A 130,638-nucleotide genomic window follows, 5' to 3' on the forward strand; every position below is an offset into this window, starting at 1 on the left:
CCTTCCCCCGCTGTGACCCCCTCTGCTGTGCTGTATGGCTGCATAACATAGAGTGGGTGACAACACTAGGCAGAGCCTGCAATATTGTGCCACTTGCCCCGCCTACTGCTGTTTTATGTTCCACTGGTGACATCACTTCCTCCCTCCCCCCTTTCCATCACTCATTATAGAGAGCAGTCCCTCCCACTGCCAGACCAATTTTACCTTTCAGCTGGTGAGCCGTATAAAGACGGATTTCATGGGTGAAAGAGAAGAACATTTTCATAAGATTTGGAGGAATTTTTAGATTTCTAGAATGTTTGTTTATATTTCTCCTGTGAGAAAAAATGGCGCTTCCTCTAAACCACGTGACACAAGTGATATATGATGGTATATATAAATCACCAACATACCAAAAACAAGGCGGTTGGTGGCCACTAGAGGGCACTAAAGAGCCCCTCAGTATCAGTGAAACATCAATCAAAGAATTACATCAAAATGATGCATTAAGATCAAAAAATATTACCAAAGAAAATAAAAGAAATATTGTAGCAATAAAGTCCCCTGGAAGAAGTAATATTTTACGAAACGGACGTAGGGCGGCGCGCTGACGTCACCCAAGAGCTCCAAACGTTCCCCCAGTGGGCGGGTGTCTGGGAATTTGTGTCCCGGCCGGCACATCAGATTCCAGGCCATTTTTTTACTGCATGTTTGTAAGTGCAATACCCCTCCCCCGCTGTGCTATACCCTCCGGGGCGGACTGACGACTCATGGGGCCCCTGTGCGATACCAGGGGCGGACTGACGACTCATGGGGCCCCTGTGCGATACCAGGGGCGGACTGACGACTCATGGGGCCCCTGTGCGATACCAGGGGCGGACTGACGACTCATGGGGCCCCTGTGCGATACCAGGGGCGGACTGACGACTCATGGGACCCCTGTGCGATACCAGGGGCGGACTGACGACTCATGGGGCCCCTGTGCGATACCAGGGGCGGACTGACGACTCATGGGGCCCCTGTGCGATACCAGGGGCGGACTGACGACTCATGGGGCCCCTGTGCGATACCAGGGGCGGACTGACGACTCATGGGACCCCTGTGCGATACCAGGGGCGGACTGACGACTCATGGGGCCCCTGTGCGATACCAGGGGCGGACTGACGACTCATGGGGCCCCTGTGCGATACCAGGGGCGGACTGACGACTCATGGGGCCCCTGTGCGATACAAGGGGCGGACTGACGACTCATGGGACCCCTGTGCGATACCAGGGGCGGACTGACAACTCAAGGGGCCCCTGTGCGATGCCAGGGGCGGACTGACAACTCATGGGGCCCCTGTGCGATGCCAGGGGCGGACTGACAACTCATGGGGCCCCTGTGCGATGCCAGGGGCGGACTGACAACTCATGGGGCCCCTGTGCGATGCCAGGGGCGGACTGACAACTCATGGGGCCCCTGTGCGATGCCAGGGGCGGACTGACAACTCATGGGACCCCTGTGCGATACCAGGGGCGGACTGACGACTCATGGGACCCCTGTGCGATACCAGGGGCGGACTGACGACTCATGGGGCCCCTGTGCGATGCCAGGGGCGGACTGACGACTCATGGGGCCCCTGTGCGATACCAGGGGCGGACTGACGACTCATGGGGCCCCTGTGCGATACCAGGGGCGGACTGACGACTCATGGGACCCCTGTGCGATACAAGGGGCGGACTGACGACTCATGGGGCCCCTGTGCGATACCAGGGGCAGACTGACAACTCATGGGGCCCCTGTGCGATGCCAGGGGCGGACTGACAACTCATGGGGCCCCTGTGCGATACCAGGGGCGGACTGACGACTCATGGGGCCCCTGTGCGATGCCAGGGGCGGACTGACGACTCATGGGACCCCTGTGCGATACCAGGGGCGGACTGACGACTCATGGGACCCCTGTGCGATACCAGGGGCGGACTGACAACTCATGGGGCCCCTGTGCGATACCAGGGGCGGACTGACGACTCATGGGGCCCCTGTGCGATACCAGGGGCGGACTGACGACTCATGGGACCCCTGTGCGATACCAGGGGCGGACTGACAACTCATGGGGCCCCTGTGCGATGCCAGGGGCGGACTGACAACTCAAGGGGCCCCTGTGCGATGCCAGGGGCGGACTGACGACTCATGGGGCCCCTGTGCGATGCCAGGGGCGGACTGACGACTCATGGGGCCCCTGTGCGATACCAGGGGCGGACTGACGACTCATGGGGCCCCTGTGCGATACCAGGGGCGGACTGACGACTCATGGGGCCCCTGTGCGATACCAGGGGCGGACTGACGACTCATGGGGCCCCTGTGCGATACCAGGGGCAGGACTGACAACTCATGGGGCCCCTGTGCGATGCCAGGGGCGGACTGACAACTCATGGGGCCCCTGTGCGATACCAGGGGCAGACTGACAACTCATGGGGCCCCTGTGCGATGCCAGGGGCGGACTGACAACTCATGGGGCCCCTGTGCGATACCAGGGGCGGACTGACGACTCATGGGACCCCTGTGCGATACCAGGGGCGGACTGACGACTCATGGGGCCCCTGTGCGATACCAGGGGCGGACTGACGACTCATGGGGCCCCTGTGCGATACCAGGGGCGGACTGACGACTCATGGGGCCCCTGTGCGATACCAGGGGCGGACTGACGACTCATGGGGCCCCTGTGCGATACCAGGGGCGGACTGACGACTCATGGGGCCCCTGTGCGATACCAGGGGCAGACTGACAACTCATGGGGCCCCTGTGCGATGCCAGGGGCGGACTGACAACTCATGGGGCCCCTGTGCGATACCAGGGGCAGACTGACAACTCATGGGGCCCCTGTGCGATGCCAGGGGCGGACTGACAACTCATGGGGCCCCTGTGCGATACCAGGGGCGGACTGACGACTCATGGGACCCCTGTGCGATACCAGGGGCGGACTGACGACTCATGGGACCCCTGTGCGATACCAGGGGCGGACTGACAACTCATGGGGCCCCTGTGCGATACAACTTTTCATAAATCTTTCATTGTGGAGCCGTTATTCTTTCTTACATGGCGGCGGTGATGTTGGTGAATTTCAATCACTTGTGGATGAGACCCAATGTTAAGGATCGTATCTGCGAGACTGCGAGCGACTACCTATTACATGTGCGAGCGACTACCTATTACATGTGCGAGCGACTACCTATTACATGTGCGAGCGACTACCTATTACATGTGCGAGCGACTACCTATTACATGTGCGAGCGACTACCTATTATATGTGCGAGCGACTACCTATTATATGTGCGAGCGACTACCTATTACATGTGTGAGCGACTACCTATTATACGTGCGAGCGACTACCTATTATACGTGCGAGCGACTACCTATTATATGTGTGAGCGACTACCTATTACATGTGCGAGCGACTACCTATTACATGTGCGAGCGACTACCTATTACATGTGCGAGCGACTACCGATTACATGTGCGAGCGACTACCGATTACATGTGCGAGCGACTACCTATTATATGTGCGAGCGACTACCTATTACATGTGAGAGCGACTACCTATTATATGTGTGAGCGACTACCTATTATACGTGCAAGCGACTACCTATTACATGTGCGAGCGACTACCTATTACACGTGCGAGCGACTACCTATTACATGTGCGAGCGACTACCTATTACATGTGCGAGCGACTACCTATTACATGTGCGAGCGACTACCTATTACATGTGCGAGCGACTACCTATTATATGTGCGAGCGACTACCTATTACATGTGCGAGCGACTACCTATTACATGTGCGAGCGACTACCTATTATATGTGCGAGCGACTACCTATTACATGTGCGAGCGACTACCTATTATATGTGTGAGCGACTACCTATTATATGTGCGAGCGACTACCTATTATACGTGCGAGCGACTACCTATTATATGTGTGAGCGACTACCTATTACATGTGCGAGCGACTACCTATTACATGTGCGAGCGACTACCTATTACATGTGCGAGCGACTACCTATTATATGTGCGAGCGACTACCTATTACATGTGCGAGCGACTACCTATTACATGTGCGAGCGACTACCTATTACATGTGCGAGCGACTACCTATTACATGTGCGAGCGACTACCTATTACATGTGCGAGCGACTACCTATTATATGTGCGAGCGACTACCTATTATACGTGCGAGCGACTACCTATTATATGTGCGAGCGACTACCTATTACATGTGCGAGCGACTACCTATTACATGTGCGAGCGACTACCTATTACATGTGCGAGCGACTACCTATTACATGTGCGAGCGACTACCTATTACATGTGCGAGCGACTACCTATTACATGTGCGAGCGACTACCTATTATATGTGCGAGCGACTACCTATTACATGTGCGAGCGACTACCTATTACATGTGCGAGCGACTACCTATTATATGTGCGAGCGACTACCTATTACATGTGCGAGCGACTACCTATTATACGTGCGAGCGACTACCTATTACATGTGCGAGCGACTACCTATTATATGTGTGAGCGACTACCTATTATATGTGCGAGCGACTACCTATTATATGTGCGAGCGACTACCTATTATATGTGCGAGCGACTACCTATTATATGTGCGAGCGACTACCTATTACATGTGCGAGCGACTACCTATTACATGTGCGAGCGACTACCTATTACATGTGCGAGCGACTACCTATTATATGTGCGAGCGACTACCTATTACATGTGCGAGCGACTACCTATTACATGTGCGAGCGACTACCTATTACATGTGCGAGCGACTACCTATTACATGTGCGAGCGACTACCTATTACATGTGCGAGCGACTACCTATTACATGTGCGAGCGACTACCTATTATACGTGCGAGCGACTACCTATTATATGTGCGAGCGACTACCTATTACATGTGCGAGCGACTACCTATTACATGTGCGAGCGACTACCTATTATATGTGCGAGCGACTACCTATTACATGTGCGAGCGACTACCTATTACATGTGCGAGCGACTACCTATTACATGTGCGAGCGACTACCTATTACATGTGCGAGCGACTACCTATTATACGTGCGAGCGACTACCTATTATACGTGCGAGCGACTACCTATTACATGTGCGAGCGACTACCTATTACATGTGCGAGCGACTACCGATTACATGTGCGAGCGACTACCGATTACATGTGCGAGCGACTACCTATTATATGTGCGAGCGACTACCTATTACATGTGCGAGCGACTACCTATTACATGTGCGAGCGACTACCTATTACATGTGCGAGCGACTACCTATTACATGTGCGAGCGACTACCTATTATATGTGCGAGCGACTACCTATTACATGTGCGAGCGACTACCTATTATATGCTGTCATAAGGGATCATGGCGATCTGGTAAGGAGCCAGGGCCGATCCTCGCTATAGGCTCACTATGCAAGCCGCTTAGGGCCCCGCAAAGCTGCGGAGGGCCCCCCAAATTAAGAGGCCCCACCTGGTGAGAAGTCATTTTCGGCCCCTCAACTCGCTGGCTGCATGGGAGAAGATGTAAGAAGTCAGGACCCCCCGCTTCTCACTTTAACCGCTTGTTGACCAGCCGTCACAGTTTTACGGTGGCAGGTCGGCTCGGCTGCGCAAGATCACGTAATATTTTGTCATCTCGCGAATCGGCCAATAGGGGTGCGCCCCCCGCTCGCCCCGACCACCGCCGGGCACCCGCGATTGCTCGGTACAGAGCGAGAACCGGAAGCTGTGAGTGTCCCGGGCCTGTCAGGGGGAGAAATGACGGATCGTGTGTACAATGTATGATCGGTCAGTCCCCTCCCCCCCTTCAGTTAGAACACACCCAGGGAACATACTTAACCCCTTCCTCGCCCCCTAGTGTTAACCCCTTCCCTGCCAGTGGCATTTTTATATCACTGATCGCTAGAAAAATGGCAATGGTCCTAAAAATGTGTCCGAAGTGTCCGCCGTAATGTCGCAGTACCGAAAAAAAATCGCTGATCGACGCCATTACAAAATAATATTAATAAAAATGCCACAAAACGATCCCCTATTTTGTAGACGCTAGAACTTTTGCGCAAACCAATCAATAAACGCTCATTGTGATTTTTTTTTTACCAAAAATATGTAGAAGAATCCGTATCGCCCCAAACTGTATATATACTGATTATATATTTTTGGGGATATTTATTTAAAAAAAAAGTAAAAAATATTGAATTTTTTTCAAAATTGTCGCTCTATTTTTGTTTATAGCACAAAAAACAAACAAACGCCGAGGTGATCAAATACCACCAAAAGAAATCTCTATTTGTGGGGAAAAAGGACACCCCCCCCCCCCCCCCCCGGCTTCTTTAGTCCCCTTTCACACTTATACGACTTGTCTCACTGCAAAATCGTATGACAAGTCATTCTCCATTCATTTCAATGTCTACCATTCATACTGGCACCACTTTAAGTTGTGCCTACTTCAAAGTAGTCCTTGCACTACTTTGGTCCGATTTTGATGCCACTTACACAGGCATTCAAATCGCGGCCGCAAAATCGCGCGACTTTGAAGTCATACAAGTGTGAAAGGGGGCTTAATGTTACGCTTCTCAACTTTAATGTGACAAGTCATTTTGCTTAGGGCCCCGGGGAGGTCAGGATCGGCACTGTAAGGAGTCAATCCATAGTTTGGTGGAGGATACATCACTTTTCTTTGGACACGTTTTCAACTGATTTTGGAATTTGGCGCAGAGCGCGGGGTGTTTGGCATCTCATGTGTTAAACATTTAAGGACTTTATTGCTATAATATTTATTTTATTTAATTAATATTTTTTGATCTTAATGCATCATTTTGATGTAATTCTTTGATGTTTCACTGATACTGAGGGGCTCTTTAGTGCCCTCTAGTGGCCACCATCCTCCTTGTTTTTGGTATGTTGGTGATTTATATATACCATCATATATCACCCACAGATTGTTTGTATGTTTTGTGATTCTTGTGTCGCAATGGTTTAGAGGAGCGCCATTTATATTTTCCTCACATTTGGTTTTTGTATTTATTGTTTACAAGGAAATCGCAGCTCTCGGATTGAATGGCTGTGACTACCTTGCCGTTCTTTTTTTCTTTTTCTTTAGTATTTAGCGCAGTTTCTTTCCAATTTTCCTTACATTTCTCCTCATTCTGATGCCGCGTACACACAGTGTTTTTTTCAAAATGCTCTAGCAAAGCGCGGTTACGTTCAGCGCGTACGGCGGCACTCTGTTCCATTGAAGCTTGCTTCTGAGCATGCGCGGGTTTAAAAACGTCGTTTTCCCCACACACGGTCATTTTAAATGACGTTTTTAAAAATGTCGTTTTTTTTCATCACAAAAAGTGATGGTGTGTACGCGGCATGAGTCTGGAGTCATTTTATTGGGTCGCTCCACCAACATTTCCCGATGACTCCCCTTCGGGGCCCTCTGTGTTTGGCCCTACGAGGGGCCCCACCGCCCCCTGCTGGAATCTCCAGTTATTATACATTGCTAATTATGAATGGATTTTATTTTGCTACAGCACAAGGAGTGAGACTTCCCCATGAGAAGGGATTGTGGTGCAGACAGGGCGAGAGAAAGATGACCCCCCTCCCCCTCCCGACAAGCGGAGGAGCCCCCCATAGGACAATGAAAGCTCCTTATCGCCCCCTAGGGGAGCAGGACGTGTCTCGTCAGAAGCAGTAGAGAGTGCGCTGACCCTCCCCCACACGGAGAGCGATTGACACACCAGACCAATCGTGACCCCAGAAACCCGGAAATAAAACCCCCTTGTGACCTCTTTGGGTCCCAAAAATGATAATCCCCCAAAGATCGTCCTCGGAGGATCGGAGATCCCAGGAGAGTCTTCTCCGAGGTCCTCAGGAATTATCTGTCCTTCAAAACATCTCCTCCAATCAGATCTTCTGGATAATATCATTGAAACTCGCCTGGCAAATCCCCCGAACCTGAGGGGGTTCCTTCCTACAGATTTCACGAGACCCCCCATTTCACGAGACCCCCTGTTTCACGAGACCCCCCCCCATTCCACGAGACCCCCCCATTTCACGAGACCCCCACTTCACGAGACCCCCCACTTCACGAGACCCCCCCACTTCACGAGACCCCCCCACTTCACGAGACCCCCCACTTCACGAGACCCCCCCATTTCACGAGACCCCCATTTCACGAGACCCCCCCACTTCACGAGACCCCCCATTTCACGAGACCCTCCATTTCACGAGACCCCCCGTTTTACGAGACCCCCCCCATTTCACGAGACCCCCCCCATTTCACGAGACCCCCACTTCACGAGACCCCCCGCTTCACGAGACCCCCCATTTCACGAGACCCCCCCATTCACTTCACGAGACCCCCCCACTTCACGAGACCCCCCCACTTCACGAGACCCCCCATTTCACGAGACCCTCCATTTCACGAGACCCTCCGTTTTACGAGACCCCCCCATTTCACGAGACCCCCCATTTCACGAGACCCCCACTTCACGAGACCCCCCGCTTCACGAGACCCCCCCATTTCACGAGACCCCCCGTTTCACGAGACCCCCCGTTTCACGAGACCCCCCGTTTCGCGAGACCCCCCCATTTCACGAGACCCCCCATTTCACGAGACCCGCCATTTCACGAGACCCCCCCCCATTCCACGAGACCCCCCCATTTCACGAGACCCCCATTTTCTGTGTGTCTTGTTGGATCTCCTCCCTAGAAGGACGAGGTCGTTGTTATATATCCTCTGGAGAGCCAAATAAATGAGATTTCATTCGATGAATCGGATTGCAGCCTAAATGTCCATTTTCTGCCCCTCTATGATGTCATAGTGGGGGAGATAATGGGGGGAGGGGTTATCGGGGGCTTTGCTGTACCCATCTAGGTGGGCTTCTTCTCTTCCTCTCATTATCACATGTGAGGCTCAGATCAGGCCACTGTCCCCTCGTATGTATTTGTGATTGACCTCATTATCGCCCCCTAGGGGTGGGAGGCGTGTCCTGACTCGGGCAAGGCTCACATTTGTCTCATTGTAAATGGTCTTAAAAAATTCTGCCAATGTGATTGGCTGATTCTTCCCGCCATCATCTTTTAATTTTACATTTCTGATGAGTCCGGTTTCTGTTTTCAGGGTGCGGCCCGGCTCCTCCATCGCTCTGGTCATGGAGCTGCAGGCGGCCGGCGGGTTCAATCCCTACGGTCAGGAGATCCAGCACTTGTCCTCTTGTGGTTGGACCAAACTGGACCTATTCGATCCCCACAACCAAGTCCTGAGCGGCCGATGGAAGCTTCCCGTGAGAGGTCTGCCGCTTCGCCCGGGCCTGAACACCGGACAGCTCAACACCGTGCCACAGGTAGGTGACATCGGTAGGTGCCACAGGTAGGTGACACAGGTAGGCGCCACAGGTAGGTGACATGGGTAGGCGACATAGGTAGGTGACATAGGAAGGTGACATAGGAAGGTGACCTAGGTAGGTGCCATAGGTAGGCGACACAGGTAGGCGACACAGGTAGGCGACACAGGTAGGCGCCATAGGTAGGTGACATAGGTAGGTGCCACAGGTAGGCGACACAGGGAGGTGCCACAGGTAGGTGACATAGGTAGGTGACATGCATGACAGTACCAGTCTTGCCTGCCTATCACAGATCTGTCGCCCCTGACTCCGCTCAGCGCTATGGCACATGTTGGCACCATCTGTGGTCCTCTCCGGACATAAATGTGAAAAGAGTAAAATCTCAAAGATAACGATATGAAGATTCATCACAATTCCAGAGATTTCTGCCACTGGATGTCTTCAACCTACTTCCTCTGAGCCCAGGTCCTCGGGAGTCCATTACTAAAATACGACTAAAATGAAATCTCAATTCCAGAAATACAGTCCTGATCAAAAGTTTAAGACCCCTTGAAAAATATCAACAAATCCTACTTTCCATTGTTGGATCTTCACAAGTAGAGATTCTACTATAACATCACAGCCATGTACATTATACAGTACTGCCTGCGGGGGGCGCTACTATAACATCACAGCCATGTACATTATACAGTACTGCCTGCGGGGGCGCTACTACAACATCACAGCCATGTACATTATACAGTACTGCCTGCGGGGGGCGCTACTATAACATCACAGCCATGTACATTATACAGTACTGCCTGCGGGGGGCGCTACTATAATATCACAGCCATGTACATTATACAGTACTGCCTGCGGGGGGCGCTACTATAATATCACAGCCATGTACATTATACAGTACTGCCTGCAGGGGGCGCTACAACATCACAGCCATGTACATTATACAGTACTGCCTGCGGGGGCGCTACTATAATATCACAGCCATGTACATTATACAGTACTGCCTGCGGGGGGCGCTACTATAACATCACAGCCATGTACATTATACAGTACTGCCTGCGGGGGGCGCTACTATAATATCACAGCCATGTACATTATACAGTACTGCCTGCGGGGGCGCTACTACAACATCACAGCCATGTACATTATACAGTACTGCCTGCGGGGGCGCTACTACAACATCACAGCCATGTACATTATACAGTACTGCCTGCGGGGGCGCTACTACAACATCACAGCCATGTACATTATACAGTACTGCCTGCGGGGGGCGCTACTATAATATCACAGCCATGTACATTATACAGTACTGCCTGCGGGGGGCGCTACTATAACATCACAGCCATGTACATTATACAGTACTGCCTGCGGGGGGCGCTACTATAACATCACAGCCATGTACATTATACAGTACTGCCTGCGGGGGGCGCTACTATAACATCACAGCCATGTACATTATACAGTACTGCCTGCAGGGGGCGCTACTATAACATCACAGCCATGTACATTATACAGTACTGCCTGCAGGGGGCGCTACTATAATATCACAGCCATGTACATTATACAGTACTGCCTGCGGGGGGCGCTACTATAATATCACAGCCATGTACATTATACAGTACTGCCTGCGGGGGGCGCTACAACATCACAGCCATGTACATTATACAGTACTGCCTGCAGGGGGCGCTACTATAATATCACAGCCATGTACATTATACAGTACTGCCTGCAGGGGGCGCTACTATAATATCACAGCCATGTACATTATACAGTACTGCCTGCGGGGGGCGCTACAACATCACAGCCATGTACATTATACAGTACTGCCTGCGGGGGGCGCTACTATAATATCACAGCCATGTACATTATACAGTACTGCCTGCAGGGGGCGCTACTATAATATCACAGCCATGTACATTATACAGTACTGCCTGCGGGGGGCGCTACTATAATATCACAGCCATGTACATTATACAGTACTGCCTGCGGGGGGCGCTACTATAATATCACAAGTAGAGATTCTACAAGAAGGAATGAGAGAGACGAAACATTCAATGTAATGAAAATAACGAATAAACTGAAGGCTGTTATTCAGCTGATCAAAAGTTTAGGACCTCCAAAAAAAAACTAAACCCCCCAAAACAGAAATCCAACTTCCAAACATGAACTCAGTAATGAGTCGCTCCGCCCTGATTGTTTCGTCATGCTTGACGCCTCGCGTTTCCATGAGGTGGGCGGGAACATTTCTCCGAGTGGTGAAGACGGCGGCACGAAGGCCATCTACTGTCTGGAACTGTCGTCCATTTTTGTAAACTTCCCTCGCCATCCGTCTCCAAAGGTTCTCCATTGGATTCAGATCCGGGGAACGCGCAGGATGGGCCGGGATGAGGGATGGCAGACGTCCCTTGTCCTGCGGGCGTTGTGTACTGGAGCGTCGTCCTGCGGGCGTTGTGTACTGGAGCGTTGTCCTGCGGGCGTTGTGTACTGGAGCGTTGTCCTGCGGGCGTTGTGTACTGGAGCGTTGTCCTGAGGGCGTTGTGTACTGGAGCGTTGTGTACTGGAGCGTTGTCCTGCGGGCGTGGTGTACTGGAGCGTTGTCCTGCGGGCGTTGTGTACTGGAGCCTTGTCCTGCGGGCGTTGTGTACTGGAGCCTTGTCCTGCGGGCGTTGTGTACTGGAGCGTTGTCCTGCGGGCGTTGTGTACTGGAGCGTCGTCCTGCGGGCGTCGTGTACTGGAGCGTCGTCCTGCGGGCGTTGTGTACTGGAGCGTTGTCCTGCGGGCGTTGTGTACTGGAGCGTTTTCCTGCGGGCGTTGTGTACTGGAGCGTTGTCCTGAGGGCGTTGTGTACTGGAGCGTTGTCCTGCGGGCGTGGTGTACTGGAGCGTTGTCCTGCGGGCGTTGTGTACTGGAGCCTTGTCCTGCGGGCGTTGTGTACTGGAGCCTTGTCCTGCGGGCGTTGTGTACTGGAGCGTTGTCCTGCGGGCGTTGTGTACTGGAGCGTTGTCCTGCGGGCGTTGTGTACTGGAGCGTTGTCCTGCGGGCGTTGTGTACTGGAGCCTTGTCCTGCGGGCGTTGTGTACTGGAGCGTCGTCCTGCGGGCGTTGTGTACTGGAGCGTTGTGTACTGGAGCGTTGTCCTGCGGGCGTTGTGTACTGGAGCGTTGTCCTGCGGGCGTTGTGTACTGGAGCGTCGTCCTGCGGGCGTTGTGTACTGGAGCGTTGTCCTGCGGGCGTTGTGTACTGGAGCGTCGTCCTGCGGGCGTTGTGTACTGGAGCGTTGTCCTGCGGGCGTTGTGTACTGGAGCCTTGTCCTGCGGGCGTTGTGTACTGGAGCGTCGTCCTGCGGGCGTTGTGTACTGGAGCGTTGTGTACTGGAGCGTTGTCCTGCGGGCGTTGTGTACTGGAGCGTTGTCCTGCGGGCGTTGTGTACTGGAGCGTCGTCCTGCGGGCGTTGTGTACTGGAGCGTTGTCCTGCGGGCGTTGTGTACTGGAGCCTTGTCCTGCGGGCGTTGTGTACTGGAGCCTTGTCCTGCGGGCGTTGTGTACTGGAGCGTCGTCCTGCGGGCGTTGTGTACTGGAGCGTTGTGTACTGGAGCGTTGTCCTGCGGGCGTCGTGTACTGGAGCGTTGTCCTGCGGGCGTTGTGTACTGGAGCGTCGTCCTGCGGGCGTTGTGTACTGGAGCGTTGTCCTGCGGGCGTTGTGTACTGGAGCCTTGTCCTGCGGGCGTTGTGTACTGGAGCGTTGTGTACTGGAGCGTTGTCCTGCGGGCGTTGTGTACTGGAGCGTTGTCCTGCGGGCGTTGTGTACTGGAGCGTTGTCCTGCGGGCGTTGTGTACTGGAGCGTTGTCCTGCGGGCGTTGTGTACTGGAGCCTTGTCCTGAGGGCGTTGTGTACTGGAGCCTTGTCCTGCGGGCGTTGTGTACTGGAGCGTTGTGTACTGGAGCGTTGTCCTGCGGGCGTCGTGTACTGGAGCCTTGTCCTGCGGGCGTTGTGTACTGGAGCGTTGTCCTGCGGGCGTTGTGTACTGGAGCGTTGTCCTGCGGGCGTTGTGTACTGGAGCCTTGTCCTGCGGGCGTCGTGTACTGGAGCGTTGTCCTGCGGGCGTTGTGTACTGGAGCCTTGTCCTGCGGGCGTCGTGTACTGGAGCGTTGTCCTGCGGGCGTTGTGTACTGGAGCCTTGTCCTGCAGCCATGTACATTATACAGTACACAACGCCCGCAGGACAACGCTCCAGTACACAACGCCCGCAGGACAAGGCTCCAGTACACAACGCCCGCAGGACAACGCTCCAGTACACCACGCCCGCAGGACAACGCTCCAGTACACAACGCCCGCAGGACAACGCTCCAGTACACAACGCCCGCAGGACAAGGGACGTCTGCCATCCCTCATCCCGGCCCATCCTGCGCGTTCCCCGGATCTGAATCCAATGGAGAACCTTTGGGGACGGATGGCGAGGGAAGTTTACAAAAATGGACGACCGTCTTCACCACTCGGAGAAATGTTCCCGCCCACCTCATGGAAACGCGAGGCGTCAGGCATGACGAAACAATCAGGGCGGAGCGACTCATTACTGATTTCATGTTTGGAAGTTGGATTTCTGTTTTGGGGGGTTTAGGTTTCGTCTCTCTCATTGCTTCTTGTAGAATCTCTACTTGTGATGTTGTAGTAGCGCCCCCCGCAGGCAGTACTGTATAATGTACATGGCTGTGATATTATAGTAGCGCCCCCCGCAGGCAGTACTGTATAATGTACATGGCTGTGATATTATAGTAGCGCCCCCAACAGGCAGTACTGTATAATGTACATGGCTGTGATATTATAGTAGCGCCCCCTGCAGGCAGTACTGTATAATGTACATGGCTGTGATGTTATAGTAGCGCCCCCCGCAGGCAGGACTGTATAATGTACATGGCTGTGATGTTATAGTAGCGCCCCCTGCAGGCAGTACTGTATAATGTACATGGCTGTGATATTATAGTAGCGCCCCCTGCAGGCAGTACTGTATAATGTACATGGCTGTGATATTATAGTAGCGCCCCCGCAGGCAGTACTGTATAATGTACATGGCTGTGATGTTGTAGTAGCGCCCCCCGCAGGCAGTACTGTATAATGTACATGGCTGTGATATTATAGTAGAGCCCCCTGCAGGCAGTACTGTATAATGTACATGGCTGTGATGTTATAGTAGCGCCCCCCGCAGGCAGTACTGTATAATGTACATGGCTGTGATGTTATAGTAGCGCCCCCCGCAGGCAGTACTGTATAATGTACATGGCTGTGATGTTATAGTAGCGCCCCCCGCAGGCAGTACTGTATAATGTACATGGCTGTGATGTTATAGTAGAGCCCCCTGCAGGCAGTACTGTATAATGTACATGGCTGTGATATTATAGTAGCGCCCCCGCAGGCAGTACTGTATAATGTACATGGCTGTGATGTTGTAGCGCCCCCCGCAGGCAGTACTGTATAATGTACATGGCTGTGATATTATAGTAGCGCCCCCGCAGGCAGTACTGTATAATGTACATGGCTGTGATATTATAGTAGCGCCCCCCGCAGGCAGTACTGTATAATGTACATGGCTGTGATATTATAGTAGCGCCCCCCGCAGGCAGTACTGTATAATGTACATGGCTGTGATATTATAGTAGCGCCCCCCGCAGGCAGTACTGTATAATGTACATGGCTGTGATGTTATAGTAGCGCCCCCCGCAGGCAGTACTGTATAATGTACATGGCTGTGATATTATAGTAGCGCCCCCCGCAGGCAGTACTGTATAATGTACATGGCTGTGATGTTATAGTAGCGCCCCCGCAGGCAGTACTGTATAATGTACATGGCTGTGATGTTATAGTAGCGCCCCCCGCAGGCGGTACTGTATAATGTACATGGCTGTGATGTTATAGTAGCGCCCCCCGCAGGCAGTACTGTATAATGGTCGTAGTTGGGTTGTGATATTATAGTAGCGCTCCCCGCAGGCAGTACTGTATAATGGTCGTAGTTGGGTTGTGATGACATGTATGATGATATCTTCGCAGGTTGGAAAAGCTGAACTTTACCTGCGGATCCTCAATGCTCGGGACGCGGACCTGCAATCCATGGCGGAGATCGACCCCAGGAACTCCTCCCTCTACCAGTACCCCCCATTGGTTAGTAGAGATCATGTGATGTGTGTTTATGTCTCTACCTTTTCCCATATCTCTGTATATTGTCTTTGTTAGATGCAGTGGTGGGCCGTCCATAGAGGGCGCATGACCCCGCCTCCCCTCTCCATGCGTCCGGCCCCCTGATGGGGGAGAACCCAGAGGTTCTCCCCCATACCTGAGCCCCTCATCTACTAGGACCCCCAAGTCCTTCTCCATCCTAGATCCCCCCAGGAGGTTCTCCCCCCCCATACCTGAGCTCCTCCCTCCCCATACCTGAGCTCCTCCCTCCCCATACCTGAGCTCCTCCCTCCCCCATACCTGAGCTCCTCCCTCCCCCATACCTGAGCTCCTCCCTTCCCATACCTGAGCTCCTCCCTCCCCCATACCTGAGCTCCTCCCTCCCCCATACCTGAGCTCCTCCCTCCCCTATACCTGAGCTCCTCCCTCCCCCATACCTGAGCTCCTCCCTCCCCATACCTGAGCTCCTCCCTCCCCATACCTTAGCTCCTCCCTCCCCCATACCTGAGCTCCTCCCTCCCCCATACCTGAGCTCCTCCCTCCCCTATACCTGAGCTCCTCCCTCCCCCATACCTGAGCTCCTCCCTCCCTCATACCTGAGCTCCTCCCTCCCCCATACCTGAGCTCCTCAGTCCCCCTATACCTGAGCTCCTCCCTCCCCATACCTGAGCTCCTCCCTCCCCCCCATACCTGAGCTCCTCCCTCCCCCATACCTGAGCTCCTCCCTCCCCCATACCTGAGCTCCTCCCTCCCTCATACCTGATCTCCTCCCTCCCCATACCTGAGCTCCTCCCTCCCCCCCATACCTGAGCTCCTCCCTCCCCCCATACCTGAGCTCCTCCCTCCCCCCATACCTGAGCTCCTCCCTCCCCCATTGCTGAGCTCATCTACTTGGACCCCCAGGTCCTTCTCGATCCTAGATTCACCCAAAGACCCAACCCCCACCCAGAGAGTAACTTGCTTTTATATTTCTTAATTTCCAAAATGCATTTATATAAAAAATGTTCAAAATTAAACCTCATTTGTCATGTAGTCGCCCCTCCCCCCCCCCCCCACCATTATATTATTGAGTTCTTCTTGTAAAGTTTCTATATCTTGCTGTGAGGTTGTTCCCCGGCTCAGCTTTGTATGGTCAGCTAACACTGAGACTTATCCCGTCCTCTATATCATTTATCAATACATTTAAACAGGATTGGTCCCAGAACAGATCCTTGGGGGTCCCCACTTACCCCACCGGACCATTGCGAGTCCTCGCTATTTATCACCACTCTTTGGACCCGCCCCCCCGCCCTTGTAGCCAGTTTTCTAATCAGTCACTCACCGATTGGTCCTCAGTTTGCAGATTAGGTCTTTGAGGAACTGTATGGAATGCTTTGGCAAGTCCCAGAAATGTCACATCCTCAGGCGGTGGCTGGATGAAGAGGCGCTCTGAAAAAGCTGCTGATCCCCTGAGTGGCTCCCGCCCTACAAGTGCTGGCTCTGCGCAAATGCATGGGATTGGGAAGAAATCCTGGACTGCCGCACTCCGTTAAAACAGAGCTCCACCCTAAAGTGGAACTCCCGCTGATCGGAACCCTCCCCCCCTCCGGTGTCACATTTGACACCTTTCAGGTATTTGCACCCACTTCCGGCCACAGTCTGCGGGCAGGACGTCACCTCCCCCCCCCCCCCCGTTGTGTGCTGGGAACATTCGGCTCCCAGAGCACAGCGGGAGCCAATCAGCAGGCACAGCGCAGCTTGCGCATGCGCCGTAGGGAACCGGGCAGTAAAGCCGGAGCGCTTCACTTCCTGGTTCCCTCACCGAGGATGGCGGGGGGGGGGGGGGGGGCAGCAGAGTGACGAGCGATCGCTCCTCCTCTGCTGCGGACGGCGCTGGACTCCAGGACAGGTAAGTGTGTCAGCAGCTGCAGGATTTGTATCTCCTGACTTTTAATATTTTTTTTTTCAGCGGACATCCTCTTTAAATGACGTCTTTATTGGATAAAATCCAATCAATTTCTTGGATATAGTCCCTCCAATAGTTTACTTACTATTGATGTTAGGCTGACTGCTCTGTAGTTTCCAGGTATATATTTTGACCCTTTTTTTTAAAAAAAGGTACCAATATTTTCGCAATCAGCTGGTACCATTCCAGTCACTAAGCTAACAATCAGGAATGACGGTCTGGAAACCTGGCCATGTTACTCGAGGACGTCTTTTTGGCACATTCACCGGGTACAATCTGTGTTACTAACAATACAGACGTGATTATTATTGCTCCCCTTTGAAGAATAGTATGGCGTTCCGTCACCACCGTTATACACCCATTAAGAGGGAAAGGTTGCAACCCCCTTGTTATGGGCGTCCTTCTCCTGGGATGTAGTCAGCCCACCCCACCCCTCCCCCATTATGTGGACATGGTAGTATCTGAGCCCAGGACAGCTCTGGGGGGGCCTTGAAAAATTGTACCCCTCCAGGCATAACACCCCATCTACAGACCTCCTCTGAATCAGTGACATGACCAGCCCTCTCTGCCTGCCCTTCCCCCGTCTCCAGCAGGGCTCAAGTCCTGCGGGAACGTATGGGAACGGAGTTCCTGCACTTTTTTCACAGCAGGAACTCAGTTCCCTTTGCAGGACTAGAGCAGCCAAGCCGCCCGAGCCAATCCCTCACTAAGCGGCGATGCCCAGCTCGAGTCACTGTCAGGGGCAGGCAGGCGAACCTTAGTAATCCTTTGTTACTGGCCGCTTCCTGTATATGGATTCATCGCGTAGTGTGCGGGTATTCCGTCACTTCCTCAATCCCGCAATGTCTCCTGAGAGCTTTTGTCATTGTTCCCAGGAGACGTTGCGGAGGTCTGCCGCGAGTTATCGTGGGATTTAGAAAGAAGCAACATTGCGGGATCGAGGAAGTGACGGAATACCCGCACACTACCCGATGAATCCATATACAGGAAGTGACGGAATACCCGCACACTACCCGATGATTCCATATACAGGAAGTGACGGAATACCCGCACACTACCAGATGAATCCATACACAGGAAGTGACGGAATACCCGCACACTACCCGATGAATCCATATACAGGAAGTGACGGAATACCTGCACACTCCCCGATGAATCCATATACAGGAAGTGACGGAATACCCGCACACTACCCGATGATTCCATATACAGGAAGTGACGGAATACCCGCACACTACCTGATGAATCCATATACAGGAAGTGACGGAATACCCGCACACTACCCGATGAATCCATATACAGGAAGTGACGGAATACCCGCACACTACCCGATGAATCCATATACAGGAAGTGACGGAATACCCGCACACTACCTGATGAATCCATATACAGGAAGTGATAGAATACCCGCACACTACCCGATGAATCCATACACAGGAAGTGACGGAATACCCGCACACTACCCGATGAATCCATATACAGGAAGTGACGGAATACCCGCACACTACCCGATGAATCCATATACAGGAAGTGACGGAATACCCGCACACTACCCGATGAATCCATATACAGGAAGTGACGGAATACCCGCACACTACCCGATGAATCCATATACAGGAAGCAGCCAGTAACATAAAGGATTACTAAGGTACAGTGGATCGAAAAAAAAAAACATGCGGTTTAGTAATTATGCATATGAGCGTATCATTTTTATTTTTTTTGGTGGGGGAGTGGATCTTGGGTGGGAGTTCCCACACTTTTTTCCCCAGGACTTGACCCCTGGTCTCCAGGCTCTACAACCTTTTGAAAAACCACCTGCCATTGACAGAAGCTTCTGTTGCATCAGGATGCAGATATACAATTGGCGGATGTGAACTTCAGAGACAATCGCCGATCTCAATACAGTCCTGACCAATAGAGAGCCGATCTCAATGCAGTCCTGACCAATAGAGAGCCGATCTCAATGCAGTCCTGACCAATAGAGAGCCGATCTCAATACAGTCCTGACCAATAGAGAGCCGATCTCAATGCAGTCCTAACCAATAGAGAGCCGATCTCAATACAGTCCTAAACACAGGACTAATCTTCAGTGGTGATGACAGAAAAACGTTACATAGAACCTGTTGGTCAAGTAGTCTGATGTCCAGCAATCTATTTAGGCACTGCTAATTGGAGCAGGTGTGCACTCCAGTGATTCCAGACTGATCATTACAGGTTCTAATGGCTGCCAGCACCGACCAATCCAAATTCAGCATTTGCAGAGCATTCCGAAAGTTGCAGAGTGAAAGTTCTGTTGGACCAGATGTGAGCAGGAACTGTTTAGAAGGATGTTCTAGTTCAGTGATGGAGCTTATGGAGGACCAATAGACAGAAGGGCGCTATTGGTTCTGTGCCTTGGGTCAGGGGCCTGTAGGTCAGGGGCCCGTGGGTCAGGGGCCCGTGGGTCAGTGGCCCGTAGGTCAGGGGGCCGTGGGTCAGGGGCCCGTAGGTCAGGGGCCCGTGGGTCACGGGCCCGTAGGTCAGGGGCCCGTGGGTCAGGGGCCTGTCGGTCAGGGGCCCGTGGGTCAGGGGCCCGCTCCAGCATGTGATTTTGCACAGGCCTACCTCTGGCTCAGATAATAATGTCTGATTTCTGGAAGTTTTGTGGCCTCTCTGTTTATAATGGTTTTTCTGTCCCCACAGATGCCGAGTCCAGGGGCGACCATGACTGACAACCCAGCGCCAATGCCATCATTCCAGCAGCCCCCCCAACTCATTCCAGCTGTCTCTGTCCCCTTACACTGATTATGTAGACCCACCACCGCTTCAGGAGATGCCAAGCCAGCAGAGAGCCAATCAGAGGTGAGACCGCGCCCAGAACTGATCCAGACTCCTCCCAGAGATTCTTTCTACCTATCCGCTTCTGAGCTGGACAGTCACATGATGTGTAACCAATGACATTGGGAAGATATTGGTCTGAACTCTCACCTCCCCCGCGCGGTCCATGGAAGGACGGTCAGTCCGCAATACTGCGATGTGTTACTTTGTTACAATATTACATCTCAGTATCACCGAGAAATGTGAAGAAGGTGAATCCACCATACAGGAGATTCATCTTATGGGCTGAATACCGAGGAGCCGCGGAGAAACGATCCTTCCGGTGACGCAAAGTGACGGCAAATCTTACAATTGTCACCAGAACAAGAAGTGAGATTTCCTTCACTTTGGGGAATTTCCTCAAATTTTCTGTCTCCGGAGGAGAAGATGAAAAGGAAATCTCCCCGATGGGGCCCCATTATCCGCTCAGCAAATATAAACCTATAAATATAAAGATGAATTCTTCCCCCTGACATCCACAACTCAAATATTTGGCTTGGAATTCCCGGGAACGTGCATGTCGACCGCAATTGTAAAATTCAGCAATCCCCTTGGAATATTTTCATTCGATTTTTCCTATCCCTGAAAATGCAGATTGGACTTCTTCCACCATGTGATCGGGGAGGAGTACTACTCCCACCATGTGTTCGGGGAGGAGTACTACTCCCACCATGTGTTCGGGGAGGAGTACTACTTCCACCATGTGATCGGGGAGGAGCACTACTTCCACCATGTGACTGGGAGAGAATTCTACAAAACACTGGGATACCGGGGCGGAACTCCAGTTCCATTATCCCACCATGAGATTCTGGGTACTTCTCCTACCATGTGACTGGGGTGGAGCTTTATACCCGCTATGTGACTGGGGTGGAGCTTTATACCCGCTATGTGACTGGGGTGGAGCTTTATTCCCGCTATGTGACTGAGGTGGAGTACAACTCCCACCATGTGATTGGGGACGAGTACTACTTCCACCATGTGATCGGGGAGGAGTACTACTTCCACCATGTGATTGGGGAGGAGTACTACTTCCACCATGTGATTGGGGAGGAGTACTACTTCCACCATGTGATTGGGGAGGAGTACTACTTCCACCATGTGATTGGGGAGGACTACTACTTCCACCATGTGATCGGGGAGGAGTACTACTCCCACCATGTGATCGGGGAGGAGTACTACTTCCACCATGGGATCGGGGAGGAGCACTACTTCCACCATGTGATTGGGGAGGAGTACTACTTCCACCATGTGATTGGGGAGGAGTACTACTCCCACCATGTGATCGGGGAGGAGCACTACTTCCACCATGTGATTGGGGAGGAGCACTACTTCCACCATGTGATCGGGGAGGAGCACTACTTCCACCATGTGATTGGGGAGGAGCACTACTCCCACCATGTGATCGGGGAGGAGTACTACTTCCACCATGTGATTGGGGAGGAGTACTACTTCCACCATGTGATTGGGGAGGAGTACTTCTTCCACCATGTGATCGGGGAGGAGCACTACTTCCACCATGTGATCGGGGAGGAGCACTATTCCCACCATGTGATCAGGGAGGAGTACTACTCCCACCATGTGATCGGGGAGGAGCACTATTCCCGATGTTTGATTGGGGAGGGGCGTCGACCATCATCTTCTTTTCCCAGTAGTGATTGGTTGGGGGGAACGATAACGGAATATAATCCTCGGTACTCGAGAAATCATTGTAAAGATTTTCCTGTAATTCGAATTTTCCGTTTTATGACTCTGATGATTCTGTTGTCTGTTTATAATGTTTACATGAACATTGATCATAAATAAAGACGTTTGAAATCCTCCAGGCTGGGACTTGTGGTGTTTTTCTGGAGAAATAATCATTTTATAAGAATCCAGTACCTGTCACTACCTGTGTGAGAAGCCTCTGAGAGAAGCTACAAGTCTCGTCCCTCTGGACTGCATAGCAGTGAGTTTTAGGCGGCCTCCCAATGAATGTGTTGCAGCACTTAGAAGCCCCTCAGCACCTACAGTTCCCTTAGTCCCTCTGCAAAGTCCCATAAATATCTGTTGATCCTGCCAGTGAAATCCGCCTAGTGCAGCTCCCTGTGATGGGGTGACAACAATGCTGCACTGCTCCTGAATTCAGCAGAGTTGTCACTCTCATGTAGGCTGTCCCTTACACTACAGTGGGAGGAGAAGATGTCGCAGGGGGCGTGGCATTGTCGCTGCCCATTCATAAGTCATTAACTGGCCAACAGCTTGTCCTGCCCACTGCTTCCTGGATTGGCAGCGCTGCCTCTTGCTGAAGCCCCTCCCACTGTGAGCTGCAGTGTCTGGGGAGCGCGGGAGACACAAATGAAGGAGGATTTGGCTCCGTCAGGGGAGATATTGGAAGTTTTTCTGTAGCACACAATAACTTGTGTAGACCGTCATACTGGAGACTTTAAATGTACATGAAGTAAAACAAATTAGGTTCAATCCATATGAATAAAAGCTGGTCATTGTAAGCACCCCCACCAGTGTTACATGGTTTATCCCAACCCCTGAAATCTCCACTTTTGAAGGATAGCTTGGCCTGTTTGTAGCTGTAAGTGTCCGAAGTCGGGCACAGAGGTAAGTGTAAATCTCATCACTTATCCCTTGATTACAAGACCTTGCCATTTTGGAGCATCTCTTTAGTGAGAGGTCACCAGGCTTTGGGGTGAAATAAGGTGGGCAGATCTTACCACCATCAAATAATGGTAAGTAGGTGAGGAATGGGGGGGGGGGGGTTAGTCTGAAGTCTGTTGCAGGAACCTTGCAGTTTGTAAGGCCAGAGATCAGCTGTGCTCACAGAATGTTTGTTACCCGCAAGGAAGACGTGCAAGCCAATACATTTTGTTCTTTAGTCTTGGATGGTGTAGCGAGGGGTTAGACCCCTGTTGGGTTTTATTGCTGTCTGTGTTCCCACTAGAAAAACCTAAAGTGGAATCCTTCTCCCTTCTCCTCACCCCCTCCCCCCGACACCAACATCTTCACCTGTCTTCTCTGGGTTCAGGACCTGTAGACATCTTGATTGGCTAGGTCTGAAAGATGGAACTTGGGGTATGCCAAGAATGTACGCTGATCCTTTGTCTGTTCTGTGTTGTTTCTTACCTGCCTTTCCGCACCGTACAGTGAGATGAGACCAGTGGCGGCTGGTGCTCAAAATTTTTGGGGGGGCGCAAAGGAAAAAAAAAAATTGCAGTCTCACTGTGCCCAAACGCAGCCACTGTTACATGCCATCAAATGCAGCCACTGTGCCATCAATTCGCACCACTGTGCCATGCCATTAAACGCAGTCACTGTGCCATGCCATCAAATGCAGTCACTGTGCCATCAATTCGCACCACTGTGCCATCAATTCGCACCACTGTGCCATGCCATTAAACGCAGTCACTGTGCCATGCCATTGTCACCACTGTGCCATGCCATTAAACGCAGCCACTGTGCCATACATTGTCACCACTGTGCCATCCATTGTCACCACTGTGCCATGCCATTAAACGCAGCTACTGTGCCCTTTAATGGTCGCCGCTGTGCCAATTGTCCCCACTGTGCCCTGTAAATTGCGTTGTTCCCCCCCCCCGCCCGGCACTTACCTTTACTGGAGTCAGGCATCCACGTCCCACGATGTCTTCTCCCGCCCTCGATGACTGACAGGCGTCTCAGCCAATCAGGTTACAGGTAGCCAGAACCGGCCAACGTGATTGGCTGAGACGCCTGTCATCTTATTCAAGGGGCGTACAGTCTGTGCGCTCCGAGAATAAGCTTCCGGGACCCGAGGGCTGTATTGTGAAAGCCTATCAGAGCCGTTGGCTTTGATAGACATTTCCCTACAGCCAACCAGCTGGCGTTATTCAGATGGCCGGACATTGAGCGCCGACCATCTGAATAACAGCGGCGAAGATAACATAGATTCGTGCAAAGCATGAATCTATGTTATTTCACTCAGTGGCGGTGAGAGCCAGAGGGGGCGGCGCTCCAGCGCCCTCTATGGACGAACCGCCACTGGCTGAGACACAGATCAGTGTGCAAGTTCGGCATCTGACCAGATGAATTATCTCCCGCGCATGAGTGGCGTCATCTCAGCTCACCCAAATAAAACCATAAGAAGATCGAGAACCCAGAAGATCGACAACCTGCAAGAGGACCTGCTGAAGATTGGGAATCCAGAAGAGGACCAGACAAAAAATCGGGAACCCAGAAGAGAACTAGCTGAAGATCGAGAACCCAGAAAAAGACCAGACAAAGATGGGGAACCCAGAAGAGGACTGGCTGAAGATCATCGGGAACCTGGAAGCCGACCTACTGTAGATTGGGAATCTGGAAAAGGTCCTGCCAAAGATCATGAACTTGGAAATAGACCTGCCAAGGATCAGGAACGGGGATCTTCAAACTACAGCCCTCCAGCTGTTGCGGAACTACACATCCCATGAGGCATTGCTAGACTCTGACATTCACTGACATGACTAGGCATTATGGGAATTGTAGTTCCTGAACAACTGGAGGGCCATAGTTTGAGGACTCCTGATCAGGAACCTAGAAAAAGACTGGTCAAAGATTGGGAACCCAGAAGAAGACCGGCCAAAGACTGGGAACCCAGAAGACCAGCCAAAGATTGGGAACCCAGAAGAAGACCGGCCAAAGATTGGGAACCCAGAAGAAGACCAGCCAAAGATTGGGAACCCAGAAGAAGACCGGCCAACGATTGGGAACCCAGAAGAAGACCGGCCAACGATTGGGAACCCAGAAGAAGACCGGCCAAAGATTGGGAACCCAGAAGAAGACCGGCCAAAGATTGGGAACCCAGAAGAAGACCGGCCAAAGATTGGGAACCCAGAAGAAGACCGGCCAAAGATTGGGAACCCAGAAGAAGACCGGCCAAAGATTGGGAACCCAGAAGAAGACCGGCCAAAGATTGGGAACCCAGAAGAAGACCGGCCAAAGATTGGGAACCCAGATGAAGACTGGCCAAAGATTGGGAATCCAGAAGAAGACCGGCCAAAGATTGGGAACCCAGATGAAGACCGGCCAAAGATTGGGAACCCAGAAGAAGACCGGCCAAAGATTGGGAACCCAGAAGAAGACCGGCCAAAGATTGGGAACCCAGAAAAAGATTGGGAACCCAGAAGAAGACCGGCCAAAGATTGGGAACCCAGAAGAAGACCGGCCAAAGATTGGGAACCCAGAAAAAGACCGGCCAAAGATTGGGAACCCAGAAGAAGACCGGCCAAAGATTGGGAACCCAGAAGAAGACCGGCCAAAGATTGGGAACCCAGAAGAAGATCGGCCAAAGATTGGGAACTCAGAAGAAGACTGGCCAAAGATTGGGAACCCAGAAGAAGACCGGCAAAAGATTGGGAACCCAGAAGAAGACCGGCCAAAGATTGGGAACTCAGAAGAAGACCGGCCAAAGATTGGCTAAAGGTGTCAGCAGAAGAAGCTCAAAGACCGCACATTGCTGAAGTGGAGGTGAGTATAGTTCCGCGGTAAGGAGCCTACCTGCTCTCTGGTGACCACTGTTGTTGGGACATTAAGAGATGGGAAATCCAACGTTTTACAGCTAGAACTAGAAGATGAGGTTCCTGTTCTGGTGACAACTGTCTAAGGAGAAATCCTCCCACTTCCTGTCATGTCACCGGAAACAAGGAGTGAGAAGAAATCCAGGACACAAACAGCAATACAAACCTGATAGGGGGTCTAATGATTCTACACTCCAACCTAAAAATAAAAAGATTTGGGTATAGATATCTCATGCCGTGTACCTTCCGTGGAAACTATCAGGGATGGAACATCTAGAATCACAGAATTCACCTCCAGTTCTGCAGAATGACTGCCAACTGAATTGCAGGTGAAACATCGATTGTCCGCACCGTTCAACTACAAGAGTTCTTCCTGAAGACCACAATGTGATGTTTAGTCCCACAACCAGGGCTTTTTTTCAGCAGGAAGGCGGGGGGGGGGGGGGGAACGACGCAGTTCCAGCACCTCCAGCTCTGAATGTATGTAATGGCAAGGGGTGCTGGGGTGTACTGGAGGGTCTATTAATGCTGGCTGCTGGGGGGTCTATTGTTGCCGGGAAGGTCAGTTGTCGCTGGTAGGGGATCTATTGTTGCTGGAGGGCTCTTATGCTACTGGGAGACTTCAACTGTTGAGGGAGGGGATATTTTGTTGCTAGCTGTTCATGCTGGCTACAGGGGATCTATTTTACTTCCTATCATATACAAATTACTTGGCACCACAGATTGATACTGATGCTCAGAGGTGAGCAGAGGGTTGGAACCAAGGAATGGTGCTCGGAGGTGGGTAGGGGGTGGAACCAAGGAATGGTGCTCGGTGGTGGGTAGGGGGTGGAACCAAGGAATGGTGCTTGGAGGTGGGTAGGGGGTGGAACCAAGGAATGGTGCTTGGAGGTGGGTAGGGGGTGGAACCAAGGAATGGTGCTCGGTGGTGGGTAGGGGGTGGAACCAAGGAATGGTGCTTGGAGGTGGATAGGGGGTGGAACCAAGGAATGGTGCTTGGAGGTGGGTAGGGGGTGGAATTAAGGAATGGTGCTCGGAGGTGGGTAGGGGGGTGGAACCAAGGACTGGTGCTCGGAGGTGGGTAGGGGGTGGAACCAAGGAATGGTGCTCGGAGGTGGATAGGGGGTGGAACCAAGGAATGGTGCTCGGAGGTGGGTAGAGGGTGGTGGAACCAAGGAATGGTGCTTGGAGGTGGGTAGTGGGTGGAACCAAGGAATGGTGCTTGGAGGTGGGTAGGGGGTGGAACCAAGGAATGGTGCTCAGAGGTGGGTAGGGGGTGGAACCAAGGAATGGTGCTTGGAGGTGGGTAGGGGGTGGAACCAAGGAATGGTGGTCGGAGGTGGATAGGGGGTGGAACCAAGGAATGGTGCTCGGAGGTGGGTAGAGGGTGGTGGAACCAAGGAATGGTGCTCGGAGGTGGGTAGGGGGTGGAACCAAGGAATGGTGCTCGGAGGTGGGTAGGGGGTGGAACCAAGGAATGGTGCTCGGAGGTGGGTAGGGGGTGGAACCAAGGAATGGTGCTCAGAGGTGGGTAGGGGGTGGAACCAAGGAATGGTGCTCGGAGGTGGGTAGGGGGTGGAACCAAGGAACGGTGCTCGGAGGTGGGTAGGGGGTGGAACCAAGGAATGGTGCTCGGAGGTGGGTAGAGGGTGGAACCAAGGAATGGTGCTCGGAGGTGGGTAGAGGGTGGAACCAAGAAATGGTGCTCGGAGGTGGGATGGGGGTGGACACAACAAGTGATTCAAAAGTAGGGAGTTCCTGCACCTATTCTCTGCCCACAATACACAGAATATTCAGATTACGGGTGGAAATAGAAAGACTTCCAAAGTTCACAATCCATTTTTTTTACTGCAGCAACAAAATCACAACATTCTAAATATCAGATTTTGGAAAAATAACTTTGCTATATTTGATTTTTTTTATATTTATATAGCAATTTTCTTCCTTGGGATTTAAAGTGCGCTTTCTGTTGTTGGGGGAGATGGTGAAGCGGCCATCTTGGATGCGCTCAGTAGAATAGAATACAAGGGCCAACTTTAGTCAGACAACTGGATTATATGGAGGAAAGCATGCAAACTCCATGTAGATAATGTCCAAGTTGGGATTTTATTGTGCCACCAATGATTGTTCTCGAATCTTCAATGGAACAGCGAGACTTGCCTGGTCTCTATAGGAATATCTGACCACTGGGATCTCCAAACTACGGCCCTCCAGCTGTTGTGGAACTACATGTCCCATGAGGCATTGTAACACACTGACATTCATAGGCATGATGGGAATTGTAGTTCCTGAACAGCTGGAGGGCCGTAGTTTGGAGACCCCGGAGTGTTATGTACATAAACATGGCCGTTCTCATCTACGTGCGTCAAGTCCCTCCAGCTGCTTATCATTGAAGAGCCATAAAGAATGACTCTGGCTGAGGCTGTAGTCCCGGAACCGGCACCCCTTCCAGGAGTCTGGCCATGGCGTCCTCAGTGATAGGTTATTTATTACTGAGACTCCACCCCTTTGTATTATACGGTGCCGCGTGGCCCTCGGGGGCCCCTGATATGAATATTAATCCCAAACTTGTTCTTCATTCCAGGGGGGACGTCCCGGCTGAGGAAGGATTGGGAGGCGCCGGTGGCTCGGAGGACAGGGTTGGCTTCATTATGGATGGAGTGACAGACGCTCCTCTCGGAGACGGAACGCTGCGCCTTGTCGGCTATCACATGAGCACCGGACAGGTCAGTGAACCCAAATTCACATCTCATATGTAGCCCCGCCCTCTCCAGGGTCAGCTGACATCCTTCTGTGCAGAGCGGGTTACAAGGCATGGTGGGTGTAATGGAAGGGAGATTCATGGGCGCCAGACACTTCTTAAATGCAAAGAGATTTATTGTCTCTTAAACAGAACTGGGGGAGAGAGGGGCGGGGCCAGGACACCCTTTAATAGTTACAATGTTAATTTAGCAGACTCGCGTACACACGATAATTTTTTGGCATGAAAAAAACTTAGGGCTAGATTCAGGTAGATTGGCGCATCCTTATTCCGGCGTAGCGTATCTCATATGCGCTACGCCGACATAATTTTGAGAGGTAAGTAAAGTATTCGCAAAGCACTTGCTCGTAACGTTGCGCCAGCTTATCGTAAATTTGAAGGTGCAAGCCGGCGTAAGTGGGTGTGCCCTTATGCAAATGATGGCCTGAACGTGGAGCAGTGGATTACGCCTGGCGTCTCATAGACGGAGCATGCGCAGTCACGTGGACGTATGATCGCTTCCCTGTGCGCATGCTCACAACTACGCCGGCCCAACTTCCTGGCATACGCCGGCCCACCGGCTTACGTCGAGCGCATAAATACGCCCAGACAGGCGCCCGTCCGTCGCAAAATTACATCGGCTTCCCCCCCGAGCAAGGTAATTTTGTCTAGGGATGGCACCTCCTCAAGTGGGCAAGGAGAAGAAGAGGAAGCACAACTTTAATCCTGATGAGATGGCGATTATGTTGGCGGCACTCACAAAATATGATGCCTCCCTGCATGGTGCCAAAAGTGCCAATACCAGCAAGGCACAGAGGAGGGAGATTCTGTCCAAGATCGCCCTGGATGTCAATGCCATCGGCAACGAAACCCGGACGTCTGATGACATCCAGAAGAAGCTGAATGATATGCGACGTCGGGTCCGGGACAAGTTGGCCCTCATGAAAAAACATGCCAGGGGCACGGGAGGAGCACCAGCCTGTTCATTGCGTTTTACACCTGAGGAGGAGATCATTGCCAGGTGTCTTTCCCAGGAGCAGGTGGAGGGCGTTCCGGGATACGACTCCACTGATCGGGACTTGAGGACAGGTGAGTGGGTTTTATCCCCCATTTGGTGTGTAGCATGTGAGGGGGGGGGAAGGGAACATGTGACAAGTGTGTGGGTCCAACAACATGTGAATGCTTTGTGTCATCCACGGAGGGAGCTGGGCCATCGTCGGCTGTTGTTCGACCCACACCATCCCCGGAACATCCTGTGGCTCAGTCTGCCCCCCCTGGGAAGCCCAGGCATGTTGGTGGAGGGGAGTGCCCACACCTCTGCTCTTGTGGAGGAGTCCATTGATCTCCACCAGGAGGATTGTATATATTTAGAGGAGGTTTCCACCATCCCTGGACTCTCAACCACCTCCCCGACCATCAGGTCTACCCCATCCAGGGGAACCCCATCCCGGTCTTCCCTGTCTGGACGGGCCCAAGCCTCTCCTTCCCCCAGGAAGGCTCTAAGGAAGACCAGGGTTGTACACGGATCCCTGCAAGAAGGGCTGCACAAGGAGCAGGGCCACCAGACCCGCCATATCGGGGCTATGGTGGGTGGCGTGTGGTGGCGGACAGCCTGGCCTCCTCGGCCCAGTCCCAGGCTGCATGCACAGCGACATTGCAGCAGTCCCTCACCCTGCAGGCTGATCAGAGCAGCAAAATCACAGAGAGCCTGCAGGATGTGAGCACAAACTGTGTCGCGATGGTGACCTGCATGGGGGAGCAGCAGGCCGCAATCCCACCCGCCAGCTGAGGATGCTTGCTCAGACTAACACGGTGCTCACCCGCCTCGCCGTCGCAATGGAGGGCAGGCAGTCACCACCTGGCAGGAGTGACAGAGCAGGGGATGATGTTCCTCCCCCGTCCACCCCCCCACCCGAGGCTCCCTCCAGACAACTGAGGAGCCAGAGCCGTGGCACCAGCCTTGGCCCACGTCAGAGCAGATGAGTGCTCATTTTTTTTTCAAGTATGAGCTTTATTTTTTTATTTGTAGTTCCTGCACACGGTGAGGAGTGCTGGCTACAGTGTGACTGGTGTGTGAATGGGGGGGGGGGGGGTGACACTCCTGCCGGCAAAGGGGTGTCACCCTCGGTCGTTGGGGAGAAGTGATCCCCACGCCTGTGTGAATGTGGTATGAATGGTCAGCGACATAATTGGGGCCTTGGCGTGGCGTTGCTGCTCCCAAGTCCTGCATGTTGGACTTGGGCTAATCCAATGTGATGTGGATGTGGGGTGTGAGCTAGGGACCACAGTGGTGTGCATGCGTGCATTCTCCTTGTGCCACGACGAATGTGTGGGATTAACGTGTAAAGAAGCGTTCCACGAGACATCTCCTGACTGCTCTTCCCTCAGCAGATGGGGTAGCCTCGGTTAGGGGGGGACTGTGTGGTTGGGGGGTCAGGTCATCACGTAGCTCAATCTCCAGGCCCCTTCTCATGGCGAAGTTGTGCAGAATACAACATGCCCCGATGATCTGGCACACAAAGTTTGGGGAATACATCAGGGTCCCCCCAGACTTATCCAGGCATCGGAAACGGGACTTCAGGAGGCCAAAGGTGTGTTCCACCACTCCACGGGTACGTGCGTGTGCTTCGTTATATCTTTCCTCTCCTGGGGTTTGGGGGTTCCGGAATGGAGTCATGAGATGGGGTCCCAGGGCATATGCAGAGTCACCTGGAAGGGAAAAGTCAGGAGGATGTTAGTCATGCATGTGCCTCTCGTGATGTCTGCATCATGGGGGGGGGACAGTCATGCCTGACACCCATGACACTCACCAACCAGCCAGCTGTCCCCGTACACGTTCTGTTGGGATGGGGCTCTGACGGTATATGAAGCTGTCATGGCTGGACCCGGGGTGTTTGGCACGGACGTGCCATATGAGGTATTGGGCATCGGCTATCACCTGGACATTGATTGAATGCCACTGCTTACGATTGCGGTATATGTGCTCTGTGGCACGGGGGGGCGTAGTGCCACATGTGTGCAATCAATGGCCCCCACGGTGCGTGGGAATCTGGCAATTCTGTAAAAATCACGCATTCTCTTCTGCCGCAGGTCCTCCTGGGTGGGTCTGATGAAGTGGTGGGACATGCATCTGAGGATTGCGGGGACAACCTGGTGCACACATCTGCTCATGGAGGATTGTGACATCCCAGCCACAACTCCACTTGTGCGCTGAAAAGATCCACTGGCGAGGAAATGCAGTGTTGCCAGGACCTTGACCAGTGGCTGCACTGCATGTGAGGGGTGTGTCTGGCTGGTGATGTAATCATGCAGGGGTGTGGCTAATTCCAGGATGACATCAGGGCTGAATCTGAAGATGCGATACACCTCCGATTCCCCCATGGCAAAGACGTTCATGCGCGTGCGGAATATCCTCTCCCGTGCCCTCCTACGTGCCCGTGGACACATTAGTAGTGCTAGGAGCACGCCTGCCCCTGGCATGTTGGCACACAGATGTGTTGTCCTGCAAGTGTGTGTGCTCAGCTCATCCGTAACGCTGCTGTAGCTGCTCTCCAGCTGACCTGTGCCCGTCTGGTGCTGAGTTATTCCTCCTTTATGAGGAGCAAATTTGCGCCGGGCGTACAACTTACGTGCACCGCGCGTAGCCTGCGCCGGACACGTGTATGAATCGCCGTATCTCCCTCATTTGCATATTTGCATAGGAAATCATTGGGAGCGCAAGATGCGCCCAGCGTAAAAATGCTCATAAAATACGCTGGCGTAGGAAAGTTACATCGGTCGGAGGAAGCCTATTTTCAGGCGTATCTATTTTTGTGGGTATGGCGCATAGTTACGACCGCGCACATTTTGACTTACGCGGCGTATCTCAAGATACGTCAGCGTAAGTCCTACCTGAATCTAGCCCTTCGTTTTTCAAAAACTTCATATAAAATTATGGTGTGTGGGCTAAAACGACGTAAAAAACCCGCGCATGCTCAGAAGCAAGTTATGAGACTCGTTCTGGTAAAACTAGCGTTCATAATGGAGATCGCACATTCATCACGCTGTAACACACAGAAAAGCGCGAATCGTCTGTGACGGTATCGGTATGATATCCCCGTCAACGTTCCCTTCTTCCCATAACGAAAATCACCCCAATATTCCACGAGGAGGGATATCCCTGGAATCGCCCAGAAAGCCACACATGCCAAGCTTACTGCTAGAACAAGACACTTTAATGACACAAAAACTCAGCTTATATGTGGTTACAGCCTGTTAGGAACGCCCCCCTCACACAGTGGGGTTTCCCATACAGATTATAGGAGACAAGTCGGAGCCGACCCTGCAGACACGTTTCTTTAGATAAAGACATCAGTGGAGTTAATTACTACACTGAAGCAATCAGAATAATTAACATACTACTTCTCTAATCATTTAGCCTGAATAGTGAGGGGACATTAGCACGTCAATAACCTGTCAGAGGAATGAATCACACATGAAATTCCTTTCTACCTCTACCCATATGGCTAGCAGGGAGCAGTAAACTGAGACATATAGGCAAATGTATCACAATGGCCCCCCTTTTGCTCCCTGCTCCGGCAAACCCGGTTGGACCTTCCCTGGTCCAGTAGGGTTGACGGGTTCAGAGCTTTTAGTCCGAGGTTAACTCCGTTTGGCGTAACTGACCTCCCTTGGCAACTGCTTCAGACTCAGGTATGTCACCGGGTCGTCAGATCACACGCCGGTCAGTCCCCAAGTCTTTGTGCGATCTGCAAAGTCACCAGAAGTCAGTGTGAAGACAGCGAATGGGTCTGTGCGCCGCCGTCTAGGTGTCCCGCTATGGGAGTGGGCAGGTTATGGCTCTGAAGTGACAATCACAGGAGATTCATAAAAAGAAAAAGTTATATTTGTTGAAATGCTGTAGCACTGGTGCTCAGAGTCCGGGGGGGGGGGAGGGGAAATCGGAGCCCCATAAGATCAGCCACCCCCTGCTCCCTCCGCAGCCGCCGGTTCTCCTCTTTGAGCTTCTCCAGCTCCATCTCCAGTTCATGGAGCCTGGGGGGGTCAGCCTGCTGTGACCTCAGGTGGTTGTTCTCCTCCTCCATGCGGCTTATGCATTCCTCCAGCTCTATGTACTCACGGATCAGCTCCTGCTTGCTCATGTCCTGCAGGCTCTCCACGTGGTCCTTCATCATCAGGAACTGGGTGGTGGTGTAAGGGGCCACCGGTGGGCCCTTGGTGAACATCTCGGCCCGCATCTGGGATGCCCGCTGCGACTCCCTCTCCTCCAGTCGCTTCTTCTCCTCCCAGGTCAGCTTGTTATACGGCTTCCAGGACCTCTTCTTCTTGGGGGGTAGCTGGCGGTGCCTCTTTCTGCCCAGCTCCCTCCAGGGCCCCTCCGTCTCATGGCTGTCGCCCATGACCAGCTGACAATGGTGTTCCCTGTTGTCCGTAATACCAGATTGTACCGTGAGGACTTCGTAAACGGTGTCCGATGGTTCTTCCGGACCCAGCTCCTGGAGATCCCAAGCCGAGTCTACACAATGGGCTGCTGCTGGTGGGCGGTACCCAGGTTGAGACCAATTTGACCTGGTGTTGTCACTCATGGGGCAATTCTGCTTGAAGTGACCCAGCTGTTTGCACCGGAAGCAGCGTTGTTCGTTGTCCACCTGGCGTGGGTAGCGAGGGCTAGATGTCACCGGTCTGTTAGGAGGTTGGTATCTAGCGGCTGGTGGGTGTGAGGGCGCCGTTGGTCGTGGAGGCTGTACCCGTGGTGTGACCTGGTTCGTCTTGCGAGTATCCGCATATTCATCCGCCAACTTAGCGCCCTCTGGTAGAGTCATGGGCCTGCGATCTCTCACCCAATCTTTGACATCCGTCTGGATGTGATTGTAAAATTGCTCCAGGAGCATTAGTTGCAAAATGTCCTCTGCGGTGGTGGCCTGGCTGCTGTTAGCCCAGTTAGAGGCCGACAGGGACAACTGGCATGCCCATTCCGCATAAGAGTCTTTCATGGTTTTGCGTGAGTCCCTGAACTTCTGTCGGTGGGACTCTGGGGTTACTGCATAACGAGCCAGGAGCGCTTCTTTAACCCGGGCGTAGCTATGGATATCCTGATCTGGCACGGTCCGGAAAGCATCAGAAGCTTTGCCTGACAGTTTGCCTGACAATATTGCAACCCAGTCTCCTCTAGCTATTCGGTGCAGGTTACATTGTCTCTCAAAATCTGCCAGGTAGTTATCAATCTCACAGTCCTTTTCATCAAAAGCTTTAAAAGCGCTAAACGGAATCTTCCTTGCGTCTGCTGTGCTGTACTCACTGTTCGGAGAATGTGCGGCTGCTTGTTGGACTGCTGCCAGTTTTAACTGTAGCTCTGCGTCTCTTATTTGTTTATCCTTCTGTAGCTCTGCGTCTCTTATTTGTTTAGCCTTCTGTAGCTCTGCGTCTCTTATTTGTTTATCCTTCTGTAGTTCTGCGTCTCTTATTTGTTTAGCCTTCTGTAGCTCTGCGTTTACTAACAGGTCCATCACTTTCAGCACCACATCCGGCGTTGGGTTCGGGCCGAACCATGCTAGCTTCTCTCTCATTAGCTTGTTGGCTGGTGATTCCTCTTCCTGAATCACTGGTGTCTCCATCTCTTGTACTGCTGGCGTTGCTGCAATCCCGTCCTCCTGGTCTAGCTCCATTGATTCTGCTATGATGACCCGCTTGGTTTTGTTGCTAGCAATCCTTCCACGAACTTTCAGTAGTTCTTCCAGTGTCTGCTTGGAATCCGGGTGTAAAGGGGAATAGAAGGGAAAATCCCACTGCTACCAACCAATTGTGATGGTATCGGTATGATATCCCCGTCAACGTTCCCTTCTTCCCATAACGAAAATCACCCCAATATTCCACGAGGAGGGATATCCCTGGAATCGCCCAGAAAGCCACACATGAGACAAGCTTACTGCTAGAACAAGACACTTTAATGACACAAAAACTCAGCTTATATGTGGTTACAACCTGTTAGGAACGCCCCCCCTCACACAGTGGGGTTTCCCATACAGATTATAGGAGACAAGTCGGAGCCGACCATGCAGACACGTTTCTTTAGATAAAGACATCAGTGGAGTTAATTACTACACTGAAGCAATCAGAATAATTAACATACTACTTCTCTAATCATTTAGCCTGAGGATACAATACACATCTTTTAAGGGTAAACACAGATCTTCTTCACACAACACAATAGATCAATTAACGTTTAGAATAGTGAGGGGACATTAGCACATCAATAACCTGTCAGAGGAATGAATCACACATGAAATTCCTTTCTACCTCTACCCATATGGCTAGCAGGGAGCAGTAAACTGAGACATATAGGCAAATGTATCACATCGTCTTTTACTAACACGGAATCAGCATGGAACCTCCCCTTTATAGTGCCGGCGTACGTGTTGTACGTCACCGCGCTTTGATAGAGCGTTTTTATCACGATGGTGTGTGGGCAACGCCGTTTATCACGATGGTGTGTAGGCAACGATGATGGCGTGTACGCGGCATGAGATTTCTATAGGTAGCCATGCAGGGAAAAGCGTCCAGCAAGACGCCACATCTGCACAAGTAGGATCGCCGTCTCCTATGGCAACCGTCTCATAACATTTTCCAACACAAGTTGTAATGAACTCCTCGTGTAGATCTTCACTGAGCTCCCAATCGCTCTCACTAGACTTGCTGATCGACTCGCCACTGAATTCCCTGAGCTCTTCAAATCTTCACTCTCAGCATCTTCCTCAAGTGTCCCCTCCGCTTCCCTGCTGGGCCCCCAGCTTGGCACTCCAGATACTCCTCAAGTGTCCCCTCCGCTTCCTTGCTGGGCCCCTAGCTTGGCGCTCCAGATACTCCTCAAGCTTTACCCCCCTTTCCCTGCTGGGCCCCTAGCTTGGCACTCCAGATACTCCTCAAGGTTCACCCCACTTCCCTGCTGGGTCCCTAGCTTGGCACTCCAGATACTCTTTAAGCTTCACCCCACTTCCCTGCTCGGTCCCTAGCTTGGCACTCCAGATACTCCTCAAGCTTCACCCCACTTCCCTGCTCGGTCCCTGGCTTGGCACACAAGACTTCTCTGCAAGCGTCACCCCACTGGTTAGGTCCCTGGCTTCAGAAACGCACTGTGGTCCCTTAGTGGCAACATCTTCCCCTCCACCTCCGACCACGACAGCTTCTCCAGCCAGCAGAACCGTCACTTCTGGTTGGACTGCAAGCCGCAATCCCAACACTATGCTACTCTATTGATTCTGGATAGGCCCTCAGACAACCTGGCAGCCAGATGCCCCTGGGATAGGCCCAATCTCCGGCCTAGCAACCCCCAAGAAAATCTCTGCCCATTGGCTGAGATATCCCATATACTCCTAGGGCCGGATTCAGAAAGATCAGCGCATCTTTCTGCGGGCATAACGTATCTCCGATACGTTACGCCGCTGTAACTTTGGGCGCAAGTTCCGTATGCAGAAAGAACTTGCGTCCTTAGTTACCGCGGCGTAACGTATGTGTGGCGGCGTAAGCCCGCCTAATTCAAATGGGGATGTTGTGGCCGTGTTTTATTTAAATTGAAGTTGAACCCACGTTTTTTACGTTTTTTTAGAACGGCGCATGCGCCGTCCGTGAAATATCCCAGTGTGCATTGCTCCAATGTACGCCGCAAGGACGTATTGGATTCGGCGTGAACGTAAATTACGTCCAGCCCTATTCGCGAACGACTTACGCAAACGACGTAAAATTTTCAAAACTCGGCGCGGGAACGACGTCCATACTTAACATTAGCTACGCCTCATATAGCAGGGGTAACTATACGCCGAAAAAAGCCGAACGTAAACGACGTAAAAAATGCGCCGGTGGGACGTACGTTTCTGAATCTGTCCTTACCATGCCCTTCTCATATCTAATGGCACCAGATACCCGGCCACCTAGTGACAGAAGAGAGAAATGCAGCGATCACCGGCCTAAACATCAGGGAGCTCCACATATAAGATAAGGAGTGAATCTTACAAAGCGATGTGATGTCATAGTTACAGAGCAGACAATAGGACAATGATGATTGGTTACTCTGGGCCTCAAATCTAAAATGATCCGGCTAATTTGTTTATTCGAAGGTTCTGATGTTCACAAGCGAAGGTTTAGGTTGGGTGAGGATAGGATCCTCGCTGGCCGAATCCCACCAATCAATGTCCCTCGCTGGCTGAATCCCACCAATCAATGTCCCTCGCTGGCCGAATCCCACCAATCAATGTCCCTCGCTGGCCGAATCCCACCAATCAATGTCCCTCGCTGGCTGAATCCCACCAATCAATGTCCCCCGCTGGCCGAATCCCACCAATCAATGTCCCTCGCTGGCTGAATCCCACCAATCAATGTCCCTCGCTGGCCGAATCCCACCAATCAATGTCCCTCGCTGGCCGAATCCCACCAATCAATGTCCCTCGCTGGCTGAATCCCACCAATCAATGTCCCCCGCTGGCCGAATCCCACCAATCAATGTCCCTCGCTGGCCGAATCCCACCAATCAATGTCCCTCGCTGGCCGAATCCCACCAATCAATGTCCCTCGCTGGCTGAATCCCACCAATCAATGTCCCTCGCTGGCCGAATCCCACCAATCAATGTCCCCCGCTGGCCGAATCCCACCAATCAATGTCCCTCGCTGGCCGAATCCCACCAATCAATGTCCCTCGCTGGCCGAATCCCACCAATCAATGTCCCCCGCTGGCCGAATCCCACCAATCAATGTCCCTCGCTGGCTGAATCCCACCAATCAATGTCCCTCGCTGGCCGAATCCCACCAATCAATGTCCCTCGCTGGCCGAATCCCACCAATCAATGTCCCCCGCTGGCCGAATCCCACCAATCAATGTCCCCCGCTGGCCGAATCCCACCAATCAACCCTGAAAAAACCCACACCATAATCCCCCCTCCCCCCCACACCATAATCCCCCCTCCCCCCACACCATAATCCCCACCCCCCCCACACCATAATCCCCCCTCCCCCCCCACACCATAATCCCCCCTCCCCCCACACCATAATCCCCCCCCCCCCCACACCATAATCCCCCCTCCCCCCCACACCATAATCCCCCCTCCCCCCACACCATAATCCCCCCCCCCCCCACACCATAATCCCCCCTCCCCCCACACCATAATGGTCTAGAAACAAACAACGTTTTCCCAACTTCATCATGAAAACGGCGTTGCCCACACACCATCGTTTTTAAAAGACGCTCTAGCAAAGCGCGGTGACGTACAACACGTAGGACGGCGCTATGAAGGGGCGGTTCCATGCGGATGGCGCCACCCTTGGGGCTGCTTTAGCTGATTCCGTGTTGGTAAAACCCCTTGCATACACACGATCGCTTTTTCCATCGGAATTCCGCTCACGCTGTCTTGCATACACACAGTCACACCAAATTCCCACCGTCCAAAGCGCGGTGATGCACAGCACTACGGCGAGCCTAGAAAAATGAAGTTCAATGCTTCTGATCATGCGTGGAATTGTTTCCGAGCATGCGTGTTTTTTTCTCTGTCAGAGTTCCATACAGACAAACGGAATTTCTGAACATTTTCTCTTCCTAACTCCGTTGGAATTTCTGACGGAAAAAGTCAGATGGGGTTACACATGGTCAGAATATCCGATGAAAATGTTCCGATCGTGTGTACGAGGCAATCGGGTGATCGGCGCTGTCGCTGGCATCTTTCCCATAAGGTAAGAAGGACGATCGGTTGCCCCCATACACAATACCATAGGGCCCGGCTATCACACCTGGGGGGGGGGACTTATTTGGGACTTGTCATGAATGTGACGAGACGCTTTGCTTGCCCGGTCCTGCTCTCCCGACACTCCTCTGTTACTTGTGAGTCAGCTTGCAGATTGCAACGTCTGATGGTCCAGTCATCCAAGGTTCCGGGATCCGAATTACAGCTATGTGCCATTCAGACCCATTAAGAACAAACACCAGGCAGGCTGTATGTAAGTTCAAGCAGGACTCTTTATTTTCAAGTACACAGCACACTTTTATACAGGAATTTGGAACATCCCACCCCCAACAACCGATTTCCTATTGGTCAATTGTAAAGTATATGCAGTCCTCACTCAGGTCCTCCTTGACCATGCAAATGAGGACTTGAAATAGTCAACAGGGATTGGCCCAATAGCTTGGATAGAAAGACTGTTATGTGTATTGAGACAGAAGCCCCAGGGGGTAATCAATGTACACAATAACCCGGTCTACTTAATTACTACCTCTGAGAGGTTACATTCCTTTAGATAATAACATGCTAATTCAATACAGCTGACAGGCTTCTGACCTTTAGAACAATACAAAGTCCCTTAGCGTAAACACATACATCTTCAAACACACATTCTAAAAGTCATTTAGTGGAGGTAATTATCTCCTAGAGACGTCCCGTCTCCGACAACCGCTTGTAACCTGCAGAACACAATAAAGGGTATTTCACAAGCCGGCTCCACTTAGCATTTCAATAGCCTGAGCTAAGCATTGAAGGGTCATTGTCTATTGACCTAGTCAGGACAACCAAACCACTTGTAATGTGTCCAGTACCTCCTGCAATGAACTGTCCCTCGCTGGCCGAATCCCACCAATCCACCCTGAAAAAACCCCCACACCATAATCCCCCCTCCTGCAATGAACTGTCAGTAATGTCCCATCTTCTGAAATACATGAATTAGGATTTCAAGTAGAAACATTCCAGCACTGCAAGGTCCATGACAGGACTTTTATTACTCTTTTTGTTTTCTCTTTTTGATTTATTAGATTTGTTTGCAATCTTTCCTGATTGGTCCGCTGCTTATTCTCCATCTGTCAGCATTTATCTGTTTGTTTACAATGAATCCCTGTGATAGCCAATGACAGCGATCGGCAGTGTTAGGCCCCGCCCCTGTACTGTTTCTCCTCAGTGGAGGAAATCCGTGTAAAAATAAAGATAAACAGTTGGGTTATATTGGTGTCGGTGCGTTTACCAAAATGCAGACACTTTTTTTCTGGGCTCTATTACAGGTACAAACCAATGCGCCGCGCATGCGCGGTATTTGCGTTCATGCCAGGAGTTGAATTTCTTCTCTGTAATAATCCGCCATCTTTGAATCTCCAGGTGATTCGGACTCGCGGGAAGGGGATGAGCTGCATCATTTCGGCTGTCAGCTCCGGCGTCTTACATGGCGGCTTCCTGTTTGGAGAACAAGAGGTACAAATCTCCGATCACCAGCAGTGATGACGATCCCAACCAATCATTTGTATACAACACAGAAGACGTCTTTGTTCCTAACACTTTTCTCATTTACAGGGTTAATAGCTTCTTCCCACAGGAGGTTCAGGCCGGCCGGACAACCTACATCACCGCCGGAACGCGCATGATTGGACACGGCACGAGTTTGGCAGCTGATTTCAGCCAATCATCGGTCGTGTCCAATCACAGATTTCTGTATTTACAAAAACTTAGAAACAGTGAGCATGGGAACAGCGATCTGTCTGCTTCTTCAGGGACAAAAAACAGCCGATCAGAAAGTGAAATCAGCAGACGTTATACAATGTTAGGCACACCAGCAACCCCTCCATTGCCCAGCCAGTGTCATTAGTACAGTGACAGTTCATAGTATTATCACTGATCATTGAATGTGCCAAATACTTTCAGTTGGTGAAAGGTCTGGACAGCAGGCGGGTCAGTGAAGCCCCCGGACTCTTCTACTAGGAAGAACCCGGACTCTTCTACTAGGAAGCCCCCGGACTCTTCTACTAGGAAGACCCCGGACTCTTCTACTAGGAAGACCCCGGACTCTTCTACTAGGAAGCCCCCGGACTCTTCTACTAGGAAGCCCCCGGACTCTTCACTAGGAAGCCCCCGGACTCTTCTACTAGGAAGCCCCCGGACTCTTCTTCTAGGAAGACCCGGACTCTTCTGCTAGGAAGCCCCCGGACTCTTCTTCTAGGAAGACCCCGGACTCTTCTACTAGAAAGCCCCCGGACTCTTCTACTAGGAAGCCCCCGGACTCTTCTACTAGGAAGACCCGGACTCTTCTTCTAGGAAGACCCGGACTCTTCTACTAGGAAGCCCCCGGACTCTTCTACTAGGAAGACCCCAGACTCTTCTACTAGGAAGTCCCCGGACTCTTCTACTAGGAAGCCCCCGGACTCTTCTACTAGGAAGACCCCGGACTCTTCTACTAGGAAGTCCCCGGACTCTTCTACTAGGAAGACCCCGGACTCTTCTACTAGGAAGCCCCCGGACTCTTCTACTAGGAAGACCCGGACTCTTCTTCTAGGAAGACCCGGACTCTTCTACTAGGAAGCCCCCGGACTCTTCTTCTAGGAAGACCCCGGACTCTTCTACTAGGAAGCCCCCGGACTCTTCTACTAGGAAGCCCCCGGACTCTTCTACTAGGAAGCCCCCGGACTCTTCTACTAGGAAGCCCCCGGACTCTTCTACTAGGAAGCCCCCGGACTCTTCTACTAGGAAGACCCCGGACTCTTCTACTAGGAAGACCCCGGACTCTTCTACTAGGAAGCCCCCGGACTCTTCTACTAGGAAGACCTCGGACTCTTCTACTAGAAAGCCCCCGGACTCTTCTTCTAGGAAGACCCCGGACTCTTCTACTAGGAAGACCTCGGACTCTTCTACTAGAAAGCCCCCGGACTCTTCTACTAGGAAGACCCCGGACTCTTCTATTAGGAAGACCCCGGACTCTTCTATTAGGAAGACCCCGGACTCTTCTACTAGGAAGCCCCCGGACTCTTCTACTAGGAAGACCCCGGACTCTTCTACTAGGAAGACCCCGGACTCTTCTACTAGGAAGCCCCCGGACTCTTCTACTAGGAAGCCCCCGGACTCTTCTACTAGGAAGCCCCCGGACTCTTCTACTAGGAAGACCACGGACTCTTCTACTAGGAAGCCCCCGGACTCTTCTACTAGGAAGCCCCCAGACTCTTCTACTAGGAAGCCCCCGGACTCTTCTACTAGGAAGACCCCGGACTCTTCTACTAGGAAGCCCCCGGACTCTTCTACTAGGAAGCCATGCTGGTGTCATAGATGTTGTATGTGGTTTAGGGTTGTCCTGCTAAAATAAGCAAAGCCTTTCCTGAAAAATACATCGTCTGGATGCTCTAAAACCTGGAGAGATTTTTCAGCATTGATGAGGCCTTTTCAGATGATGCTGCCCATTCCATTTGTACTAAAACACCACCCATACCATCAGAGATTTGAACTGAGCGCTGATAAAAAGCCGGAAGGTCCCTCTCCTCTTTAGTCTGGAGGAGACGGCGCCCATGGTTGTCAAAAATAAATGTCAAATTTTGATTTGTCTGACCTCAGAACGGTTTTCCACTTTGCAACAGACCATTTATAATGAGCTTTAGCCCAGAGAACAGTTTTCCACTTTGGAACAGACCATTTATAATGAGCTTCAGCCCAGAGAACGGTTTTCCACTTTGGAACAGACCATTTATAATGAGCTTTAGCCCAGAGAACGGTTTTCCACTTTGCAACAGACCATTTATAATGAGCTTCAGCCCAGAGAACGGTTTTCCACTTTGGAACAGTCCATTTATAATGAGCTTCAGCCCAGAGAACGGTTTTCCACTTTGGAACAGACCATTTATAATGAGCTTCAGCCCAGAGAACGGTTTTCCACTTTGGAACAGACCATTTATAATGAGCTTTAGCCCAGAGAACGGTTTTCCACTTTGCAACAGACCATTTATAATGAGCTTTAGCCCAGAGAACGGTTTTCCACTTTGGAACAGACCATTTATAATGAGCTTTAGCCCAGAGAACAGTTTTCCACTTTGCAACAGACCATTTATAATGAGCTTTAGCCCAGAGAACGGTTTTCCACTTTGCAACAGACCATTTATAATGAGCTTTAGCCCAGAGAACGGTTTTCCACTTTGGAACAGACCATTTATAATGAGCTTTAGCCCAGAGAACAGTTTTCCACTTTGCAACAGACCATTTATAATGAGCTTTAGCCCAGAGAACAGTTTTCCACTTTGCAACAGACCATTTATAATGAGCTTTAGCCCAGAGAACAGTTTTCCACTTTGGAACAGACCATTTATAATGAGCTTCAGCCCAGAGAACGGTTTTTCCACTTTGGAACAGACCATTTATAATGAGCTTCAGCCCAGAGAACGGTTTTCCACTTTGGAACAGACCATTTATAATGAGCTTTAGCCCAGAGAACGGTTTTCCACTTTGGAACAGACCATTTATAATGAGCTTTAGCCCAGAGAACGGTTTTCCACTTTGCAACAGACCATTTATAATGAGCTTTAGCCCAGAGAACGGTTTTCCACTTTGCAACAGACCATTTATAATGAGCTTTAGCCCAGAGAACAGTTTTCCACTTTGGAACAGACCATTTATAATGAGCTTCAGCCCAGAGAACGGTTTTCCACTTTGGAACAGACCATTTATAATGAGCTTTAGCCCAGAGAACGGTTTTCCACTTTGGAACAGACCATTTATAATGAGCTTTAGCCCAGAGAACGGTTTTCCACTTTGGAACAGACCATTTATAATGAGCTTTAGCCCAGAGAACAGTTTTCCACTTTGCAACAGACCATTTATAATGAGCTTTAGCCCAGAGAACGGTTTTCCACTTTGGAACAGACCATTTATAATGAGCTTTAGCCCAGAGAACGGTTTTCCACTTTGCAACAGACCATTTATAATGAGCTTTAGCCCAGAGAACGGTTTTCCACTTTGCAACAGACCATTTATAATGAGCTTTAGCCCAGAGAACAGTTTTCCACTTTGGAACAGACCATTTATAATGAGCTTCAGCCCAGAGAACGGTTTTCCACTTTGGAACAGACCATTTATAATGAGCTTCAGCCCAGAGAACGGTTTTCCACTTTGGAACAGACCATTTATAATGAGCTTTAGCCCAGAGAACGGTTTTCCACTTTGGAACAGACCATTTATAATGAGCTTTAGCCCAGAGAACAGTTTTCCACTTTGGAACAGACCATTTATAATGAGCTTTAGCCCAGAGAACGGTTTTCCACTTTGCAACAGACCATTTATAATGAGCTTTAGCCCAGAGAACGGTTTTCCACTTTGGAACAGACCATTTATAATGAGCTTTAGCCCAGAGAACGGTTTTCCACTTTGGAACAGACCATTTATAATGAGCTTTAGCCCAGAGAACGGTTTTCCACTTTGGAACAGACCATTTATAATGAGCTTTAGCCCAGAGAACAGTTTTCCACTTTGCAACAGACCATTTATAATGAGCTTTAGCCCAGAGAACGGTTTTCCACTTTGGAACAGACCATTTATAATGAGCTTTAGCCCAGAGAACGGTTTTCCACTTTGGAACAGTCCATTTATAATGAGCTTTAGCCCAGAGAACGGTTTTCCACTTTGGAACAGTCCATTTATAATGAGCTTTAGCCCAGAGAACGGTTTTCCACTTTGCAACAGACCATTTATAATGAGCTTTAGCCCAGAGAACGGTTTTCCACTTTGGAACAGACCATTTATAATGAGCTTCAGCCCAGAGAACGGTTTTCCACTTTGGAACAGACCATTTATAATGAGCTTCAGCCCAGAGAACGGTTTTCCACTTTGGAACAGACCATTTATAATGAGCTTTAGCCCAGAGAACGGTTTTCCACTTTGCAACAGACCATTTATAATGAGCTTCAGCCCAGAGAACGGTTTTCCACTTTGGAACAGTCCATTTATAATGAGCTTCAGCCCAGAGAACGGTTTTCCACTTTGGAACAGACCATTTATAATGAGCTTCAGCCCAGAGAACGGTTTTTCCACTTTGGAACAGACCATTTATAATGAGCTTCAGCCCAGAGAACGGTTTTCCACTTTGCAACAGACCATTTATAATGAGCTTTAGCCCAGAGAACGGTTTTCCACTTTGGAACAGACCATTTATAATGAGCTTTAGCCCAGAGAACAGTTTTCCACTTTGCAACAGACCATTTATAATGAGCTTTAGCCCAGAGAACGGTTTTCCACTTTGCAACAGACCATTTATAATGAGCTTTAGCCCAGAGAACGGTTTTCCACTTTGGAACAGACCATTTATAATGAGCTTTAGCCCAGAGAACAGTTTTCCACTTTGCAACAGACCATTTATAATGAGCTTTAGCCCAGAGAACGGTTTTCCACTTTGCAACAGACCATTTATAATGAGCTTTAGCCCAGAGAACAGTTTTCCACTTTGGAACAGACCATTTATAATGAGCTTCAGCCCAGAGAACGGTTTTCCACTTTGGAACAGACCATTTATAATGAGAACGGTTTTCCACTTTGGAACAGACCATTTATAATGAGCTTTAGCCCAGAGAACGGTTTTCCACTTTGGAACAGACCATTTATAATGAGCTTTAGCCCAGAGAACGGTTTTCCACTTTGCAACAGACCATTTATAATGAGCTTTAGCCCAGAGAACGGTTTTCCACTTTGGAACAGACCATTTATAATGAGCTTTAGCCCAGAGAACAGTTTTCCACTTTGGAACAGACCATTTATAATGAGCTTCAGCCCAGAGAACGGTTTTCCACTTTGGAACAGACCATTTATAATGAGCTTCAGCCCAGAGAACGGTTTTCCACTTTGGAACAGACCATTTATAATGAGCTTTAGCCCAGAGAACAGTTTTCCACTTTGGAACAGACCATTTATAATGAGCTTTAGCCCAGAGAACAGTTTTCCACTTTGCAACAGACCATTTATAATGAGCTTTAGCCCAGAGAACGGTTTTCCACTTTGGAACAGACCATTTATAATGAGCTTTAGCCCAGAGAACGGTTTTCCACTTTGCAACAGACCATTTATAATGAGCTTTAGCCCAGAGAACGGTTTTCCACTTTGCAACAGACCATTTATAATGAGCTTTAGCCCAGAGAACAGTTTTCCACTTTGGAACAGACCATTTATAATGAGCTTCAGCCCAGAGAACGGTTTTCCACTTTGGAACAGACCATTTATAATGAGCTTCAGCCCAGAGAACGGTTTTCCACTTTGAAACAGACCATTTATAATGAGCTTTAGCCCAGAGAACGGTTTTCCACTTTGGAACAGACCATTTATAATGAGCTTTAGCCCAGAGAACAGTTTTCCACTTTGGAACAGACCATTTATAATGAGCTTTAGCCCAGAGAACGGTTTTCCACTTTGCAACAGACCATTTATAATGAGCTTTAGCCCAGAGAACGGTTTTCCACTTTGGAACAGACCATTTATAATGAGCTTTAGCCCAGAGAACGGTTTTCCACTTTGGAACAGACCATTTATAATGAGCTTTAGCCCAGAGAACGGTTTTCCACTTTGCAACAGACCATTTATAATGAGCTTTAGCCCAGAGAACGGTTTTCCACTTTGCAACAGACCATTTATAATGAGCTTTAGCCCAGAGAACGGTTTTCCACTTTGGAACAGACCATTTATAATGAGCTTTAGCCCAGAGAACGGTTTTCCACTTTGCAACAGACCATTTATAATGAGCTTTAGCCCAGAGAACGGTTTTCCACTTTGCAACAGACCATTTATAATGAGCTTTAGCCCAGAGAACGGTTTTCCACTTTGGAACAGACCATTTATAATGAGCTTTAGCCCAGAGAACGGTTTTCCCACTTTGGAACAGACCATTTATAATGAGCTTTAGCCCAGAGAACAGTTTTCCACTTTGCAACAGACCATTTATAATGAGCTTTAGCCCAGAGAACGGTTTTCCACTTTGGAACAGACCATTTATAATGAGCTTTAGCCCAGAGAACGGTTTTCCACTTTGCAACAGACCATTTATAATGAGCTTTAGCCCAGAGAACGGTTTTCCACTTTGCAACAGACCATTTATAATGAGCTTTAGCCCAGAGAACGGTTTTCCACTTTGGAACAGACCATTTATAATGAGCTTCAGCCCAGAGAACGGTTTTCCACTTTGGAACAGACCATTTATAATGAGCTTCAGCCCAGAGAACGGTTTTCCACTTTGGAACAGACCATTTATAATGAGCTTCAGCCCAGAGAACGGTTTTCCACTTTGGAACAGACCATTTATAATGAGCTTTAGCCCAGAGAACAGTTTTCCACTTTGGAACAGACCATTTATAATGAGCTTCAGCCCAGAGAACGGTTTTCCACTTTGGAACAGACCATTTATAATGAGCTTCAGCCCAGAGAACGGTTTTCCACTTTGGAACAGACCATTTATAATGAGCTTTAGCCCAGAGAACGGTTTTCCACTTTGGAACAGACCATTTATAATGAGCTTTAGCCCAGAAAACAGTTTTCCACTTTGGAACAGACCATTTATAATGAGCTTTAGCCCAGAGAACGGTTTTCCACTTTGCAACAGACCATTTATAATGAGCTTTAGCCCAGAGAACGGTTTTCCACTTTGGAACAGACCATTTATAATGAGCTTTAGCCCAGAGAACGGTTTTCCACTTTGGAACAGACCATTTATAATGAGCTTTAGCCCAGAGAACGGTTTTCCACTTTGCAACAGACCATTTATAATGAGCTTTAGCCCAGAGAACGGTTTTCCACTTTGGAACAGACCATTTATAATGAGCTTTAGCCCAGAGAACAGTTTTCCACTTTGCAACAGACCATTTATAATGAGCTTTAGCCCAGAGAACGGTTTCCCACTTTGCAACAGACCATTTATAATGAGCTTTAGCCCAGAGAACAGTTTTCCACTTTGGAACAGACCATTTATAATGAGCTTCAGCCCAGAGAACGGTTTTCCACTTTGGAACAGACCATTTATAATGAGCTTCAGCCCAGAGAACGGTTTTCCACTTTGCAACAGACCATTTATAATGAGCTTTAGCCCAGAGAACGGTTTTCCACTTTGGAACAGACCATTTATAATGAGCTTTAGCCCAGAGAACAGTTTTCCACTTTGCAACAGACCATTTATAATGAGCTTTAGCCCAGAGAACGGTTTTCCACTTTGGAACAGACCATTTATAATGAGCTTTAGCCCAGAGAACAGTTTTCCACTTTGCAACAGACCATTTATAATGAGCTTTAGCCCAGAGAACGGTTTTCCACTTTGCAACAGACCATTTATAATGAGCTTTAGCCCAGAGAACGGTTTTCCACTTTGGAACAGACCATTTATAATGAGCTTTAGCCCAGAGAACGGTTTTCCACTTTGCAACAGACCATTTATAATGAGCTTTAGCCCAGAGAACGGTTTTCCACTTTGGAACAGACCATTTATAATGAGCTTTAGCCCAGAGAACGGTTTTCCACTTTGGAACAGACCATTTATAATGAGCTTTAGCCCAGAGAACGGTTTTCCACTTTGGAACAGACCATTTATAATGAGCTTCAGCCCAGAGAACGGTTTTCCACTTTGCAACAGACCATTTATAATGAGCTTTAGCCCAGAGAAGACGGCGGCGTCTCTGGATAATGATCAGATTTTGCTTCTTCTTTGCATGATAGAGCTTTACCTTGTATTTTCGGATGGCACGGCGAGCTGTGATCACAGACGGGGATGTCCAGCACACAATCATGTCCCGCCTGAAGATCACTGGCATCCAATGTCACATTTCGGCCTTGTCCCTCCCACACAGACACTTCTCCAGATTCTCGCAATCTTTTCATGATATTATATACTGGAGAGGATCGAAGATTTAAAGTCTTTGCAATTTTACGTTGAGGAACAATGTTCTGAAAAAGTTTCACCATTTTTAGACGCGGCTTTTCACAGATTGGGAAACCAACTTTTATTCTGAGACACTCTGACTCTCTAAGATGCTCATACACACGCTCAGACTTTTCTGCTATTGTTGGTTGCTTTGAACATTGGTTCTGAGCATGCGTCTCTTCCATGATCGGCACGTCTGAGATCGCCCCAGAGGGGTCCAATGATATTGAGGTCAGGAGACATGCTGGTAGGATGAGGGGTCCAGTGATATTGAGGTCAGGAGACATGCTGGTAGGATGAGGGGTCCAGTGATATTGAGGTCAGGAGACATGCTGGTAGGATGAGGGGTCCAGTGATATTGAGGTCAGGAGACATGCTGGTAGGATGAGGGGTCCAATGATATTGAGGTCAGGAGACGTGCTGGTAGGATGAGGGGTCCAGTGATATTGAGGTCAGGAGACATGCTGGTAGGATGAGGGGTCCAATGATATTGAGGTCAGGAGACATGCTGGTAGGATGAGGGGTCCAATGATATTGAGGTCAGGAGACATGCTGGTAGGATGAGGGGTCCAATGATATTGAGGTCAGGAGACATGCTGGTAGGATGAGGGGTCCAATGATATTGAGGTCAGGAGACGTGCTGGTAGGATGAGGGGTCCAGTGATATTGAGGTCAGGAGACATGCTGGTAGGATGAGGGGTCCAATGATATTGAGGTCAGGAGACATGCTGGTAGGATGAGGGGTCCAGTGATATTGAGGTCAGGAGACATGCTGGTAGGATGAGGGGTCCAATGATATTGAGGTCAGGAGACGTGCTGGTAGGATGAGGGGTCCAGTGATATTGAGGTCAGGAGACGTGCTGGTAGGATGAGGGGTCCAGTGATATTGAGGTCAGGAGACATGCTGGTAGGATGAGGGGTCCAATGATATTGAGGTCAGGAGACATGCTGGTAGGATGAGGGGTCCAGTGATATTGAGGTCAGGAGACATGCTGGTAGGATGAGGGGTCCAATGATATTGAGGTCAGGAGACATGCTGGTAGGATGAGGGGTCCAATGATATTGAGGTCAGGAGACATGCTGGTAGGATGAGGGGTCCAATGATATTGAGGTCAGGAGACATGCTGGTAGGATGAGGGGTCCAGTGATATTGAGGTCAGGAGACGTGCTGGTAGGATGAGGGGTCCAGTGATATTGAGGTCAGGAGACGTGCTGGTAGGATGAGGGGTCCAGTGATATTGAGGTCAGGAGACGTGCTGGTAGGATGAGGGGTCCAGTGATATTGAGGTCAGGAGACATGCTGGTAGGATGAGGGGTCCAGTGATATTGAGGTCAGGAGACATGCTGGTAGGATGAGGGGTCCAATGATATTGAGGTCAGGAGACGTGCTGGTAGGATGAGGGGTCCAATGATATTGAGGTCAGGAGACATGCTGGTAGGATGAGGGGTCCAGTGATATTGAGGTCAGGAGACATGCTGGTAGGATGAGGGGTCCAGTGATATTGAGGTCAGGAGACATGCTGGTAGGATGAGGGGTCCAGTGATATTGAGGTCAGGAGACGTGCTGGTAGGATGAGGGGTCCAGTGATATTGAGGTCAGGAGACATGCTGGTAGGATGAGGGGTCCAGTGATATTGAGGTCAGGAGACATGCTGGTAGGATGAGGGGTCCAGTGATATTGAGGTCAGGAGACATGCTGGTAGGATGAGGGGTCCAGTGATATTGAGGTCAGGAGACATGCTGGTAGGATGAGGGGTCCAATGATATTGAGGTCAGGAGACATGCTGGTAGGATGAGGGGTCCAATGATATTGAGGTCAGGAGACATGCTGGTAGGATGAGGGGTCCAGTGATATTGAGGTCAGGAGACATGCTGGTAGGATGAGGGGTCCAATGATATTGAGGTCAGGAGACATGCTGGTAGGGTGAGGGGTCCAATGATATTGAGGTCAGGAGACATGCTGGTAGGATGAGGGGTCCAATGATATTGAGGTCAGGAGACGTGCTGGTAGGATGAGGGGTCCAATGATATTGAGGTCAGGAGACGTGCTGGTAGGATGAGGGGTCCAGTGATATTGAGGTCAGGAGACGTGCTGGTAGGATGAGGGGTCCAATGATATTGAGGTCAGGAGACGTGCTGGTAGGATGAGGGGTCCAATGATATTGAGGTCAGGAGACGTGCTGGTAGGATGAGGGGTCCAATGATATTGAGGTCAGGAGACATGCTGGTAGGATGAGGGGTCCAATGATATTGAGGTCAGGAGACATGCTGGTAGGATGAGGGGTCCAGTGATATTGAGGTCAGGAGGCATGCTGGTAGGGTGAGGTGTCCAATGATATTGAGGTCAGGAGACATGCTGGTAGGGTGAGGGGTCCAATGATATTGAGGTCAGGAGACGTGCTGGTAGGATGAGGGGTCCAATGATATTGAGGTCAGGAGACATGCTGGTAGGATGAGGGGTCCAGTGATATTGAGGTCAGGAGACATGCTGGTAGGATGAGGGGTCCAGTGATATTGAGGTCAGGAGACATGCTGGTAGGATGAGGGGTCCAATGATATTGAGGTCAGGAGACATGCTGGTAGGATGAGGGGTCCAATGATATTGAGGTCAGGAGACATGCTGGTAGGATGAGGGGTCCAGTGATATTGAGGTCAGGAGACATGCTGGTAGGATGAGGGGTCCAGTGATATTGAGGTCAGGAGACATGCTGGTAGGATGAGGGGTCCAGTGATATTGAGGTCAGGAGACGTGCTGGTAGGATGAGGGGTCCAATGATATTGAGGTCAGGAGACGTGCTGGTAGGATGAGGGGTCCAATGATATTGAGGTCAGGAGACGTGCTGGTAGGGTGAGGGGTCCAATGATATTGAGGTCAGGAGACGTGCTGGTAGGATGAGGGGTCCAATGATATTGAGGTCAGGAGACATGCTGGTAGGATGAGGGGTCCAATGATATTGAGGTCAGGAGACATGCTGGTAGGATGAGGGGTCCAATGATATTGAGGTCAGGAGACATGCTGGTAGGATGAGGGGTCCAGTGATATTGAGGTCAGGAGACATGCTGGTAGGATGAGGGGTCCAGTGATATTGAGGTCAGGAGACATGCTGGTAGGATGAGGGGTCCAATGATATTGAGGTCAGGAGACATGCTGGTAGGATGAGGGGTCCAATGATATTGAGGTCAGGAGACATGCTGGTAGGATGAGGGGTCCAGTGATATTGAGGTCAGGAGACATGCTGGTAGGATGAGGGGTCCAGTGATATTGAGGTCAGGAGACATGCTGGTAGGATGAGGGGTCCAGTGATATTGAGGTCAGGAGACATGCTGGTAGGATGAGGGGTCCAGTGATATTGAGGTCAGGAGACATGCTGGTAGGGTGAGGGGTCCAGTGATATTGAGGTCAGGAGACATGCTGGTAGGATGAGGGGTCCAGTGATATTGAGGTCAGGAGACATGCTGGTAGGGTGAGGGGTCCAATGATATTGAGGTCAGGAGACATGCTGGTAGGATGAGGGGTCCAGTGATATTGAGGTCAGGAGACATGCTGGTAGGATGAGGGGTCCAGTGATATTGAGGTCAGGAGACATGCTGGTAGGATGAGGGGTCCAGTGATATTGAGGTCAGGAGACATGCTGGTAGGATGAGGGGTCCAGTGATATTGAGGTCAGGAGACATGCTGGTAGGATGAGGGGTCCAATGATATTGAGGTCAGGAGACATGCTGGTAGGATGAGGGGTCCAGTGATATTGAGGTCAGGAGACATGCTGGTAGGATGAGGGGTCCAGTGATATTGAGGTCAGGAGACATGCTGGTAGGGTGAGGGGTCCAGTGATATTGAGGTCAGGAGACATGCTGGTAGGGTGAGGGGTCCAATGATATTGAGGTCAGGAGACATGCTGGTAGGATGAGGGGTCCAATGATATTGAGGTCAGGAGACGTGCTGGTAGGATGAGGGGTCCAATGATATTGAGGTCAGGAGACGTGCTGGTAGGATGAGGGGTCCAATGATATTGAGGTCAGGAGACGTGCTGGTAGGATGAGGGGTCCAATGATATTGAGGTCAGGAGACGTGCTGGTAGGATGAGGGGTCCAGTGATATTGAGGTCAGGAGACGTGCTGGTAGGATGAGGGGTCCAGTGATATTGAGGTCAGGAGGCGTGCTGGTAGGGTGAGGGGTCCAATGATATTGAGGTCAGGAGACGTGCTGGTAGGGTGAGGGGTCCAGTGATATTGAGGTCAGGAGACGTGCTGGTAGGATGAGGGGTCCAGTGATATTGAGGTCAGGAGACATGCTGGTAGGATGAGGGGTCCAGTGATATTGAGGTCAGGAGACATGCTGGTAGGATGAGGGGTCCAGTGATATTGAGGTCAGGAGACATGCTGGTAGGATGAGGGGTCCAGTGATATTGAGGTCAGGAGACATGCTGGTAGGATGAGGGGTCCAATGATATTGAGGTCAGGAGACATGCTGGTAGGATGAGGGGTCCAGTGATATTGAGGTCAGGAGACATGCTGGTAGGATGAGGGGTCCAATGATATTGAGGTCAGGAGACGTGCTGGTAGGATGAGGGGTCCAATGATATTGAGGTCAGGAGACGTGCTGGTAGGATGAGGGGTCCAGTGATATTGAGGTCAGGAGACATGCTGGTAGGATGAGGGGTCCAATGATATTGAGGTCAGGAGACATGCTGGTAGGATGAGGGGTCCAATGATATTGAGGTCAGGAGACATGCTGGTAGGATGAGGGGTCCAGTGATATTGAGGTCAGGAGACATGCTGGTAGGATGAGGGGTCCAGTGATATTGAGGTCAGGAGACATGCTGGTAGGATGAGGGGTCCAGTGATATTGAGGTCAGGAGACATACTGGTAGGATGAGGGGTCCAATGATATTGAGGTCAGGAGACATGCTGGTAGGATGAGGGGTCCAATGATATTGAGGTCAGGAGACATGCTGGTAGGATGAGGGGTCCAGTGATATTGAGGTCAGGAGACGTGCTGGTAGGATGAGGGGTCCAATGATATTGAGGTCAGGAGACGTGCTGGTAGGATGAGGGGTCCAATGATATTGAGGTCAGGAGACGTGCTGGTAGGATGAGGGGTCCAGTGATATTGAGGTCAGGAGACGTGCTGGTAGGATGAGGGGTCCAGTGATATTGAGGTCAGGAGACGTGCTGGTAGGATGAGGGGTCCAGTGATATTGAGGTCAGGAGACATGCTGGTAGGATGAGGGGTCCAATGATATTGAGGTCAGGAGACGTGCTGGTAGGATGAGGGGTCCAGTGATATTGAGGTCAGGAGACATGCTGGTAGGATGAGGGGTCCAATGATATTGAGGTCAGGAGACATGCTGGTAGGATGAGGGGTCCAGTGATATTGAGGTCAGGAGACATGCTGGTAGGATGAGGGGTCCAGTGATATTGAGGTCAGGAGACATGCTGGTAGGATGAGGGGTCCAATGATATTGAGGTCAGGAGACATGCTGGTAGGATGAGGGGTCCAATGATATTGAGGTCAGGAGACATGCTGGTAGGATGAGGGGTCCAATGATATTGAGGTCAGGAGACGTGCTGGTAGGATGAGGGGTCCAGTGATATTGAGGTCAGGAGACATGCTGGTAGGATGAGGGGTCCAATGATATTGAGGTCAGGAGACATGCTGGTAGGATGAGGGGTCCAATGATATTGAGGTCAGGAGACATGCTGGTAGGATGAGGGGTCCAGTGATATTGAGGTCAGGAGACATGCTGGTAGGATGAGGGGTCCAGTGATATTGAGGTCAGGAGACATGCTGGTAGGATGAGGGGTCCAGTGATATTGAGGTCAGGAGACATGCTGGTAGGATGAGGGGTCCAATGATATTGAGGTCAGGAGACGTGCTGGTAGGATGAGGGGTCCAGTGATATTGAGGTCAGGAGACGTGCTGGTAGGATGAGGGGTCCAGTGATATTGAGGTCAGGAGACGTGCTGGTAGGATGAGGGGTCCAGTGATATTGAGGTCAGGAGACATGCTGGTAGGATGAGGGGTCCAATGATATTGAGGTCAGGAGACATGCTGGTAGGATGAGGGGTCCAGTGATATTGAGGTCAGGAGACATGCTGGTAGGATGAGGGGTCCAGTGATATTGAGGTCAGGAGACATGCTGGTAGGATGAGGGGTCCAGTGATATTGAGGTCAGGAGACGTGCTGGTAGGATGAGGGGTCCAGTGATATTGAGGTCAGGAGACGTGCTGGTAGGATGAGGGGTCCAGTGATATTGAGGTCAGGAGACGTGCTGGTAGGATGAGGGGTCCAGTGATATTGAGGTCAGGAGACATGCTGGTAGGATGAGGGGTCCAGTGATATTGAGGTCAGGAGACGTGCTGGTAGGATGAGGGGTCCAATGATATTGAGGTCAGGAGACGTGCTGGTAGGATGAGGGGTCCAATGATATTGAGGTCAGGAGACGTGCTGGTAGGATGAGGGGTCCAGTGATATTGAGGTCAGGAGACATGCTGGTAGGATGAGGGGTCCAGTGATATTGAGGTCAGGAGACATGCTGGTAGGATGAGGGGTCCAGTGATATTGAGGTCAGGAGACGTGCTGGTAGGATGAGGGGTCCAGTGATATTGAGGTCAGGAGACATGCTGGTAGGATGAGGGGTCCAATGATATTGAGGTCAGGAGACGTGCTGGTAGGATGAGGGGTCCAGTGATATTGAGGTCAGGAGACATGCTGGTAGGATGAGGGGTCCAATGATATTGAGGTCAGGAGACATGCTGGTAGGATGAGGGGTCCAATGATATTGAGGTCAGGAGACATGCTGGTAGGATGAGGGGTCCAATGATATTGAGGTCAGGAGACATGCTGGTAGGATGAGGGGTCCAATGATATTGAGGTCAGGAGACATGCTGGTAGGATGAGGGGTCCAATGATATTGAGGTCAGGAGACATGCTGGTAGGATGAGGGGTCCAGTGATATTGAGGTCAGGAGACATGCTGGTAGGATGAGGGGTCCAGTGATATTGAGGTCAGGAGACATGCTGGTAGGATGAGGGGTCCAATGATATTGAGGTCAGGAGACATGCTGGTAGGATGAGGGGTCCAATGATATTGAGGTCAGGAGACATGCTGGTAGGATGAGGGGTCCAGTGATATTGAGGTCAGGAGACATGCTGGTAGGATGAGGGGTCCAGTGATATTGAGGTCAGGAGACGTGCTGGTAGGATGAGGGGTCCAATGATATTGAGGTCAGGAGACGTGCTGGTAGGATGAGGGGTCCAGTGATATTGAGGTCAGGAGACGTGCTGGTAGGATGAGGGGTCCAGTGATATTGAGGTCAGGAGACGTGCTGGTAGGATGAGGGGTCCAATGATATTGAGGTCAGGAGACGTGCTGGTAGGATGAGGGGTCCAGTGATATTGAGGTCAGGAGACGTGCTGGTAGGATGAGGGGTCCAGTGATATTGAGGTCAGGAGACGTGCTGGTAGGATGAGGGGTCCAATGATATTGAGGTCAGGAGACGTGCTGGTAGGATGAGGGGTCCAATGATATTGAGGTCAGGAGACATGCTGGTAGGATGAGGGGTCCAATGATATTGAGGTCAGGAGACATGCTGGTAGGATGAGGGGTCCAATGATATTGAGGTCAGGAGACATGCTGGTAGGATGAGGGGTCCAATGATATTGAGGTCAGGAGACATGCTGGTAGGATGAGGGGTCCAATGATATTGAGGTCAGGAGACATGCTGGTAGGATGAGGGGTCCAATGATATTGAGGTCAGGAGACATGCTGGTAGGATGAGGGGTCCAATGATATTGAGGTCAGGAGACGTGCTGGTAGGATGAGGGGTCCAGTGATATTGAGGTCAGGAGACATGCTGGTAGGATGAGGGGTCCAATGATATTGAGGTCAGGAGACATGCTGGTAGGATGAGGGGTCCAATGATATTGAGGTCAGGAGACATGCTGGTAGGATGAGGGGTCCAATGATATTGAGGTCAGGAGACAAGCTGGTAGGATGAGGGGTCCAGTGATATTGAGGTCAGGAGACGTGCTGGTAGGATGAGGGGTCCAATGATATTGAGGTCAGGAGACGTGCTGGTAGGATGAGGGGTCCAATGATATTGAGGTCAGGAGACATGCTGGTAGGATGAGGGGTCCAGTGATATTGAGGTCAGGAGACATGCTGGTAGGATGAGGGGTCCAATGATATTGAGGTCAGGAGACATGCTGGTAGGATGAGGGGTCCAGTGATATTGAGGTCAGGAGACATGCTGGTAGGATGAGGGGTCCAGTGATATTGAGGTCAGGAGACATGCTGGTAGGATGAGGGGTCCAGTATATCTGTGTGTCCCAAGCGTGTCGAGATCCTTCGGGGTAAAAGACGCACCGGCCAGGAGGACGCTGGCTGCAAAAAGCGCCCAGAGGCGATTCAGTTCGCATTGTAGCGCCATACAAGTCACTCAGACGGCCCCCCAGAGCCTTCACTTTATTCTGCTGTAGCCAATGACAGGAGGCCTTGTGATTTGGGTGATTGTCATGTTGGAATGTCCGTCCCGTGCATGCGCGGCTTCCTGGCCGATGAATGAAATCTTCCTCCGCTATTATTTGATAACATTCTACATTCATCTTCCCATCAATTGTCACCAAATGTCCTGTGTCTTTGTACTGTAGATCCCACATCCCCAAAACATCAGCGATCTAGCCTCTAGATGAATAGAGACCCCAGCCTCTAGATGAATAGAGACCCCAGCCTCTAGATGAATAGAGATCCCAGCCTCTAGATGAATAGAGACCCCAGCCTCTAGATGAATAGAGACCCCAGCCTCTAGATGAATAGAGACCCCAGCCTCTACATGAATATAGACCCCAGCCTCTAGATGAATATAGACCCCAGCCTCTAGATGAATAGAGACCCCAGCCTCTAGATGAATAGAGACCCCAGCCTCTACATGAATATAGACCCCAGCCTCTAGATGAATAGAGACCCCAGCCTCTAGATGAATATAGACCCCAGCCTCTAGATGGATATAGACCCCAGCCTCTAGATGAATAGAGATCCCAGCCTCTAGATGAATATAGACCCCAGACTCTAGATGAATAGAGACCCCAGCCTCTACATGAATATAGATCCCAGCCTCTAGATGGATATAGACCCCAGCCTCTAGATGAATAGAGATCCCAGCCTCTAGATGAATATAGACCCCAGCCTCTAGATGAATATAGACCCCAGCCTCTAGATGAATAGAGACCCCAGCCTCTAGATGAATAGAGACCCCAGCCTCTAGATGAATAGAGACCCCAGCCTCTACATGAATATAGACCCCAGCCTCTAGATGAATATAGACCCCAGCCTCTAGATGAATAGAGACCCCAGCCTCTAGATGAATAGAGACCCCAGCCTCTACATGAATATAGACCCCAGCCTCTAGATGAATAGAGACCCCAGCCTCTAGATGAATAGAGACCCCAGCCTCTAGATGAATAGAGACCCCAGCCTCTAGATGGATATAGACCCCAGCCTCTAGATGAATAGAGATCCCAGCCTCTAGATGAATATAGACCCCAGACTCTAGATGAATAGAGACCCCAGCCTCTACATGAATATAGATCCCAGCCTCTAGATGGATATAGACCCCAGCCTCTAGATGAATAGAGATCCCAGCCTCTAGATGAATATAGATCCCAGCCTCTAGATGAATATAGACCCCAGCCTCTAGATGAATATAGATCCCAGCCTCTAGATGAATAGAGACCCCAGCCTCTAGATGAATATAGACCCCAGCCTCTAGATGAATAAAGATCCCAGCCTCTAGATGAATATAGACCCCAGCCTCTAGATTCTAGAGATTCTATATTCATCTAGAGGCTGGGGTCTATGTACATCTGGAGGCTGGGGTCTCTATTCATCTAGAGGCTGGGGTCTCTATTCATCTAGAGGCTGGGGTCTCTATTCATCTAGAGGCTGGGGTCTCTATTCATCTAGAGGCTGGGGTCTATATTCATCTAGAGGCTGGGGTCTATATACATCTAGAGGCTGGGATCTCTATTCATCTAGAGGCTGGGGTCTCTATTCATCTAGAGGCTGGGGTCTATATACATCTAGAGGCTGGGGTCTCTATTCATCTAGAGGCTGGGGTCTCTATTCATCTAGAGGCTGGGGTCTCTATTCATCTAGAGGCTGGGGTCTATATTCATGTAGAGGCTGGGGTCTCTATTCATCTAGAGGCTGGGGTCTCTATTCATCTAGAGGCTGGGGTCTCTATTCATCTAGAGGCTGGGGTCTCTATTCATCTAGAGGCTGGGGTCTCTATTCATCTAGAGGCTGGGGTCTCTATTCATCTAGAGGCTGGGGTCTCTATTCATCTAGAGGCTGGGGTCTCTATTCATCTAGAGGCTGGGGTCTCTATTCATCTAGAGGCTGGGATCTATATTCATCTTGTTGTATTTTGCAGGCAGTCTTCGGGGACGTTGCCCCAGAAGAAGACATGATCCTGGTGTTGCGGTTCTATCTCTGGCCGGGGGGCAGCACGGCCTGGGCACCATGGCAGCACCGCAGGAGCTTACAGCCTCTACTGGCCAGTGAGGATTGGATGGCGGCCTGGGGGGCCCTCCCACTTACCAGAGAGGAGTCACCAGAGAGGGGGGAAGGTGAGAACTACAAACCCCCCCCATGTGATGAGATGTCATGTCCCCCCCCCTGTGTGATGAGATGTCATATCCGGTCCCCCCCCCCCTGTGTGATGAGATGTCATGTCCGGTCCCCCCCCCCCCCTGTGTGATGAGATGTCATGTCCCCCCCCCTGTGTGATGAGATGTCATGTCCCCCCCCCTGTGTGATGAGATGTCATGTCCCCCCCCCTGTGTGATGAGATGTCATGTCCGGCCCCCCCCCCTGTGTGATGAGATGTCATGTCCGGTCCCCCCCTGTGTGATGAGATGTCATGTCCGGTCCCCCCCTGTGTGATGAGATGTCATGTCCGGTCCCCCCCTGTGTGATGAGATGTCATGTCCGGTCCCCCCCTGTGTGATGAGATGTCCGGTCCCCCCCCTGTGTGATGAGACGTCATGTCCGGTCCCCCCCCCTGTGTGATGAGATGTCATGTCCGGTCCCCCCCCCTGTGTGATGAGACGTCATGTCCGGTCCCCCCCCCTGTGTGATGAGATGTCATGTCCGGTCCCCCCCTGTGTGATGAGATGTCATGTCCGGTCCCCCCCCCCCTGTGTGATGAGATGTCATGTCCGGTCCCCCCCCCCTGTGTGATGAGATGTCATGTCCCCCCCCCTGTGTGATGAGATGTCATGTCCGGTCCCCCCCCCTGTGTGATGAGATGTCATGTCCGGTCCCCCCCCCTGTGTGATGAGATGTCATGTCCCCCCCCCCTGTGTGATGAGATGTCATGTCCCCCCCCTGTGTGATGAGATGTCATGTCCGGCCCCCCCCCCCTGTGTGATGAGATGTCATGTCCCCCCCCCCTGTGTGATGAGATGTCATGTCCGGTCCCCCCCCCCCCTGTGTGATGAGATGTCATGTCCGGTCCCCCCCCCCCCTGTGTGATGAGATGTCATGTCCCCCCCCCTGTGTGATGAGATGTCATGTCCCCCCCCCTGTGTGATGAGATGTCATGTCCGGTCCCCCCCCCCTGTGTGATGAGATGTCATGTCCGGTCCCCCCCCCTGTGTGATGAGATGTCATGTCCGGTCCCCCCCCCCTGTGTGTGTGATGAGATGTCATGTCCGGTCCCCCCCTGTGTGATGAGATGTCATGTCCGGTCCCCCCCCCCCCCTGTGTGATGAGATGTCATGTCCCCCCCCTGTGTGATGAGATGTCATGTCCGGTCCCCCCCCTGTGTGATGAGATGTCATGTCCGGTCCCCCCCCCCCTGTGTGATGAGATGTCATGTCCCCCCCCCCCTGTGTGATGAGATGTCATGTCCCCCCCCCCTGTGTGATGAGATGTCATGTCCGGTCCCCCCCTGTGTGATGAGATGTCATGTCCCCCCCCCTGTGTGATGAGATGTCATGTCCCCCCCCCTGTGTGATGAGATGTCATGTCCCCCCCCCCTGTGTGATGAGATGTCATGTCCGGCCCCCCCCCCCCCTGTGTGTGTGATGAGATGTCATGTCCGGTCCCCCCCCCTGTGTGATGAGATGTCATGTCCCCCCCCCCCTGTGTGATGAGATGTCATGTCCGGTCCCCCCCTGTGTGATGAGATGTCATGTCCCCCCCCCTGTGTGATGAGATGTCATGTCCGGTCCCCCCCCTGTGTGATGAGATGTCATGTCCGGCCCCCCCCTGTGTGATGAGATGTCATGTCCCCCCCCCCGTGTGATGAGATGTCATGTCCGAGCCTCCTCAGACCATCCAGAGAATATAGTTATAGGAATTTTCTTTTAGAACAGAAAATAGTAAGAATCCGCTACAGTGAGTTTGAATAATTGCAGATCACTGAGATTGAGAAATGTGGCGTTTCATGTCATTTGATGATTACTGAGACTTCTTTGTGTCTTCTCCAGATTCCGCTGATGGTGGCCATCTTGTGTGGAATACAGGAATTCATGATCTTCCCTTGTACCACAGTCCCGCTCCACCCGTCATTAACCTTTCTGCCACAGTGAGTAGAATGTGGAACCCAAACCCCGCTATTAGCAGAACATACTGCTCCTCTGGCCTAGTGGTCTCCAAAGTGCGGACTGGGGGCCCAATGCAACCCTCTGCTTGCCTTAATCCAGCCCTTGGAGTACTATTCCTCCCACTGACACCAATGATGGGGCACTATTCCTCCCACTGACACCAATGATGGGACACTATTCCTCCCACTGATACCAATGATGGGACACTATTCCTCCCACTGATACCAATGATGGGACACTATTCCTCCCACTGACACCAAAGATGGGGCACTATTCCTCCCACTGACACCAATGATGGGGCACTATTCCTCCCACTGACACCAATGATGGGGCACTATTCCTCCCACTGATACCAATGATGGGACACTATTCCCCCCCACTGACACCAATGATGGGACACTATTCCTCCCACTGACACCAAAGATGGGGCACTTCCTCCCACTGACCCCAATGATGGGACACTATTCCTCCCACTGACACCAATGATGGGACACTATTCCCCCCACTGACACCAATGATGGGACACTATTCCCCCCACTGACACCAATGATGGGGCACCATTTCCCCCACTGACACCAATGATGGGACACTATTCCTCCCACTGATACCAATGATGGGACACTATTCCTCCCACTGACACCAATGATGGGACACTATTCCTCCCACTGACACCAATGATGGGACACTATTCCTCCCACTGACACCAATGATGGGACACTATTCCCCCCACTGACACCAATGATGGGGCACCATTTCCCCCACTGACACCAATGATGGGACACTATTCCTCCCACTGACACCAATGATGGGACACTATTCCTCCCACTGACACCAATGATGGGACACTATTCCTCTCACTGATACCAATGATGGGTCACTATTCCTCCCACTGACACCAATGATGGGACACTATTCCTCTCACTGACACCAATGATGGGACACTATTCCTCCCACTGACACCAATGATGGGACACTATTCCTCCCACTGACACCAATGATGGGACACTATTCCTCCCACTGACACCAATGATGGGACACTATTCTCCCACTGACACCAATGATGGGACACTATTCCTCCCACTGACACCAATGATGGGACACTATTCCTCCCACTGACACCAATGATGGGACACTATTCCCCCCACTGACACCAATGATGGGACACTATTCCTCTCACTGACAACAATGATGGGACACTATTCCTCACACTGATACCAATGATGGGACACTATTCCTCCCACTGACACCAATGATGGGACACTATTCATCCCACTGATACCAATGATGGGACACTATTCCCCCCACTGACACCAATGATGGGACACTATTCCCCCCACTGACACCAATGATGGGACACTATTCCTCCCCCTGACACCAATGATGGGACACTATTCCCCCCACTGACACCAATGATGGGACACTATTCCTCCCCCTGACACCAATGATGGGACACTATTCCTCCCACTGACACCAATGATGGGACACTATTGATCTTTTATTGAAAAGAATCAAGCAACCAATTTTATACAAAAGTAAAAAACATAACTATAGTACAAAACTTCAAACATAAATCCAAGGAATACACATCCGGGTTCAGAATATATACAATATATACACTATACACCACTACCAAAACATTACTACAAAACTATTTACACAAAGCAGCAGAGAGGGCCTAAGAGGCACAACCCGTCACCTATGTACGCAGCCATTTATCAAAAATGTATGAAAAATAATAATCTAGGGTGATAAGAGACAGACAGCCACACCCGGGAAAGAGACTCCTGGCAGTCAGGGAGGCTTGAAACCCCTCCACGCCTTCAGCCAAGCCCCCTGACCCCGCTTGTCTCTCTCAAGCCCCCGAATCTTCCCCACCTCATGCACAATGTCATACACCACCACCTCAACAGGAAGGATTTTTTGCCGAATGCTGACCTGACACCGTGCGTTCCAGGTGAAATAACGGACCACTAGGCTAACTAAAAAAAGTGTATCCAAACAAAAACCTCCACCGGTACTGAATGCTCCGTACACCCACTCGGCATAACCCAGCCTGGAGAGGAAAGGAACACCGAGCGCCCGCCCCACCTGTTTGTACACTTCTATGTCAGAAAATGGTCCATAGTCTCCTCCTCACCTGCACACTCCTCCCGAGGACAGCTACGATCCACCCCACTGCGGAATTTCAAATTGCCCCGAACATAGAGCCTCCCATGGAAGCACAACCAGGCCAGATCCCTAAATTTAGGAGGTATTCTATCCAAATTAATTAGTCTCAACCCCACCCTCAAAACTGGGCCTGGGCAATCCCTTAAGGCCAGTGGGTCATGAAAGACTTCGCTCAAGACTCGACTCATAAGGTCTTTCCTCGGAACCGATCTGAGATCTTCAGCCGACAATCGCCACTGCCGCAGTAACTTCAGGCACGGAGCTACATAGGCTGGTAGCTGACCACGATGACCCCTGCGATTCTTCACTTGGCCACCTTCTTCCCAAAGTCGCAGAAAAGGACTAAACCAAGATCTAAATATGCCTGCCCATCCAGGAGGTTCCACTGCAAGCATACTACCAATGTTAAACTTGAGAAATAGCAGTGAAAAGAAAAGAATTGGGTTGACCATACCTAAGCCACCCTCCCTCCTGGATAGGTAGGTGACATTCCTCTTGATGGGGTTCAGTCTGTTCCCCCACAGCATCTGGAAGAACACACTACTGACCCTAGCATAGAGAGACACTGGCAAGATGCAGACAAAGCTGACATACAAGAAGATCGGAATCAGGTAAGTCTTAATCAGATCAACCCTTTCCCTCATAGATAACTTCCATCTCTTCCAGTTGACCACCTTAGCATTGGCAATTTCCAGTCTGCCTTCCCAGTTTTTGAGGCCATAATCGCCGGGTCCAAATTCAATGCCTAGTATCTTAATTCTTTCCCGGGGCACTGGAAAGGTGTCCGGGAGATCAAACCCCTCACCTTCCTTTCCCATCCAGAAAACTTCGCTCTTTTCCTGATTGATCTTGGAGCCTGATGCTTCAGAATACCGTGATGTCAGAGAGACCACCTCCTCCGCCTCATCCGTCCCAGTGACAATCACTGATACATCGTCCGCATAAGCAACAACCCTCAATGGCGGCTCACCCGGGAGCCCCACTGGTACCCCACACAACATGCCGCTCTCTAGCCTCCTGATGAAGGGGTCGATTGCAAACACATAGAGCAGGGGACTCAGGGGACAACCCTGGCGCACCCCGGAGCCAACCCCAAAGGACTGCCCAACCCAACCATTAACAAGAGGGAAGCTTTCTGCCCCCTTATACAAGACTTTCAGCCAATCAACAAAACCACCCGGCAGACCGTACTTACTAAGGAGCAACCACAGGTACTCATGGTTAACACGATCAAAAGCCTTTGCCTGATCCAATGTCAGCAAATACTTTCCCCAGCCTGCAGCCCTGCACCGCTCCAAGGCCTCCCGGACAGCTAACACCGCTGTGAAGGTGCTCCTACCCTGGACCGAACAGTGCTGATGGCGAGAAAGCAAAGACTCTGCTACTGACGACAGGCGCCAGAAAAATATCTTCGCCAGTATCTTTCTATCGACATTAAGAAGGCTGATGGGGCGCCAATTCTCAATCATCGAAGGATCTTTACCCTTTGACAGAAGAATCACAGCCGAGTGCCTCATGGAAGGGGATAGCACCCCCTCAGCAAGACAACTGTTAAAAACCTCTACCAAATGTGGGGCCAGAATAGACTTAAAGGCTTTGTAGAACTCAGCCGTCAAGCCATCCGGTCCGGGTGACTTTTTGATGGCAAGCTGTTCAATTGCCCTCATCACCTCTTCAACTGTGATCTCCTCTGTCAAATTCATCAATGGAACATCTCCACCATTTAGACCTGGAGTAGAGTCCAAAAAGCTTTCCATCTTGTCACGGTCAAGCTCTTTCCTTCCAAGAAGGTCGGCATAAAAGGACCTCACGACCTCCAGAATCCCTGACCTGGACTTTGTCACGGAACCTGTACTGTCCTTAAGGCCAACGACCGCTTTAACAGCTACACCTTGTTTGCAGTTCTGGTAAGGGTCAGGCGAGTGGTACTTCCCATAGTCCCTCTCCAGAACCAAAGAGGCATGCCGGTCATATTGACACTTCCTGAGAAGGAGTTTCACTTCGGAGATTGCCCCAGGATCTCCTCCTCTCGAGACAAGAATATCCAGCTTCCTCTGCAAACGTTGGTAGGTCATGTATTTATTAAACTGTGTTCTATTGGCTAGGCCCCTGAAGAATCCAGCGATCCTCTTTTTGGTCAGCTCCCACCACTCAGCCTTGCTGCTACAAAAGTCCAGGAGGGTCACCTGTGCCTGAAAGAATTCCTCAAAGGATTGTCTAACATGTTCTTCCTTGAGTAGAGTCGAATTCAATCTCCAGATGCCCTTTCCCCTCTGAGGGGCGTCTGAAGCATTCAGGGCCACAGATAGCATACAGTGATCAGAGAACTCTACTGCCAGCACCACTGGGGGTGAGAAAGCAGAGGCCTCCTTCAAAAAAAACCTGTCTATCCTACTCTGACTATTACCACGATGAAAGGTGAACCCGGTGTCATCCGGGAGGTGCGCAATGTGCACATCCACAAGACCAGCATCCCTAACCATACTATTTAAAAAAACGCTATCATATCCCAGCCTGTCCTTGAAGGCCTTCCTGTCCTTGGGCCTAGTTACTGTATTAAAGTCACCTCCAAAGACCACTTGCCGGGATGTAAAAAGAAATGGCTTGATCCTTGTAAAAAGGCATTTCCTGTCCCACTTTGTGTGCGGCCCATAGATATTAATTAGGCGCAGGTCCTGCCCTCCCACAAGGACGTCTAAGACCATACATCTCCCAATCTCCACCTCAATAACCCGCCGGACAGTTACCATGCCGGTTTTAAACAACACCGCCACACCGCCGTAAGGCTCGGCCGCAAGAGACCAGTAAGATGGACCATACCTCCACTCTCTCTTGGCCATATGAATATCTGCCAAGGAGGTGAGCCTAGTCTCTTGCAAAAATAAAATTTCAGCATCTAATTGGCTGAACAAAAAGAAGGCCATAGAACGAGCTCTCACTGACTTAATGCTGGCGACATTTATTGTCGCCACTTTTAACGGAGGGGGAACCGCCATTTGGGTTATTGGGTGGATTGCTTCTTAGCTCCCCTCTGCTGCTCATCACCAGAAGCCTCCCTCTTTCTTGAGGCCGCTTCCAACTCCATCTCTGACTCAGAGCTCAGCTCTGAAGAAGCGCCAGATGACGAAATGTCCCACCTAGAGGACCTACGACGGGTGGAGACATGCACCGGAGCTTCCCGTCCCCGTTCCGTCCTCACCGCCTGCTTCTTCCGCCGCCCAACCTTCCTTCTCTCCTCCAGGTACTTGAGGTCAGCCTCAGAGATGCCCTCATCCCTTGTTTTTTTCTTTGAAGCGACCTTTTTAGTACCCGCTATCACTCCTGATGGGGGGGGTAAATCCGACTTAACAGGGATAGACTTCTGGGGGGTAACTGACTCAGGGGGCACAGACTTGGAAGGTTCTGACACAAGAGGAGCGGGTACAGTAGGCTGGGGGGACACAGATACAGATACAGAAGGAGTACTTACAGACACAGAAGGGGTGGTCACAGGAACTGGGGAGGGAACTGGGGAGGAAACCGGGGAGGGATCCTGAGCAGGACCAGGGGGGTCGGTCACCGCAGCGGAGGATGGTACACCAGGGGCCTCCCCCTCCATCCCGTCCAGCCTTGACATCTCATCCACTACCTCCTTCTCCATATTGTGCCAGGCCTCAGGGCATCTGCTATAAGGGTGGCCAAGTCGCAGGCACAGGTTGCACCTGATCTTCTGGGTGCAGTCCTTGGCCATATGACCCTGACCCCGACACACTGAGCATATCAAGGCCGAACAGGAGGAGCTAAGGTGCCCCCTCTCTCCACAGCGGTGGCACAGCTTCGGCTGACCAGGGTAGAACACGGTCATCCTATCCCTCCCTATGAAAGCCGAGGAGGGCAGGTGACGGACAACATTTCCATCCCTGGCCAGCCTGACTGTTACCGACCATCCCCCAGTCCAGATGTTACGCTCATCTAATATTTTACTGGGTTTGGTCAAAACCTCCCCGTAGTTCCTCAACCAGACCTCCAGATCCCTGGCAGGGACGCTCTCATTGGTGAGGATGATAGTGATCTTTTTTACTGTTGACTGCTGCGAAATCGCAACTGGGGCCAGACTTTCCCATTCGGGTCTTGACCTGCACCGGGCCTCATATCGTTCCCAGAACAGGTCAAGACCCTCTGGCTTGGTGAAACTGACTGTATACTCTCGCGTCCCTGACACATGAATAAAAGCATAGAGATCGTTAACCCCAAAGCCCATTTCTAGAATTAAATCCACCACTGCACGCCTTGCAGGGGGGATTGCACCACCTTCCCATTTCAAGATGACAACATTACGTCTTGGGCCCCCAGCAGAAGCCAGAGACCCAAGACCATATCCTGGGGGGCTCGAGGTGGTAGCTCGTAGAGGAAAACCCTGCTTGGGGGCGGAGCTGCCAGGGACAGAGCGTACCACCTGAGCGAAAGTGGGTTTATTAGGGCCAAGACCCCACACTGAAGTCACTTTATCTGCATGAACAGAGTTAGTATTGTCCATCCCACCTGAAATGGGACCATTGTCCATCCCACCTGAAATGGGACCATTGTCCATCCCACCTGAACTGGGATGATTATTATCAGCCACACACACATTCCCATCAGGTATAATTATAGTTTCTGTTGCAGTACCGGCTGTCGCCTGATGCTGCGCTGTGGAGTCCTGAGCAGCAGTGGGGCAATCAGCTCTGGTCTCAGCATCAGGAGGGTTAATGGGTTCTGCTGGGACTTGCAGTTCCTTCACAGAAATGTCATTTTCTGAACGTGTCTCTTGCTGCATTGCAGCCTCAGCAGGCACATTATTACTGCATACAGGACTGGCAGTCTTATTATTAGGCACATTATCAGTCATTGATGGTACATACACAGTCTTATCCACAACATGGGGTTTAGCAGGCTTCACTTTATCAGGTACACCATCTGCAATATCTTCATCATTAAAGACCATCTGATCCCCCCGCACAGGAGACTCCATTACCTGGATCACCCTCAGCATGCCTCCTGAGTCCTGGGAAGGCATTGGGGTGCTTACCTCTCCCTGGGGGGGCAGGGGGTCAGAACTGGGGGTCTCCTCCTCCTCCACCTCCATCTTTGTCACCTTTGCAAACCTCCTTTCGTTGGAGAACTTTTCCTTGAAAGGACCATCCCTTCCTTCCATTATGGCCACGATGGTCTCCTGGTGGTCCACACGGACCTTGGCCAGTTGGATCTCTGGATCCATGGATCCGCGTTTCTGGCTATGCAAGCCTTCACGTTGCCTTCGCAGGCGCTTCAGCTCCGCACGTAGCTTGTACAGCTTATCCCTCTCCCGGTTTAGGACTTTTATCCCGGCCACCACTCGCTCCCGAATGGCCTCCGAGCCTTCATCCACACCAGGGGCAGAGAGATCACCAGCTGAGGCTTGTAGAGGGGCAGACATGTCAGCAGATGGCCCAGGAGATGGCTGAGAGCCTCCAGCAGGGGAGGCCCCGCTGCCCTCCATGGCTTCCCCAGAACGGGGCCAGGAGAGCTGGGAGAGATTTCCAGGCAACTCCCTTCTCACACAGCAGCTTCAGACACACCTTCCTCCTCACACACCTGTGGTCCAATGGTGGGTGGGGCACTATTCCTCCCACTGACACCAATGATGGGACACTATTCCTCCCCCTGACACCAATGATGGGACACTATTCCTCCCCCTGACACCAATGATGGGACACTATTCCTCCCCCTGACACCAATGATGGGACACTATTCCTCCCACTGACACCAATGATGGGACACTATTCCTCCCACTGACACCAATGATGGGACACTATTCCCCCCACTGACACCAATGATGGGACACTATTCCTCATACTGACACCAATGATGGGACACTATTCCTCCCACTGACACCAATGATGGGACACTATTCCTCCCACTGACACCAATGATGGGACACTATTCCTCCCACTGACACCAATGATGGGACACTATTCCTCCCCCTGACACCAATGATGGGACACTATTCCTCCCCCTGACACCAATGATGGGACACTATTCCTCCCCCTGACACCAATGATGGGACACTATTCCTCCCACTGACACCAATGATGGGACACTATTCCTCCCACTGACACCAATGATGGGACACTATTCCCCCCACTGACACCAATGATGGGACACTATTGCTCCCACTGACACCAATGATGGGACACTATTCCTCCCACTGACACCAATGATGGGACACTATTCCTCCCACGGATACCAATGATGGAGTATTTTGACTCCTGCTGACCACCAACTTGGCGCAGTATTTAATTCCACTAATGCCGGGACCTTTTCTACTCCCAGTGGCCACAGTCCGGCCCCCCTAAAGTCTGAAGGACAGTAAACTGGCCCTTAGTTTGGAATGTTGATCTGGCTTAATTATTATCTTGGTACCTGAGCTCCAGTATAGATTGGCTCCTCCAGGCTGGGCACTAGGATTGGATGAATTTGTTATTCTGAGTACCAGACATGCCGAGAATATTGTAGAAATCACCAATCATGAGGAGGGTTATATTTAGTTATATTTAGTTATATTTGGTTATATTTGGTTATATTTAGTTATATTTGGTTATATTTGGTTATATTTAGTTATATTTAGTTATATTTGGTTATATTTGGTTATATTCGGTAATATTTAGTTATATTTAGTTATATTTGGTTATATTTGGTTATATTTGGTTATATTCGGTAATATTTAGTTATATTTAGTTATATTTAGTTATATTTAGTTATATTTAGTTATATTTGGTTATATTTGGTTATATTTAGTTATATTTGGTTATATTTGGTTATATTTAGTTATATTTAGTTATATTTGGTTATATTTGGTTATATTCGGTAATATTTAGTTATATTTAGTTATATTTGGTTATATTTGGTTATATTCGGTAATATTTAGTTATATTTAGTTATATTTAGTTATATTTGGTTATATTTGGTTATATTCGGTAATATTTAGTTATATTTAGTTATATTTGGTTATATTTGGTTATATTTGGTTATATTCGGTAATATTTAGTTATATTTAGTTATATTTAGTTATATTTAGTTATATTTAGTTATATTTGGTTATATTTGGTTATATTTAGTTATATTTGGTTATATTTGGTTATATTTAGTTATATTTAGTTATATTTGGTTATATTTGGTTATATTCGGTAATATTTAGTTATATTTAGTTATATTTGGTTATATTTGGTTATATTTGGTTATATTCGGTAATATTTAGTTATATTTAGTTATATTTAGTTATATTTAGTTATATTTAGTTATATTTAGTTATATTCGGTTATATTAGGTTATATTAGGTTATATTCAGTTATATTTAGTTATATTTGGTTATATTTGGTTATATTTGGTTATATTTGGTTATATTTGGTTATATTCGGTAATATTTAGTTATATTTAGTTATATTTGGTTATATTTGGTTTTATTTGGTTATATTTGGTTATATTTAGTTATATTTAGTTATATTTAGTTATATTTAGTTATATTCGGTTATATTCGGTTATCTTCGGTTGTATAATGAACATATAATGACAATAAATGACATGAAAATATTGTGTCTCTAATTGGTTCTTTCCGGTGCAGCATCCTGAAAAGTACGCGGAGATATTCGAGACATACGGTAACGCCAGGGTGCGGCTTTGTGTGTTTAGCAAGACCCGGCCGGATTTTCCTTTTCCCTCAGAACCCCCGATCCTTGATAAGGACAGCGCCATGGTTCCCGAGGTAAGTGTCCTCATACTCCCCTCCCCCGTCCTCAGAGCAGAATAATCCAAAACGTTTCCTCCCTCTAGGGAGCTTACATCCCCCATTCCCGGAGGAAGGCCGTGCTGGACCCATTCTCCTCTACAGATGGTATCGCCGTGTTCATCGATGGCGCTCGTTTCCTGCCAGATGCCGCCACAGTCACTTGTGTCACCGGGAGAATATTTGACAAAAACTACGATCAGTAAGTTTGCACACATGTGGGATGAACGGCTCCCGGTCTGGGCTGAATATGAGACACGGACAAAAGAAAAGTAAAGCAGAGTTACAATTTCCAAAAATATTTATTGCTGTTTGTGCATTTGTGTCCCGGTGACACCGCTCTCACCATTTCCTGTACAGGTGTCACAGGAATAGGAAGTGAGATATAAAATCTCCCCCATGGTGTCAGAAGTAGAGCTTTAAATCTGACTTCCATCCTTCCCTTCAGTCTTGCACAGGTGTACAGGCTCCTCCCCTCTTCAATCTTGCACAGGTGTAGCGGCTCCTCCCCCTTCAGTCTTGCACAGGTGTAGCGGCTCCTCCCCCTTCAGTCTTGCACAGGTGTAGCGGCTCCTCCCCCTTCAGTCTTGCACAGGTGTACAGGCTCCTCCCCTCTTCAGTCTTGCCCAGGTGTATTGGCTCCTCCCCTCTTCAGTCTTGCACAGGTGTATTGGCTCCTCCCCTCTTCAGTCTTGCACAGTTTTTTTTTCTCCTCCCCTCCTCAGTCTTGCACAGGTGTATCGGCTCCTCCCCTCTTCAGTCTTGCACAGGTGTATCGGCTCCTCCCCTCTTCAGTCTTGCACAGGTGTATTGGCTCCTCCCCTCTTCAGTCTTGCACAGGTGTACAGGCTCCTCACCTCTTCAGTCTTGCACAGGTGTATCGGCTCCTCCCCTCTTCAGTCTTGCACAGGTGTATTGGCTCCTCCCCTCTTCAGTCTTGCACAGGTGTATTGGCTCCTCCCCTCTTCAGTCTTGCACAGGTGTATCGGCTCCTCCCCTCCTCAGTCTTGCACAGGTGTATCGGCTCCTCCCTTCTTCAGTCTTGCACAGGTGTATCGGCTCCTCCCCTCTTCAGTCTTGCACAGGTGTATCGGCTCCTCCTCTCCTCAGTCTTGCACAGGTGTATTGGCTCCTCCCCTCTTCAGTCTTGCACAGGTGTATTGGCTCCTCCCCTCTTCAGTCTTGCACAGGTGTATCGGCTCCTCCCCTCCTCAGTCTTGCACAGGTGTATCGGCTCCTCCCTTCTTCAGTCTTGCACAGGTGTATTGGCTCCTCCCCTCTTCAGTCTTGCACAGGTGTACAGGCTCCTCCCCTCTTCAGTCTTGCCCAGGTGTATTGGCTCCTCCCCTCTTCAGTCTTGCACAGGTGTATTGGCTCCTCCCCTCTTCAGTCTTGCACAGTTTTTTTTTCTCCTCCCCTCTTCAGTCTTGCACAGGTGTATCGGCTCCTCCCTTCTTCATTCTTGCACAGGTGTATTGGCTCCTCCCCTCCTCAGTCTTGCACAGGTGTATCGGCTCCTCCCCTCTTCAGTCTTGCACAGGTGTATCGGCTCCTCACCTCTTCAGTCTTGCACAGGTGTATCGGCTCCTCCCCTCTTCAGTCTTGCACAGGTGTATTGGCTCCTCCCCTCTTCAGTCTTGCACAGGTGTATTGGCTCCTCCCCTCTTCAGTCTTGCACAGGTGTATCGGCTCCTCCCCTCCTCAGTCTTGCACAGGTGTATCGGCTCCTCCCTTCTTCAGTCTTGCACAGGTGTATCGGCTCCTCCCCTCTTCAGTCTTGCACAGGTGTATCGGCTCCTCCCCTCCTCAGTCTTGCACAGGTGTATCGGCTCCTCCCTTCTTCAGTCTTGCACAGGTGTATCGGCTCCTCCCCTCTTCAGTCTTGCACAGGTGTATTGGCTCCTCCACTCTTCTGTCTTGCACAGGTGTATCGGCTCCTCCCCTCTTCAGTCTTGCACAGGTGTATCGGCTCCTCACCTCTTCAGTCTTGCACAGGTGTATCGGCTCCTCCCCTTCAGTCTTGCACAGGTGTACAGGCTCCTCCCCACTTCAGTCTTGCACAGGTGTAGCGGCTCCTCCCCCTTCAGTCTTGCACAGGTGTAGCGGCTCCTCCCCTTCAGTCTTGCACAGGTGTACAGGCTCCTCCCCTCTTCAGTCTTGCCCAGGTGTATTGGCTCCTCCCCTCTTCAGTCTTGCACAGGTGTATTGGCTCCTCCCCTCTTCAGTCTTGCACAGGTGTAGCGGCTCCTTCCCCTTCAGTCTTGCACAGGTGTACAGGCTCCTCCCCTCTTCAGTCTTGCCCAGGTGTATTGGCTCCTCCCCTCTTCAGTCTTGCACAGGTGTATTGGCTCTTCCCCTCTTCAGTCTTGCACAGGTTTTTTTTCTCCTCCCCTCTTCAGTCTTGCACAGGTGTATCGGCTCCTCCCTTCTTCATTCTTGCACAGGTGTATTGGCTCCTCCCCTCCTCAGTCTTGCACAGGTGTATTGGCTCCTCCCCTCTTCAGTCTTGCACAGGTGTATCGGCTCCTCCCCTCCTCAGTCTTGCACAGGTGTATCGGCTCCTCACCTCTTCAGTCTTGCACAGGTGTATTGGCTCATCCCCTCTTCAGTCTTGCACAGGTGTATCAGGTCCTCCCCTCTTCAGTCTTGCACAGGTGTATCGGCTCCTCCCCTCCTCAGTCTTGCACAGGTGTATCGGCTCCTCCCCTCTTCAGTCTTGCACAGGTGTATCAGGTCCTCCCCTCTTCAGTCTTGCACAGGTGTATCGGCTCCTCCCCTCTTCAGTCTTGCACAGGTGTATCGGCTCCTCCCCTCTTCAGTCTTGCACAGGTGTATCGGCTCCTCCCCTCTTTAGTCTTGCACAGGTGTATCGCTCCTCCCCTCTTCAGTCTTGCACAGGTGTATCGGCTCCTCCCTTCTTCAGTCTTGCACAGGTGTATCAGGTCCTCCCCTCTTCAGTCTTGCACAGGTGTATCGGCTCCTCCCCTCTTTAGTCTTGCACAGGTGTATCGCTCCTCCCCTCTTCAGTCTTGCACAGGTGTATCGGCTCCTCCCTTCTTCAGTCTTGCACAGGTGTATCAGGTCCTCCCCTCTTCAGTCTTGCACAGGTGTACCGACTCCTCCCCTCTTTAGTCTTGCACAGGTGTATTGGCTCCTCCCCTCCTCAGTCTTGCACAGGTGTATCGGCTCCTCCCTTCTTCAGTCTTGCACAGGTGTATCAGGTCCTCCCCTCTTCAGTCTTGCACAGGTGTACCGACTCCTCCCCTCTTTAGTCTTGCACAGGTGTATTGGCTCCTCCCCTCCTCAGTCTTGCACAGGTGTATCGGCTCCTCCCTTCTTCAGTCTTGCACAGGTGTATCGGCTCCTCCCCTCTTCAGTCTTGCACAGGTGTATCGGCTCCTCCCCTCCTCAGTCTTGCACAGGTGTATTGGCCCCTCCCCTCCTCAGTCTTGCACAGGTGTATTGGCTCCTCCCCTCTTCAGTCTTGATGGTGCTCCATCATTGGTGTTAGTTGGTGAAATAGTGGCCCCAAGGGCCAGATAAAGGGAAGCAAAGGGCCACATCCGCCCCCCGGGCTGTAGTTTGGAGACCGCTGAGAGTGTTTTGTATGCAATTACATTGAACTCTGATTGGCTGCCATGTCCCGCTTGTTGTGTTTCAGGATTGGACCAGACATTAGTACTGGGATAGATCTGAGCAGCGACATTTTCCATCCACACTACAATTATTCTCTACAGATCAACTCACCCAACGTTCCACCTACCTCCACCCTGCTCCTGAAGGTGAGTACAGAGATCTCAGAATACAATGTATATTATCGGCTCTCAGAATTCCCTGGAAACTGGTGCAAGTTCCTCCTCCATAGTCCTAAAGATGTCAGAAATGTTTATTCCCGATCGCCTCCTCCTGGGTCATACACTCATGGAAATTCATAGTCCAGCAATCTGGAGTGAACCAGTTGGAGATCACTTGTACCTGTGTACAGAGACGACTTCACCGGAGCCAATCTCAGCAAGTCCAAATTCCGATTCCTTCCTGACTGATTTCATATTTTCCTGACATTAATTCTTCGGTCTTGTTTGGTCGGCAGGTTTATAACTTGGACCGGTTCTGCAGGGAGCTGACTCTGATTGGCTGGGCGGCTCTCAATCTCTTTGTTGAATCTGGAAAGCAGAGAGCGCCCTCGTCAGACTCGAGCGAAGTCCAGGTGAGGTCACATTATGGGTGGAGTTCAGGTGAGGTCACATTATTGGTGTAGATCAGGTGAGGTCACATTATGGGTGGAGTTCAGGTGAGGTCACATTATTGGTGGAGATCAGGTGAGGTCACATTATTGGTGGAGTTCAGGTGAGGTCACATTATTGGTGGAGATCAGGTGAGGTCACATTATTGGTGGAGATCAGGTGAGGTCACATTATTGGTGGAGATCAGGTGAGGTCACATTATGGGTGGAGTTCAGGTGAGGTCACATTATTGGTGGAGTTCAGGTGAGGTCACATTATTGGTGGAGTTCAGGTGAGGTCACATTATTGGTGGAGATCAGGTGAGGTCACATTATTGGTGGAGTTCAGGTGAGGTCACATTATCGGTGGAGTTCAGGTGAGGTCACATTATTGGTGGAGATCAGGTGAGGTCACATTATTGGTGGAGATCAGGTGAGGTCACATTATGGGTGGAGTTCAGGTGAGGTCACATTATCGGTGGAGTTCAGGTGAGGTCACATTATTGGTGGAGTTCAGGTGAGGTCACATTATTGGTGGAGATCAGGTGAGGTCACATTATTGGTGGAGATCAGGTGAGGTCACATTATTGGTGGAGATCAGGTGAGGTGACATTATTGGTGGAGTTCAGGTGAGGTGACATTATTGGTGGAGTTCAGGTGAGGTGACATTATTGGTGGAGTTCAGGTGAGGTCACATTATTGGTGGAGATCAGGTGAGGTCACATTATTGGTGGAGTTCAGGTGAGGGTCACATTATTGGTGGAGATCAGGTGAGGTCACATTATTGGTGGAGTTCAGGTGAGGTCACATTATTGGTGGAGTTCAGGTGAGGTCACATTATTGGTGGAGTCCAGGTGAGGTCACATTATTGGTGGAGTTCAGGTGAGGTCACATTATTGGTGGAGTTCAGGTGAGGTCACATTATTGGTGGAGTTCAGGTGAGGTGACATTATTGGTGGAGTTCAGGTGAGGTCACATTATTGGTGGAGTTCAGGTGAGGTCACATTATTGGTGGAGTCCAGGTGAGGTCACATTATTGGTGGAGTTCAGGTGAGGTCACATTATTGGTGGAGTTCAGGTGAGGTCACATTATTGGTGGAGTTCAGGTGAGGTCACATTATTGGTGGAGATCAGGTGAGGTCACATTATTGGTGGAGTTCAGGTGAGGTCACATTATTGGTGGAGATCAGGTGAGGTCACATTATTGGTGGAGTTCAGGTGAGGTCACATTATCGGTGGAGTTCAGGTGAGGTCACATTATTGGTGGAGATCAGGTGAGGTCACATTATTGGTGGAGATCAGGTGAGGTCACATTATGGGTGGAGTTCAGGTGAGGTCACATTATCGGTGGAGTTCAGGTGAGGTCACATTATTGGTGGAGTTCAGGTGAGGTCACATTATTGGTGGAGTTCAGGTGAGGTCACATTATTGGTGGAGATCAGGTGAGGTCACATTATTGGTGGAGTTCAGGTGAGGTGACATTATTGGTGGAGTTCAGGTGAGGGTCACATTATTGGTGGAGTTCAGGTGAGGGTCACATTATTGGTGGAGATCAGGTGAGGTCACATTATTGGTGGAGTTCAGGTGAGGTCACATTATTGGTGGAGATCAGGTGAGGTCACATTATTGGTGGAGATCAGGTGAGGTCACATTATTGGTGGAGATCAGGTGAGGTCACATTATGGGTGGAGTTCAGGTGAGGTCACATTATTGGTGGAGTTCAGGTGAGGTCACATTATTGGTGGAGTTCAGGTGAGGTCACATTATTGGTGGAGATCAGGTGAGGTCACATTATTGGTGGAGTTCAGGTGAGGTCACATTATCGGTGGAGTTCAGGTGAGGTCACATTATTGGTGGAGATCAGGTGAGGTCACATTATTGGTGGAGATCAGGTGAGGTCACATTATGGGTGGAGTTCAGGTGAGGTCACATTATCGGTGGAGTTCAGGTGAGGTCACATTATTGGTGGAGTTCAGGTGAGGTCACATTATTGGTGGAGATCAGGTGAGGTCACATTATTGGTGGAGATCAGGTGAGGTCACATTATTGGTGGAGATCAGGTGAGGTCACATTATTGGTGGAGTTCAGGTGAGGTGACATTATTGGTGGAGTTCAGGTGAGGTGACATTATTGGTGGAGTTCAGGTGAGGTCACATTATTGGTGGAGATCAGGTGAGGTCACATTATTGGTGGAGTTCAGGTGAGGGTCACATTATTGGTGGAGATCAGGTGAGGTCACATTATTGGTGGAGTTCAGGTGAGGTCACATTATTGGTGGAGTTCAGGTGAGGTCACATTATTGGTGGAGTCCAGGTGAGGTCACATTATTGGTGGGGTTCAGGTGAGGTCACATTATTGGTGGAGTTCAGGTGAGGTCACATTATTGGTGGAGTTCAGGTGAGGTGACATTATTGGTGGAGTTCAGGTGAGGTCACATTATTGGTGGAGTTCAGGTGAGGTCACATTATTGGTGGAGTCCAGGTGAGGTCACATTATTGGTGGAGTTCAGGTGAGGTCACATTATTGGTGGAGTTCAGGTGAGGTCACATTATTGGTGGAGTTCAGGTGAGGTCACATTATTGGTGGAGATCAGGTGAGGTCACATTATTGGTGGAGTTCAGGTGAGGTCACATTATTGGTGGAGATCAGGTGAGGTCACATTATTGGTGGAGTTCAGGTGAGGTCACATTATCGGTGGAGTTCAGGTGAGGTCACATTATTGGTGGAGATCAGGTGAGGTCACATTATTGGTGGAGATCAGGTGAGGTCACATTATGGGTGGAGTTCAGGTGAGGTCACATTATCGGTGGAGTTCAGGTGAGGTCACATTATTGGTGGAGTTCAGGTGAGGTCACATTATTGGTGGAGTTCAGGTGAGGTCACATTATTGGTGGAGATCAGGTGAGGTCACATTATTGGTGGAGTTCAGGTGAGGTGACATTATTGGTGGAGTTCAGGTGAGGTGACATTATTGGTGGAGTTCAGGTGAGGGTCACATTATTGGTGGAGTTCAGGTGAGGGTCACATTATTGGTGGAGATCAGGTGAGGTCACATTATTGGTGGGGTTCAGGTGAGGTCACATTATTGGTGGAGTTCAGGTGAGGTGACATTATTGGTGGAGTTCAGGTGAGGTGACATTATTGGTGGAGTTCAGGTGAGGGTCACATTATTGGTGGAGTTCAGGTGAGGTCACATTATTGGTGGAGTTCAGGTGAGGTCACATTATTGGTGGAGTTCAGGTGAGGTCACATTATTGGTGGAGTTCAGGTGAGGTCACATTATTGGTGGAGTTCAGGTGAGGTCACATTATTGGTGGAGTTCAGGTGAGGTCACATTATTGGTGGGGTTCAGGTGAGGTCACATTATCGGTGGAGTTCAGGTGAGGTCACATTATTGGTGGGGTTCAGGTGAGGTCACATTATTGGTGGAGTTCAGGTGAGGTCACATTATTGGTGGAGTTCAGGTGAGGTCACATTATTGGTGGAGATCAGGTGAGGTCACATTATTGGTGGAGTTCAGGTGAGGTCACATTATTGGTGGAGTCCAGGTGAGGTCACATTATTGGTGGAGTTCAGGTGAGGTCACATTATTGGTGGAGATCAGGTGAGGTGACATTATTGGTGGAGTTCAGGTGAGGTCACATTATTAGTGGAGTTCAGGTGAGGTCACATTATTGGTGGAGTTCAGGTGAGGTCACATTATTGGTGGAGTTCAGGTGAGGTCACATTATTGGTGGAGTTCAGGTGAGGTCACATTATTGGTGGGGTTCAGGTGAGGTCACATTATTGGTGGAGTTCAGGTGAGGTCACATTATTGGTGGAGTTCAGGTGAGGTCACATTATTGGTGGAGTTCAGGTGAGGTCACATTATTGGTGGAGTTCAGGTGAGGTCACATTATTGGTGGAGATCAGGTGAGGTCACATTATTGGTGGAGTTCAGGTGAGGTCACATTATTGGTGGAGTCCAGGTGAGGTCACATTATTGGTGGAGTTCAGGTGAGGTGACATTATTGGTGGAGTTCAGGTGAGGTCACATTATTGGTGGAGATCAGGTGAGGTCACATTATTGGTGGAGTTCAGGTGAGGTCACATTATTGGTGGAGATCAGGTGAGGTGACATTATTGGTGGAGATCAGGTGAGGTCACATTATTGGTGGGGATCAGGTGAGGTCACATTATTGGTGGAGATCAGGTGAGGTCACATTATTGGTGGAGTTCAGGTGAGGTCACATTATCGGTGGAGTTCAGGTGAGGTCACATTATTGGTGGAGTTCAGGTGAGGTCACATTATTGGTGGAGTTCAGGTGAGGTCACATTATTGGTGGAGTTCAGGTGAGGTCACATTATTGGTGGAGTTCAGGTGAGGTCACATTATTGGTGGAGATCAGGTGAGGTCACATTATTGGTGGAGTTCAGGTGAGGTCACATTATTTGTGGAGATCAGGTGAGGTCACATTATTGGTGGAGTTCAGGTGAGGTCACATTATTGGTGGAGTTCAGGTGAGGTCACATTATTGGTGGAGTTCAGGTGAGGTCACATTATTGGTGGAGTTCAGGTGAGGTCACATTATGGGTGGAGTTCAGGTGAGGTCACATTATGGGTGGAGTTCAGGTGAGGTCACATCATTGGTGGAGTTCAGGTGAGGTCACATCATTGGTGGAGTTCAGGTGAGGTCACATTATTGGTGGAGATCAGGTGAGGTCACATTATTGGTGGAGTTCAGGTGAGGTGACATTATTGGTGGAGTTCAGGTGAGGTGACATTATTGGTGGAGTTCAGGTGAGGTCACATTATTGGTGGAGTTCAGGTGAGGTCACATTATTGGTGGAGATCAGGTGAGGTGACATTATTGGTGGAGTTCAGGTGAGGTCACATTATTGGTGGAGATCAGGTGAGGTCACATTATTGGTGGAGATCAGGTGAGGTCACATTATTGGTGGAGATCAGGTGAGGTCACATTATTGGTGGAGATCAGGTGAGGTCACATTATTGGTGGAGTCCAGGTGAGGTCACATTATTGGTGGAGTTCAGGTGAGGTCACATTATTGGTGGAGTTCAGGTGAGGTCACATTATTGGTGGAGTTCAGGTGAGGTCACATTATTGGTGGAGTTCAGGTGAGGTCACATTATTGGTGGAGTTCAGGTGAGGTCACATTATTGGTGGAGTTCAGGTGAGGTCACATTATTGGTGGAGTTCAGGTGAGGTCACATTATTGGTGGAGTTCAGGTGAGGTCACATTATTGGTGGAGTTCAGGTGAGGTCACATTATTGGTGGAGGGTGGAGTCCAGGTGAGGTCACATTATTGGTGGAGTTCAAGTGAGGTCATGTTATTGGGAGGGGGAGGGGGGTAGGCATAGGTCAGGTTGGGAGGGGGAGGGGGCAGGCATAGGACAGGTTGGGAGGGGGAGGGGGCAGGCATAGGACAGGTTGGGAGGGGGAGGGGGCAGGCATAGGACAGGTTGGGAGGGGGAGGGGGGCAGGCATAGGACGGGAGGGGGAGGGGGGTAGGCATAGAACAGGTTGGGAGGGGGCAGGCATAGGACGGGTTGGGAGGGGGAGGGGGTAGGCATAGGACGGGTTGGGAGGGGGAGGGGGCAGGCATAGGACGGGTTGGGAGGGGGAGGGGGCAGGCATAGGACAGGTTGGGAGGGGGAGGGGGGCAGGCATAGGACAGGTTGTGAGGGGGAGGGGGGCAGGCATAGGACAGGTTGGGAGGGGGAGGGGGCAGGCATAGGATGGTTGGGAGGGGGAGGGGGCAGGTATAGGATGGTTGGGAGGGGGAGGGGGTAGGCATAGGGCAGGTTGGGGGGAGGGGGGCAGGCAAAGAACAGGTTGGGAGGGGGAGGGGGCAGGCATAGGACGGGTTGGGAGGGGGGCAGGCATAGGACAGGTTGGGAGGGGGAGGGGGGGCAGGCATAGGACAGGTTGGGAGGGGGAGGGGGGGCAGGCATAGGACAGGTTGGGAGGGGGAGGGGGCAGGCATAGGACAGGTTGGGAGGGGGAGGGGGGGCAGGCATAGGACAGGTTGGGAGGGGGAGGGGGGGCAGGCATAGGACAGGTTGGGAGGGGGAGGGGGGGCAGGCATAGGACAGGTTGGGAGGGGGAGGGGGGCACACATAGGACAGGTTGGGGGAGGGGGGCAGGCATAGGACGGGTTGGGGGAGGGGGGCAGGCATAGGACGGGTTGGGGGAGGGGGGCAGGCATAGGACGGGTTGGGAGGGGGGCAGGTATATGATGGGTTGGGAGGGGGGCAGGCATAGGACAGGTTGGGAGGGGGAGGGGGCAGGCATAGGACGGGTTGGGAGGGGGAGGGGGCAGGTATATGATGGGTTGGGAGGGGGAGGGGGGCAGGCATAGGGCAGGTTGGGAGGGGGAGGGGGCAGGCATAGGGCAGGTTGGGGGAGGGGGAGGGGGGCAGGCATAGGACAGGTTGGGAGGGGGAGGGGGCAGGCATAGGAGGGGGAGGGGGGCAGGCATAGGACGGGTTGGGAGGGGGGCATAGGACGGGTTGGGAGGGGGAGGGGGGCAGGCATAGGGCAGGTTGTGAGGGGGAGGGGGGGGCAGGCATAGGACGGGTTGGGAGGGGGAGGGGGCAGGCATAGGACAGGTTGGGAGGGGGAGGGGGGGCAGGCATAGGACAGGTTGGGAGGGGGAGGGGGGCAGGCATAGGACAGGTTGGGAGGGGGAGGGGGCAGGCATAGGAGGGGGAGGGGGGCAGGCATAGGAGGGGGAGGGGGGCAGGCATAGGACAGGTTGGGAGGGGGAGGGGGGCAGGCATAGGGCAGGTTGGGGGAGGGGGCAGGCATAGGACGGGTTGGGAGGGGGGCATAGGACGGGTTGGGAGGGGGAGGGGGGCAGGCATAGGACGGGTTGGGAGGGGGAGGGGGCAGGCATAGGACGGGTTGGGAGGGGGAGGGGGCAGGCATAGGATGGGTTGTGAGGGGGAGGGGGGGCAGGCATAGGGCAGGTTGAGAGGGGGAGGGGGGCATAGGAAGGGGTTGGGAGGGGGAGGGGGCAGGTTGGGGGAGGGGGGGTGAAGTTGTCACCCTGAATGCCGGTCCCAGTGACTATTTTGTATATTTTTCAGGTTTCTTTGAACGAAGGGGGTCACCAGATCCGGATATATCACACGTCTCCCCCCACCGATCGTCCCTTCTCTGTGGAGTCACTGGCATCCTCCGGGCGGTGAGCATACCCAATTTATATTCAGTCCATGGAATGACGCACCCAGCACCAGATATACGGGGGGGGGGGACTCCTGGCCAGCACCAGATATACGGGGGGGGGTGGATTCCTGGCCAGCACCAGATATACGGGGGAGGGGGGACTCCAGGCCAGCACGATATATAGGGGGGGAGTCCTGGCCAGCACCAGATATAGGGGGGGGGGAGTCCTGGCCAGCACCAGATATACGGGGGAGGGGGGAGTCCTGGCCAGCACCAGATATACGGGGGGGGGGGGAGTCCTGGCCAGCACCAGATATACGGGGGAGGGGGGACTCCAGGCCAGCACGATATATAGGGGGGGAGTCCTGGCTAGCACCAGATATACGGGGGAGGGGGGAGTCCTGGCCAGCACCAGATATACTGGGGGGGGGACTCCTGGCCAGCACCAGATATACGGGGGAGGGGGGACTCCTGGCCAGCACCAGATATATGGGGGGGGGGGCGAGGGACTCCTGGCCAGCACCATATATACGGGGGGGGGGGACTCCTGGCCAGCACCAGATATACGAGGGGGGGGACTCCAGGCCAGCACCAGATATACGGGGGAGGGGGGACTCCAGGCCAGCACCAGATATACGGGGGGGGGGAGTCCTGGCCAGCACCATATATACGGGGGGGGGGGGAGTCCTGGCCAGCACCATATATACGGGGGGGGGGGAGTCCTGGCCAGCACCATATATACGGGGGGGGGGGGAACAATGCTGGAACGGCTGCTCTGTCGTGAATCGGAAGGACTTTAGTTTGTTTGGGAGACTTGAAATAATAAAAAGAAATAGAAACAGATGGTTCTCTCTGATTGGACGAGATGGAGAGGCGGGTCCTGATGTCACATTTGCCACCTTGTCCAATCAGAGAGTGTTTTGCATGGCGCTGATTTCCTGTGTTCAGAATGCAGTAGGACAGGCATGGGGGGGGGGGGGGATATTCAGTGGAGTAGCGTTGTAGTAGCAGTGTTGTAATGGTAGAGTAAAGGTGGAGTTGCGGTGTAGTATTGGTAGAGTAGCGATGTAGTGACAGTGTAGTAGCTGTGTAGTAACGGTGTAGTAGCCGTGTAGTGACAGTGTAGTAGCGGTGTAGTATTGGTAGAGTAGTGGTGTAGTAATGGTGTAGTAGCAGTGTTGTAACAGTAGAGTAGCTGTGTAGTAACGGTGTAGTAGCGGTCGGTGGGTCATAGAACAATGTAACTATCTATAAAATATCCATACCTGGAGTCGGTGTTATTTGGGGGGGTGTAAAGTTTCGTCTTCTATTTTCTGAATGGGTTCCTTTATCTCGTGCATTGGGGGTTCACTTACTTTTTCCTTCCATTTCCCTTCTAAATGTTTTTTTCTTTGTCTGAATTTCTCACTTCCTGTTCCTCCTCAGTAAGCTGTTCTGACTATCCACGGCTCGGATGATGGGGGGGGGGGGGAGTTTACTGAGGAGAAACAGGAAGTGAGAAATTCAGACAAAGAAAAAAACATTTAGAAGGGAATTGGAAGGAAAAAGTAAGTGCACCCCCTTTAAGTAAATGAATATTTGACGTGAAATTTAAGGCCGTCTGGAGTTCCGCCAACAAATGTAATCCTTCTGATCTGTCAGAAAACAGAACCCTCCGCATAGTTCACAGTCACATAACAATAGACATTCATTTCTGGTATTTCTGGATCTTATCAGCTTGTTCGAGATTCAGAAACGATCGTTCTCCTCACTTGGCGATAGGACAGGGGGGGCAGGCATAGGACGGGTTGGGAGGGGGGCAGGCATAGGACGGGTTGGGAGGGGGAGGGGGGCAGGCATAGGACGGGTTGGGAGGGGGAGGGGCAGGATGGGTTGGGAGGGGGAGGGGGCAGGCTTGGACGGGTTGGGAGGGGGAGGGGGCAGGCATAGGACGGGTTGGGAGGGGGCAGGCATAGGATGGGTTGGGAGGGGGAGGGGGGCAGGCATAGGACGGGTTGGGAGGGGGAGGGGCAGGATGGGTTGGGAGGGGGAGGGGGCAGGCTTGGACGGGTTGGGAGGGGGAGGGGGCAGGCATAGGACGGGTTGGGAGGGGGCAGGCATAGGATGGGTTGGGAGGGGGAGGGGGCAGGCATAGGATGGGTTGGGAGGGGGAGGGGGCAGGCATAGGACGGGTTGGGAGGGGGAGGAGGGCAGGCATAGGACGGGTTGGGAGGGGGAGGGGGCAGGCATAGGATGGGTTGGGAGGGGGAGGGGGCAGGCATAGGACAGGTTGGGAGGTGGCAGGCATAGGACGGGTTGTGAGGGGGAGGGGGCAGGCATAGGACTGGTTGGGAGGGGGAGGGGGCAGGCATAGGACGGGTTGGGAGGGGGAGGGGGGCAGGCATAGGATGGGTTGGGAGGGGAGGGGGCAGGCATAGGACGGGTTGGGAGGGGGCAGGCATAGGACGGGTTGTGAGGGGGAGGGGGCAGGCATAGGATGGGTTGGGAGGGGGAGGGGGCAGGCATAGGATGGGTTGGGAGGGGGAGGGGGCAGGCATAGGACGGGTTGGGAGGGGGCAGGCATAGGACGGGTTGGGAGGGGGAGGGGGCAGGCATAGGACGGGTTGGGAGGGGGAGGGGGCAGGCATAGGACGGGTTGGGAGGGGGAGGGGTTCTACATTCAGAAACGATCGTTCTCCTCACTTGCCGATATTTGGAACGAGATTTCGGCTTCTATTAAGTTCTTCTCTTTCCCTTTCCCAGATTTGTTCCATGCGCCACATTACTCATCCGGATCCAGAAAGGAAAAATCCAGCAGCATGCAGAGGACCCGATGGTGGAGCGCCCCCAATATTCTCAGGGGGTTTATTACTCGGACGCGGCCCACCCCTCCCCGGGGGAAGTCCGCCTGTACCAAGCCATGGTTAGCCGGTAAATAGGAGTGTGAAATAATGATCAGTGGACTCGATGATGCTGAATGTTTATCTGGGGGCAGAACCGTGGGTAGAATGTGTTCCTTTCACCCCCGGGGTTCTTACTTCATTTCCTCCTAAGGGGCGTTCCCACCAATGGGGTATCCAAACCCCCCTTTGTGTTTGTAGGGTGATTGACTTTCCTTGATGTACTCCGAGCTCCCTTGCAGACTAATGGTAAAGTGAACCTATGGTGACTATAGCATATAGTGGTGTACTGAGGGGGTGTGGTCTGCTATGGGGGTGTGGTCTGCTATGGGGTGTGGTCTGCAATGGGGGGGTGGTCTGCTATGGGGGTGTGGTCTGCAATGGGGGGGGTGTGTGGTCTGCTATGGGGGTGTGGTCTGTTATGGGGGTGTGGTCTGTTATGGGGGTGTGGTCTGCTATGGGGGTGTGGTCTGTGTCCGCCCAACATTCCTTTTTTTTGTTATGGAAAGTTCATTCTTAATGACAACTTGGGGGAAGGGTTTAAAACTGATTTATAGAGTCGTTCTACCGAATAATAATAGATAAAGTTTTGACGTCGGACTTTTCACCCATTTTGGGATTTCCAGTAAGGAGATCTTCCTGGTGTAGTTCCTGATTTCCTCTCTCTTTGGGGTGTAAAGTATATAATGAAGGGGTGACCCTCTTCCTCAGGACAGTTGAGTCACCAGAATTAGTTTTTGACTCCTCCCATTATATATCTGCACAGGTCATTGGTCCAGGTGAGAGAGGTCATTCCTCCATTGGCTGGCAGCTTTGGACAGGATATGACATCAGACCTGCACCTCTCTGATTGGGTCCAGAGAACCTTCAATGAGAAGATGAAGAATTCCACACCTCGACCATTCCAGCTGTGCGGCGTGTCCCGCTATCGCGCCACGTCAGGATTGGTGGTGAGTGGCGGCATTTATATTTATAATTGGACTTCCTGAGGTAGAGAAAGTTTCAGCATCAAATTATTGAAAGGAATGGGGAACTCTATACATAAATCTGCCGCCATCTGCTAAAATCATTTACCCAGAATGTTTTTATTCCAAAAACGTCACATATTGAAGCCGATCTCAATGTCACCTCACGTGGTCTCAGAATATCACTACGTCACGGTAGGTGGTGTGTGGTGTATATATATATATATATATATGGATGCCGGTATGAGATGGGGAGGGCTGAAGAGAAGGATCACCTGTGCAACACAAAAAGCCCACCAACTATTATCATCTGGGTGCCTCCTATTATTATTCCACTCGTTGATCATTATTAAGGAACGTCAAGAAATGACTTCTATGTGGTATTGTCCGTGACATGAGATAGGAGTAGATGTTGGTAAGACGGCATAAAACTCTCCACCTTTATTGGGCCACTTCTACAGACGGACGTATGTAGCTAATATCTGTAAAAAAAAAAAGAATTCATGGCAACAAATGAATGGACACCTCTTATGGTGAAGAGATCTGCAGAGGATCTGAAGAGGCCACCTGAACATTATCACCCATGAAGGGAGACTGAGGAAAGTCCAAACTTTGAGGAGTCACCATTACTACATGGAGTCAGGGCCGGCCCTACCATGGGACCCGATGGTACCATTGTACCAGGCAGCACTTTCAGGGGGGCAGCACAATGTCTTGGGCCGGCACTGCATGGAGTACTAGTTAGGCCCAGATATCATATTATAAATAAGGAAACATGGATTTTTCTTACTCTTCTGCCCTCGCTATACGTGGATGAGGTAGAATTAGACAGACAGCTAACCCTAATCCCTTCACAATTCTTTGCAGCAGGTGCAAGGTCCTTATTTCAACTTTTATTGGAGGGGAGTTAGAGTAAAATAATATCATACAATGAGTATACACAATATACACAGTCCCGACACGCTAGGGGGAGGGAATGCACATACCAGCGATGTTTCCATAAGGCTGACATGGGAATTGAGGCTGAATAGGTGTGGATTGCTCTGGAGCAGATGCATGTATGAGGAAGGGAAGATACTCTGGGAGTGGCTCTCATGGTATAGTCCACAGGAATTCTGGGAATCTAGGTGGCTTCTAAGCAACAATCTCTATCTACCTTCTGGAGAATTATTAACAAATACTAAATATGCAAAAGAGCCACTAGATGGCGATATTCCAATGTGTTTTACATACCATGGCATATACAGCAATTTATACAAAGGCACATAAACACTTGCTGAAGGCAGGACACTTACTTTCATGCGTTTCAGGTGGACTCTAGAAGACCCCCTTCTTCAGACCCCCTGCAGTCCTCTTTGGTGTATGCCGGCTTCCATGCATTCTTTGCCATAATGTTTTTGTTTTTTTCAACAATAATGAGCCTCCCATCCCTTTCTGAATAATTGGCCCAAGAAACACGTAGAGCGATATCGTTGTTTGGGGCCTGCTAGACTCATGTGGAAAGTGAAGAGGATTCTCGCAATACGACAGAATACAACTTCAGAAGTGATGTAATGTGTTGAATAGTTTTGTATTCTTTAGTTTCTGCGCATGCGTAGTCTCGTACTAATGAAACGAAAATCGAACGCGGAGTTCACATCCGAAATACATTTTATAGTCTCCACATCCGGCCGGAAAGCGTCGTACTAACGATCCGAAAATCAGCAGACGGCTCGTCATGAACTTTTCCATCCGATTTTCGTACCGTGTGGGCGGGCCTTAGAACTACGAGGTGTCCAGATGATGACGGGTTGGTGGGCTGACTTTCCAAACGATATTTGGGATGAAAGTGAGATCCACTGAAAGGACATTTTTGGAATGAAATCTTTCCGTATGAAGGATCTTGGTGGTGATTTTTGTACAATACCTTAAAAGTCCAGATTTCTTCCCTTCATTTTCTGTTGGTAACTTTCTATAATGTTGTTATAATGTCACATGGGGATAATTTTTTGATCCCACATATCCATATGCTATATGTTTGCAGGTTTCGGTGGACACGGCTCAGAACCTTCCCTGGTCGGGGATCACGGTGGCTCATATTTGCTTTAACCCTCCGGCTGCCCTTTACTACGGAGACCCGTGGATGAAGTATGACCACGCCGTCCCTGTGCATGACATTGATTTAGACAGTAGTCAGAACTGTCCAGTCTGGCGGGACGGATTCAAGGTGGGTATCAGAAAATATTCTCCCCTGATGCCTCAGATATGTGTACAGTGACCTCGGAATCAATGGAGCAATCTCCAGGTATGGAGGCTCCCATCCGGCAATGGAGGTTCCTATGCAGCAATGGGGGCTCCTATCCAGCAATGGGGGCTCCTACCCAGCAATGGAGGTGCCTATCCGGCAATGGAGGCTCCTATCCAGCAATGGGGGCTCCTATCCAGCAATGGGGGCGCCTATCCAGCAATGGAGGCTCCTATCCGGCAATGTGGGCTCCTATCTAGCAATGGGGGCTCCTATACAGCAACGGAGGCTCCTATCCAGCAATGGGGGCTCCCATCCGGCAATGGAGACTCCTATCCGGCAATGGAGGCTCCTATCCAGCAAAGGAGGCTCCTATCCAGCAATGGAGGTTCCTGTAACAGGAGTGACTTTTGGGCACAGATTGAGCCAGGAGATGGGGGACACATATTGGGTGTTTTGGCGTGGACAGTGATTTACAGTATATTCCTTAATGCCTGCAAAGAATATTCTTTGACTCATTTCTATGCTTAGCCCTGCCAAGTGACATGCTAATTGAGTCAGGGTCTGGAAGACATCCCATTGTCCTTGTGTAAAGGTGTTAATTGCATAGACTCCTAAGAGATTCCATTAACCAATGTGTGATAACACTGTCTACAGCCTAGTGATGCTCAGAGGTGTGAATAGGTGTCAAGCTGTATGAGGAGACGAAACGTCTGCCTAGGAAACTCATTGAGTGATGGGGTTTTGTTGTTATGCTATTAATTAAGGAATGTTTAGTAATTAGCCTTAGTGTGTGATTAGGGGGGTGGAGATCTCATTGTTGCTTTAATGCCTGGTACTGTATATAAGACTGAGAAGAAACCATTAAAATTGTATTACATTTGGAACAAGCACAGAGCTGTGTTTCGTCTTGATTCTGGGCAAATTAAATGGGATCGGGTCCTGTCGGTTGGAGTGTCGATAAGCTGTCGTGACTGGGATGGAAGGTCGTAAACGGTGGTGACCGTTACAGTGCCTATCCGGCAATGGAGGCTCCTATCCAGCAATGGGGGCTCCTATCCAGTAATGGGGGCTCCTATCCAGCAATGGAGGTCCCTACCTGGCAAAGGAGGCTCCTATCCAGCAATGGGGGCTCCTATCCAGCAATGGGGGCTTCTATCCAGCAATGGAGGTGCCTATCCGGCAATGGAGGCTCCTATCCAGCAATGGGGGCTCCTATCCAGCAATGGGGGCTCCTATCCAGCAATGGAGGCTCCTATCCAGCAATGGAGGCTCCTATCCAGCAACGGAGGCTCCTATCCAGCAATGGAGGTGCCTATCCGGCAAAGGAGGCTCCTATCCGGCAAAGGAGGCTCCTATCCGGCAAAGGAGGCTCCTATCCAGCAAAGGAGGCTCCCATCCAGCAATGGGGGCTCCCATCCGGCAATGGAGGCTTCTATACGGCAACAGAGACTCCTATCCAGCAATGGAGGCCACCACTGCCCCAGTCCTCCTTAGTGGTGCTCGCTCCGAGACTCCTTTCTTGGAAGTTGCAATGCCAATCAGGCCTATCAGGTGACAGCCCAATACCCAATTGTAGGCTAACAACGCTGCTGCTAATGGGGGGGGGGGGGCTTAGTGCTGTCAGCCTGGAACAGCAAATGCTGGCAGGATCTCCAGGTAAAAAACTTTCCAACAGATTCACAAAAAATGATGACTACAGTGAGACATTCTGCCACAATGACTAATGGGGTTCAAGGGTTAGTTCACCTTCCGTGCCACCAAACATGAATTATGATTGGGAAAGGAACAACGAGCCGGACTCGAGAGTCCACAAAGGAAAGGGAGGTCTCAGGGGAGCACAGGGGTCCTAAGGTGCAAATAAATGTCCAATTTTATTGGTAAGACATTACTGAAGAATAATCAATATCCATAGAAAATGTCTTCTTCTAATCTTATGTGGTCTCCTGGTGGCCCCGTGGGGTGAGGTTGGGCCGCTGTAACTTGCCTTTGAGGGCCAATCCAGTAGAGAAAGTCCTCCAGATGAAAACTCAAAGGAGCAGCAAAAACCGGAAGAGAACACCGAATGTTGGTGAGAATCGCGCCGCTGGCTGAAATCGTGTCACCAGAAGTGCTGAGTGGTATCCAGGACAGCGGCAAGTCTCCAGGACAGCGGCAAGTCTCCAGGACAGCCGCAAGTCTCCAGGACAGCCGCAAGTCTCCAGGGCAGCGGCAAGTCTCCAGGGCAGCGGCAAGTCTCCAGGGCAGCGGCAAGTCTCCAGGACAGCGGCAAGCCTCCAGGACAGCGGCAAGTCTCCAGGGCAGCGGCAAGTCTCCAGGACAGCGGCAAGTCTCCAGGGCAGCGGCAAGTCTCCAGGACAGCGGCAAGTCTCCAGGGCAGCGGCAAGTCTCCAGGACAGCGGCAAGTCTCCAGGACAGCCGCAAGTCTCCAGGGCAGCCGCAAGTCTCCAGGGCAGCGGCAAGTCTCCAGGGCAGCGGCAAGTCTCCAGGGCAGCGGCAAGTCTCCAGGACAGCGGCAAGCCTCCAGGACAGCGGCAAGTCTCCAGGGCAGCGGCAAGTCTCCAGGACAGCGGCAAGTCTCCAGGACAGCGGCAAGTCTCCAGGGCAGCGGCAAGTCTCCAGGACAGCGGCAAGTCTCCAGGGCAGCGGCAAGTCTCCAGGAGAGCCGCAAGTCTCCAGGGCAGCGGCAAGTCTCCAGGACAACCGCAAGTCTCCAGGACAGCAGCAAGTCTCCAGGGCAGCGGCAAGTCTCCAGGACAGCGGCAAGTCTCCAGGGCAGCGGCAAGTCTCCAGGACAGCGGCAAGTCTCCAGGGCAGCGGCAAGTCTCCAGGAGAGCCGCAAGTCTCCAGGGCAGCGGCAAGTCTCCAGGACAACCGCAAGTCTCCAGGACAGCAGCAAGTCTCCAGGGCAGCGGCAAGTCTCCAGGACAGCAGCAAGTTTCCAGGACAGCAGCAAGTCTCCAGGACAACCGCAAGTCTCCAGGGCAGCCGCAAGTCTCCAGGACAGCGGCAAGTCTCCAGGACAGCCGCAAGTCTCCAGGGCAGCGGCAAGTCTCCAGGAGAGCCGCAAGTCTCCAGGGCAGCGGCAAGTCTCCAGGAGAGCCGCAAGTCTCCAGGACAGCAGCAAGTCTCCAGGACAGCGGCAAGTCTCCAGGACAGCGGCAAGTCTCCAGGACAGCAGCAAGTCTCCAGGACAGCGGCAAGTCTCCAGGACAGCAGCAAGTCTCCAGGACAGCGGCAAGTCTCCAGGGCAGCGGCAAGTCTCCAGGACAGCGGCAAGTCTCCAGGACAGCGGCAAGTCTCCAGGACAGCGGCAAGTCTCCAGGACAGCAGCAAGTCTCCAGGACAGCGGCAAGTCTCCAGGGCAGCGGCAAGTCTCCAGGGCAGCGGCAAGTCTCCAGGACAACCGCAAGTCTCCAGGACAACCGCAAGTCTCCAGGGCAGCGGCAAGTCTCCAGGGCAGCGGCAAGTCTCCAGGACAACCGCAAGTCTCCAGGGCAGCCGCAAGTCTCCAGGACAGCGGCAAGTCTCCAGGACAGCCGCAAGTCTCCAGGGCAGCGGCAAGTCTCCAGGAGAGCAGCAAGTCTCCAGGAGAGCCGCAAGTCTCCAGGGCAGCGGCAAGTCTCCAGGGCAGCGGCAAGTCTCCAGGAGAGCAGCAAGTCTCCAGGACAGCAGCAAGTCTCCAGGACAACCGCAAGTCTCCAGGGCAGCCGCAAGTCTCCAGGACAGCAGCAAGTCTCCAGGACAACCGCAAGTCTCCAGGGCAGCCGCAAGTCTCCAGGACAGCGGCAAGTCTCCAGGACAGCGGCAAGTCTCCAGGGCAGCGGCAAGTCTCCAGGGCAGCGGCAAGTCTCCAGGGCAGCGGCAAGTCTCCAGGGCAGCGGCAAGTCTCCAGGACAGCGGCAAGTCTCCAGGGCAGCGGCAAGTCTCCAGGAGAGCCGCAAGTCTCCAGGGCAGCGGCAAGTCTCCAGGGCAGCGGCAAGTCTCCAGGGCAGCGGCAAGTCTCCAGGGCAGCCGCAAGTCTCCAGGACAACCGCAAGTCTCCAGGACAGCAGCAAGTCTCCAGGACAACCGCAAGTCTCCAGGACAGCAGCAAGTCTCCAGGGCAGCGACAAGTCTCCAGGACAACCGCAAGTCTCCAGGACAGCAGCAAGTCTCCAGGACAACCGCAAGTCTCCAGGACAGCGGCAAGTCTCCAGGGCAGCGGCAAGTCTCCAGGACAATCGCAAGTCTCCAGGACAACCGCAAGTCTCCAGGAGAGCCGCAAGTCTCCAGGACAGCAGCAAGTCTCCAGGACAGCCGCAAGTCTCCAGGGCAGCAGCAAGTCTCCAGGGCAGCCGCAAGTCTCCAGGGCAGCAGCAAGTCTCCAGGAGAGCCGCAAGTCTCCAGGACAACCGCAAGTCTCCAGGACAACTGCAAGTCTCCAGGGCAGCCGCAAGTCTCCAGGACAGCCGCAAGTCTCCAGGAGAGCCGCAAGTCCCCAGGACAACCGCAAGTCTCCAGGGCAGCGGCAAGTCTCCAGGGCAGCGGCAAGTCTCCAGGGCAGCGGCAAGTCTCCAGGACAGCCGCAAGTCTCCAGGACAACCGCAAGTCTCCAGGAGAGCCGCAAGTCTCCAGGACAACCGCAAGTCTCCAGGACAGCCGCAAGTATCCAGGAGAGCCGCAAGTTTCCAGGACAACTGCAAGTCTCCAGGAGAGCCGCAAGTCTCCAGGACAGCGGCAAGTCTCCAGGACAGCGGCAAGTCTCCAGGAGAGTCGCAAGTCTCCAGGACAACGGCAAGTCTCCAGGGCAGCGGCAAGTCTCCAGGGCAGCGGCAAGTCTCCAGGACAACCGCAAGTCTCCAGGGCAGCGGCAAGTCTCCAGGAGAGCCGCAAGTCTCCAGGGCAGCGGCAAGTCTCCAGGGCAGCGGCAAGTCTCCAGGAGAGCCGCAAGTCTCCAGGGCAGCGGCAAGTCTCCAGGGCAGCGGCAAGTCTCCAGGACAACCGCAAGTCTCCAGGACAGCAGCAAGTCTCCAGGGCAGCGAAAAGTCTCCAGGACAACCGCAAGTCTCCAGGGCAGCCGCAAGTCTCCAGGGCAGCAGCAAGTCTCCAGGACAACTGCAAGTCTCCAGGACAGCCGCAAGTCTCCAGGAGAGCCGCAAGTCTCCAGGACAATCGCAAGTCTCCAGGACAGCGGCAAGTCTCCAGGAGAGCCGCAAGTCTCCAGGAGAGCCGCAAGTCTCCAGGACAACCGCAAGTCTCCAGGGCAGCGGCAAGTCTCCAGGGCAGCGGCAAGTCTCCAGGGCAGCGGCAAGTCTCCAGGGCAGCGGCAAGTCTCCAGGGCAGCGGCAAGTCTCCAGGACAACCGCAAGTCTCCAGGACAACCGCAAGTCTCCAGGAGAGCGGCAAGTCTCCAGGACAACCGCAAAACTCCAGGACAGCCGCAAGTCTCCAGGGCAGCGGCAAGTCTTCAGGGCAGCGGCAAGTCTCCAGGACAACCGCAAGTCTCCAGGACAACCGCAAGTCTCCAGGGCAGCGGCAAGTCTCCAGGACAGCGGCAAGTCTCCAGGACAGCGGCAAGTCTCCAGGAGAGCCGCAAGTCTCCAGGACAGCGGCAAGTCTCCAGGACAGCGGCAAGTCTCCAGGAGAGTCGCAAGTCTCCAGGACAACGGCAAGTCTCCAGGGCAGCGGCAAGTCTCCAGGGCAGCGGCAAGTCTCCAGGACAACCGCAAGTCTCCAGGGCAGCGGCAAGTCTCCAGGACAGCCGCAAGTCTCCAGGAGAGCCGCAAGTCTCCAGGACAATCGCAAGTCTCCAGGACAGCGGCAAGTCTCCAGGAGAGCCGCAAGTCTCCAGGAGAGCCGCAAGTCTCCAGGACAACCGCAAGTCTCCAGGAGAGCCGCAAGTCTCCAGGACAACCGCAAGTCTCCAGGGCAGCGGCAAGTCTCCAGGGCAGCGGCAAGTCTCCAGGGCAGCGGCAAGTGTCCAGGACAACCGCAAGTCTCCAGGAGAGCGGCAAGTCTCCAGGAGAGCGGCAAGTCTCCAGGACAACCGCAAGTCTCCAGGACAACCGCAAGTCTCCAGGAGAGCGGCAAGTCTCCAGGACAACCGCAAGTCTCCAGGATAACCGCAAGTCTCCAGGAGAGCGGCAAGTCTCCAGGAGAGCGGCAAGTCTCCAGGAGAGCGGCAAGTCTCCAGGACAACGCGTTTCAAGGCACGGCCTCTTTTTCAAGCCTTCTCTGGGAGAGATAGCACAATTCTCATACAAGGTCTTACAACGTGAGAACACAATTGTTGGGAGTGTGAATGGAACATCCTGATGTTGGGGCAGAATTATAGGCGGGGGAGGGTCACCTTTCTCAGACTGACCATGCAGGGAGCGGACAGGTATAGAAGGATAAAGAGGCATTTCCAGCAAAATTGTTTTTTCTCCGTTGTTATCAAAGCTGTACTTTTGCTAAATGTCACGGCACCCCGACCAGGAACTCGGGACTCACATTTTATTTTTCCTCCTAAAGACTTTCACCCGCAGAATGTTCTACAAATATCTGACCCTCATCATCCACCTGCATGAGATCCAACCCCAGGAGGTAGGTGGGCACAGCACCCAACAGGCCGGGCAGGAGGTGTCGGCGATGGAAGAGCGGACGCAGGAATTCAGAGCGGGGTCCCAGGCATGGACAGCTATGAGGGTCTTCTACAAGAGCTACTGCAATCTGGGGGCTTTCCAACTGCCTCTGTACCAGGGAGCCCCCAGCCTGGTAAGTGACTCCAAACAGCGGCCTTTTGCTTAACAATGGGGCATAATTCATATTATTGACACCAATGATGGGACACTATTCCTCCCACTGACACCAATGATGGGACATTATTCCTCCCACTGACACCAATGATGGGACACCATTCCTTCCACTGACACCAATGATGGGACACTATTCCCCCCACTGACACCAATGATGGGACACTATTCCTCCCACTGAAACCAATGATGGGACACTATTCCTCCCACCGACACCAATGATGGGGCACTATTGATCTTTTATTGAAAAGAATCAAGCAACCAATTTTATACAAAAGTAAAAAACAAAACTATAGTACAAAACTTCAAACATAAATCCAAAGAAAACACATCCAGGTTCAGAATATATACAATATATATACACTATACACCACTACCAAAACATTACTACTATTTACACAAAGCAGCAGAGAGGGCCTAAGAGGCACAACCCGTCACCTATGTACGCAGCCATTTATCAAAAATGTATCAAAAATAATAATCTAGGGTGATAAGAGACAGACAGCCACACCCGGGAAAGAGACTCCTGGCAGTCAGGGAGGCTTGAAACCCCTCCACGCCTTCAGCCAAGCCACCTGACCCCGCTTGTCTCTCTCAAGCCCCCGAATCTTCCCCACCTCATGCACAATGTCATACACCACCACCTCAACAGGAAGGATTTTTTGCCGAATGCTGACCTGACACCGTGCGTTCCAGGTGAAATAACGGACCACTAGGCTAACTAAAAAAAGTGTATCCAAACAAAAACCTCCACCGGTACTGAATGCTCCGTACACCCACTCGGCATAACCCAGCCTGGAGAGGAAAGGAACACCGAGCGCCCGCCCCACCTGTTTGTACACTTCTATGTTAAAAGGGCAACGAAGCAGAAAATGGTCCATAGTCTCCTCCTCACCTGCACACTCCTCCCGAGGACAGCTACGATCCACCCCACTGCGGAATTTCAAATTGCCCCGAACATAGAGCCTCCCATGGAAGCACAACCAGGCCAGATCCCTAAATTTAGGAGGTATTCTATCCAAATTAATTAGTCTCAACCCCGCCCTCAAAACTGGGCCTGGGCAATCCCTTAAGGCCAGTGGGTCATGAAAGACTTCGCTCAAGACTCGACTCATAAGGTCTTTCCTCGGAACCGATCTGAGATCTTCAGCCGACAATCGCCACTGCCGCAGTAACTTCAGGCACGGAGCTACATAGGCTGGTAGCTGACCACGATGACCCCTGCGATTCTTCACTTGGCCACCTTCTTCCCAAAGTCGCAGAAAAGGACTAAACCAAGATCTAAATATGCCTGCCCATCCAGGAGGTTCCACTGCAAGCATACTACCAATGTTAAACTTGAGAAAAAGCAGTGAAAAGAAAAGAACTGGGTTGACCATACCTAAGCCACCCTCCCTCCTGGATAGGTAGGTGACATTCCTCTTGATGGGGTTCAGTCTGTTCCCCCACAGCATCTGGAAGAACACACTACTGACCCTAGCATAGAGAGACACTGGCAAGATGCAGACAAAGCTGACATACAAGAAGATCGGAATCAGGTAAGTCTTAATCAGATCAACCCTTTCCCTCATAGATAACTTCCATCTCTTCCAGTTGACCACCTTAGCATTGGCAATTTCCAGTCTGCCTTCCCAGTTTTTGAGGCCATAATCGCCGGGTCCAAATTCAATGCCTAGAATCTTAATTCTTTCCCGGGGCACTGGAAAGGTGTCCGGGAGATCAAACCCCTCACCTTCCTTTCCCATCCAGAAAACTTCGCTCTTTTCCTGATTGATCTTGGAGCCTGATGCTTCAGAATACCGTGATGTCAGAGAGACCACCTCCTCCGCCTCATCCGTCCCAGTGACAATCACCGATACATCGTCCGCATAAGCAACAACCCTCAATGGCGGCTCACCCGGGAGCCCCACTGGTACCCCACACAACATGCCGCTCTCTAGCCTCCTGATGAAGGGGTCGATTGCAAACACATAGAGCAGGGGACTCAGGGGACAGCCCTGGCGCACCCCGGAGCCAACCTCAAAGGACTGCCCAACCCAACCATTAACAAGAGGGAAGCTTTCTGCCCCCTTATACAAGACTTTCAGCCAATCAACAAAACCACCCGGCAGACCGTACTTACTAAGGAGCAACCACAGGTACTCATGGTTAACACGATCAAAAGCCTTTGCCTGATCCAATGTCAGCAAATACTTTCCCCAGCCTGCAGCCCTGCACCGCTCCAAGGCCTCCCGGACAGCTAACACCGCTGTGAAGGTGCTCCTACCCTGGACCGAACAGTGCTGATGGCGAGAAAGCAAAGACTCTGCTACTGACGACAGGCGCCAGAAAAATATCTTCGCCAGTATCTTTCTATCGACATTAAGAAGGCTGATGGGGCGCCAATTCTCAATCATCGAAGGATCTTTACCCTTTGACAGAAGAATCACAGCCGAGTGCCTCATGGAAGGGGATAGCACCCCCTCAGCAAGACAACTGTTAAAAACCTCTACCAAATGTGGGGCCAGAATAGACTTAAAGGCTTTGTAAAACTCAGCCGTCAAGCCATCCGGTCCGGGTGACTTTTTGATGGCAAGCTGTTCAATTGCCCTCATCACCTCTTCAACTGTGATCTCCTCTGTCAAATTCATCAATGGAACATCTCCACCATTTAGACCTGGAGTAGAGTCCAAAAAGCTTTCCATCTTGTCACGGTCAAGCTCTTTCCTTCCAAGAAGGTCGGCATAAAAGGACCTCACGACCTCCAGAATCCCTGACCTGGACTTTGTCACGGAACCTGTACTGTCCTTAAGGCCAACGACCGCTTTAACAGCTACACCTTGTTTGCAGTTCTGGTAAGGGTCAGGCGAGTGGTACTTCCCATAGTCCCTCTCCAGAACCAAAGAGGCATGCCGGTCATATTGACACTTCCTGAGAAGGAGTTTCACTTCGGAGATTGCCCCAGGATCTCCTCCTCTCGAGACAAGAATATCCAGCTTCCTCCGCAAACGTTGGTAGGTCATGTATTTATTAAACTGTGTTCTATTGGCTAGGCCCCTGAAGAATCCAGCGATCCTCTTTTTGGTCAGCTCCCACCACTCAGCCTTGCTGCTACAAAAATCCAGGAGGGTCACCTGTGCCTGAAAGAATTCCTCAAAGGATTGTCTAACATGTTCTTCCTTGAGTAGAGTCGAATTCAATCTCCAGATGCCCTTTCCTCTCTGAGGGGCGTCTGAAGCATTCAGGGCCACAGATAGCATACAGTGATCAGAGAACTCTACTGCCAGCACCACTGGGGGTGAGAAAGCAGAGGCCTCCTTCAAAAAAAACCTGTCTATCCTACTCTGACTATTACCACGATGAAAGGTGAACCCGGTGTCATCCGGGAGGTGCGCAATGTGCACATCCACAAGACCAGCATCCCTAACCATACTATTTAAAAAAACGCTATCATATCCCAGCCTGTCCTTGAAGGCCTTCCTGTCCTTGGGCCTAGTTACTGTATTAAAGTCACCTCCAAAGACCACTTGCCGGGATGTAAAAAGAAATGGCTTGATCCTTGTAAAAAGGCATTTCCTGTCCCACTTTGTGTGCGGCCCATAGATATTAATTAGGCGCAGGTCCTGCCCTCCCACAAGGACGTCTAAGACCATACATCTCCCAATCTCCACCTCAATAACCCGCCGGACAGTTACCATGCCGGTTTTAAACAACACCGCCACACCGCCGTAAGGCTCGGCCGCAAGAGACCAGTAAGATGGACCATACCTCCACTCTCTCTTGGCCATATGAATATCTGCCAAGGAGGTGAGCCTAGTCTCTTGCAAAAATAAAATTTCAGCATCTAATTGGCTGAACAAAAAGAAGGCCATAGAACGAGCTCTCACTGACTTAATGCTGGCGACATTTATTGTCGCCACTTTTAACGGAGGGGGAACCGCCATTTGGGTTATTGGGTGGATTGCTTCTTAGCTCCCCTCTGCTGCTCATCACCAGAAGCCTCCCTCTTTCTTGAGGCCGCCTCCAACTCCATCTCTGAATCAGAGCTCAGTTCTGAAGAAGCGCCAGATGAGGAAATGTCCCACCTAGCGGACCTACGACGGGTGGAGACAGGCACCAGAGCTTCCCGCCCCCGTTCCGTCCTCACCGCCTGCTTCTTCCGCCGCCCAACCTTCCTTCTCTCCTCCAGGTACTTGAGGTCAGCCTCAGAGATGCCCTCATCCCTTGTTTTTTTCTTTGAAGCGACCTTTTTAGTACCCGCAACCACTCCTGATGGGGGGGGTAAATCCGACTTAGGAGGGATAGACTTCTGGGGGGTAACTGACTCAGGGGGCACAGACTTGGAAGGTTCTGACACAAGAGGAGCGGGTACAGTAGGCTGGGGGGACACAGATACAGATACAGAAGGAGTACTTACAGACACAGAAGGGGTGGTCACAGGAACTGGGGAGGAAACTGGGGAGGAAACTGGGGAGGGATCCTGAGCAGGACCAGGGGGGTCGGTCACCGCAGCGGAGGATGGTACACCAGGGGCCTCCCCCTCCATCCTGTCCAGCCTTGACATCTCATCCACTACCTCCTTCTCCATATTGTGCCAGGCCTCAGGGCATCTGCTATAAGGGTGGCCAAGTCGCAGGCACAGGTTGCACCTGATCTTCTGGGTGCAGTCCTTGGCCATATGACCCTGACCCCGACACACTGAGCATATCAAGGCCGAACAGGAGGAGCTAAGGTGCCCCCTCTCTCCACAGCGGTGGCACAGCTTCGGCTGACCAGGGTAGAAGACGGTCATCCTATCCCTCCCTATGAAAGCCGAGGAGGGCAGGTGACGGACAACATTTCCATCCCTGGCCAGCCTGACTGTTACCGACCATCCCCCAGTCCAGATGTTACGCTCATCTAATATTTTATTGGGTTTGGTCAAAACCTCCCCGTAGTTCCTCAACCAGACCTCCAGATCCCTGGCAGGGACGCTCTCATTGGTGAGGATGATAGTGATCTTTTTTACTGTTGACTGCTGCGAAATCGCAACTGGGGCCAGACTTTCCCATTCGGGTCTTGACCTGCACCGGGCCTCATATCGTTCCCAGAACAGGTCAAGACCCTCTGGCTTGGTGAAACTGACTGTATACTCTCGCGTCCCTGACACATGAATAAAAGCATAGAGATCGTTAACCCCAAAGCCCATTTCTAGAATTAAATCCACCACTGCACGCCTTGCAGGGGGGATTGCACCACCTTCCCATTTCAAGATGACAACATTACGTCTTGGGCCCCCAGCAGAAGCCAGAGACCCAAGACCATATCCTGGGGGGCTCGAGGTGGTAGCTCGTAGAGGAAAACCCTGCTTGGGGGCGGAGCTGCCAGGGACAGAGCGTACCACCTGAGCGAAAGTGGGTTTATTAGGGCCAAGACCCCACACTGAAGTCACTTTATCTGCATGAACAGAGTTAGTATTGTCCATCCCACCTGAAATGGGACCATTGTCCATCCCACCTGAACTGGGACCATTGTCCATCCCACCTGAACTGGGACCATTGTCCATCCCACCTGAAATGGGACCATTGTCCATCCCACCTGAAATGGGACCATTGTCCATCCCACCTGACCTGGGATGATTATTATCAGCCACACACACATTCCCATCAGGTATAATTATAGTTTCTATTGCAGTACCGGCCGTCGCCTGATGCTGCGCTGTGGAGTCCAGAGCAGCAGTGGGGCAATCAGCTCTGGTCTCAGCATCAGGAGGGTTAATGGGTTCTGCTGGGACTTGCAGTTCCTTCACAGAAATGTCATTTTTTAAATGGATCTCTTGCTGCATTGCAGCCTCAGCAGGCACATTATTACTGTATACAGGACTGGCAGTCTTATTATTAGGCACATTATCAGTCATTGATGGTACATACACAGTCTTATCCACAACATGGGGTTTAGCAGGCTTCACTTTATCAGGTACACCATCTGCAAAATCTTCATCATTAAAGACCATCTGATCCCCCCGCACAGGAGACTCCATTACCTGGATCACCCTCAGCATGCCTCCTGAGTCCTGGGAAGGCATTGGGGTGCTTACCTCTCCCTGGGGGGGCAGGGGGTCAGAACTGGGGGTCTCCTCCTCCTCCACCTCCATCTTTGTCACCTTTGCAAACCTCTTGTCGTTGCAGAACTTTTCCTTGAAAGGACCATCCCTTCCCTCCATTATGGCCACGATGGTCTCCTGGTGGTCCACACGGACCTTGGCCAATTGGATCTCTGGATCCATGGATCCGCGTTTCTGGCTATGTAAGCCTTCACGTTGCCTTCGCAGGCGCTTCAGCTCCGCACGTAGCTTGTACAGCTTATCCCTCTCCCGGTTTAGGACTTTTATCCCGGCCACCACTCGCTCCCGAATGGCCTCCGAGCCTTCATCCACACCAGGGGCAGAGAGATCACCAGCTGAGGCTTGTAGAGGGGCAGACATGTCAGCAGATGGCCCAGGAGATGGCTGAGAGCCTCCAGCAGGGGAGGCCCCACTGCCCTCCATGGCTTCCCCAGAAAGGGGCCAGGAGAGCTGGGATAGATTTCCAGGCAACTCCCTTCTCACACAGCAGCTCCAGACACACCTTCCTCCTCACACACCTGTGCTCCAATGGTGGGTGGGGCACTATTCCTCCCACTGACACCAATGATGGGACACTATTCCTCCCACTGACACCAATGATGGGACACTATTCCTCCCACTGACACCAATGATGGGACACTATTCCTCCCACTGACACCAATGATGGGACACTATTCCTCCCACTGACACCAATGATGGGACACTATTCCTCCCATGGACACTAATGATGGGACACTATTCCTCTCACCGACACCAATGACGGGGCACTATTCCTCCCACTGACACCAATGATGGGACACTATTCCTCCCACTGACACCAATGATGGTATGATTAACTCCCATTGAAGTCGGGAGATTTTCTTCTACCACTGGCCACAATCCGGCCCTCCTAAAGTCTAAAGGACAGTAATCTGGCCCTTAGTGTACAAAGATTGGGGATCCCGGGGCTAGGTGATGGAAATAATGATCTCTATGTAATCTAAGTGAAAGTCTCGGCTTTCCTCCAGGTTGTACTCAATGCTTTGAGATCAGAAGATTGTCGGACAAAACTGAAAGATCTGGAGCAGAACCATGTGGTAAGAATGGGGATTTCTGATTGGCTTTGGTTGTGTTATCATTACATATTATCATATTAGTGGCTTTATGTCTAGAAATGTTACTGAACTGCTATCCTCAGACTTTTCTCCTTCTTGGTGTCCTGAGTGATCTTCTCATCTGATAAAGATCTCGTTTTATTGGTCCTTCTCTTGAACCCGAAGGCACAAATCTTATCAGTGACGTTGCTATGGGGGGGTGGGGGGTGCGGGCCGCACAGAGTGACACCCTCCTAAGGGGTGACACCAAGGCCAGGACGGGGGGGGGGGGAGTGAAGAGATGACAGTGTCGGCTAAACTGTGCCCGATGGTAGATGAAGATGGGTACACAGTCACACTTCTCACCCCACACGGTGCCCTCGTAGAGCTGCAGCGGGGGTGCCGAGTGCTGAAACGCTCCCTGCGCTCCCTACACCCGGCACTAGCAGACATCCTTCTTACACTTCTTTGTCAGATCATTTGTAGGCCCCGCCTCTGTCATGATGTCATTCAGAGGCGGGGACAGGAAGAGAGAGGCACCGCGAGGGAGCGCGCATGTTGCTGGGATTAGGTGATCAGTGGCAGCCAGAGGAGAAGGTTCCTTTACAGTGTAATGTCTTTTCCAGGACTGATCAATGTCTGTCATTGGTCAGTAATATGCAGCATGAAGGGTTAATGTACCGCCACTGATCACTAATTAATGATCTCTAATGCAGACAGTAGTGGCAATTAATTAACCCCTTGTGCTGTATTAGAAAGAGAGAAAGGGTTGGGCCTTTTAATGAGATGCGTGTTAATGCAAACAGTATGTATAAGTAAATAAATAAAGTAGTATAGCGTAATAACCAAAATACAAGCCGAATTCAACTGTCTAACTTAGTATGTTAAAAGCAGAGGATTGGTTGCTCACAAATATACGGATAAGCCGCGGGCCGCGTACAAGGCTCTCTGCATTCCTGTGGTCCTAACTAAACTTTATTAGTTTCCTCAGTGGAGGCATAACAGCGCTAATGAGTAGATGGAGAGCAGGTGACTAGGGGCGTCACCAGCCAGCCTCCATCTAAAATAGGTGTGGCCATAAAGAGCACGGGAAAAAACGCACAAGGGGAAATGTATAAGCATCAAAATCGCATCTCCATCCCTATTGGTAAACATGGAACTGGGTTTGGGACTTTGAATGAGGCCTGTGGCACACGCCTCCATGCCTCCATGCCTCCATGCCTCCATCCCTGAACATTGAAAGAAAGGGTTATTACGCTATACTACTTTATTTACTTATACATACTGGGCCAGATTCACAGAAGAGATACGCCATCGAATCTCCTGATCCCCCGTCGTGTCTCTGTGATCCCCCGTCGTGTCTCTGTGATCCCCCGTCGTATCTCCTGATCCCCCGTCGTGTCTCTGTGATCCCCCGTCGTGTCTCTGTGATCCCCCGTCGTATCTCCTGATCCCCCGTCGTGTCTCTGTGATCCCCCGTCGTGTCTCTGTGATCCCCCATCGTGTCTCTGTGATCCCCCGTCGTGTCTCTGTGATCCCCCGTCGTATCTCCTGATCCCCCGTCGTATCTCTGTGATCCCCCGTCGTATCTCTGTGATCCGCCGTCGTATCTCTGTGATCCCCCGTCGTATCTCCTGATCCCCCGTCGTATCTCTGTGATCCGCCGTCGTATCTCCTGATCCCCCGTCGTATCTCTGTGATCCGCCGTCGTATCTCCTGATCCCCCGTCGTGTCTCTGTGATCCCCCGTCGTATCTCCTGATCCCCCGTCGTATCTCTGTGATCCCCCGTCGTATCTCCTGATCCCCCGTCGTATCTCTGTGATCCGCCGTCGTATCTCCTGATCCCCCGTCGTATCTCTGTGATCCGCCGTCGTATCTCCTGATCCCCCGTCGTATCTCTGTGATCCGCCGTCGTATCTCCTGATCCCCCGTCGTGTCTCTGTGATCCCCCGTCGTATCTCTGTGATCCCCCGTCGTGTCTCTGTGATCCCCCGTCGTATCTCCTGATCCCCCGTCGTATCTCTGTGATCCCCCGTCGTATCTCTGTGATCCCCCGTCGTATCTCTGTGATCCCCCGTCGTATCTCTGTGATCCCCCGTCGTATCTCTGTGATCCCCCGTCGTATCTCTGTGATCCGCCGTCGTATCTCTGTGATCCCCCGTCGTATCTCTGTGATCCCCCGTCGTATCTCTGTGATCCGCCGTCGTATCTCTGTGATCCCCCGTCGTATCTCTGTGATCCCCCGTCGTATCTCTGTGATCCGCCGTCGTATCTCTGTGATCCGCCGTCGTATCTCTGTGATCCGCCGTCGTGTCTCTGTGATCCCCCGTCGTGTCTCTGTGATCCCCCGTCGTATCTCCTGATCCCCCGTCGTATCTCTGTGATCCGCCGTCGTATCTCCTGATCCCCCGTCGTATCTCTGTGATCCGCCGTCGTATCTCCTGATCCCCCGTCGTATCTCTGTGATCCCCCGTCGTATCTCTGTGATCCGCCGTCGTGTCTCTGTGATCCCCCGTCGTGTCTCTGTGATCCCCCGTCGTATCTCCTGATCCCCCGTCGTATCTCTGTGATCCGCCGTCGTATCTCCTGATCCCCCGTCGTATCTCTGTGATCCGCCGTCGTATCTCCTGATCCCCCGTCGTGTCTCTGTGATCCCCCGTCGTATCTCTGTGATCCCCCGTCGTGTCTCTGTGATCCCCCGTCGTATCTCCTGATCCCCCGTCGTATCTCTGTGATCCCCCGTCGTATCTCTGTGATCCCCCGTCGTATCTCTGTGATCCCCCGTCGTATCTCTGTGATCCGCCGTCGTATCTCTGTGATCCCCCGTCGTATCTCTGTGATCCGCCGTCGTATCTCTGTGATCCCCCGTCGTATCTCTGTGATCCCCCGTCGTATCTCTGTGATCCGCCGTCGTATCTCTGTGATCCCCCGTCGTATCTCTGTGATCCCCCGTCGTATCTCTGTGATCCGCCGTCGTATCTCTGTGATCCGCCGTCGTATCTCTGTGATCCGCCGTCGTGTCTCTGTGATCCCCCGTCGTGTCTCTGTGATCCCCCGTCGTATCTCCTGATCCCCCGTCGTATCTCTGTGATCCGCCGTCGTATCTCCTGATCCCCCGTCGTATCTCTGTGATCCGCCGTCGTATCTCCTGATCCCCCGTCGTATCTCTGTGATCCCCCGTCGTATCTCTGTGATCCGCCGTCGTATCTCTGTGATCCGCCGTCGTATATCTGTGATCCGCCGTCGTATCTCTGTGATCCGCCGTCGTATCTCTGTGATCCCCCGTCGTATCTCTGTGATCCCCCGTCGTATCTCCTGATCCCCCGTCGTATCTCCTGATCCCCCGTCGTATCTCTGTGATCCGCCGTCGTATCTCTGTGTTTCCCCGTCCTATCTCTGTGATCCCCCGTCGTATCTCCTGATCCCCCGTCGTGTCTCTGTGATCCCCCGTCGTGTCTCTGTGATCCCCCGTCGTGTCTCTGTGATCCCCCGTCGTGTCTCCTGATCCCCCGTCGTATCTCTGTGATCCCCCGTCGTATCTCTGTGATCCGCCGTCGTATCTCTGTGATCCCCCGTCGTATCTCTGTGATCCCCCGTCGTATCTCTGTGATCCGCCGTCGTATCTCCTGATCCCCCGTCGTATCTCTGTGATCCCCCGTCGTATCTCTGTGATCCGCCGTCGTATCTCTGTGATCCGCCGTCGTATCTCTGTGATCCCCCGTCGTATCTCTGTGATCCGCCGTCGTATCTCTGTGATCCCCCGTCGTATCTCTGTGATCCGCCGTCCTATCTCTGTGATCCCCCGTCGTGTCTCTGTGATCCCCCGTCGTATCTCTGTGATCCGCCGTCCTATCTCTGCGATCCCCCGTCGTATCTCTGCGATCCGCCGTCGTATCTCCTGATCCCCCGTCGTATCTCCTGATCCCCCGTCGTATCTCTGTGATCCCCCGTCGTATCTCTGTGATCCCCCGTCGTGTCTCTGTGATCCCCCGTCGTATCTCCTGATCCCCCGTCGTATCTCCTGATCCGCCGTCCTATCTCTGTGATCCCCCGTCGTGTCTCTGTGATCCCCCGTCGTATCTCTGTGATCCGCCGTCCTATCTCTGCGATCCCCCGTCGTATCTCTGCGATCCGCCGTTGTATCTCCTGATCCCCCGTCGTATCTCCTGATCCCCCGTCGTATCTCTGTGATCCCCCGTCGTATCTCTGTGATCCCCCGTCGTGTCTCTGTGATCCCCCGTCGTATCTCCTGATCCCGCCGTCGTATCTCCTGATCCCCCGTCGTATCTCTGTGATCCGCCGTCGTATCTCCTGATCCCGCCGTCGTATCTCTGTGATCCCCCGTCGTATCTCTGTGATCCGCCGTCGTATCTCCTGATCCCCCGTCGTATCTCTGTGATCCCCCGTCATGTCTCTGTGATCCGCCGTCGTATCTCTGTGATCCGCCCGTCCTATCTCTGTGATCCGCCGTCGTATCTCTGTGATCCCCCGTCGTATCTCTGTGATCCCCCGTCGTGTCTCTGTGATCCCCCGTCGTATCTCTGTGATCCGCCGTCGTGTCTCTGTGATCCGCCCGTCGTATCTATGCGACTGATTCATAGAATCCGGTTACGCATAGCTAGCCCTAAGATCCGACAGGTGCAATTGACTTACACTGTCGGATCTTAGGATGCAATTCTAGGCCGGCCGCTAGGTGGCGATTCCATTGCGGTCGGCGTAGAATATGCAAATGACTAGTTACGGCGATCCACGAAGTTCCGCACATTCGTCGCAATCCCGTACGTCGTCGCTAGTCGGTTTTTCCCGTAGCAAAGTTACACCTGCTTTAACATGGCTTATCTTTAGATCAGCCATGTTAAAGTATGGCCGTCGTTCCCGCGTCGAATTTCGAACTTTTTTTTTTTCAGTAAGACGTCCGGGAATACGAAACGCTGTAACGCACGTCGCAGTTCAAAAAAACCGTCGGGGTGCCGTAATTACGCGCAAAGCACGTCGGGAAATTTGAAAACGGAGCATGCGCACAACGTTTGGCGCGGGAACGCTCCTAATTTAAATGGTGCCCGCCCCATTTGAATTAGGTGGGCTTGCGCCAAGCGCATTTACGTTACACCGCCGCAAGTTTACAGGTAAGTGCTTTGTGAATCAGGCACTTACGCTGTAAACTTGCGGCTGTGTAACGTAAATCAGATACGTTACGCCGCCACTGCGCAACAAAAGTGTCTGTGAATCTGGCCCACTGTTTGCATCAACACGCATCTCATTTAAAGTCCCAACCCTTTCTTTCTTTCAGTTTTCAGGGATGGAGGCATGGAGGCATGGAGGCATGGAGGCGTGTGCCACATGCCTCATTCAAAGTCCCAAACCCAGTTCCATGTTTGTGCTGTATTAGTGGCCAGTGTTAATTAACCCATTCATGCTGCAATACAACGGGATTAATAACACTGACCACTAATACAACACAAGGGGTTAATTAACACCATCACTGGCCACTGCTGCAATAGTGATCAATGTCAGTGTGAATTAACCCCTTGTGCTGAATTACTGGCCAATGTCAGTGTTAATTAACCCCTTGTGCTGAATTACTGGCCAATGTCAGTGTTAATTAACCCATTGTGCTGAATTACTGGCCAATGTCAGTGTTAATTAACCCTTTGTGCTGAATTACTGGCCAATGTCAGTGTTAATTAACCCCTTGTGCTGAATTACTGGCCAATGTCAGTGTTAATTAACCCATTGTGCTGAATTACTGGCCAATGTCAGTGTTAATTAACCCTTTGTGCTGAATTACTGGCCAATGTCAGTGTTAATTAACCCATTGTGCTGAATTACTGGCCAATGTCAGTGTTAATTAACCCCTTGTGCTGAATTACTGGCCAATGTCAGTGTTAATTAACCCATTGTGCTGAATTACTGGCCAATGTCAGTGTTAATTAACCCATTGTGCTGAATTACTGGCCAATGTCAGTGTTAATTAACCCCTTGTGCTGAATTACTGGCCAATGTCAGTGTGAATTAGCTTTTTCATGCTGCAGGGTTTGAAAATAAATACTCTGTTCCAGAGTGTTTCGAGTTTAGCCGAGCTGTCTCCGAGTATTTCCGAGTCTCTCGGGCGCCCACCCCCCCACCTCTGGCCACATGCGGTATTGTATGCAAGAGAAGTCAATGTGGAACAAATTCTTTTCATTTCCATTGACTTCTATGGGGAAGCTCGCTTTGATATGCGAGTGCTTTGGATTACAAGCGTTCTCCTGGAAGGGATTTTCCTCGTTATCTGAGGTTCTCTTGGAAAGTTCAGCTTTACATTCATATTATATGTATATTGAGGGGGGTAAAGTGTGTTTTATGATGTATAATATCCCACAGATAAGCAGAGTAGCGGCGGCGTCGGCCATTGTACGGATAGCAGATGGGAGACGGCGGGAAGAACTGGAGAGGTTTGGTGCTCAGGTGAGAATAATCAATAAATACATCCGAAATGGGAATACAATAAAGTGCGGGGGAGGGGGGAGGCAACACCGGACCCCGCCCTAGGGAACCGGACTTTATAGGCTCAGAATGGGGGGACAGACAGAGATATAGAACAACATAATGGGGATATTTACAAATCCACCTTCCACTACAAGTGTAAATCTGAGGGGAAGCTCTGACATGAGGGGAAGCTCTGCTGATTTTATCATCCAATCATGTACAAGCTAAAATGCTGTATTTTATTTCCCTTCCATGTCCCCCTCAGATCTCCAGCGACTGAACTTTCCACTCGTAGTGTGAAGTGGGTTTGCCTTTAGTAAATAACCCCCAATGTCTTTATTAACAAACATTAAAATAGAGTTTCTAAAAACATAAAATAATCCACATAACAATGTTACAAATACTCTACTCGTGGTCCCGGGAGGTGTAAGATGGCATCAGTGCAGAAACTGTGTGCTTCCGGAAAACCTGGTCTGCCAGCTCAGCGTTTCGCCAAATACACGGCTTCCTCAGGACCTCAATGTGGCAAAAAGAGCAACACTGAGGCCTGAAGTCCAGTTTCATTGGTCCAAACCGTCCGTGTGTACGCCCCATCGGTCTGTGGTCCTTCGGACAAAAATGATAGAACTTGCTTTAAAATCGAACCGATGGACGGCTGACCGTCGGTCAAAACCGATGGTTAGTACACAAAAGCATCGGTTCAAAACCCGCGCATGCTCAGAATCAAGTCGACGCATGCTTGGAAGCATTGAACTTTGTTTTTTTCAGCACGTCGTGTGTTTTACGTCACCGCGTTCTGACCCGATCGGATTTTGAACTGATGGTGTGTACGCACATCAGGCCGTCAGGTCACTTCAGCGGTGAACCAATGGAAACGGCCCGTCGGATTATTCTCATCGGATGGACCGGTCGTGTGTACGCGGCTTAAGTATGTTTAATAAAGAGAAAAATATATATATACTTCCAAACATCTCCATATAGTTATTTATGGTCACACACTTCTAAAGTAAAATTGTTCACATTGATGTGGGGATCAGAAGACGTCCGTATAGCGGGGCCTGCGGGGCATCAGAGAATACGGCTGCGGGGCATCAGAGAATACGGCTGCGGGGCATCAGAGAATACGGCTGCGGGGCATCAGAGAATACGGCTGCGGGCATCAGAGAATACGGCTGCGGGGCATCAGAGAATACGGCCTGCGGGGCATCAGAGAATACGGCCTGCGGGGCATCAGAGAATACGGCTGCGGGGCATCAGAGAATACGGCTGCGGGCATCAGAGAATACGGCTGCGGGGCATCAGAGAATACGGCTGCGGGGCATCAGAGAATACGGCTGCGGGGCATCAGAGAATACGGCTGCGGGGCATCAGAGAATACGGCTGCGGGCATCAGAGAATACGGCTGCGGGGCATCAGAGAATACGGCCTGCGGGGCATCAGAGAATACGGCCTGCGGGGCATCAGAGAATACGGCTGCGGGGCATCAGAGAATACGGCTGCGGGCATCAGAGAATACGGCTGCGGGGCATCAGAGAATACGGCTGCGGGGCATCAGAGAATACGGCTGCAGGGCATCAGAGAATACGGCTGCGGGGCATCAGAGAATACGGCTGCGGGGCATCAGAGAATACGGCTGCGGGGCATCAGAGAATACGGCCTGCGGGGCATCAGAGAATACGGCCTGCGGGGCATCAGAGAATACGGCCTGCGGGGCATCAGAGAATACGGCTGCGGGGCATCAGAGAATACGGCCTGCAGGGCATCGGGGGACTCCATTGGCTGGTGGAATACGGCCGCGGGCAGCAGGGGAGTGCAGAGACCTGAAAGGCACACCTCCCAACATTTTAAGATGGCAATGAGGGACACCTACTGGCAGATGTATGTAGGCATAGGACACACCCCCTTAAAGGAGAGTTCGCAAAAAAAAGGTTAATTAAACCCACAAGTCCTTTTTTTACCACTAATATTCCTTTATATCGGCTTCTAAAATTTACAAATGCAGCAATTTAGAAATCGGATGGAAGGTTTATCTCTGGGAAACACTTTTTGAAAGATAAACGATAGAACTATAGAGATCAGACCGACATGAGGGACAGCGCTTCCAACCAGGGACAGTCCCTCGAAATCCGGGACAGTTGGGAGCGATGTGAAAGGTAGTAGTGGGGCCCCTAAGTACATATCACACAGTATCGGGGAACATACAAAGAACTTACTGGAGGGTGTCAGGCGTTGGGCACAGAGAGATACCTGCAAACAGAAAAAAAACAAAAGGGATCCACAGAGGAAAGATAGCAAAAGTTCTTTAGTGTGAAGACATTCATGAGACACCAATAACAATAAATCCCCCAATGCCCCCCGCAGGCCCCGCTATACGGACGTCTTCTGATCCCCCAATGCCCCCCGCAGGCCCCGCTATACGGACATCTTGTGATCCCCTCATCAATGTGAAGATAAATAACTTTATGGAGATATTTGGAAGTTTCTGTCCGGGAGAAAGTCCGGACAGTAATGATAGATTTGGGGTAATAATCGAGTGATCGGCATTCCGATCACCCCCTAATCTGCCATTCATTGTGTGACTGTATAATAAATAATGTTCTACCGCAGGATATAATTCGGACGTATCTGCCTGAAGACGCCATTGACACGTACGCTCCGCAGCCGAGCGGGAGAAAATTATCCGACCTCCTCGCTCCGTCCGGACAGGAAGAGTTCCCCAAACGTCTGGCGATCTGGTGCAGGAAGGTAAATGGAGAGGAGCTGACACTTTGTTTTGGGAAAATTATTACCAAAATAGTGCTGGCTAGAGAAGGGAAAAAGTTTGGCGCCGCGCTGCGAACTCTATTAAATCTATGGGACCCGAACATGAAAAATCGAAAGTGCTCATTTTGAAGGCTTATATGCAAGTTATTGCCCATAAAAATGGTATGGGGGCCTGGGTATGGGGGCCTGGGTATGGGGGTCCGGGTATGGGGGCCTGGGTATGGGGGTCCGGGAATGGGGGCCCGGGTATGGGGGTCCGGGAATGGGGGCCTGGGTATGGGGGTCCGGGAATGGGGGCCTGGGTATGGGGGTCCGGGAATGGGGGCCAGGTATGGGGGTCTGGGAATGGGGGCCCGGGTACTGCCAGTTTTTAAAGGGGCAGGGATTCTACTGATGCTAAAAGTGAAATAATAAAAATTAAAAATTCCTTTAAATATCGTGCCTGGGGGGTCCCCTTAGTCTGCCTGTAAAGTGGCGCATCTTTACCATGTATAGAACCTGCCGCAGCAATAATAACATTTATAAAGAATAAAAAATGACATTTAAATTGTCGGCAATACAAAAAAAAATGGCATGACGCCCCCTAAATCCATGCCAGACCCTTATTCAAGCAGCCCGACAGGTCAGGGAAAGGGGGGACGGACAAGTGAGCGCCCCCCACCTTCTGAACCACACCAGGCCACATGCCCTTAACATGGGGGGAGACAGGCTCTGTCCCCAAAACAGCTTGTCCCCATGTTGATGGGAACAGGGGCCTCTTCCCAATAGGGTCTGCAGGCGGGGGAGTTATCGGAATCTGGAAACCCCCTTTAACAAGGGGCCCCCAGATCCTGCCCCCCCAATAAAAAAAAACAGTACAAAACAATGTCCCCCGATGTAGAATGTCCCCCGATGTAGAATGTCCCCCGATGTAGAATGTCCCCCGATGTAGAATGTCCCCCGATGTAGAATGTCCCCCGATGTAGAATGTCCCCCGATGTAGAATGTCCCCCGATGTAGATCCATTCTCATTTACGACCGACGCCAGATCCGGAAAAAAAATGCTTCCCCGTCAACGAAGACTAAGCGCCTCCTGCAGGCTCCGCCCTTTGACAGTTCTTTTGTCAGAAACGTCTCTTCTTTTTTGTAACACGGCACGGCTTTTTTACTTGGTGAATGGGTACAATGTACCCCATAACTCGCTCACATAGGGGGGGCTTTGGGGTGGGAGGGCAAAGCCCCCCGCTACACCAAAGCACTCCCTCAAGTTGAGGGCATTTGGCCTGGTATGGTTCAGGAGGGAGGCGTGCGCTCACCCCCCCTTTTCCGGGCTGCCGGGCTGCATGATTGGATAAGGGCCTGGCATGGATTTTGGGGGGACCCCACGCCATTTTTTTTCACGGTTTTCCATAGCCGGCAATGATTTTTTTCATTCGGCTGTCAGCGGGGAAGCCCATTGACAGTTGATGACTCATCCGTTGTTAAGGACACGGCAGGCCTGCTCCTTAACAACCAGCTAATCACTGTGCCCTGATTGGGTAAAGCTTTGCCCAATCAGGGCTTAGACTGCACTGTGCAGCATGCAGTGCATTGGGGGACGATCGGGGGACAAAAATCCAGCCGAGTGCCCGGCAAATTCGGACGTTCGCTGAATAGGCGAAGTTCAGGCTGAAAACTTTCCCCCAACTCTAGTTCTGGCCGGAGAAAGTGGAACCAAAAATTCAATGGAGGAGACCCAATCGTCTGCCCCGGAAACCAGATAAGTGTTAGGGAAGACACCAGAGATAAGTGTTAGGGAAGACACCAGAGATAAGTGTTAGGGAAGACACCAGAGATAAGTGTTAGGGAAGACACCAGAGATAAGTGTTAGGGAAGACACCAGAGATAAGTGTTAGGGAAGGTCACCAGAGATAAGTGTTAGGGAAGACACCAGAGATAAGTGTTAGGGAAGACACCAGAGATAAGTGTTAGGGAAGGTCTCCAGAGATAAGTGTTAGAGAAGACACCAGAGATAAGTGTTAGGGAAGACACCAGAGATGAGTGTTAGGGAAGACACCAGAGATGAGTGTTAGGGAAGGTCACCAGAGATAAGTGTTAGAGAAGGTCACCAGAGATAAGTGTTAGAGAAGACACCAGAGATAAGTGTTAGGGAAGGTCACCAGAGATGAGTGTTAGAGAAGGTCACCAGAGATGAGTGTTAGGGAAGATACCAGAGATAAGTGTTAGGGAAGGTCACCAGAGATAAGTGTTAGGGAAGACACCAGAGATAAGTGTTAGGGAAGACACCAGAGATAAGTGTTAGGGAAGGTCACCAGAGATGAGTGTTAGGGAAGGTCACCAGAGATGAGTGTTAGGGAAGGTCACCAGAGATAAGTGTTAGGGAAGACACCAGAGATAAGTGTTAGGGAAGGTCACCAGAGATAAGTGTTAGGGAAGACACCAGAGATAAGTGTTAGGGAAGACACCAGAGATAAGTGTTAGGGAAGGTCACCAGAGATGAGTGTTAGGGAAGGTCACCAGAGATAAGTGTTAGGGAAGGTCACCAGAGATAAGTGTTAGGGAAGACACCAGAGATGAGTGTTAGGGAAGACACCAGAGATAAGTGTTAGGGAAGGTCACCAGAGATAAGTGTTAGGGAAGGTCACCAGAGATAAGTGTTAGAGAAGGTCACCAGAGATAAGTGTTAGGGAAGACACCAGAGATGAGTGTTAGGGAAGACACCAGAGATAAGTGTTAGGGAAGACACCAGAGATAAGTGTTAGGGAAGACACCAGAGATAAGTGTTAGGGAAGACACCAGAGATAAGTGTTAGGGAAGACACCAGAGATAAGTGTTAGGGAAGACACCAGAGATAAGTGTTAGGGAAGACACCAGAGATAAGTGTTAGGGAAGGTCACCAGAGATGAGTGTTAGGGAAGGTCACCAGAGATAAGTGTTAGAGAAGGTCACCAGAGATAAGTGTTAGGGAAGACACCAGAGATGAGTGTTAGGGAAGACACCAGAGATAAGTGTTAGGGAAGACACCAGAGATAAGTGTTAGGGAAGACACCAGAGATAAGTGTTAGGGAAGACACCAGAGATAAGTGTTAGGGAAGGTCACCAGAGATGAGTGTTAGGGAAGGTCACCAGAGATAAGTGTTAGGGAAGGTCACCAGAGATAAGTGTTAGGGAAGGTCACCAGAGATAAGTGTTAGGGAAGACACCAGAGATAAGTGTCAGGGAAGGTCACCAGAGATAAGTGTTAGGGAAGGTCACCAGAGATAAGTGTTAGGGAAGGTCACCAGAGATAAGTGTTAGGGAAGACACCAGAGATGAGTGTTAGGGAAGACACCAGAGATAAGTGTTAGGGAAGACACCAGAGATAAGTGTTAGGGAAGACACCAGAGATAAGTGTTAGGGAAGGTCACCAGAGATAAGTGTTAGGGAAGGTCACCAGAGATGAGTGTTAGAGAAGGTCACCAGAGATAAGTGTTAGGGAAGACACCAGAGATGAGTGTTAGGGAAGGTCACCAGAGATGAGTGTTAGAGAAGGTCACCAGAGATAAGTGTTAGGGAAGGTCACCAGAGATAAGTGTTAGGGAAGACACCAGAGATGAGTGTTAGGGAAGGTCACCAGAGATGAGTGTTAGGGAAGAAACCAGAGATAAGTGTTAGGGAAGGTCACCAGAGATAAGTGTTAGGGAAGACACCAGAGATAAGTGTTAGGGAAGACACCAGAGATAAGTGTTAGAGAAGGTCACCAGAGATAAGTGTTAGGGAAGGTCACCAGAGATAAGTGTTAGGGAAGGTCACCAGAGATAAGTGTTAGGGAAGGTCACCAGAGATAAGTGTTAGAGAAGACACCAGAGATAAGTGTTAGGGAAGACACCAGAGATAAGTGTTAGGGAAGGTCACCAGAGATGAGTGTTAGGGAAGGTCACCAGAGATAAGTGTTAGGGAAGGTCACCAGAGATAAGTGTTAGGGAAGGTCACCAGAGATAAGTGTTAGGGAAGGTCACCAGAGATAAGTGTTAGGGAAGACACCAGAGATAAGTGTTAGGGAAGGTCACCAGAGATAAGTGTTAGGGAAGACACCAGAGATAAGTGTTAGGGAAGGTCACCAGAGATAAGTGTTAGGGAAGACACCAGAGATAAGTGTTAGGGAAGGTCACCAGAGATAAGTGTTAGGGAAGACACCAGAGATAAGTGTTAGGGAAGGTCACCAGAGATAAGTGTTAGGGAAGGTCACCAGAGATAAGTGTTAGGGAAGACACCAGAGATAAGTGTTAGGGAAGGTCACCAGAGATAAGTGTTAGGGAAGGTCACCAGAGATAAGTGTTAGGGAAGGTCACCAGAGATAAGTGTTAGGGAAGGTCACCAGAGATAAGTGTTAGGGAAGGTCACCAGAGATAAGTGTTAGGGAAGACACCAGAGATAAGTGTTAGGGAAGGTCACCAGAGATAAGTGTTAGAGAAGGTCACCAGAGATAAGTGTTAGGGAAGACACCAGAGATACGTGTTAGAGAAGGTCACCAGAGATAAGTGTTAGGGAAGACACCAGAGATAAGTGTTAGGGAAGGTCACCAGAGATAAGTGTTAGGGAAGGTCACCAGAGATAAGTGTTAGGGAAGACACCAGAGATAAGTGTTAGGGAAGGTCACCAGAGATAAGTGTTAGGGAAGACACCAGAGATGAGTGTTAGGGAAGACACCAGAGATAAGTGTTAGGGAAGGTCACCAGAGATAAGTGTTAGGGAAGACACCAGAGATAAGTGTTAGGGAAGGTCACCAGAGATAAGTGTTAGGGAAGGTCACCAGAGATAAGTGTTAGGGAAGGTCACCAGAGATAAGTGTTAGGGAAGGTCACCAGAGATAAGTGTTAGAGAAGGTCACCAGAGATAAGTGTTAGAGAAGGTCACCAGAGATGAGTGTTAGGGAAGGTCACCAGAGATGAGTGTTAGAGAACACACCAGAGATGAGTGTTAGGGAAGGTCACCAGAGATAAGTGTTAGGGAAGGTCACCAGCGATAAGTGTTAGGGAAGGTCACCAGAGATAAGTGTTAGGGAAGGTCACCAGAGATAAGTGTTAGGGAAGACACCAGAGATAAGTGTTAGGGAAGGTCACCAGAGATAAGTGTTAGGGAAGACACCAGAGATAAGTGTTAGGGAAGACACCAGAGATAAGTGTTAGGGAAGGTCACCAGAGATAAGTGTTAGGGAAGGTCACCAGAGATAAGTGTTAGGGAAGGTCACCAGAGATAAGTGTTAGGGAAGGTCACCAGAGATAAGTGTTAGGGAATACACCAGAGATAAGTGTTAGGGAAGACACCAGAGATAAGTGTTAGAGAAGGTCACCAGAGATAAGTGTTAGGGAAGGTCACCAGAGATAAGTGTTAGGGAAGGTCACCAGAGATAAGTGTTAGGGAAGGTCACCAGAGATAAGTGTTAGGGAAGGTCACCAGAGATAAGTGTTAGGGAAGGTCACCAGAGATAAGTGTTAGGGAAGGTCACCAGAGATAAGTGTTAGGGAAGGTCACCAGAGATAAGTGTTAGGGAAGGTCACCAGAGATAAGTGTTAGGGAAGGTCACCAGAGATAAGTGTTAGGGAAGGTCACCAGAGATAAGTGTTAGGGAAGGTCACCAGAGATAAGTGTTAGGGAAGGTCACCAGAGATAAGTGTTAGAGAAGGTCACCAGAGATAAGTGTTAGGGAAGACACCAGAGATAAGTGTTAGAGAAGGTCACCAGAGATAAGTGTTAGAGAAGGTCACCAGAGATAAGTGTTAGGGAAGACACCAGAGATAAGTGTTAGAGAAGGTCACCAGAGATAAGTGTTAGGGAAGGTCACCAGAGATAAGTGTTAGGGAAGACACCAGAGATAAGTGTTAGGGAAGGTCACCAGAGATAAGTGTTAGGGAAGACACCAGAGATAAGTGTTAGGGAAGGTCACCAGAGATAAGTGTTAGGGAAGACACCAGAGATGAGTGTTAGGGAAGACACCAGAGATAAGTGTTAGGGAAGGTCACCAGAGATAAGTGTTAGGGAAGACACCAGAGATAAGTGTTAGGGAAGGTCACCAGAGATAAGTGTTAGGGAAGGTCACCAGAGATAGGTGTTAGGGAAGGTCACCAGAGATAGGTGTTAGGGAAGGTCACCAGAGATAAGTGTTAGGGAAGGTCACCAGAGATAAGTGTTAGGGAAGACACCAGAGATGAGTGTTAGGGAAGACACCAGAGATAAGTGTTAGGGAAGACACCAGAGATAAGTGTTAGGGAAGACACCAGAGATAAGTGTTAGGGAAGGTCACCAGAGATAAGTGTTAGGGAAGGTCACCAGAGATGAGTGTTAGAGAAGGTCACCAGAGATAAGTGTTAGGGAAGACACCAGAGATGAGTGTTAGGGAAGGTCACCAGAGATGAGTGTTAGAGAAGGTCACCAGAGATAAGTGTTAGGGAAGGTCACCAGAGATAAGTGTTAGGGAAGACACCAGAGATGAGTGTTAGGGAAGACACCAGAGATAAGTGTTAGGGAAGGTCACCAGAGATAAGTGTTAGGGAAGACACCAGAGATAAGTGTTAGGGAAGGTCACCAGAGATAAGTGTTAGGGAAGGTCACCAGAGATAGGTGTTAGGGAAGGTCACCAGAGATAAGTGTTAGAGAAGGTCACCAGAGATAAGTGTTAGAGAAGGTCACCAGAGATGAGTGTTAGGGAAGGTCACCAGAGATGAGTGTTAGAGAACACACCAGAGATAAGTGTTAGGGAAGGTCACCAGAGATAAGTGTTAGAGAAGGTCACCAGAGATAAGTGTTAGGAAAGATACCAGAGATAAGTGTTAGGGAAGGTCACCAGAGATAAGTGTTAGGGAAGGTCACCAGAGATAAGTGTTAGGGAAGGTCACCAGAGATAAGTGTTAGGGAAGACACCAGAGATAAGTGTTAGGGAAGGTCACCAGAGATAAGTGTTAGGGAAGGTCACCAGAGATAAGTGTTAGGGAAGGTCACCAGAGATAAGTGTTAGGGAAGGTCACCAGAGATAAGTGTTAGGGAAGACACCAGAGATGAGTGTTAGGGAAGACACCAGAGATGAGTGTTAGGGAAGACACCAGAGATAAGTGTTAGGGAAGGTCACCAGAGATGAGTGTTAGGGAAGGTCACCAGAGATAAGTGTTAGGGAAGGTCACCAGAGATAAGTGTTAGAGAAGGTCACCAGAGATAAGTGTTAGGGAAGGTCACCAGAGATAAGTGTTAGGGAAGACACTAGGGTTGTCCCGATACCACTTTTTTAGGACCGAGTACAAGTACCGATACTTTTTTTCATGTACTCGCCGATAACGAATACCGATACTTTTTTTAAATGTCATGTGACAGTTTTCAAACCACAATACAGACTAAGGATATTTTCTTTAGAATTATGAAGAACTCTAACTCAAGACATTATAAAAGAATAAAAATGAGTAAAAATGAATAAACATGTTTTATTTGCTTGTCACGCAGTAGTAAAAAACTCAAAGAATTTTCATAGAACATGTTGATAAATACAAAAAAAGTATTCTATTTAGGCATCGGGAGCATTTGCGCGAGTACGAGTACTCCCGCAAATACTCGGTATCTGGACAACCCTAGAAGACACCAGAGATAAGTGTTAGGGAAGGTCACCAGAGATAAGTGTTAGGGAAGGTCACCAGCGATAAGTGTTAGGGAAGGTCACCAGAGATAAGTGTTAGGGAAGGTCACCAGAGATAAGTGTTAGGGAAGACACCAGAGATAAGTGTTAGGGAAGGTCACCAGAGATAAGTGTTAGGGAAGACACCAGAGATAAGTGTTAGGGAAGGTCACCAGAGATAAGTGTTAGGGAAGGTCACCAGAGATAAGTGTTAGGGAAGGTCACCAGAGATAAGTGTTAGGGAAGGTCACCAGAGATAAGTGTTAGGGAAGACACCAGAGATAAGTGTTAGGGAAGACACCAGAGATAAGTGTTAGAGAAGGTCACCAGAGATAAGTGTTAGGGAAGGTCACCAGAGATAAGTGTTAGGGAAGACACCAGAGATAAGTGTTAGGGAAGGTCACCAGAGATAAGTGTTAGGGAAGACACCAGAGATAAGTGTTAGGGAAGGTCACCAGAGATAAGTGTTAGGGAAGGTCACCAGAGATAAGTGTTAGGGAAGGTCACCAGAGATAAGTGTTAGGGAAGGTCACCAGAGATAAGTGTTAGGGAAGGTCACCAGAGATAAGTGTTAGGGAAGGTCACCAGAGATAAGTGTTAGGGAAGGTCACCAGAGATAAGTGTTAGGGAAGGTCACCAGAGATAAGTGTTAGGGAAGGTTAGGGAAGGTCACCAGAGATAAGTGTTAGGGAAAGTTAGGGAAGGTCACCAGAGATAAGTGTTAGGGAAGGTCACCAGAGATAAGTGTTAGGGAAGGTTAGGGAAGGTCACCAGAGATAAGTGTTAGGGAAAGTTAGGGAAGGTCACCAGAGATAAGTGTTAGGGAAGGTCACCAGAGATAAGTGTTAGGGAAGGTTAGGGAAGGTCACCAGAGATAAGTGTTAGGGAAAGTTAGGGAAGGTCACCAGAGATAAGTGTTAGGGAAGTTGCCGCCAATTACATTCATAATTCTACATTATTATTCCAAGTCGGCATCTTCCATATTGACCAAGTTGTGTCGGTGCCGATGATGTCATATTGGAGCTCCGCCTTCGGACTCCCCTGGGCTGGCTTTGCTATGGAAGTTTTTATTTCTCAGCCATTTACTAAAACAAAATTCTCATTTTCTTTTCAGTATCTCAGAACCTTCTACCAACCCCCGAAGGAAACTGACATTTCTAATTCTGAAGATAAAGGAGAACCCCACCTGAGCTGAACCTGATTCCCTGAACTTCTTCCAATAAACCATCACAGACCGACCGACCGACCGACCAACCAATGTCAGACTCCGAAGACCGAATACTGAGGACCATGAAATCCATTACACATGGGGGGCTTAAATATGAGGGTTTAATCACAGCGATCACCACACCAGTTATAGTGTCCCTGATCACCCCCACACCAGTTATAGTGTCCCTGATCACCACACCAGTTATAGTGTCCCTGATCACCCCCACACCAGTTATAGTGTCCCTGATCACCCCCACACCAGTTATAGTGTCCCTGATCACCACACACCAGTTATAGTGTCCCTGATCACCACACACCAGTTATAGTGTCCCTGATCACCCCCACACCAGTTATAGTGTCCCTGATCACCCCCACACCAGTTATAGTGTCCCTGATCACCACACACCAGTTATAGTGTCCCTGATCACCACACACCAGTTATAGTGTCCCTGATCACCTCACACCAGTTATAGTGTCCCTGATCACCACACACCAGTTATAGTGTCTCTGATCACCACACACCAGTTATAGTGTCCCTGATCACCACACACCAGTTATAGTGTCCCTGATCACCACACCAGTTACAGTGTCCCTGATCACCACACCAGTTATAGTGTCCCTGATCACCACCACACACCAGTTATAGTGTCCCTGATCACCCCCACACCAGTTATAGTGTCCCTGATCACCACACCAGTTATAGTGTCCCTGATCACCCCCACACCAGTTATAGTGTCCCTGATCACCCCCACACCAGTTATAGTGTCCCTGATCACCACACACCAGTTATAGTGTCCCTGATCACCACACACCAGTTATAGTGTCCCTGATCACCTCACACCAGTTATAGTGTCCCTGATCACCACACACCAGTTATAGTGTCTCTGATCACCACACACCAGTTATAGTGTCCCTGATCACCACACACCAGTTATAGTGTCCCTGATCACCACACCAGTTACAGTGTCCCTGATCACCACACCAGTTACAGTGTCCCTGATCACCACCACACACCAGTTATAGTGTCCCTGATCACCACACACCAGTTATAGTGTCCCTGATCACCACACACCAGTTATAGTGTCCCTGATCACCACACACCAGTTATAGTGTCCCTGATCACCACACACCAGTTATAGTGTCCCTGATCACCACACCAGTTACAGTGTCCCTGATCACCACCACACACCAGTTATAGTGTCCCTGATCACCACACACCAGTTATAGTGTCCCTGATCACCACACACCAGTTATAGAGTCCCTGATCACCACCACACACCAGTTATAGAGTCCCTGATCACCACCACACACCAGTTATAGTGTCCCTGATCACCACACACCAGTTATAGTGTCCCTGATCACCACCACACACCAGTTATAGTGTCCCTGATCACCACACACCAGTTATAGTGTCCCTGTATGCATTATCTGAATGTGTGAGAAATAACTTGTTAAAATGGCAACTTTGTGAAAGAAAAAAACAAATATTATTTAACTTCCTAGTTTTCCTCAAAATTGTGACAAATAATTACAACCTAAAAAATGTGTGTAGCACCACCCCCGAGGAGCTGCTGGTTTGTTTTTGGGTCTTCGCTCTGTGGTCAACCCCCTGAAAGTGGCTCCCTCCCTTGGCACAATTGGTAAAATGGGAATTGTGGACCCCAATAAATGGTTGGAGGGCACAATATCCCGTTAGAGTACTGTAACAGCTACCCCGATAGTGAGAGGGTCTCAGCCGTTGGAGAAGTCCTTTTCCCTGGCAAGCTGCGATATGCAAGTACCGCCGGTATATCCCATCGAACGCCCTTCCAAGAAACGAGACGGACTACGTTTGCAGAGTCAAGCAGGACTGACTTTTAATGCCACATTTTACCTCCTTATATCTGGTTACAAACTGTACAGAAACAAATGACACTCCCCCCCCCCCCACCCAGGGGGGGCTTCAATACACATACTTTGAAATAATGACATTCCCTTGAGCCAATCAGTCGCTAGCCGTCTTGGCTCCTAAACTTAGCTTGATCAGACAATAGAATTCAATTAACCTTTAAAACAATTATCACTCACACATAATCCCCATCAGCATACACCTCACAGGAGGCCTGTTTACCTACACAAAAGAGAGTTCATTAGCTATGCGAAGGGAACATTAGCATTCAGCAGTGAAAGAGATCCTTGTCCAATTAACCCTTTGAGCTCAGAATACAATGTGGTACATCCAATTGTGACAAGCCATGCAGTTCCTTGTAGTCCTCCCTGCATGAAGATTATAAATGTCCAGGCAGAATACATAGGTCTGTTACACTACTCCCCTTTTGTGGAACACTCCGGCAGACCCGGATTGATCCTTTTCGGATCAACTTGGGGATGTCCGGTCTGCTGTTAGGGTAAAAGTTCCGTTTGCCTGGACAGTCCGTCGGCATTCCCATTGGCTTACCAGGTCGGTAGCTGATGGTGACGGTGAATAATAGAATTCAGTTCTGGAACAGTCACTTGCTTTGCTCTCTCAATGGCTCCCAAAACCTGTTGCTGATGCTCTTGGGACAGATACGGCACCACCTGGATGCAAATCCCATTTAATCTTTTGACAATTTCCGCCTGTTTGTGCATTTCAATGTTCAAGCCACGGGACATCTCATAATACATGACATAGTGTCGTTGCATCTCTGATTTCTCACTGGCCAACTTGTCACATTCCCATTTTAGACTGTGATATTGTGCCGGATCTACAGTACATGTCGGGGAAGGTAGTCTTACCCGGTTCTCAGCAGCAAGCGGGTTGATTCCAGCAACGCGGGTGGTCCCGGGACAAGCAGCAGCAGGTGTAGGTAAATAAGCCGAAGTCAGCACCACCTCGGCAGGTAGGTTGTCCATGATACCAACTGTGGTCTTTCCTGACCCGGCTCCCCAGTCTAAGTGCACCCGGGTGGTGGGTACGCGAAATACAGCACCCCCTGCGACCCGGACGGCAACTGTGCGAGTGGACACGTTCTCTGGCTTTACCAGATGTTTTTGAATCAGAGTGATAGTAGTCCCGGAATCTCTTAGGCCTTGTGCTACTTGTCCATTCACTCGTACCTCCTGACGGTGATGCTGACGGTTATCCGGAGAGGCCGCTTGTATTGGGTCTGCCTCATACCAAATTCCCAGACATTCCTCCGGGCCCCCCTCGGTCTCCAGGCAGTGGGCCGCAGAGGGACGTGATGGAGTGACCTCTGTGTTGGGTGCTGTGCGTCTCCAATTGTTATTTGTAGCTCTCAAAGGGCAATAACGAGCAATATGTCCCGTGTCGCTGCAGTGATGGCACGTCACCCTAGGCGAATCCCGGGGGTAGTTGCTAGGCCCCTGAGGATGTGGTGGGACTGGAGCCCGAAACTCTGGGCGTGGGGTGACGATTGGAGTACGCGGTTCTACCTTCTGAGCCAGCCGCATAGTACCCTGGCTTACTTTCCTTGTTTCCGCGTACTCATCTGCTAGCCGAGCCGCCTCGTTTAAGTTAGCGGGACGGCGATCTCGTACCCAGTCTTGTATGTCTGCGGCCAGGTCTTGGAAGAAATGTTCCATTAGGAACAGCTGCAATACTTCCTCCCCGGTGTTGGCCTTGCACCCTTGGACCCAAAGGGATGCCACCCTTTGTAACTGGTTGGCCCATTCCATGTGGGAGTCCACAGCCATCTTCTTGGACTCCCGGAAGCGCCGGCGGTAGGCTTCTGGCGTTACGGCGTATCGGGTTAGCAGCGCCTTTTTAACTTGCTGGTATTGTAAAATATCCTCTGGAGCGAGAGCCCGAAAGGCTTCATTGGCTTTGCCCGACAATTTCCCCGACAAAATAGTGACCCATTGGTCTGGTGGTACCTGGTGTAGTGAGCACTGCCTCTCAAAGTCCGCCAAATATCCATCTATTTCCTCCTCACTTTCTACAAAAGCTTTAAATGCAGTGAACGGTATTTTCTTTCCTGTAGCAGCAGGTGGGGGGGTAGGAACTGCAGGTGTAATGGGCTGTCTCGCTCTTACCAGTTCCAGTTCTTGTCCCCTCTTCGTTTGTATTTCTTCCCTTGCTTCCCGGAACAGCTGGTTGATTAGTTCCACGGACGTTTCTGGATACAAGGATAATCTCCGCTGTACAATCCCAGTAATTACATCTTCCTCGCTGACCGGTGCAAGGGGCTCCGTTCCTTCCATGGATCCATTCATTTCGTCCAGCTCCAGCAGGTCAGCTATCAGCTCCCTCCGTGGTCTGTTGCTGGCGCTCCTACCACGACTCTCCAATAGATCTTTTAGTGTGGATCTTTTCAGCCTGGCGTACTGCGACTCCATTCAGCACTTGCTCTTTGGATAAAAGGACCATCCCACTGCTGCCAACCAATGTAACGGCTACCCACTGGTAGTGAGGGTCTCAGCCGTTGGCGACGTCCTTTTCCCTGGCAAGCTGCGATATGCAGGTACCGCCGGTATATCCCATCGAACGCCCTTCCAAGAAACGAGACGTGCTACGTTTGCAGAGTCAAGCAGACTGACTTTTAATGCCACATTTTACCTCCTTATATCTGGTTACAAACTGTACAGAAACAAATGACACTCCCCCCCCCCCACCCAGGGGGGACTTCAATACACATACTTTGAAACAATGACACTCCCTTGAGCCAATCAGTCGCTAGACGTTTTGGCTCCTAAACTTAGCTTGATCAGACAATAGAATTCAATTAACCTTTAAAACAATTATCACTCACACATAATCCCCATCAGCATACACCTCACAGGGGGATGTTACCTACACAAGAGAGTTCATTATCTATGCGAAGGGAACATTAGCATTCAGTAATGAAAGAGACTTGTCCAATTAACCCTTTGAGCTCAGAATACAATGTGGTACATCCAATTGTGACAAGCCATGCAGTTCCTTGTAGTCCTCCCTGCATGAAGACTATAAATGTCCAGGCAGAATACATAGGTCTGTTACAAGTACCCCAAAGTATGTGAGAGGTTAATGGATCCTGCAGGACCACAGATCGACTTCACACAGATCCCAGCGGAACCAAAGTGATATTTTACTTGGAAAATAAAGAAACAAAAGGGTAAAACAATCATAAACGCCCCGCAGAGTCGGTAACAATAATAACACATAGATGTAATGTCTAACAGACCTGTGTAAGCACACAGCAAGGGGATTCCACATTGAAGCGCCCCCTGCCAAGCCTCACCCAGCTCTCTAATACCGCACAATATAATGAGAAGAATAGAAAAAGGATACCCGTGCTCTGCGATAACTAAGTAGGCCGTCTTTAGGTAGTTTCCCTAACTAACGTGGTTTGGCGGGCCGGGCCAAACCTCAGTTAAATGATCCCAAGAGTCCGTGCCCTGATACGTTGGCATGCGTTGGCGCGCAAAGGTCATTTGTAATCCAATGTGGTAATAAACAGTGAAGTCTCGCTGGCCAATAGGGACGATCCACCTTCCAACAACACAGTCAGTAGGTCTTTGGGCTGGTGATCGTCTCACCCAACCAGTCCAGGCCTTGTCCTTCCGATCACTCCGTCCGCCATCTCCGATCACTCCGTCCGCCATCTCCGATCACTCCGTCCCCCATCTCCGATCACAGTCCTCCGGTTCTCAGACAGGTCACAGGGGTACTGGAAGCCGTCCGATCACTCCGTCCGCCATCTCCGATCACAGTCCTCCGGTTCTCAGACAGGTCACAGGGGTACTGGAAGCCGTCCGATCACTCCGTCCGCCATCTCCGATCACTCCGTCCGCCATCTCCGATCACAGTCCTCCGGTTCTCAGACAGGTCACAGGGGTACTGGAAGCCGTCCGATCACTCCGTCCGCCATCTCCGATCACTCCGTCCCCCATCTCCGATCACAGTCCTCCGGTTCTCAGACAGGTCACAGGGGTACTGGAAGCCGTCCGATCACTCCGTCCGCCATCTCCGATCACTCCGTCCGCCATCTCCGATCACTCCGTCCGCCATCTCCAATCACCGATCACTCCGTCCGCCATCTCCGATCACTCCGTCCGCCATCTCCGATCACAGTCCTCTGGTTCTCAGACACGTCTCGGGTACTGGAAGCCGTCCGATCACTCCGTCCGCCATCTCCGATCACTCCGTCCGCCATCTCCGATCACTCCGTCCGCCATCTCCGATCACAGTCCTCCGGTTCTCAGACACGTCTCGGGTACTGGAAGCCATCCGATCACTCCGTCCGCCATCTCCGATCACTCCGTCCGCCATCTCCGATCACTCCGTCCGCCATCTCCGATCACTCCGTCCGCCATCTCCGATCACTCCGTCCGCCATCTCCGGTCACAGTCCTCCGGTTCTCAGACAGGTCACAGGGGTACTGGAAGCCATCCGATCACTCCGTCCGCCATCTCCGATCACTCCGTCCGCCATCTCCGATCGCTCCGTCCGCCATCTCCGATCACTCCGTCCGCCATCTCCGATCACTCCGTCCGCCATCTCCGGTCACAGTCCTCCGGTTCTCAGACAGGTCACAGGGGTACTGGAAGCCGTCCGATCACTCCGTCCGCCATCTCCGATCACTCCGTCCGCCATCTCCGATCACTCCGTCCGCCATCTCCGGTCACAGTCCTCCGGTTCTCAGACAGGTCACAGGGGTACTGGAAGCCGTCCGATCACTCCGTCCGCCATCTCCGATCACTCCGTCCGCCATCTCCGATCACAGTCCTCCGGTTCTCAGACAGGTCACAGGGGTACTGGAAGCCGTCCGATCACTCCGTCCGCCATCTCCGATCACTCCGTCCGCCATCTCCGATCATTCCGTCCGCCATCTCCGATCACTCCGTCCGCCATCTCCGATCACAGTCCTCTGGTTCTCAGACAGGTCACGGGTACTGGAAGCCGTCCGATCACTCCGTCCGCCATCTCCGATCACAGTCCTCCGGTTCTCATCAAATTGGTCCCAGAAGGAAGAATCTTCTAAAGATGAGGCACAAGAAAGAGCCGCAAACAGTTTGCTGGAGACAAGCAGACTAAGGACATGAATTCCTGGAACCGCGTCCTGTGGTCTGATGAGACAAGATAAAGGTATTTGGTGTCAGATGGTGTCAGGCGTGTGTGGGGGGAGGGGCATGGTCTGGTGCTGCGTGAGTGCTGCCGGCACTGGGGAGCTACAGATCATTGAGGGGACCATGAATGTCGACATGTACTGTGACATACTGAAGCAGAGCATGATCCCCTCCCTTCAGAGACTGGACCGCAGGGTAGTATTCCAACATGATAACCACCCCAAACACACCTCCAAGACCACCACTGCCTTGCTAAAGAAGCTGAGGGTAAAGGTGATGGACGGGCCAATCATGTCTCCAGACCTAAACCCTATTCATCATCTGTGGGGGGGAAGGGGGAGGAGCGCAAGGTCTCCAACATCCACCAGCTCTGTGATGTCATCATGGGGGAGGGAAAGAGGACTCCGGTGACAACCTGTGACGCTCTGCTGACCTCCATGCCCAAGAGGGTTAAGGCAGTGCTGGAAAATAATGGCGGCCACACAAAATATTGACACTTTGGGCCCAATTTGGAGATTTTCACTTAGGGGTGTCCTGACTTTTGTTGCCAGCGGTTTAGACATTAATTGCTGTGTGTTGAGTTATTTGTTATACAAGCTGTACACCCCTCCCCCCCCTGTACACTCCTCCCCCCCTGTGTACACTCCCCCCTGTGTACACTCCTCCCCCCCTGTTTACACTCCCCCCCCTGTGTACACTCCTCCCCCCCTGTACACCCCTCCCCCCCTGTGTATACCCCTCCCCCCCTGTACACCCCTCCCCCCGTGTATACCCCTCCCCCCTGTGTACACCCCTCCCCCCGTGTATACCCCTCCCCCTCCCCTGTGTACACTCCTCCCCCCTGTGTACACTCCTCCCCCCCTGTGTACACTCCTCCCCCCCTGTGTACACTCCTCCCCCCTGTACACCCCTCCCCCCCGTGTATACCCCTCCCCCCCCTGTGTACATTTCTCCCCCTGTGTACACCCCTCCCCCCCGTGTATACCCCTCCCCCCTGTGTACACCCCTCCCCCCGTGTATACCCCTCCCCCTCCCCCCCCTGTGTACACCCCTCCCCCCCCCTATACACTCACTACACAACATTGTAGATACAAAGGCCCGGATTCACAGACACTGGCGCACATTTATGCCGCCGTAGCGTATCTCCTTTACACTACGCCGACGCAGCGCAGAGAGGCAAGCGCCGAATTCACAAAGCACTTCCTCCCAAATCTGCGCTGAGTTTCTCAGGCGTAAGAGGAAGTGGGCGTGAACCATGCTAATGAGGCGTGACCCATGATGGGCTGTGCGCCTGACAGATACGTATTGCCAACTGCGCATGCTCACAATCACGTCGGAACAACTGCCTAAGATACGTCGGATCACTGCCTACGGCGCGAACGTAACCTACGCCCCGCCCTATTCACGTCCAACGTAACCTACGCCCCGCCATATTCACGTCCAACATAACCTACGCCCCGCCCTATTCACGTCCAACGTAACCTACGCCCCGCCCTATTCACGTCCAACGTAACCTACGCCCCGCCATATTCACGTCAACGTAACCTACGCCCCGCCATATTCACGTCAACGTAACCTACGCCCCGCCCTATTCACGTCCAACGTAACCTACGCCCCGCCCTATTCACGTCCAACATAACCTACGCCCCGCCCTATTCACGTCCAACGTAACCTACGCCCCGCCCTATTCACGTCCAACGTAACCTACGCCCCGCCCTATTCACGTCAACGTAACCTACGCCCCGCCATATTCACGTCAACGTAACCTACGCCCCGCCATATTCACGTCAACGTAACCTACGCCCCGCCATATTCACGTCAACGTAACCTACGCCCAGCCCTATTCACGTCCAACGTAACCTACGCCCCGCCCTATTCACGTCCAACGTAACCTACGCCCCGCCCTATTCACGTCCAACGTAACCTACGCCCCGCCCTATTCACGTCCAACGTAACCTACGCCCCGCCCTATTCACGTCCAACGTAACCTACGCCCCGCCATATTCACATCCAACGTAACCTACGCCCCGCCCTATTCACGTCCAACGTAACCTACGCCCCGCCCTATTCACGTCCAACGTAACCTACGCCCCGCCATATTCACGTCCAACGTAACCTACGCCCCGCCCTATTCACGTCCAACGTAACCTACGCCCCGCCCTATTCACGTCCAACGTAACCTACGCCCCGCCCTATTCACGTCCAACGTAACCTACGCCCCGCCCTATTCACGTCCAACGTAACCTACGCCCCGCCCTATTCACGTAAAATACGCCGGCTGTTCCCTTTGTATGTCTGCTGCCGGGTTGCACCTCCTTTATGGGGCAGAACTTTACGCCGGGCGCAC

General features: G+C 51.2%; 2 protein-coding genes across 2 annotated transcripts; both read left to right on the plus strand.

Annotated features, from left to right (window-relative positions):
• The first annotated feature begins 9,148 nt into the window (after nucleotides 1-9,148).
• LOC120922125 (coiled-coil domain-containing protein 17-like) lies at nucleotides 9,149-22,155 on the plus strand. The gene is made up of 3 exons (XM_040334598.1): nucleotides 9,149-9,368; nucleotides 15,411-15,521; nucleotides 20,164-22,155. The coding sequence occupies exons 1-3, from the start codon at nucleotides 9,177-9,179 to the stop codon at nucleotides 20,263-20,265; spliced, it is 405 nt and encodes a 134-aa protein (XP_040190532.1). The 5' UTR covers nucleotides 9,149-9,176; the 3' UTR covers nucleotides 20,266-22,155.
• A 36,970-nt stretch (nucleotides 22,156-59,125) lies between these two features.
• Nucleotides 59,126-121,486, plus strand: LOC120922124. The gene is made up of 15 exons (XM_040334597.1): nucleotides 59,126-59,880; nucleotides 61,747-61,844; nucleotides 71,651-71,791; nucleotides 71,860-72,014; nucleotides 75,474-75,594; nucleotides 75,903-76,019; nucleotides 83,126-83,223; nucleotides 85,947-86,114; nucleotides 86,850-87,033; nucleotides 89,072-89,254; nucleotides 95,768-96,010; nucleotides 103,138-103,206; nucleotides 109,568-109,651; nucleotides 112,280-112,417; nucleotides 121,168-121,486. Exons 1-15 carry the CDS (start codon nucleotides 59,718-59,720, stop codon nucleotides 121,246-121,248), a joined length of 2,043 nt encoding a protein of 680 aa, XP_040190531.1. The 5' UTR covers nucleotides 59,126-59,717; the 3' UTR covers nucleotides 121,249-121,486.
• The last annotated feature ends 9,152 nt before the right edge of the window (nucleotides 121,487-130,638 follow it).

This window comes from Rana temporaria, unplaced genomic scaffold (assembly GCF_905171775.1).
Source record: "Rana temporaria unplaced genomic scaffold, aRanTem1.1, whole genome shotgun sequence".
In the NCBI taxonomy this organism is placed as follows: Eukaryota; Metazoa; Chordata; class Amphibia; order Anura; family Ranidae; genus Rana; species Rana temporaria.

Bases quoted from the DNA above. Each gene is read 5' to 3' on its own strand.
- LOC120922124 (XM_040334597.1), top strand. From the start codon at position 59,718: ATGATCCTGGTGTTGCGGTTCTATCTCTGGCCGGGGGGCAGCACGGCC. The intron at 76,020-83,125 runs GTGAGGTCACAT...TATATTTTTCAG, and splicing joins CAGACTCGAGCGAAGTCCAG to GTTTCTTTGAACGAAGGGGG. The intron at 89,255-95,767 runs GTGGGTATCAGA...TTCCTCCTAAAG, and splicing joins TCTGGCGGGACGGATTCAAG to ACTTTCACCCGCAGAATGTT.
- LOC120922125 (XM_040334598.1), top strand. From the start codon at position 9,177: ATGGAGCTGCAGGCGGCCGGCGGGTTCAATCCCTACGGTCAGGAGATC. The intron at 9,369-15,410 runs GTAGGTGACATC...ATATCTTCGCAG, and splicing joins AGCTCAACACCGTGCCACAG to GTTGGAAAAGCTGAACTTTA. The intron at 15,522-20,163 runs GTTAGTAGAGAT...CTGTCCCCACAG, and splicing joins TCTACCAGTACCCCCCATTG to ATGCCGAGTCCAGGGGCGAC.